Genomic DNA, 144,179 nt, shown 5'->3' on the forward strand with positions numbered 1-144,179 from the left:
AAGTGTGTGTGTGTGTGTGTGTGTGTGTGTGTGTGTGTGTGTGTGTGTGTGTGTGTGTGTGTGTAAGAGCTATGTGAAAGAGCTGTTGTACAGCTGCAGCTGTGTGGATGCAAGGAAGATGAGGCTGTATAGAAAAGAGATGTAGAGGAGAAATGGATGTAAAAGTAAGATGTATAGTCAAGTGATTGTCAAGAAAGAGATTTAAGTAGAAGTAAAAGAGGTTACCATCAGGAATGTGTTTTTTTTTTTTTTTTCCCTTAGGTTACCAAGTTCGTGTTTACTTAATTTCCCCTCAGATAGAAAAGGTTGAGCCCCCATTGCCTTCATGGATCTTCTTATATACCCTAGTGCTAACTGGGGGTTGCCCCACTCCAAGTCAGCAACAGTATAGTAGTGTCGGCTGGCGTCTGAGTCTCTTAGTCTGCAGCATATCTGTCCAGGCACTTCTGGCTTTTAGTCTCCTTTGAGAAGTCAGATGTTATTCTAATACATCTGCCTTTGTTACCTGTTCTTTTCCCCTGGCAGGTTTTAATATTCTTTGTCCTGTCTGTTTAGTGTTATTGTGTTGATTTAGTTGATTATGTGTCAAAGGGACCTTTCTTTGTCTACTTGGTGTTCTGTATCCATCTTCTACATAGATAAGCATTTCCTACTATAGGTTAGAGAAATTTTGTCAAGAACACTTTCTCTGCCTTTGATTTGGGTTTCTGCTCTTTCCTCTATTCCTATTATAACTAGAATTAGTCTTTTTAGTGTTCCAGGGTTATGGCAAGAGTTTGTAAAACTTAACATTTTCTTTGATTGTTTCTTCTATCAAGTCTTCAATCCTTGAGATTCTCTTCCATGTCTTGTGTTGTTGGAGTCGCTTGCCTCTGTTCAATTTCCTAAATTTTTCATTCCCATATTTCCCTTATTCTGTTTTATTGATTCTATTTCCAGTTGCAGTTTATTTGGATATTCAAGTCTATAAGGGATCTATTAATTTCCTTTTTAAGGACCTTTATCATATTCATAAAGGTCTTTTTCTTGTGCTTCAGCTATGCTGCAATTCTCAGGGCCTACTGTGGTAGGGTTGTGCTCTAGTGAAGATATTGTCCAGGTTATTGTTTTTATGCTGGCATTAGGCATCTGGACTTGGGATGATTGTAATTCTAGGGGCTTATATCTGTTCTTGCCTTTCTTTGTTGGGTGAGTGTGTTGCCCCTTGTTTTCTGTTGCCCTCTCTCATTGTTAGGAATATGTGGTGACTGTGTTGCTTGGGCGGGAATTATTCTGGAATACTGATAGATGTTGCTATGACAATTCTTGGTGAAATTGTGTTTATAGATATTGGAATCTAACACTTAGAAACTGGGATCAATTGGGGAGGGCACTGAGGGGGTCCACAGGAGGGAGGAAAGCAGGGTATTCCACCAAGATCTGCTTAGTCTATTGGTGTCTTAGTTGAGGTTTCTATTGCTGTGAAGAGACACCATGACCACTTTTTTGAAGGAAAACATTTAATTGGGCCTTGTTTACAGTTCAGAGATTTAGCCTACTATCATTATGGTGGGAATCATGGCAGGATACAGGCAGACATGGTGGAGAAGTAGCTGAGAGTTCTACCTCTGGATTAGAGGATAGCAGGAAGAGCCAGTGAACCACTAGGCCTGCCTGGAACCTCAAAGCCCTGCCTGTGACACACTACAACAAAGTCATATCTCCTAATAGTGCAACTCCCTATGAGTCCATGAGGGCCATTTTTATTCAAACCACCACATTCCACTTGCAGGCCCCCAAAGCCTTGTGGCCATATCATAATGCAGGATGCATTTAGTCCAACTTCCAAAGTCCCCATAGTCTATAACAGTCTCAAACTTATTTCAAAGTTCAAAGTTTCTTCTAAGATTCATGTAATCTCTTAAGTGTAATCCCCTGTAAAAATCAAAATGAAAAAGCAGATCACGTACTTCCAACATATAATGGCATAGGATATACATTACCATTCCAAAATGTAGGGAAGGGAGCATAGTGAGTCAATACTGGACCAGAGCAAGGCTGAAAACCAGCTGGGCATTTCCATGTCTGATGTCAAAATGCGCTTCAGATTGCCAATCCTTTCATTTTTGTTGACTGCTTGTTCCACTCCATTAGCAGCTTTCCTCGGCAGGCATCCCGCTACTCTGGCATCTCTAACATTATGGGGTCTCCAATATTATTCATCCTTGTAGCTTCATGCAATGGCCTCTATAGGCTTCCTTGCAGGGACACTCCTGATACATGCCTGGCCTCAGTGGCTTTCCTTAGTCTCAGAGGGAGATTCCATAAACCCCTTTCTCTTGTCCTTGACTCTAAAGCTAGAGCCATATAGCTGAAGCTGCCAAGTTTACTGGGATTGGAACTTGGGCCCTTTGCTCAATTACATCTTCACCAACTTTCTGTTTTTTTTTTTTTTTTTGATGTTTAGACCAGGCTGGCCCCTGCCTTGTGAGTGCTGGGCCTCACAAGGCACATATCACTCCATCTTGTCCCAAGCTTTTAATTCCCTTTCACAAGCTTGAAACTTAGCTGGCGGGGGTGGGGGGGTGGTGTCTTGACCTGGGGTTATCACTCCCTTTATTCCACTCAGCATGAGGCTTTTTAAAAATCTGTTTATCTTTTTGAACACAGGACTTGGCTTCATTCCATTCTGTGGTGCCCCTTTCTCCTTTAATTGTACATTTGGTATTTTTCCATTACAGACCTGCATAAAACTACGAACTAATAACCACAAGACACAGCTAACACCAGGCTGTGTTGAAATGTCTTCTGCAAACAGAATCAACCCAAAACTCTTCAATTTAGCCTCAGGTAAATTTTTAGACAAGAGCAGAAAGTGGCCACATTCTTCACCAAAATACTACAAGAATTTTCTCTAGGCCATATGCTAATACTCCTTACCTCTGAAAGCTCTTGAGCTGAGCCCCCACAGTTCAAATCTGAGCACCACGGTCTTCCATGCTTCTACTATGGTCCATTAAACCCACTTAAAGTACCCAACTGCTTTTCTAGTCCAAAGTACCATATTTCTCCAAACAAAAGCATGGTCGGGCCTATCACATCAATACCCATTCCCTGGTACCAACTTCTCAGTTAGGGTTTTTACTGCTGTGAAGAGACACCATGACCACTACAACTTTTATAAAGGAAAGCATTTAATTGTGGTGGCTTAAAGTTCAGAGGTTTAGTTCACTGTCACCATGGCAGAAAGCACGGCAGGAGCGAAGGGATATCCAGGGTTTGAAGCTCACCTACCTGCTTTTCTTGTCACCTTGCTTCCCTAGAAATTCTGGATGGCAGATTCCCAGAGAATACCTGCTGCAGCTGTGGGGTGCTTTCCTGGTCAGTCATTTTGTTGTTATTTTTTATTTTTTTCTCAACAGTTTCTCTATGAAACAGTCCTGGTTGTCCTGGAACTCACTCTGTAAACCAGGCTGGCCACAACTGCCTGGCTGTCTTCAACATTCTTAACATCCATTATTTCTTTTCTTCAAATATAGAACAAAAAGCTTGTATCTCACTTGTAACAATGCACCTGTACACTCACTGTCTCAACACATGAACATGTTGTGTTAACTGCAAAACTGTTAAGTACTTCAATTATCCCAATATAAATGATGCAATTTACTGGTATTTGTCATTTATCATTACATTACAAGAATGTTCAATTTCTGCCATTAAAAATAAAGGAAAATTGGTAACTGCCAATTTAATAATTGATTTAGCTAGGAACTAGAAACAAAAGGTTTAATCCAAATATCTAAAAATTATAAGAGAAAATTGGTATTGGCTGATTCTGCCTACAACTTAGTTATTACTCCCTATGGTGGTTTGAAAGAAAATGGCCCCCACAGGAAGTGGAACTACTAGGAGGTGTGGCTTTGGAGTAGGTATGACTTTGTTGGAGGAAGTGTGTCATGGTGGGGGGTGCGCTTTGAGGTCTTCTATGCTCAAGCTTCACCCAGCAACAGTTCACTTACTTTTGCCTGAAGATCAAGATGTAGAACTCTCAGGTCTTTCTCTAGCACCATCTGCTTGCATGCCATTGTGTTCTACTATGATGTTAATGGACTAAGCCTCTGAAACTGTAAGTTAGCCCCAATTAAATGTTCCTTTATAAGAGTTGTTGTAGTCATGGTGTCTCTTGACAGCAATGTTCCCAAACCCACAAGTCATGTTATAATAAACTACTCTGCATCACTACAAGCAAATAGCTAAATATATTGATAACAGCTGAGGTTTTTCCATTTACCTACTTAAAGCAAATATTGTAATACTGCATGGGAATTATTATTTACATATAGACAACATACACTGTCAACTAGAGCATAAAGGAGAACGTGATTAATGGTGCTATAGAGAAGCAAGATTTACATTCTATATATATCAGTGGTTCTCAACCTGTAGGTTGCACACCACCACTTTGGGGTGGTGTCGAAAGGCCCTTTCATGGTAGTCACCTAGGATCATCTGAAAACACAGATATTTACATATGATTCATAACAGTAGCAAAATTACAGTTATGCTGTAGCAACAAAAATAATTTTATGGTCGGGGGTCGCTACAACATGAGGAACTGTGTTAAAGGGTTGCAGCATTAGGAAAGTTTAGAAACACTGATATATATTGTGTTACAATATTAACTCTTAAGTGGAGGATGGAATTAAAACTATTGTCAGAAGAGATTTAAGAAATCAGTCCCAGTTACACAATATCTATAAGTCATCTGTTCTATATATAAATACAAAAAAGTAAAAGACACAATCTAGCAAGATAAGAGAAAATACAAAAATTAGGTAGCAGTTATTAGCAAACAAAACAGATCATAAGACAAAGATTCCCAAAAATTTCTTAGTGGGCAAATTCAATATTTAATATCAAATCATTGACAGTTTTGGGTAACAGGGTTTGCTAGAACCCAGCTAGAAATATATACTTATTTACTGTCCCAGGCTGCTTTTGTGCTACAGTTGCAGAGTTTAATAGTTATGAGTATGACCCTATGTCTTCCACAGCCTAAAATAACAAACCTAATTCATGAGGAATCTTCCTCCAATCTTCAGATATTCTTTATGACATTAAGATCCAAAGAATCACTAATCTGATTTCTTCCTAAGATACAACATTATCTTTCTATCCCCATATTAAATTAATAAATAGCTTAGACTAAACTTGAATCAATCAAAAGAACATTATTTATTTAGGTTGTAAGTATAGTGAAAGGAAATATGATAGTGTGTATTTTAGAAGACTTATCCCCCAAGAAATTTAAGCAGATTTGACTAATACTAGTGATGAATTTCTCATTTTTTTCTTTTGAGACATTGTATACATGTACCAATCATCCCTAAATCCTCAATTATGATAAAATAGTGTGAACCTAACTAAAACTTTTTAGAAAAGAAAAAAAAGTATTTAGATATAAACTTTTGCTTTTAAAATCTGAGGTACACAGAACCAGAAACAAAATAAAAGAAACAAAAACACACACAGAAAAGTACCCAAAGTATTAAGTGTTAAAGAACAATAGGAACGTCAAGAAATGTGCTTCAAGAAACAAAAGAAAGTGATGAAAGATGGTTTTCCTTCAGAGAGGAAAGAGTGAAATGACTCTACTTTGAGAAAGGATACTAGCAATATATTGGAATATAGCAGCCCCCATCTACCTGAAGAAATATTCTAAAACTTTCATATGCCCTTAACCAGAGACAGTACTGAGTTCTATATGTATTATGAATCTTTCTATAATACATATCATAAAATTTAAATAACTTCTGTTCTACCAAACCCCACAGCTTCATCCTTATATAAACCAAGTCCTCACTGTGCAGATCAAATGACCTTGAACTCAGGATCCACCTGTCTGTGCTTTCAAAGTAAGAGAGTTACAGGCACACACTATTATACCTAGCTACAAAGTTTAATTCATAAATTATGCACTGCAAAGGAATAACAATTGAGAATAATTAAAAATGGTAATTATAAAAATGCTGTAATGAGTTATTTAATTATAGTATTAATCTCAAAATATTATTGTAGTTATCCTACTTCCTTTAATTATAATGATAATTACATCCAAACTAACTGATTTTGCATGTTTTGGAGCCATTATTAAGTACTATAAAATAAGGGTTAGTTGAATACAGCATTATATTACCTAAGAACATGATTTGATAAATGAGTTAACTAGTAAGTAGCCAAATTGCAGGTGGGCCATGCAGTAGAAACATGACAAAGAGATGACTCTTCATCCAAAACAGAGCAGGAAAGTACAAGATTTCACTAACTCAGAATCTTGTGCAATTTAAAACTTATGCATTATTATTCCTATTTTTTAGATAAAAGTTTGCCAATGTAACTGAAACTACAGTATTGATCTAAAATGTTTTCTTAAGCACATTACACTTACAACATTTTATTCAAGTGAAAAGTGCTAAAAAAAAAAAAATCCCTTGTATGACTGAAATACCTAAATAAGGATGCTTAACTTTTGCTTTAAAAGTTAATGGCTCAATAAAAAACTATTTATAGATTAAATGTGTATACTACAGGAACTAACATATTTAACTGTAACTAGAATAGAAATCTAATTACCCTTGAAAACAAGAATGGATTTGTCAACATACCACATTTTAAGAAAACACAGCCAGATATAGTGAATCACACTTAACATTCCAGTCCTTGGGAATGCAGAAGCAGGAGATCATTGTAAGTCAAGACCAGCATGGGTTCCATAGTGAATTCAAGATCAGTTTGGATTAGAGAGGAACCTCGTCTCAAAAAGTCAACAACAACAAAATTAAAAGCAAGAACAAAAAATGAAACAGAAAGTGAGTGAGTTAAATACACCTTGGTTACTATATGAGATGCCTCAAGGAAAAAAAAAAAGCCAAAAGAACTGAAGAAAGTTGCAAATATTTCTACAAATATTTCTACAAATTATTAATTTTAAGAGACTACATAATTATTTAACACAATGGATCCTTCCCAATTTCTAAATATTATTTCTGATAACTACTGCATTTTCAAATTTAGATTTTAGGCTTTACATTAATTTTAAATGCAGTAATAGAAACTCCTTTCAATCTACTATTTTCTGCTAACTTTAGAGAGAAATTAACTTAGTATCAGACCATTTCTCTTTTTTACTGAAAGATGACATTTCAGTCCTTGTAGTCTGTGTGTCTACTCAAACATGTTTACACACTAAAGTGCTTAAAAGCACATTTATGAAAATGTATCCATGGTCCATATGAAATAATCTACGAATACAATCATAAATAAGAATACATAAGACATGTAAAAGTGAAAATTAAAGAAACCAAACAATAAAATCTAAAAAAATTAATATTCCAAAGACCAAATAAAACATGAATTCAATTAGAATTTTTACTAAGTTAATAGGAGTAAGCAGATGATAACTGTTTAGAAGTCACAATTTCCTTCATTGACTGCCACCTCCAATATATGAATACATCAAACGTATTCATTTTAATTTCCCTAAAGCCACAATGTTTATATACTGAGATTCACAGTTTCTGGGCTTATTTTTCCACCACTTAAACTGTGGATCATTGCTATCATGTGAGAATGTTTGTTCAACTCTTCTTGCTGAAGTTTCACCAAAGATTCTTTCTCTTCCAAACGACCTTCTAATTGAGCCTTCTGCACTTCTAGGGAAGAAGCCTAAGGAATGAAGAAGGAATAACAAGAAATAGAGAATAAATATGCCAGAATGTTTTTTTTTCCATCTGAGATATTTTCAATGTCTCTTATTCTTTATAGGAAATGGAACTTTTACATTATCTTTTAAAGCCAAAGAGATAGCAATCAGCACACAGGAAGTAGGTGGATTTCTGTAGGCAAGACAGTTTACATAGCAAGTTTCAAGGCAGTCTGGGTTACAAAGTAGCTCTCTCTCTCTCTCTCTCTCTCTCTCTCTCTCTCTCTCTCTCTCTCTCTCTCATACACACACACACACACACACACACACACACACACAGACAGAACCAATATAGCAGCTACACGGTACTTAAAAAATAACCAGATTAATCCAGATTCCCCAAACTATAAACATTCCATGAAGTTTAATAGTTTAATGCTCCTTATGTTACACTTGCTCTGGAGTAGTTAGTTTTGAAGCTAGGCTGTTCTTATCTTCCGGGAAGTAAATAGATTAGAAAGCACAATTCACAGCCACCTCTCAGGTTGTACAATCATAATAACATACATTAAAATATAGATTAAAATTCACAATGTCTATTATTTGAATCATATACAACTTTAGACTCCATTTCTTCATTAGTAAGTTACAAGTGTTAAAATCTGATATTTATATTTGTCAGAGAAGATAATCAACAGAACAATTTTAGGAGTTCTTTGCAAATTATAGGGTTTAAAACAATTATGAATCCCTTACCACTTGTGTAAGTAGAATAAAGCTACCTTCATGCCACATGAAGACCTATGAATCCCTTTCTATATTCTCTTCACACTTAAAAGCTCCAAGTATGCACTTAAGAAATCTTTAATGACTTTAAATTACTACAGAACCTCCGGGTACTGGTGGCACATACCTTTAAACCCAGCACTTGGGAGGCAGAGGCAGGCAGATCTCTGTGAGTTCTAGGCCAGTCTGGTCTACAAAGCAACCCTGACTCCAAAAACCAAAAAAAGAAAAAAAAAAGAAAAAATTTACTAAAGAATTAGAATCTACTGTGGTGGTTTGAATGAAGATGGCCTCTATAGACCCACTGGGAGTAGTAGCATCACTAGAAGGTGTGGCCTTGTGGAGTAGGTGTGGCTGTGTTGGTGGAGGTGTGTCACTGGGGTGGGCTTTGAAGACTTAGATGCTCAAAGCAGGCCCAGTGTCTCATTCTTCTATCTTTGCAACACCATGTCTGCCTGTGTCCCAACATGCTGCACACCATGAGGACAATGAACTGTAAGCCAGACCCAATTAAATGCTTTCCTCTATGAGAGTTGCCTGGGCAGTCTTTTCACAGCAATAGAAATCCTGCATCTACACATGTTCATTCTGTTCAGAAACGATTTTTTTTTCCCCATTTTCCTGCAAGAAAAATTGAGGGCTCTCACCTTAATACTCAATTCTTTTCTTATCTGTTCTGTTCTGCTTAGTTCTTTCCTAAGGACATCAATGGTTTCCTGCTTATCATCCTTTTCCTTTAGTAAAACATTAATCTTTTCTTCTTGGGACATTGCTTTTTTATGCAAATCTAAAAACAAACATACAGTCATGCACTTAAGTAGCTAGTATAAAAGGAAAAGAAGAAGATGATCAAATAGCTTGTTGGAAATATGTTTATATAAAATTTACAGACTTAAAAATAAATACTTCAGGGGAGGGAGATAGCTCAGAAGGTAAAAATGTTAGCCATAACCTGAATTAATCCCTACAACCTACCACACAGGCAACCTCTATCCGCCATAAAATAGATGTAAAGAATAAATAAATCAAAATATCCACAAATTCTTCCTTTTTGCCAGTATTCTATATAAAATAGCAAGTCTTTATGTCTTTCGCCTACTTCCTCTGCTCTAAACAAGCATGGCAAACAGAGGACGGGAGGACAGAATGAGGACAGGATGGAACATGCAGAGATTAACAGTTATTGGAAAACAGCTGGGAATAAAAAAATATGGCAAATAAAGCAGCTTGGTCTTTGTACAGTAAGAAAGGTGAGTTAGAAGAGTAATGGTCATTTCACAGATAAAAACATCTAGACTAGTAACTCTAAAGTTACCCAGCACTGCCACCTGCTGTTATGATAAAAAATTTTCCTTTAAAAGGACTATTATTTCTTGTAACCCCTAGAGTTGAAGAAAAAGACCACATTTTTTTACTTGATCAAATGAATGAAAATGCTCTCATGAAAAGGGAAGTTGTTTAATAAATAATGAAATTGGGGCTTAAGAGATGGCTCAGCAGTTTAGAGCAGGTACTACTTTTGCTGAAAATCAATTTATCCAACATTTCCTTCCATGGCCACTTTCACTTATGTGCATATATATATCCAGCTATCTACATACACACAAAGTTAAGAATAACCAAGACAATATCCTTAAAATTAATAAGAGAAGTAAATAGTTCTAATAAACTAAAACAACCAATGCTCTGATTTTCTTCCAAAGAAAAATATGCTGAAAACAGATAGTGTCTCAAACAAAGCCACTTACTTGATAATTTACATTCTCTGTCTACTAACTGGCTCTGGACTTCTTTTCTCTGTTCTTCTTTCTCCATTAACTGAGCAATAGTTCTGAAGTTATAAAAGAAAAATTATTGAATAAAATTATTTGTACAATTGTCTAACAAATTTGTTATAATCTAAAAGAAGAGGTCTAGTAGCTATGAATAAAAAACAATATTCTACACAAAGAGAATCATTGTACTTGCAAAATAACAAATAATTAGGGTATAGAACGAGAGGTTTTACTTTTCATTTTGCTGCTTGAGTGACTCATTCAACTTTTTTACTGTCTCAATCTGTTTGTTCAGGGACTCACAAGTGATCTGTAAGTCGGTATTCTTCTTTTCAGTAGTCTCATTTCTAAAAAGACAAGGAAATGTCTCAGTGTTTTCATGGAAGAAAGCAGCATAGACACCTGGAAATGCCTATCAAATTATAAGTGCTTATGCTCCTTAACTATACAATTTACTTAAAGAGCTCATTGCATGGCACAGTAAATTATACTCAATGACACTAAAACGTATGTTAAGCAGTAGCACAAATTTCTGTGGTATTAGGCGAAATGACATGAAATTTCCAATATTTAACTAATTCTGAGTTGCTGAAATGACCAACAGTAAGTTCTAATATTAATATTAATTGCGACACCTAAGTTCATTCAATAATTCCTTTACAATTACATATTGATTATTTCTGTGAGCAGGAGGGGTACATGTGTGTTGTTATGGTGTGAGTGTGTGAATGTCTGAGTACAGTGGCTCTCTCCTTCCACCATATATATATATATATATATATATGCTGAAAACAGATATATGTTTTCATATATGAAAACACACATGCAATATATATATATATATATATTCAGAGGATCAAACCTGGGTTGCCAGTCTTGATAGCAAGTACCTTCATGCATTGAGCCATCTGCTGCCCTGTCATTCAATAATCGCTAATTCAACAGTGCTTGACTATCAAGCACTGCTTGTTCTAGGCCATAGTGATTAGTTAGTGACCAACTTGTATATTTGCAGGTTGGTATTGGAACACCAACAGGTTTGCTCTTCCCTGAACTAGAGTATTTCTCTCACTGCCAGCATTCCTTGGTCGCCTGTAGTTCTTTGTGTAGGGCTGAGGCCTCATGGTCTTTTCCCTATCCACTGTGGCATGTCTATTGTTATTCTCATTCAGTTCACTTTTAGGCAGTCTAAATCTCTTATGAACTACATATTTCATGTTGTCACGACAATTTAAGAAATGTTTAAAAAAATTATTTAGAGTTGAGGAAATGTGGCATTTTCACTTAGATTTTAACTTTACACAGAAACTTTTACTTGATTTACCTTTGAACAAGTTCCATGTAGGACTTTGTAAGTATTTCATGTTCTTTAGCCACAGACTCTAACTTCTTACTGTGTTGAAAGAGATGCTCAATATCATTCTGGGCTCTTTCCGACTCCAGCTGTTGTGACTTCAACAATATACCAAGCTCTTCGTTTTTTCTCTCAGCTTCTCTTAACATACCTGCAAGTGTTCGTGCCTCAAAAGGAAATGAAACATGCATTTTCCACTATCAGATATACACACACCATGTCGAAATGCTTGGGTAAACATGCTATCACATAGCTGGTGGTGGTTCCACTGAATTATTTTGCCTAGTTATTTTAGCTTAAGAACACTATGTGGTGTTGGCACTACAACAACACTGTCTAACACTCTTCTCAGAATGTATTAATAAATTCACACATGCAATATAAACATACATAATTGATAAATTGCACAATTTAAAAGAGCTACCAAATACTAATTTAGAATCTCCCGGACTATAGAAAACTATATTAGTTGTATATTCTTAACTAGTTCCAAATCTGATTCAGGTTTAAAATAATTACTTTAGATTCCTCAAGGTTTTGGAATATTCCACATATGTAACAAATACATGAGACCCACATCTAAACACAAAATTTATTTATATTCCACTTCCCTTATGTATATAACCTGCAGGTAATTTTATGCACTTTTGCTTTAAAAATTTACACATAAAAGTTTTATAGTGGAGAATTTTCTACCCACATATCATGACAGGATTCAAAAGTTACTTTAAAAATTGTATCGTTTTATTTATTTATGTGTGTGTGTGTGTGTGTGTGTGTGTGTGTGTGTATCGCTATGCATGTGTAGAGGTCAGAACTTAAACTTGTGGAAATAAATTTCTCTTTCCACCATCTGTGCTCTGGGGACTGACTCAGCTTATCAGGATTGGTGACAGAGGCCTTTACCTACTACTCCATCTCATCAGTCCAACATTACAGATTTTGAAGCATTTAGGCTTTCAAAGTTTGAAGACTAAAACTACACCATTATAAGCTTTAATTTAATAGACTGTTCCAACAAAAGCAATTTCAACATGACCAGAATAGAAATACACACAGCCAAAAGATTAAAAAAATTAACTCTCCATATATTACTCAGGTGAAAAGACACAGTCCTTAGGGGTAGCCATCAACCCTAATCTGCTAAGTTTACACACATCAGTTTTTTTCATTTCAGGTAAGAATCAAGAACAAGATACTAAAATCATAGATACTGACCTAGCATTTAAAATTAAGCTAGTATTAACTAATTAACTAGGGAACACAGCCTAAATAAGCAGTAATTAGAATAAGGAATGGATACTGTCTACCACTTTACATTAAAAAAATTTTTAAATGTCTGATAGAAACCTGTGCCAACCCTATTACTTTTAAGGCACAGACTATAAAAAGGGATAACAATTAGTGTTATTTTATGAGCTCTTCAACAATATAGATAAAACATTAAACTGTGTAATAAAATGAATAAGATGCCCAAAAAACATACAATGTAAGAGAATACTATGAAAAGTGAGAGGAATAAACCCTTTCAATATTACTCATTTAATTTTTTGGCATTTAGAAGTTCAATGTATCCATCAAGACAAATGAAAGCATGCTAAAATACGGGGGTGGGGGAGTGTACAGGGGCACGGAGTGGGGGAGTGGACGAGACACACACACACACACACACACACACACACACACACACACACACACACATCCTCCTTTTTAAAACTTTTTTGTGTATTTTTAAAAATAAACACAAATACTAAAAAAGGTTTATTTTTGCAGAAAATCACGCTTTTTATATTATATTAATACATGTAATGGTTAGTCTTGACACCTTAAGAGAGTCTGAAATGACCTGGTAAATGGGTCTCTGGGGGTTATCTGATTAGTTTAATTGATGTGGAAGGACCTGTCTCAATTTTGAATGGGACCATTTCCCCTGCAAGGGATCCAGGAATGCATGAAATGGAGAAAGTGAACAGAGCATTAGAATGCTTGTCACTTTACTGACTGTACGTGCAGTGTAACCTGTCACTTCAGACTCTGAACACTTTGATTTCCTTGCCAACGTTCCTATGAATTACAGGTTAAAATAAATCCTTTCTTCCTTAAGTTGCTTTAGTGAAGGTATTTTACTTCAGCAACAGGAGAAGAACAAAGATAATACATAATCCAGGGATAGAATGTATGCTTATTTCTTCCCCTTTCTTCTCAGTTACATTTCTTACAATTTTTAGAATACCTTTATCCTGAAACTATCTTAAAGGTATTTTACTTTTTAGCAATTTTAATCCCTCTTTCAAACTTTTACAATTTTATAATTTATTAAATGAAATAATGAATAAATTCCATGTGAATCTGCTAAGAATTTCATATTATTAAGCACAGTTTTCATCCATAAGGTATATATCATAAGTACCTTAATTATCAAACTTATAAAGCACTTACATACCATATGCCAAGAAGGTATTTAGGGCTTGGAGACTCATAAACAGTCTTTACTATCACAAGTAGGGGTGGGAGGTAGCATGGTATTCATATGGTATGGGAAATATTACGAAGAGGCAAGCACAGGTGGAGACATAAAAGGAGAGCCAAACATACGAGGGACAAAACGGCCATAAAAGTCTTGTAGGGATGTGGGCATTTAAATGAAAACGGAAGATGATGAGGTATTTAGCAAGAAAAGAGGAAAAGGCACTCTGAGGAAATTCAAAGTTAAGAAAACGTAAGACTATGATAAGTTCTACCAAAATGCAAATCAGTTACCTGCAAATTACTAACAAAATATGGAAGATGTAGGGTAGAGCGATTTTTTTTTTTTCTTTTCTCAAATTAAGGAATTTCAGTGACAGCAGAGAGAAATGACAACTGCCATGAAGCACTGGGGAGATAGGATGAGGCACTCCTTCAGATACTTTTTGGGAATCAGAATAAAGGGAAGGGCACAAAACACAGAATACCACTAAAGTGCAGAGTATGTCTGAGTAACAGAATTAAGGTAGAAGACTATAAAGTTAAGTCTATCAGCCAAACTTGGTAAATAATCCAGTAGAGAAACAGTGATTTCCAGGTTTCTAAGTCAGAAAACTCAAGCAGTACATAGACCACTATACTATAAGTATATTTTAAATCTAGGGTAAGTACTTTACCATTAACAAGATAGAGTTTCAAGCATTTCCCAAATGACTTGTGCATTTAGTGCTGGGGGGCGGGGATCTCTGCCATAAATTTGGGAACATTGACTTTTAGTAATGGCTGAAACTATACAACATAAAAATAAGAAAGGAAGGGCTCAGAATATAATTCTGAGGAACTCTGACACTTAAGAGTAGAACATTAGTGATATATAGACAAGCATATATCAATCAGGTCGGAAAGAAAATTGAGATGATAATGTAGTTAAAAGTAAAGGGAAGAGTTTCAAAATGAACGAACTGCTTGCATGAAATGCTCAAGGCAATTCACCTCAGTTCCAACATTTAATAGTAGCATACTTGTCACTAATGTTGTGTATGCTTTTTATTTATTGCACTGATGAAGCATCAGACATGCTTTATTTACATAGTGTACAGACCTCTGTCTCTGCTTGAGTTCGTTGACAACGATACTGAGCGATCAGTCTGTCAGCCTGTGCAAGAGCCAGGGCTTTTGCTTCCAGGAGATCTTGTAACCTGCTCTCTTTAGACTAGAAGAAAATAGACTGTTAATGTCCATTGTTAAGGAAAACATCTGTGAAATGCCCACATCATTACACAGTTAAAATAAGCTTGTACTCACGGCTAATGTGGAAAGTTTCATCTCATAAACATCCATTATGTCAGATATTCTTATATCATTAATCTGATCCTTTACCTGGTTTTATAGAATTAAAATCGGAAAATTATGAATTTGAAAAAAGAAAAATTGAAAGTCTACTTTGCAACTAAATCATTAAAGCTGAAGAGTAAAACATATGTTGTATCAAGTGGGTCACAAATATTTCACTAATTTGGCTATCTGAGCAAGGTCAAGTATTCATATGGTGACTTAAAAGTATTATGCTTGCCAAAAAAAAAAAAAAAGTGACACACTGGAAGACAAATGTCACACAATTTCAATTTTATGTGTAACCTAGAAATGATGAACTTATGGGAACAGAGAGCAGAATTGTGGCTATTAGGCTTCAATGTGGGTCTTTTAACAATGGGGAAACGATTGGTTTAAGGATATAAAACTGCAGTTGGACAAGAGGCATGGACTCTGTGAAGTCTTGAGGTCTACTGAGAGCATGATAAATATGGTTGATAACAATATGCTATACTTTAAAAGTTGTGAGATAGTATACTTTAAGTGTTCTTAAAACAAAAATGATGAATATGTGTGATGTAACATGTTAATTGGTTTTATTTAGCCATGCCATTGTGACCATACTGTATTGTGTATCATAATTGTGCATGACTTTATTTCTAAAGTCATATGGGAGGCAGGCAGGAAGGGGACTAGAACAAGAATGACAACTGCTTTTTTTTTAAAAAAAGGTTTAAATTTTATACTGCTTCTTTTCTTTGAAAAATGACCAGATTTTACTTTTAATGTCAAGGTGTAAAGTTTCAGTGATCAAATCTGCATCTAAAGTTGTTAAAATAAATGCTGTAATCAGAGCTGACACTTGGCTGGCCAAACCAAGCATGGGCCCATTTAGAAAAGTGCTACTTCATCACTCACCATTACTCCAGCCTGAAGTTTTTCTATTAGTTCCTCAATATTCAATGAAGGAGCATTATCTTTTGAAAGAGGAGGTGTTAAGCACTTTGCTGATGCTGGAAAAAAGTGATTTAAGGGCTGCAAAGGCATTTTCCTGGGCAGATGCTCGGTTTCTTGCTGCCTATATATATTGTTTGCTGCTATACTTTCTCCAAGTCTGAATAAGAGTCAGGAAGAAAAAGCAATCACAAGAATGGAACAAAAGGCAGAGTTGTTATAAAACTACAGTAGCAATTGGAAATGAGTCTTCTTTGGGGACTATAAGTCTTGAAATATACTGGAAATCATATTTTAGGTAACCACAATAAAGCACAGTCTGGGGAAACATTCTAAATTTTCCAGAGGACTCTTTTGTACATATTATATGTGACAATTCCATGTGTGGTTTGAAGGCATTCTAGCACGAGTTAGTGAGTATAGAGTATTTGCAATGAGTACAAAGTTACTGTATTACCCAGAACAGTCTTCTTATTATAGATAGTATCACTAGGTCTCATCTATTTTCCCTTGACCCTTCTTTTTCTCACATAGTATATCCTTATCAACCTGACTTTTATTCTGTTCCACTAAAAGCCAATCCTGTTTATATCACAAGGCCTTTTGAAGAGCTGTTCCTTTATTTGAAACTATCAGAATAGGGTTGACTCCTTACCATAAGATTTTGGTTTAAATTCACCTCTCCAGAGAGGTTTTCATTAACGCTCTATGTAATATGAATAATTAGCTACTCCCCTCCATACAAATTCTATTATATATACTACTTAAAGTTCTAAATACTAAATCCCAAGTACAGACTATAGTACCATTCAGTTCACATATTCTTATCCTAATACACAAACCCCACTTAAAACAAAACAAATAAATAAATAAACCCTACAGCATTTTCAATATACTATTATCTGAAATGAAAGAATATAGTAAATTTTGTTTTTTGTCTGGCCATCATCTACTCCATCTTATAATAAAATACTTACTATTTCTTTCAGAATCCCCCCATTGACCTTTCCCAGCTTAATTAGAGTTCATGTAGTTCTTAGGATTCCTTGGCAAATAAACCAGAAAGGAAAAGTTCTTTCTACAAAAGGAACTAAAGCAATTGGTTCAAATTTCAGTGTCTAGAATCTATATTCAGAAGAGGTGATAAGAAAAAAACAAAACAGCAAAATGAACACAGCTAATCAACTGCATCTATATTTTCTTTGAGAAAGTAAATTGTGCCATTTTCTATTACAGGAATCAGAATTTTAATTATTTGACAGATTACTGATATTACAATAAAATCGGTAGTCACCAATTTACTGATAAATATGCATGGAGGATTATGAAGAAACAGAACGACATTCTAACTATATTAAGAGATACTGAAAATTATTACAACTCACACTAAGGCAGGGAAATCTGGCAGTGGAGCAGCTTCCAGCAATATTCCCAATCCAGACTGTACTTGTTCTCTATTATCTGATGTTAAAGCAAAAGCCAAAGGAGTAATCAAACGTGGATCCTAAACAGATCAGAAACCAGCAAGTAAGAGGCAGCAAGTAAGACTCAAACACTGCTGAGTCTTTAATCTACAGTAAGAGTATTCTAAACTACTCCTACATGCAGTTACTACTCATTGCATGTAGTTACACTTTACCACCTTGTAGCTATTTATACTCTACTGTAATCCATACAGAAACTAAGAAATATCCAGCAAACAGCTTCATGTTTTAAATTATACCTATCAGAATTATGACATATATTTTGATAAATTTATATTGTTCAAAATAAAATAGCTGGCCTCAAACTCACAGAGATCTGCCTGCCTCTGCCTTCCGAGTGCTGGGGATAAAGGTATGTGTCAGATACTATTTTATTTCTAATAAATGAAATCTTTGAATGACCAATAATTTCCAAATTAAAGCCATCAAATAAAAATTTGAACTAATGAATGCAAATTAGAAAACTAAGGACTAACGCAATACACAAAGTCCCTCACGTCAGTATTTCACACTAGTACTATAAGCTCTAAAATCACCTATTGTGAAAAACATCTAAAAGCTGAAGTGAAAAAAATGACTTGCTTTTTTGTATATGCAGGTACAGAGGCCAGAGGTCTATGTTAGATGTCTTTCTCTACTGCTTTCCACCTTATTTTTTAAAATGGAGTCTCTCATGGAACCTGGAGCTCACCAACTGGCTAGACCAGTTAGTTAGAAAGCCCCCATACCCTGCCATCTCTGCATCTTAGTGCTGGAATACAGATGCACTGTCACACTCACCTTTTATGTGGGTTCTGGGGATCTAAATGTTAAGCATTTTCCTCACTTAATTCTTTAAAGAAAAACTATCAATGAGTAAAATATTAATATAAAGCCTTTGCAATTAAGATGTTAAACGCTATGTAAGTACTTCAGTATAATTCACCTTTCACAATTCTCAATCCCTTCACAATTTCTCTAAGAGTGGCGAATCACTAATTGCTATCTGCAGTAAAGGTTACTGAAGTACAAAGACAGAAAATTATTTGCTTAAGCCTGCACTGACTAGCAACTAGTTCAGCCAACTATGAACCATGCCTCTTAAGCATAATACTCCTAGAAGAACACATGGCCACTGCCTATGACTTTAATTCAGTTTCTATTCTATCTGAACATTCACTGTGGCCCTTCCTAAGCTACTTTATTAGCCTAATTCAGCAAAAAATTTTTTTGTATTTTTGTTAAACAACTTTTAACTAGGTAATTAATATAGATAATTGACATGGGTAATGTTGAACCCTGCATTAAACACAGAAAACGAGATAAAACCAAAATAAAGTCCTATAAGCTAAGTATTACAAAATCAAAAAACTATAGCTCCATTTTTCCAAAAGCAAGCAAAACAGATTATAGTAGCATAGAATGACCTTTCTCCTATAAGGAAAGTAACAGACAGTGACATTCTTTTTTTTTTTTTTACAATGGAAGAAAGATAGCATCTTTAACAAATGGTGCTGGCACAACTGGATTCGGACATGCAGAAGATTGCAGATAGATCCATATCTGTGACCATGCACAAAACTTAAGTGCAAATGGATCAAAGATCTCAACATAAATTCAGCCACACTGAACTTATTAGAAGAGAAAGTAGGAAATACCCTTGAATGAATTGGCACAGGAGACCATTTCCTGAACATTACACCAGTAACACAGACATTGAGATCTGCAATTAATAAATGGGACCTCCTGAAACTGAGAAGCTTCTGTAAGGCAAAGGACACAGTCAGTAAGGCAAAACGACAGCCCATAGAATGGGAAGATATTCACCAACCCCACATCTGACAGAAGGTTGATCTCCAAAATATACAATGAACTCAAGAAGCTAGCTACCAAAACACCAAACAATGAAATTAAAAAGTGGAGTGCAGAACTAAATAGAGAATTCTCAACAGAGGAATCTGAAAATGGCTGAAAGACACTTAAGAAAGTGCTCAAAATCCTTGGCTATCAGAGAAATGCAACTCAAAACAACTCTGAGATACCACCTCATACCTGTCAGAATGGCTAAAATCAAAAACACCAATGACAATCTATGCTGGAGAGGATGTGGAGAAAAAGGAACACTCCTCCATTGCTGGTGGGAGTGCGAACTTGTAAGACCACTTTGGAAATCAGTATGGCGGTTGCTCAAAAAAATGGGAATCAGTCTACCTCAAGATCGAGCAATTCCTCTCTTGGAGGCATATACCCAAATAATGCACGTCCATACAACAAGGACATATGTTCAACCATGTTCATTGCAGCATTGCTTGTAATAGCCAGAACCTGGAAGCAACCTAGATGCCCCTCAACTGAAGAATGGATAGAGAAAATGTGGTACATTTATACAATGGAGTACTACTCAGCAGAAAAAAGCAATGGAATCTTGAAATTCCCAGGCAAATGGATGGAATTAGAAGAAACCATCCTGAGTGAGGTAACCCAATCACAAAAAGACAAACATGAGCCCTCATCCAGTGGCTGATGGAAGCAGAGGCAGACATCCACAGATATACACTGAACTAAACTCTGGAACTTAGTTGCAGAGAAGGAGGAATGAAGATCAAAGTGGTTGGTACCAGGCTGGTGAAACCCACAGAAACAGCTGGCCTGAACAAGGGGAAGCACATAGACCCCAGACTGCTGTCTGGGAGGCCAGCACAGGACAGATCCAGACCCATGAACATGGATGTCAATGAGGAGGCCTCTGTACTCTAGGGGGCCGTTGGTAGTGCATTAGTATTTTTCCCTGGTGTAAGAAGGGACTTTGAGAGCCCATCCCACATGAAGGGATGCACTCTTGGCCTGGACACACAGGGGAGGGCCTAGGCCCAGCCCAGGATGATGTGGTAGACTTTGGGGAGACCCGTCGGGGGCCCTACCCTCCCTGGGGAATGGAGAGTGGATGGGGTGGGGGGGTAGGCCGGGAGTGGGGGAAAGGGGTGGGGGGATAGGAAGGAGAAGGAGAAGGGATTGACATGTGAAACAAGCTAATAAAAAAAAATTTAAAAAAAAATTCTTCTTTTGATGAACTTTTTTCTACCTATAAAACCCACTTTCTGGCCGGGTGGTGGTGGTGGTGCACACCTTTAATCCCAGTACTCGGGAGGCAGAAGCAGGTGGATCTCTGTGAGTTCGAGACGAGCCTGGTCTACAAGAACTAGTTCCAGGACAGCCTCCAAAGCCACAGAGAAACCCTGTTTTAAACCGCCCCCCCCCCTAAAAAAAATACTTCTTCCAGCTCAGCTAAGTATACTCATGAATTTCACAAAATTAGATGTTCCCTAATTCTTGAAGAGCAAGTGAGGACTGGTAGTATAACCCTGTAATGGAGTACTTACATGATATGTTTTAAGTCCGGGTTTGTGATAGGAGAGGGGGAAGTAGGAAGTAAAACACAACTAAATCTTTAAACTAAGTCTATTGTAATTTTGCTTTCTGATAACATCTAGAACTTTTCAGCTACTCTCAGGGAAATTTGTAAGCTAGCTATTTTTAGCATATCTTCACTAGTCTTATCAGTCCCTTTCTTTCATATGTTCTTCTAACCCCTTACTATTTTATGCCACCAACTCTGATCAAAGTTAAAAGCTCATCTAAGGAAGATGGCCCAGTTAGTAAATCTGGTTTAATACAGAGAAGCCACAACAAAGTGCTGGGTATTCGATTATAAACTCCCTATGGGGAGGCAGAAGAACAGATTCCTGAAGTTCATTAGTCAGTAGCCTACTTTACTTTGTGAGCTCCAGACCATGAAGAGATCCCATGTTTTAAAAAAGGATGGACAGGACCTCAGGAAATTACACTCAAAGTATCCTTAGGCCATTACACCTGTTTCCCTTAGGTGCGTGCGCGCGCACACACACACACACACACACACACACACACACACACACACACAGAAACACACACACAGTTTTCTCAATGTCAACCTAAATCAAGAAAGCTGCAAGTACAAAACAATGAAAGGAAATGCTGGGAAGTCAAGTTTAGTTTCTAAGATATATAATGAGACTATTCTAATTACAAAAGATAGAACTGTCAACTTTTTTCTCATGGCCAATTTTAAGAAAAATATCCTTTAAGCATCTAGAATATTAAAGCAGAAATACTTAAGATAGGAATAGTGCATGGGCTTGTAATCCTAGCACTTAGGTAGTCAAGGCAGGAGAAAGGTGAGTTCAAAATCAAACTGGCCTATATGGTGATAGGCTGTCTTCTGAAAACACAGACAAGAAATCAAGAAAGAAACAAAGGAAGAGTTATTACAAACCAAGGTAGAGGAGCTGGAAATGATGTTCAGATACAAGGACCTGAGTTTAGTCCTCAGTAGCCACCTAGAATGCAGGGCATGGGGACACATCTGTAGCTTTATCCCTAGGAGCGGGAAGGAGAGAGACAGGACAGAGAAGGCTGACTCTAGAGCGCATCAATCAGCCAGCCTAGCTGAAGTGGTGAGCTCCAGGACAGCCAGACTCTGACTCAAAGACAAAAATAGATCACAAGCAATTGAAGAAGACACAAAACACTGACCTTCTACATGCATGCACATACATAAACATACCACAAGACTATGTAAATATACATCATATGTACACACATGCAAAAAGGAATCACATGATAATAAAATATGTGAGAAGTTTGAAGTTACCTGAAGGATTTTGTAGAAGCTTACTTCCATACCAGGAACCAATTGTTTTAGTTTGTTCATCAAATTAAGAGTCTTCAAAATTACATCAGCAGCAAGCTTGCTTTAAAAATAAAAGTCCCATTTAAATTAGATAACTAAAAAATTATTGTATTTTTGTCTATCATTTTAAAATGAAAAATGTAACAAATTTGTTTTTAAAACTCAAGAAGATAAAGTATTACTTCTAAGAATTAAGATATTTTTTAAAATTAGTATTTTTAGTACTTAAGCTCCAGAAAGAACAAACTAGTATTGAATATAAGTTTCAGACTATTATCTACTCTTAAATACCAACATGGTTCAAATTTCTGCGGAATTAAGTATTAGAACATGGCTCATTTCATTCTTAGTAACTGTTTCTAAAATTAAAAACAAAAACAAAACCTAACATGTAGAGAATGAATTATACCAAAAAACTTTCAAAAATGAAAAGGTAATGCTTGCTCTTCAAGAATACAATGGCTGACAGTTATTTACAGAAATGGGAACAAACCACAGTGTTTGGCACTTATCAGGTTTCAATAAATATTCATCGGGAAAACTTGCTTATGAGAGGGAGGGGGCATAAATAACTGCCTATTACTCCATGAGCACCTGCCTTTAACCAAAGCTCTGATGTGCAAAGGAGAAGAGAAGAGTTGTCTTTGTTATCAAGATGCTTTCAGCACGGATTGGCTTTCTGGTAATAAAACCATCTATTTTGTCATGCTTTTCTCTTTAAAAATGTAAGATTAAATGAAGCAAAAATTAAATTACCAATGCAATGTCAAAAGGAAGTTTCAGAAGAGAAATGTTCACAATCTGTAATCTCTTTCACAAACATGTAGAGAAAAAAAAAGTCCTAATGAAATATAAACTACAGATGTCAAAACCTTTCAGAAGTATGCAATCCATAAATCAAATTTCTAATTCAAAATTTAAACTATTTCCAGCTATCCTTTGAGTTAATGGAACATAATTAAGAAAGATACTTAAATATAGTAACTATATTTTATAATTTTTACTGCCTTTAGCCAGTATGCATTTTGGATTTGAAATACTCACCACAATTCAGAATCTGCTACCTTTGTTCCAAATCCCAGGTCAATCTTGCCATACATAAACTGTTGTTCTATCAATGTGGTGCACTTTATAGTAGTCAATACTTTTACAATATGCATTTTCAGAGTGTCATCTCCACACAGAGGTTAAGTTTGGTTAAGATATAGAAATCCAAATACTTGGTATATAGTGTGTAGCTATATGTAACTTACTCAAAATAATTTCAAACAAGTTATTGCATCACTGCAATTCAGTGTAATTATTATTTTAATTGCTTTAAGACATTTTAGAAAAGTGGAACTTAAATGTATTAAGATGACTAGTAAATAGTAAGAGGTGTACTCATAGAAGTAAAACCAGAGAAAGGATGCTTCTTCACTGGAGGTTTGCTTGTTTGCTTATTTTGTTGGCAGTGATCAAAATGTTTCAATAAACATTGAATGAATTATGGGGAGTCAATCCTCACCATTCATAAATTACTATGAATATCAGAAAAAAGGGGGCCAAATAAGGTTAAACAAGGCAACTGATGCCACTACTGCAGTGATTTTCAACCTCAGCTACATGTTAGAAACACATGAGTAGCTTAAACAATCACAAACACGGGATGGGGGCTAAAATCATGAAAATTATATCAGTATTTGCTCATGCAACGATGCATCAATCACAGGAGCAATAATAGGCATTAAAATTGCAGGAGAGTTATGAGCAGCCAACTCAGCAAACACCTCAAAGCTCAAACTTTAATTTAAAAATGGTCTAGTTTATGTTGTAGTTGTTTTTTATAGACAGGGTTTGTCTGTGTACCAGCCCTAGCTGTCCCGGAACTAGTTCTGTAGACCACGCTGGCCTCAAACTCACAAAGATCTGTCTGCTCTGCCTCCTGAGTGCTAGGATTAAAGGCGTGTGCCACCATTGCCAGGCACAAACGGTCATGTTTTAAGAACATTTATTGGGTTGGGAATGTAGTTAAATAGTAGAATGCCTGTAAGGTGCTTGGTTTGATCCTCTACAGTGGATGTATGCACACATATTCTCACACAAAGATGTATCTAAAAAAAAATTAATGAGTTCTAAAAGTACTTAAGCATAAATTAAACACAGAAAAACAAACTGGAGAACTTTTTCAGGTACCCTTGAAACTTTTTAAATTTTCAGTTCAGTATCGTTTTTCTGGCTATGTAAATGAATATTCACATGTTTGAGCACAGGTGTACATACACATGTGTGCACACGCATATGGAGGCCAAAGGAAAACCTAGGATACCATCCTCAGAAACACAGTCCATCTTCTTTGAGCAAGGTTTCTCAAGGACTGTAGGACACCCATTAGGTAGACAGCTGGCCAGCAAACCCCAGGCTTGTCTTTGCTTCCCCAGCCCTAAGATTACCAGCCCACACCATCATGCTTTGCTGACATTTTCATTTTCTTGTGGTTGCTAGGGACTGAACTCAAGTCCTCATCTTCTAAAGGAAGATTTTACTAACATTACATGAGAAGTTATAAGATTACAAATAGAGACAAAAATTGGAGTTTTTATACTTTCATTTATATTGTGGTAAAGGATATTCAATAAGATTTCAATGGCTTTGACCATCCTTTCACATTTTTTTCTTGTTAAGACCTCATCCAGATTTTGTTCCGTGAACTGAAGCTGATCAAGGATTGTAGGCAGCAGAAGGTTCACAAAACGATCAGTCGAGGAACAGTTACCAGTATCAATGACATCCTAGAAAATAGACCATCAAGAATAATTGAAAATAAAAATGGAAAACATAACAAAAACCAGTCATTAATAAGCTATAATATATTCTTTAAATTTTTAACATTTATTTCAACATTCCATTTATTCTCTCATTTTAAAACTACATTTTACAATTTACCATTTAGCTAGCTTTCAGACCTACCCTGGCTTCTTTCCTCAAATAAAGCTGTAAGATTTTATTAAAAAGACATTGTAAAGGACTCCACGATTTAAATATTATTATGTTTAGTATTTAATGATAAAATCCTGTATTTGCTAAATGCAATTAAATAATAGGAGACTGACTTTAATTGTGTAAAACCACAAATAATTTCAAACATTTTATAAATGCTAAAACCAATCAAGACCAAGAAAAACATAAATTTTAATGAACAGACTTGTTCACTCATATGCATATTTGGGCATAGGATCCAATTACCAGACTGAAAAATAATTGAGAAGACTGGACAGGCTGAACGAGTACAAAAGCAGGTGAACAGCAGATCATGTTAAAATGCCTAATAGCGTAATCAGTCTACAGACCAAGATTATTGGTCTTCACTCTACGAAGTGCACTGCATCTGTCTGCGTGCTGTCTCATTTCACTAAGGTCAATAATTTACAGAATAAAAGGCAGAAGACAAAAATGTGAGAGAGAAGAAAACAACCAAAGTACATGTATTCACACAAGAAATCATATACTGTGTAATAAATTATATAGTTTAAGAAACACTATATGTTTGTACATATGAAAGAAAATACACACAAAGCATTCAGTGGAAACATGGAAAACACTAATACTTGTGAGTTTGCAGAAAAAAATACCTCAATAGTTGAATGATAGACATTCTGATTTATAATTGTTAATTTTATCCTATGTGTGAACAATTGGAAGCTTACATGAAAGTGTCATAAAACAAATTGTTAAGCAAGCATCATGAAAGTAGAAAAGGTCATTTGTCAATCATTTCATTACCTCAAAGATTTCCTTGAACAACTCCAGTGCTAAAACAGAACAGTTTTCAGATGCATCCAAAGGCTGGTTTAACCAACGAAGCAGAGCCACAGTAGGTTCTAAGCTCTTAGGACGGCTTCCCAGAATGCTGTTGCTCGATGGTGACTGTTCAAACATCATCTGACTGAGCACATGGCGCAGCTGAGCCACTGCACAGAATGCAAGAAGTAATTCTAAAACCTGTGGAATATAAAGTCTTCATTAAATACCAACTTCATTGGGCTTTAATAGACAAAGCATATGATGACACTAAAAATGCCATAGAATTTTAAAGAAAACATTCTGAAAGAAAAACTTAAAAGTAGCTTCCATTTTGTAATGCTCTCGTTCTAATTTCAATATTGTTTACAGGAATGTGAGCAGTTTCTAAATCTGCAGAGCAGCAAACTTAGATTTTCCTGTACATTTTAGTCTTTAAAAGTATAAAACAAAATGTCACACTTTTACATACCTTTGAAGAAGAAGCGGGGTCTTTCGCATTTAGAAGCCCTAGTACTTGATTAAGACACGAAGAGAAGTGTTCATACCTAGGTTTAAAGGTATACATTAAATGACAAAGGGGGGAGAATGTAAGCAAAGGAAAGGCGGTAGATTTGACTAAAACATATTACATACAAGTATGAAATTCTCAAATAAAAAAATATTCACATGCCTAATTTCTTACATTTATATAGATATTCCTTGATATATGACATAGTTTTGTAACGATAAATCCATCTTCACCTTAAACTATTCCATGTGAAAAGTGTATTTTCTACAACTCAATCTCTTGACTACCAAAACATAGCAACACAGTACATTGTATTTGACTGGTTGCTTCTCATTGTGTTTTGAGGGGCTGACTTTCAACTGCAGCTTACAGCCACTGTCTAGCATTGCAAGAGTCAAGAAATAAAGCTGCTATGTGGCCAGGGCTTAGATTTGGGTATTTACCTTGAACACTACCAAAGGGACATAATGGTTAAAAGAAAATGCTTGAACACGTGTATAAGTAAAGAGAAGTGACAAAGAATAGGAAGCACTGAGTGGAAATGGAAAACAATCTGCTAAAGATGACAGAATGAGGCTTACAGCACACCAAAATAAAATGTTTATGAACAGGATAGAATTAAGAAAAAAAAATGTGTAGGAACAAGTTTGTCTGGGCATGCAAATAAGAGGGAACTCAAAGCAGATGGGATTCTTCATTTTGTTTTTCCTATCTTTGAAATAAAGTGAGCTTGTGTGTGAAAGGTAGCAAAAGAAAGCAATACATATTTAAATGAGACACTAAGAATCAAGAAAGGAAGCTGACACAATAAATAAAAGGGGTCTGTATCTGGTAAAGCTGTGTGAGTTTCTCATATCTGGTTAGAAACCCAACATTGTTAGACTCTGAAGCAGATTCAAGATTGAGTTTTTAACAAATGGTATGGCAGTGAAACAAGAAGACAAGCTAGACAAGGTTCTTGGGGACCTATTCTGTACAGAAGGGAGGAGGAGAGAATGCAACTAAGAGGCTGAAAGGAGTGTTAATCAAGCAATCTCACTGCTGCTACACATGGTCATCTTTCTGTCTCCTGAGAGTACATCCAAAAGACATCAATTTACCCAAAGGTTTTAAGTAGGCATTATGTGACCGCCAGAATAGATAAACATGGGTATTGTGACACTCACAAAAGATGGAGACGCCAGGTAAAGGAAAGGCACTCTGAAGGAAAAGATGCCCTTATCTATGACACTGACTTGATACCCATTCTTATCACGGATGTTTAAGAAAAAGATGAAATGCTAAAGTGAATGTGTCTTGTGTTGCAGAACTTCAGCTACCTAAGGTCAATTTTGTCCTAGTCCTCAGGTCTATTTTGTTCACAGAAAATTAGGAATTATTTAACATCCTGCTGCTGCTGAGACTCGGTTGTCTCTAACTGCTTGGGTAATGCAGGTGCTCAATAAATATTTTCTTATCTGGAGATGAATCACTAATTATTTGAACCAATTTCTTAAGATCTCAACACAACTTATGCATTGAAAAATTAAATTAAGATGCTAAAATCAAGGTCTGGAGAGATGTCTCAGTGGTTAAGGATGAGTATTACTTTCCCAAAGGAGCAGGTGTCAGTTCCCAGCACCCATACCGGGTAGCTCACAAGCCCCCATGACTCCAGTTTCAGAGGGTCTGATGTTCTCTTCTAGAGGCACACATGTGGCTCATGTACTTGCAGGCAAAAACCCCATATATATAAAATAAAAATAAACTGCAAGAAAATACTAAAAGTAAAGACAAAGAGTCTAAAGCAATGAAGTCTTTGAAAGTAAATGCAACCGACTTTCAAAACATAAGTGACAAAAAACATCTGGAGACAAAACATAAAAATGCTTTGGAACTGGAGAGATGGCTTAACCACAAAGAGTTCTCTGTCACAGGACCTGGTTTAATTCCCAGCATCCATTTGGCAGTTCACACATGTCTTTAATTCCAGTTCCAGGATCCAACTCCCTCTTTTGGTTTTCATAGGCACCAGGCAAAATGTGATACACATACACACATGCTGGTACAACACTCATACACCCAGAATTGGGGAAGGGGGAGATGTCTTACTGATAAATAAACATACCTGGTAAGATAATCAGCAATTTTTGGATTCTTAAGGAGATCCATTAGCAGGTCGACTGAGTACTTTCTTGTTAGGGTACCATCACCATTTATGAGAATATTAAATATTAGCTGGAAAGTCTGATGAATGTTTCGAGAATGAAAAAGCTTTGAAAAAATTGGGAAAAGTTTTTTATATACAAGAAACTGGTTGACATCTTAGTGATTGCAAAATGTTAAACACTATGAACTCATAGTTAATTTAAAAAATTGAAAAAAAAATTACCTTTTCCCCTACTTCTTCATTTAGTGTCAAACTGGATAATATTGAAAGTGCAAACACAACCACAGTCAAGCTGCTGTGTGCTAGGAAGCTTATAAGAGTTCGATAAAAGGATTTAACATTACTCTGAAGGAGAAAAGAAAATGAATTAGAAAAAAAAAAAAAGAAAACTCTACATTTTGTCTGAAAAATATAACTCCACATAAGGACAAGCTTATTAAACATTATTATGAACTTTTCAACACATGGTAATTTCTTTTTTTTTTTTTATTCTTTTATTAGTTCAAATTAAGAACAAGCTTGCTTCACATGTCAATCCCTTCTCCCTCTCCCTCCCCTCCCCCACAACATCCCACCTGCCCCTAGCCATCCCCCCTCCACTCCCCAGGCAGGGTAAGGCCCTCAAAAGGGGCTCCCCAAAGTATTGCTACTTTTTAAAGGGAAAGTTTACAACACAGATAAGCAGAGATTAAAAGACTATTTGACATATACAGAATCTAGGAGAAAATTTTCTTTTTTTGGTAAAGGTACCCAAATGGCATGTGCAAGATCCTAGGTCTACTCAGCACTGGATATGATAAAAAAAAAAAAGAGAGAAAAAGAGAAGAACTTGGAAGAATTTAGGAATAGAACTTACTATAAAATATACATATACAGACATATCTCAAACCCTCAACTTACCAAAGTTTTTATTTGTGTTTGAACAGAAAGATTGTGCCGACAAAGATTTGCCAATAATCCCAGACAAGGCATTGTTAACTCATCTTCAGAAGACTGACTGTTGTAAAGACAGAAAGCATGGTGTTTACTTAATCGCAGAGTAGTTAATAGACCTAAGTACTTTCTTACATGTAAAACAAGACTATCATATTCTGAGTAATACTATTTCTTTTATGTCTTGAGACTAAATTATCCTATTCAACTGTGCCACAGAATACAGAAATGGTCTTAGAATGAGCATGGTATTTTATTATGTTCACTTTTTTTATTTCTAAATCAGTTTGTTAAATATTACTATGAAAATTTTATAATACTCAGCCTTAAAATCACCCAACTGGAGGAAACTGACAGTAATCTTAGTTTAAAAACCTAGAAAGCTGGTAAGATGACTCTGATTTAATGGCACTTCCTGGCTTTTTTTAGAGGACTGGGGCTCAGTTCTCAGCACCTATACTGGACAGCATATAACTCCGTTACTACAGCTCCAGAAAATCTAAAGTCCTCTTTTGTCCTCCATGGACACCTACACATACATGGTATACCACAAATATGTATTCAGGCACAACACATACACATAAAAATAAATAAATAAATCCGTTGTTTTTCAAGCTAGAAAACATTACGGAAAAGAAATGATCTACCAGCTTAGTTTAAAAATAAATCAGTAAATTGTCTAATTACTTGTTTTGTTGCATACTTACATATGACCAATTAGGAATGTAATTAAGTCATCTATATGGGCACCAGAATGGAAAAATTTGACATTATATGTTAACCTCTGCAGGAGTTGAATGCACTGAGAATAAGAAAATAATTGTGAGTATACACATGAAAACATATTGCCTACTCATAAAAATGGACTATTGCCAAGTATTTTGAACACATCATTTCAGGAACCAAACACCAGAGCAAGAGCTATGCCATTTCTTAAGTTTATTTTAAAATATATATCCTAAGTAATGACTACTACTAAAAACCTTGGGAGTCATGTCTTAATTTATCCATTTTTACATATTTTATCTCACGGGTTGTCATTGTTATGGTTTTAATGGCACCTAATTGTGTCCAGTCAGGGTGGGTGCTATGACTTAAGCCTTAGTTTCTCAGGATGGGAATGGGAGAAACTAAGGGAGGTGGATGGGAGGTGGCAGAACCTCCAGAAGTTAGGGCCTGAATGGAAGTCCTTAGGTCACTGGAGGTATGATGTATTTCCCATGTGATCCTGTAGGTACTTCTTGAGAGGGGAGTTACAAAAGGAACAAGCCTGGTTGCAGTATCTCTCCTGTTGAACCTAAGATATGATTATGTCCCTCCCTTCCTATTTGCCATGATTATAGCCAGAAGATCCTTTGCCAGATCTCAGTTCATATAGATAGTATGTCCTTGAACCACCAAACCTATGAGATAAATACACTTGATGCAGCTGTAGTAACCAAATCTGCCCAGTCATCTGCTTTGTTCTCTTACATTAAACTTTAGTGGGGGTTGAATTAAATTGAGGATATTTTCTTCCCTCTACATTTTATCTCTGAAGTGCATGCCAGTTTATTTGGTCATGTTTTTCTTTCTTGCAGCTGATTACATATTAGATTCAATAAAATGATGGGTGCAGGAGTTTTCAAATTGTGCTAAACAAATTTAAACCATAGCTTTAAATTTTGTAAGATGTTTCTTCAGCAGGCTGAGACTATATACCAACCCAAATTATAATTTTAATATGAATAGTTCACATTTCAAAAAGCACATATCTGCATTCTTCAGTTACAGTGTTGTAAGTTAAAGTGATAATACAGATCTGGTCCTCTCTGTCCTCTTTTTGAGAAATACTTATGTAGTCTGCATGTGTTACTAGCTCCTAATAGGAACTATGCCTGACGATGTCATGCCATCATATAAATTGTTACTTAGCAGTAAATAAAAGGTCTTACTATTGTGGAATAGAATATTTGTTTAATTATGTAAAAAATGTGTTGCATTTGTGTTTCAGAATAACTGTTTAACTATGTAAAGTTGTGTTGCTTTTGTTTATGCTGCATTTGTTTAAGTATGTAAAGATGTGTTGATCTTTACTTTTTCTGCCTAAGAAACCTGATAGGTCTAATAAAAAGGTGAATGGCCAACAGCTATGTGGAGGAGGTGTAGGTGGAGCTGATGGGCAGAGAGAAAGGGGAGCCAGTCAGCCAAGGTGGCAGCCTACCAGGTAGCCAGCTTAGGGGCCAGACAGACAGACATGGAGGAAGCAGGAAAGGAGGATGAGGTAAAGAAGCCTCAGGGCAACACACAGATAATAGAAATGAGTTAATTTAAGGAAAAAAAAAAAAAAAAAAACAGCTAGAAATAAGCCTAAAGCTAAGGCCGAGCACTGATAATTAATAATAAGTCTCCATGTCACAATTTGGGGGCTGGTGGTCCAAGAAAGCCTGCTACATCTTACTACGTCTTGTCTGAGAATAAAGAAAGGAGAACAGGTGGCAATATATTATGATGATCTATATACCTGTAAAAACACAGAGTCACTGTGGCAAGTGCTGCTTCGACAAACCACTCCTGCCAGCACACTATTCAGATTGTATATACTCTGAAGACAGTCTCTGGTTTCAGTATCTACAGCTACAAGTTAAAATAAAATGGCATAAGATATATCACTTATACATGCAGAAATCATTCCATAATAGTGAAATAATTTTATGTCATATAATCTTGTCCTTAAAAAGGATAAAACCTGAGATAACTGTTGAGTTGAGTTTTTGAATCAGGATTTCACTCTGTAACCCAGACTGGCCTGGGACTCATAGCAGTTTCTCCTGTCTCAGCCTTAGAAATGCTGAGATTATAGAATTAAGCCACCATGGCTGGCCAAGACAGATTTTGTTTTCCTTTTTTAAATTTATGACCACCAATTTCAAAGTACACTAATTCTTTGACATATAATTAATATCAAAGAAAAAGAAAACCCCTAACAGCTGAGGTTGGGGGTATATCCCTGTAATCCTTATTTAGGAGGATGAGGCAAGAAAATTTTGAGTTCCATCTCAATCCAGGTTACATAATATACAGTCAGATTATCATTTTAACTTCTTTAAAAATATATAATTTAAATTAGAAAACACATATCAAACCATTAACTAAGATTGTATCCCTATAGGTAGAAATGATAAAGATTGGAATAATGAGTAGCAACTCATGTCATTTTACTCTTAACTGTGTTATCTAATATGACAGCTACTAGTCAATGTGTAATTATTTAAATTATGTTTAATCAGAATTAGATTCAGCTCCCAAGACATCAGATATTTAACACACCTATACGGCAAGAGACTACTCTACTCTGTATATATGGATATGTTCAGGAACTCTTTTGAGAGAACCATAAGACTAACTCTTAAGAGGTTCTTAAATGAAGACATTTTTTGAAAGCAAATCATTCTTGAAGAAATTCTATAACTCTATCTGTCCTTTAAAAATATTAAGTTCAGGGCTGGAGAGATGGCTCAGTAGTTAAGAGCACAGGCTGCTATTCCAGAGATCCAGAATTCAATTCCCAGCAAACAAACACATGGTTGCCCACAACCATCTGTATCAGGATCTGATGCCCTCTTTTGTCATGCAGGTAGACATGCAGATGAGTACTCATGTACATAAAATAAAATCTTTAAAAAAAATTAAGTCCATAGTCTTCCAAGTTCCAAAAGAGAAAGTATGAACACATTACCCAGTTGAGACAGCAAACTGATAATACTTAGGATCAGTGAAGCACTTATGTTTGGATCTTCTAGAAGTTCTACAAGGCAACTTAAACATTCACTTGGCAATATTTGATGTGATGTAAAAAGTCGTGTCAGCTTTTGTCCAGAAACAACCTATAAAATAGGAAGCAAATGTGTTAAGTGCTGGCAATTTCTATTTTGTCTCCATTTCAAATAAACCATTTTTTTCTGAAGTGCTACTTCCCCAATTTAGAAAATTCACACCTGTTGTTTTCTCTGCACACATACAGACTCTCTCCTTCTCTAGCTGAATCATCTGGATTTCAGTTTAAGTTAACTTTCTCCAGAAACATTTTCCTAAGCCAGTCAGATCATCTAAGTTTTACTTATTACACAGCCTATAGCATACTCTTACTTCTTTCACATATTAGTGAACTAACATTTATATATTATCTATACTGTACTGTACTATACTGAACACAGATTAAAAATATACAGCAGAACTTTGGTATTTTGAATGTAATTGGCCCCCATAAGCTCATAGAGAGTGGCACTATTAGGAGCTGTGGCTTTTTTGGAGTAGGTACGGCTTTGTTGGAGGAAGTGGATCATTGTGGAGGCAAGTTTTGAAGACTCATATATGCTCAAGTCAGGCCCAGTATCTCAGACCACTTCCTGTTGCCTGCAATCAAGTTGTAAGAATTCTTAGCTCCTTCTGCTGGCTTGCTTCCCACCATGACCATAATGGACTGAACCTCTGACTGAGCCATCCTAATTAAATGGTTTCCTTTGTAAGACTTGACATGGTCATGATGTCTCTTCACAGAAATAGAAACCCTAAGACAAGAACCAAGTAGATTTATTATTCTGAAGCCTAGTATACTCATTCCAACTACTCTGAGGATGGAATATGAAGCCCAATGGATGACTGCTTTCGGGCTGAGCCTACAAGTTAGGAGATTATGCAGAAACAATAAAGATTTAATACTTTTTACTTTTCATTCCAGTTGTTTTTGTGAGGGAGATTCAATATAACCCTAGTATTTAAAGTCAAACATTTTGTTACTTTAGAATTAGACATATATATATATATATTCTAAAAGGTCACTAATCATTAGTCTAAAATTCCTTTCTGTATCTTCCTTCTATTTTCTCACTTTCTTACCAGGGCTTTGCTCTTGAAATTTCTCATTACCTATTCCCTAGTAGAATGTGTTTTAACATTAATTAATGTCTGTAAGACTGGAAACAGATTGGTAACTTATCTTGGGGACAAGATCATTCTGAACATGGTCTCTCTTATCTGTTAATTTTAGCCATCTAGAAGATGAAGACATTTTCTGTTTTAAACATGATTGGAACTGGACTTTTATCTCAATAATATTCTAACATATAGCAATTAGTTAATACAAGGTAAAAATTAATATTTTATATTAAAACTAGTTTATTTTAATGGTAATGCTTACATAGTACTTAGTCTGGCCTTGGCATTGACCTAAGTGCTTTACATATGCTAATTGTTTGATCTTCACAACTCTATAAAATAGATTTGTATTTGAGTAAACTGAGGGATACACTGTTGATAAAGAAGCACAACTAGGATTCATACTCCAAAGAGCTGAATCCATACTTTGAATAACATGGTCGGTGATGTGAAATACCACCATCAGCTACTAGAATAGCTTAACTTGGCCCTGACAATCATGAAATGACTCAAAGCACAGGTTTTGTGTGGTGTTATAAAGTCAATCTATGGCAGCAGAAGTTTAGAAAAATGAAAGAAAAAAAAAACTATTTTCTTTTCACATATACTTGTGTACCCTCAGGATCAACTTTCAGTGCTCTGTATGATATCGACCATTAAAAAGATAATATTGCCCTCAAAAAGGTAAATACTAAGAACTAAGGATGGGATGGTTGAATGACTGATGGCAGTGTTGATATATTACTAGTGCTATAATCTTTTGAAAACTGTTTTTAGCAATACAAAATAAAAGTGGATGTGGACTGGATGGCTCAGTAGATAGAAGAATGTACTATTTTTTGCAGAGGACCCCAGTTTGAGTCCCAGCGCCCACATCAAGCTCCAGGTGATATAATGCCCTCTTCTGCCTTCTGAGGGTCTTGCACTCATGTGCACAGGTATCACACACACACACACACACACACACACACACACACACACACAATTAAACTTAAAGAAATTAAAATAACAAAAAGGGAAACACAGGCCTTTCTTGTAACCTGATACTATCAGTAGGTGTATAAGAAACAAATGCATTAAAAAAATGTATGATTGGAATGCACTTGTTCATAATCCTATCCAGACCTGGGTAAAACCCAGATGTCTATTAAGAGGTAAATATACATAGCCTGCGGTGCACTTAGATAAATGGAATTACACATAACGTACGTGCAACCTGAATGAATTTCCCTGGTTATATATCCTGGGTGAAAGAAGCCACTCGATATTCGACAAAGAAGACAAAATGCACTTAGAAGATAGGCACCTAAAAGAAAGACCAAATCACCACACACACTCACACTCAAAGCTGTGGGAAAGAAAATGCAGCCTCAGCATTCCAGCCAGAAACAGAGTCCAAACCGGTTTATCTCACAGCATCCCCTCCCCTCTCCGTCTCGGAGATCGTCGGGACCCGGGCAGTCCCCCTCTTGGACCACCGGAACACGTCACCAGTGCAAGGACAGCCAAGGGGCTGCAGGGAGGTCCCGGGCCAGGCCGGGCCGGGCCGGGCCGTGCGAGCAGCGACAGGCACACAGAAATCCCGAAGGGAGCCCCGACCGGCGCCGGAAAACCCTTACCTCCAAGTGCCTCAGGAGCTGAGTGGCGTTGGCCTCCGACTTCACGGCCTTGTACTGGCTGATGCTCAGGAGCAAGGACTTCAAGCAGGCGGTGGAGTCCATCCCGAGGCGCCGTGCTGTCAGCGGCCACAACCAGCAGCCCCGCAGCCTTCAGCTGAGGCCGCGCTTTTTTTGATTTTTAGGCCCCGCCCCTCCTACCCTAGACGCTTCCGGTTCCGGTCGGCCTCCGGAAGTCTCCGGGAGGCCCGGGGGACTGAGGCCTGTGATTGACGGGGTGGGCGGAGGGTCGCGGCTCTGCGGGAGCGGGGAGGTGGCGGGGAACCCCGCAGCGGTCCCCTTCAGCCCAGGGCCCGCGAGGTTTCAGCTGGAGGTCCGCGAAGACGCGGGATCTCGCGAGACGCGCGACTGTGGCTCAACCGGTGGCGGGGCTGCGCGGAGCCCGGGGGTCGGTGCGCGGCGTGGCTCGGGTTCGGCGGGCGTCCTCGGCGTTGGCGCTCGCCGCGGGGCCTGGTGTTGGTGCGGGCGTCAGCCTCGGCTCCAGACGCGGGCGCTCCCCCTAGTCTAGCACGGTGAGGAACCCCGGGCTGTGTCTCTGTGACTTAGGCTGGGAAGCGGCGCCGGAGCGGCCTCGGGCCCTCCAGCATCGGTCCCCGGTATCCAGAGACGGCCGAACCTGTGGCAGTCGCTATTCCGTGGCAAGTTAGCCGGGGCCTTACCCTAGAATTTGTCACACCCCCTCCTGAGCTCAGTGTCCTCGTCTGCGGTGACGGGTGTAGGCGAAGGTGTCTGTTCCTGCCCCGCACGGTTGGTTAGTTTGTATACTAAAGTGGCTACAAACAAACAAAAAATGGCATTGTTGAGATTTTTTTTTTTTTTTTGTATGAGAGGTGGTGTGCATGGATGTGTTAAAGAAGTGAGCCCGCGACTGGGTTAGTTCAAAAGCTTTTGGGTTAACTAAGCTAGGTCGTACAAGAGAGTCCTTGCCCATTTGACTAAGACATTTGGGTTGAAATGTTTGTGAATTCGGGAAACTTTTTTTTGCGTTGCTGCTTTTGAAAGACTTGATTTATTCTTTTATTGAAACATAAAAGTAAATGTAACTGATGACCAAAAATGATCGTGCTGTTGTTATTCACGGAAGAATTTGTAGATAATGTGCCCATTGATGCATCTGTTCATTCATTCCGTTTTAAACAAATGCGTATGAGGGACTAGGGATTGCCACCCTGAACAAAGACGAGGAGGTGTTGGCTGCCGAGAAGCCACCATCTAATTAAATTAGGGGAATAGGGGAAGAGTCTAAATAGAAAAGTACTCTTGGAATTCACTACATAAGTAAGAAGTGCACCGTGAATAGAGAGAGTGGAGCCAGTTGACTTCTAAACTTGGTTTGCACTTTTTTCTCTTTGTGGCTGCTTTTTCACTGCTCCAGTCTTTTTCTAAAGTGATACCTGAGAGTGTCTTGTTTCACGTGATTGTTCAATAAACAGTTATTTGAGCTTCTGCTTTGGGATGGGCACTGCTCTGGTCACTAGAGGATCAGTCTATGAGCATCAGATTTAACATTCTGGTAATAAAAACGTAATACGATAAGAGAAAAAAATACTCTAGAATAATGATAATCAGGACAGGAAAAGAAGAGTCAGAATAGACCTCGCTTAAAACAACAAACAACAAGACAAAAAGACAACATTGGAGGAAATACTTTCAATGTTTGAGAAGTCAACCATACTTTGTAGGAGAAAATGCTGCCTATTAGTTGGAATGAGGTGGACAAAAGTCAAGAGGGAGTATGGCAGGGTGCCAGGAAGAGCCTGAGCTAGTAGTGGCCATACAGGAATCCTGAAAGGAGTAGTGATGGAAAAAAAAGCAGGTCATATAATGGTCTTGGAGACTATTGCCAAATCAGTTAATCGATGTGAAGAGCAAGTTGTTGACTAATAAAATTATGTCTTCTGTGGTAAGTACAGTCATTGGTAAATGGAGTTGTAAGAATATACTGTAAGACTTTTCACATATAATGACAAGTGTCGAGCATCATCCCTGTTTTGACAAATAGGAAAGGCCCCAAGCTGCCTACATCAAGTGCCATCTTTACAATCTAGAAGAAATTCCAAGTTTCTAGATTGTGCGATTAAGAAAGTATAGATAATCTTTTAGATTCAGTGAAATTTTATGTATTTTGTGAGTTGTGTACTTTTCTAATTAAGTGTATTCCTATGTATTATAATACTTATTACGTAACAAATTTTCTCGTGAATTTTTGTTACTCTAAAATAAAGGTGTACTGGGTTTTGGTGTATCTTAAGTCAGCTACTTAACCAAAATTTTGTTAAGTACAAAAGTTTAGTGTATCTCAGATTTCCTACATATATATAGTCTATTAAAATAATTTCTTCCTGTATACTGTCTCAGTTTATTGCATTAATATAATCTCTACAACATGGGACATGGTGACAGGAAAGATTTTTCAACACTATAATCCACTGTTTATAGTTGTTTTTGTTTAGGACATTGCTCTTTTATCTCCTTTGTTTTTTAAAACCCTGTTTAAAATCTCCAGACGTTCACATTTATACATTTGGTTCCCTTTTAAAGTAATACAGTGAATTATGCTGCTTTTTTGAGTAGTTGGCATCCATCAAAGGATTTTTTAAGGACTATTTAATCTTCATAACAGTGCAGTTATTGAGATGACCACCATTTTATAGATTACAAAGTATAACATCTGGTAATTTGTGAAGGTCACAAAAGCAGTAACAAAAAGACTTAATTTTACTCAGGATTCCATACCTTATGTTTTTAAGTTAGAATTTTCAATACTTTTCCTATTTTCTCATTTGGGATTTTGGTTAAATATTGGTTTTGTGTCAGGTTGACATAAAAACTAGTCAGGAAAAGTTAAAGTCTGGGCGAGCTGTGTTAAGTGCTACTGGGAAAAGTAGATTGTTATTACTACTATGTTATTTTAGATGAGTCCAGTTCACTCATTCTTTAAGGATTAGCATAAAATCTTCCCTCCTTGTAAGCTTTTATTACTGTCTGTGGTTTAAATTTTGTCTAGATAGTCTCTCCAGTTTATAATGCAGGGAAGAGGCTTGAAAGAAATAATGCTGGTTATACTTTTAAATCAAAAGTTATGGATCATTAGCTGATTTAGTTGTAGAAGAAATTAAAAGTATTCACTTCAATACTGAATCATAACATCAATCAAGTTTTAACATAACCAACATTTAATATTAATAAATCAGTCTGAATGAAGGCAAGGATTTAAGATTTTATAGAAGTGTAGAATATTGTGATGTAGAGATAATACTACAAATCAATGACCCATTGTTCATGCATCTATCATAGACTTATTGAAGTTAGGTGGTTAGTACATACTTTGATTCTGAGGATACAATGGTTAATTTCTGCCCAAGTAGAGTTTTTATTTTAATAGAGATATAGGTAATTCATAAAACATGTAAGCATTGTATGAATGTTAGTATGTATTTTGGTGACATACTCAGGAAATAGGGAGTGGATGGTACTGGAGATTGAAATACTTCAAATTGATGGCAGTTTTAGAGAGCTGGCTTGTACTAGAAAACTAAGTAGTTAAAAATCAGGATTTTAGTGTGGGGGTTGAGTGTAGTCACACTGACCTAGGTTAAAATTGGCTGAGTGTATCTAACCAGCTATTTTGTGGAAAGTGGTAGATATCTAGACATCAGCCAGCTTGTCAAGATGGCTGCGGATGGTGTGTATTCTATTAAACCTATTAGTAATAATGACATTGGGGATGCAAAGAAACCAAAATTTCAAGGCTAAATGTACAAGTCAGTATGGATAGAAAGTTCCTTCCTAGGTCTTAATCTTAGAGAATTAAAGTAGTTAAACATTGGAGAGACGCTGGGCGTTGGTGACGCAAGCCTTTTCTACAGGCGGATCTCTGTGAATTCAAGGCCAGCCTGGTCTACAGAGCGAGTGCAGGACAGGCTCCAAAGCAATACAGAGAAACCCTGTCTGGAAAACAAACAAACAAGATAGGAGAGACACGGAGAAACCCGAAGAGCTGATTAAGAACTGGCAGTTAACAAATACAAGTTCTGTGTTAACCCCGTGGTGATCTTACATCTAAAGAGCCTATTTACTACCTCTGGACAGAAGACTAGGTTAGCAGAATAGTCTTAATCAACTTAATCAGCATCTTGTTCTATCTTCAACGGTTTTGATGTTGAAGAGCGACAGGTGACATTATTTGGTGAATGAATATTGAGTGTGTAAACTATGTCAGGTGGTTGACCGGGGGAAGTTGCATTCTAGTGGGGACATAAGGCCACATCTAAAATAAGGAATTACATAGTGGGCATTAATAGCAGATACCACAAGTGTTTCTTTGGCTCAAGTTCTAAAACAAGGGATTATTAGTAGACACCAACAGGAAATAGGACAAATGTTTCATTGGCTCAGGTTTCAAAACAAAGGGTTTATTCATAGACATTCAGCAAATACAACAAATGTTTCATTTACCTAGGTTCTAAACTTTGATAGTGGTGATGATATATGAATTCTGTGCTCTTAATAATTCTGCAGAGTAGTTCTCAATCCAGCATAGTTTTGTGTTCCAGGGAATGAAATCATCTTGAAATAGATTGGTTGCCATGATGGGGCTGAGTAGTTTACAAATGAAAAATAAATAATAAAATTGTCTTCTGGAAATACCAAATATATTGCTTTATTTTCAAGCTACTAACATTGAGAAAGGTGTGAGATCTACTTTTGTTGTTCTCTACACTGATAAGTTTTCCACTTGAATTGTAAGTGCCAGAGTTGGGAAGGATAGAGAATTCATGGGCCTCAGCACATCCTCTGAAATAGGAACTTGGTAGCAAATTAAGAGTCTACAACTTGGGACAGTAACTTAGTCAAGATGAACATTGGAGTGGATTTTTAAAAAATGCAGTCATGTACAATCTGGAAAGTGACGTGCTATAACATAACTTTAAATTATAAATAACTGCCATGTCTACTTTGGTGTGACTAATCGAAGCCTTAAAAATGGGAACCAAAGCAGGATGTGGTGGAACATGCCTTTAATCTCAGCACTTGGAAGGCAGAGGCAGGTGGATCTCTGAGTTCAGAGCCAGCATGATCTACAGAGTGAGTTCCAGGACATCCAGGATCATTATACAGAGAAACCCTGTCTTGAAAAACCAAAACAAACCAAAAAATCAACCAAAACCACTTTATAACAAATAAGTAAAGGAGTTTGCTATAATAGCAGTAAAATAAAAATGAGAGTGTAAGAGTTGAGAACTCTGAGGAAACAATAAGAAAGGCATTTTTATTGGTGTTGATACTAACATTTGTTCTTTTGCCGGTGAAAAACAACCTGTGTGTGGATGAAACTGTTGATGGATGAGATGTGTAGTAAATTGACAGTGAACCTTAACTTGCCCTCCAGTCAAGCAGGAGCCTGATAAGTCCTGCTGAAAAGCAGTCTCAGTTGCAGGAAGATAGTGAATTGTCTGTTTCCTGCAACAGGAAAGTCTACTGAAATGAATGCATTGGGGGAAACTAAATTCACTTTTCTCCTCTGTTAGTCCTGACTTTAAAGGTTTCTTTTGACCTCTTCTACAAAGTTAAGCACTACTGGCTTATTGCAGTTGGACACTGGTAACATTTCAGTCTGGCTGCCTCCTTTTGGTTGCTAGGCACTCAGGCCTTCCCAGCTGAGGCTGTAAAATGTGATTGCTCCTGCTAGACACATGCAGGTGCATGCTCGTGTGCACACATACACACACACAGCTACTAGAGAGTAATAGCATTGATAATTGTTCTCCTGGATATTTTCTTATACATATTTGTCTCAGGTTGTATTTTAAACAGGCAGAAAAGCAACTAGCCTTTCTTAAATATTAATTCAGTATATAAATGTCTTGGTTTATTAATTTTTTCACTTTTTTTTCACCTTAATACCTAACAGCTTAAAGAGGACTTCTGCCTTCTACCTTGTAGCCAGAAGATTTTCCTCTTTATGCAAATCTTTCCCATGATCTTCACAATTACTAATTAAAGGAGACCTTACTGAGAACAAGGTCTCTGTGTCTGAATTTTAATAAATCTGGGATGTCCAGGAAAGACAAATGTGTGTCTGTGTTACAGTTATGGAATAATGTTTTATTGGCTGTTCCTTTTTGGTTTACAGAAACCATAAATTCACAGAATCACAAAATTCCCAAAGCTGTATTTTGTTTGTTTGTTTTCGAGACAAGGTTTCTCTGTATTGCTTTGGAGGTTGTCCTGGAACTTGCTCTGTAGACCAGGCTGGTCTCAGACTTACAGAGACCCGCCTGCCTCTGCCTCCCAAGTGCTGGGATTAAAGGCCCGGCCCAAAGCTGTATTTTTATTTTAAGATATGATGCAGATCTAATCAGTATGAAAATTACTCATCCTCTCTCTTTTTCATTACTAGCTGTTGCTTGTGTCTTTTGTCAGTAATATACATTTAATGTGACTGATTATGATTTTTGCTTACTTAGTAAAACCATAAGATAAAAAATTTACCACAAAGAACTTAATTGTAAATACTTACTACTAAAGCTGATACACAGAAGTGTTTTGTTGAGGACTGGCAAGAAATGAGAGGTGTTAGAAAGCTCTGTTTTTGATGAGGAAATTTGCAGAATGTCTCCCCTCATGCTTATGTGTCTTTGCATTTGTCCTTTGAGTAGTGTTAGATTGTTGAATGATTCTTGCCTTTCTAATCTCTGTGTTACTTAGCAGTCACAGTCAGTATAGAATATTCGGAGTGTCGAGGTTTCATAGGCCATGGCTGCTTTGCAGTGCTCTCTATAGAACTTATGCCTCTTGTACCAGGGTAGATTACCACCTCCCATTTTAAGTTCACTAATATGTAGATACACATGCCAGACAAGGGTTCTGGTCCTTCAGTACTCTCTAACATCATAAAGCAATGTTTTTTTAAATACCATCTGATTTCTTAATAGATGAATCTTATGGCATGTATTTTCTTGATATGGAAATTACATATGCTAAAAGGCTTTTAAAAGTTATACCAATCTTAGCTAGGTGGTGGCATATGCCTTTAATCTCAGCACTCTGGAGTCAGAGGCAGGAGAATCTGAGTTCAATGCCAACCTGGTCTATGTGGTAAGTTTTAGGAACACACAGTGAGACCCTGTCTTGTTTTTGTGGGGGGTGGGGAGGAGAAGTTCTTTGATATTTGAGCTGGGGACTATGCAAGAGCTTATTATATCTCGCATCTTATTTTATGGAGCTGTAAAGTTATATGGCTTGCAGAGGAAAGTGGCTATGTAGCATTTTTATTCTGAAAAGAAAAAATGTTCACTGCTGTTAGTATTATAAATGAACAGGAACTGATAATTCCCCTATAGGAAGCCATTTGACAATATGCATCAGTGAACTCAATAGTGTTATCTTTTGGTCTACCAATTCTAATATAATCTTATTGTAAAGAAATACCGTTAATATAATAAAAGGGTTATAGGCCAATGGAGTTTGCAGAACAATTTATAATTGAAGAAAATGGGAAATCTAGTTGTGTGCCATAAGAACATGTTTAAGAAAACTCTAATCAAATGTGTGGCAGTACAGGCCTTCAATCACAGGAGCGTCATAATTTAAGTACTACTTATACTGTTCAAGCTAGCCAGGGCAGTTTAGTTCCATCTTGTATTACATCCATGAGTATTTGAGCAGTACGAACTGGTCTTAATGAGATTAAAAAAAAAAAAAAAAACACTCAATGTTGGATGTGTAGAGAAATAAGAGTGATCTGGGGATAGTTGGGAGCATGAATATGATCAAAGCGTGCTGTAAAAAATTCTCAACTACTAGAAATAGAAACCAATGAAATGCCAAATAAGGGTAGGGGTGGGCTTGCATGGTAGATTTAGTGCTTGCCTAGCTTGCACAAGGTTCTAAGCACAGCTCCCAGGAAGAGAGAACACAAAATGCAACTGTTGTGTAATGCTGAAAACCAAAATAACTTAAAAGCTGGTTTTATAGCATTCAGTGCTACAAAAAAAGAGAGACTATTTTAATATGATTATAGACTGATAATATATACCCATGTCCAGGGAAATGTAAATTCTAGGTGGTGAGTATATTTGGATGTTGAAACTATATTATTTTATAGGAATATTAAGAAATTTAAAATGTAACCACATACTGGTCTATACAGGGGAGAAAGAAAAATTTTCTATCTTCCTATTAGAAATACTATTTTTTTCTTACAGGTTCAAATGGCCATAATACAAGTTAGTTTGCAAGCATTGGAATAGGTCTTATGAAGAAACATTTTGTGCCATGGATTCTCTAACAGAAGAATTTTTTGTGAGGTAAGGAATTACCTGCAGTAGTTTTTTTCAACTATTAATATATCACGCATTCTTTTTTATTTAAATTCTTTAATTACTACTCATTTATATATCCATCCCCCTCATCCCCCAACACATCCCCCAACTCATAGTGAGGTCCTCCACCAGGGACCTTCAAAGTCTGTCATATCATTTGGGGGAGGGCCTAGGCCCTCCTTTCTGTATCTGGGCTGCTATAGTATCCCTCCATGGGGAATGGGCTCCCAAAGTCCATTTGTGCTCTGGGGATAAAGACTGGCTCCACTGTTAGAGGTCCCATAGACTGACTGTCTTGGCCTCCTAGCTGTCACCCACATTCAGAGGGCTTGGTTTGGTCCAATGCTGTTTCCCCAGCTTTATGACTAGGGTCTCCATGCAATCAGTAGGTCAGGTCCACTGTTTCTGTGGGTTTCTCCAGCCCTATCTTGGCTCCTTTGCTCATCCCTCCTCCCTCTCCACAACTAGATTCCAGTAGTATGGTTCAGTGCTTAGCTGTGGGTGCCTGTTTCTGCTTCAAACAGCAACTGGATGAAGGGTCTAGGAATGGTAACAAAGGTAGGCATCAATCTCATTATAAGGGAAGGGCATCAATGGCATCCTCTTCACCACTGCCTGGTTTCTTAGTGGAGAGTCATCCCTGTGAATCTTGATAAGGGGTTTTGTTTGTGTACAGAAGAAGATGAGGACTAATCAAGGTTATGTACTTAATTTTACTGTGGAAGTTAGAAAAAATACACACATATGTATACACACACATCTTCCTAACCTTTTTATTTTCATACATACTAACACATAAAAAGAAGATCATCCTTTTCAAAGATATTTTTTCACCTTGCTATAATGCTGTAAGCTTGTAGGTGGTGTATCAGTGTGTGTCTGGTCTGTGTGGGTGCACATTCAGCCTTGCAGAAGTGTGTAGAAGATCTTTGACAGAGATCATTGTCAAATGTCTTCCTCTACCACTGACCTTACGTTTTGAGGAAACATCTCTTATTGAACCTTCAATTCCTCTTTCTACTCTTCTGGCTGGCCAGGGAACTCTACCCATCCCCCATCACAGCAGCATTGGTGTTATAGGAATGTGCTGTGATGCCTGACTTTTAACTTGAGTACTAGGAATCCAAACTTTGGTTCTTAATCTTGCAGCACAAGCATATTACCTATTGAGCCATCTCCACAGCTCTGTTGCTAAGGTTTTTCTCCCATATGTTTGTCTGTTGTGCATCTGGTAAATGTAAGGAGTTGGTTATATGACTTTGCTGGTTTCTCTACCATAGCTTTTTTTTAACTTCAGCCTCCAAAGAGATATGGTACCCATACCTACTTTAGTCTTTGATAGACATTTATGATACTTTTGAAAGTCTAGATGACTCTATTCTTTGATTCTTTACTGCTACAATTTATAATCTTTGTGAGACATTCTTAATACTGCCCCCCCTTTTTTTTAATATTTAAGTGGAGATCCTGATGTGGAGGAGCAAACCAAGGAAGAAACTGAGAATAAAGTAGAGAAACCAATCAGTCAGCTGGTAAGAGAAAATTAATTTTTATTAACATTTAGTAATTAGCAATGAGTTGATTCATTTGTATATGAAGTTACAATGCTAAGTGTAGTTATAAAATTCTTAGTCACTTTCTGAAAAAGTAAATTTTTCATAATTATTTCTGGGATGATTGATGCTGTATGTCAAGGATATTCTAATCCTCATGAGGAGTTGAAATCCATTAAATTGAACTTACCCAGAAACATTATAAAAATCAGGTTTCATTTGTTAGTGTTTTTTTCTTTGCAGTACTATGGATGAAATCATACTAGGCAAACATTATATATCCTCCTAACCTCATTTATGTATGCAAAGAAAAATTCAAACAAAATCAAGTTAAGAATATGTGTATGTATTTACATACATACACACACAGATGAAGGAAAACACATCTGGAATTTCATTTATCAAAAAGTTTTATTGATTTATTTGTGAAACTAATTCTTTTCATTTTATTATGTTTACTGCTAGAGCCTCTAAGTATAAGTGGAAGATAATGGGCCTGAGTTATATAATAATTTAAAACTTATTGAGAGCTTGGAGAGATGGCATAAAAGTTATGAATACTTGATGATCTTGCAAGGACATTGATCTAGTTTTCAGTACCCACATGGAAACTCACCACTGTCTGTTACTAGTTCTAGAAGATCTCATGCCTAATTCTTGCCTCTATGGACATTAAGCACACACAGGGTACCCATACATACATAGAGGGAAAAATGCATAATTTTTTATTATAAGCCTAGCATTTTACTTCTCAAGTAGTTTTCTTCCCATAAGTTTTCCTTAATGGCCCATACTCACATGCTAAAAAAATTTGGATGGTAGTAGCGCTTTATAGAAATAAAATAGCCATAATAGCATGAGTTTATCACTAGAAAATATTTCACAATAATTATAATATGTTCCAGAATAAACAGGTTATACACTTGAGCAAAGGCAGGAACCAGGCCTATTAGATCCAGAAAAGGCATTTCTAAATAAAAATTAGGACTATGAAATTAAGAAAAGATAGACACTTTGGCTTAGTTATTTTTTTTATTTTTGTGGTAAGACATTGTAACCCAGGCAACTTAAAGAAGAAAGCATTTAATGGGGGCCAGAGTTTCCTAGGTGAGCCTATGACCATTATTGCAGGGAGTATGGCAGAGTGGCAGGCATGGCACCAGGGCAGTAGCTGAGAGCTTACATTTTGTGACACAACCAGGTAGCAGAGAGTAGCACATCACCTCCAACAAGGCCATACCTCCTAATCATTCTCATCACCAACTGGAATATTCAAACACATGAGTCTTGGGAGCCATTTTCATTCAAAAAAAAAAAAAAAAAACTTCAGCCTGAATTTAGAGTAAATGTTAAATAAATCTTCTTGAAATGAATTAGGCATAAAATATTTTGACAACAAATTTTAAAATGTTAAAATTAAGATACACGATAAATAACGTAACGTTCTTGAGATTTCCTTAAGAAGTATTTATTCATGTCATAATCATGTCTGTGTGTAAATTTGTTAATCCTGTCAGATTCTTTAGTAACTTTGGACGATAGAATTGATCTTTAATTTGACATAGTTGCACTATGGACAATAATCTTTCCTTGTAAGATTTTTAAAACTATTTTGTGGGCTTTTAAAAAACTTTTTGAAAATTTCAAGTCAGTTAGTTCTGTGACTAGTATTTGTGCACTTTTCAAGGAGATTTGCAATTTTTAATCTTATTTTAAAAGACTGGGTGTAATTGTCATATATGAAGTACTGTAAAATACAAGATATTTTCTTCCAAATGGCTAGTGATGGAAGAATTATTGTCAGACTCAGCCCTACAGGAGAGAGTACAGACAGTGCCGCAGTGTGTCACTGATTCTTACTTTCTTTTATTTGTAATTATTGCTCTGGTAAGAATCTAAGAATTACACATCTGACACTTGGGCATTTTCAGTAACTCAAGCTCTTTCTAGGTCTGTTATAAGCTCTTCTGATTTTTAGAAACTAACCATGACACTATATTCTCAAAGTTTCTCTTGTGAGGAAGGGATGACGTCTGTTGGCTCTGACTCTTTGTCAGTCTATGTTCTCCAGTGGCTCTTCACAACTCTTGCTAGTAGATAGTCTATCAGGTTTTAACTGTTTAGTTGTCAGTTAACCAGTAATGGCAGCTATATTAAGTCTATAAATAAAATTATTAATAATTTCTCAGTTCTGAGTTTAAATAAGCCATTCTCTGTTGTTTTTAATTTAAAGTCTTGAAACTTAGTTCATTTAAAATTCTGTGAGTCTAGAAGGATCAATCAATTAATAGTTTCCTACTGTGTAATAATCTGCGTAATGTTTTTTGGGAATAGACATGGTCTTACTCTTACATTTTATGGCTCTGTCACTTACCTATATATGTGAAAGAATTTTGCTCCCCTTTTTTAACACTTTTGGTGATTTTATCACCAAATAAGTGAAATTGTATTGTTTAAGTTTTAATAAATTAAATGTCTTGTAGGATAAAGAGAAAACAGATATACCTACTGATCCTGACCCTGTTAACATACTATTAGAAGTAAAGAAGCTACTAAATGCAATCAGTACTCTACCCAAAGGTGTGGTCCCCAATGTTGAAAAGTTCATACAAGAAGACTTTTCCTTCCAGACTATGCAGGTAAAATCATCATTTCTCCATACTGCAGATGTACAGCTATGTATTGCTTTTAAAGTTATATGGTATAATCAGAATCTTAAAATCTCCATCTAATATGTGTAAAAGATTTTGCTGTCAACCTTGACTTATGGACTTGTTAACAAAAAATTTAAAAGTCATCATAGAAATGTAGGTTTGTAGTAGTAAACTATAAAGTTTAGTGTTTATTTTGAACAAACCTGTTTGTTACTCCTGGGCAGGGACCACTTTGTTTTTTGTTTTCCTAATTTGAAAAATATTAACAAGTTGTTTTCAAAACTGCAAGGTAAAAGGATATCTAAATATTTATATTTATTAATAAAATTAATTCCATACAGAATATATAGTAGACTGGTGCATTTAAAATGTTTTCCTCTTTTGCCCATTCTTCACCTGAGAAATTTTTTATCACCCAGTATATGATATGCATATCAAAAAGTTACTACCAATAAAACATAGGAAATTTATTTTGTATAGATGTAGTTTGAGGTTTATTAAAGGCAATAACAAATTTGCAATCTTATAAGGTGGGTGTTCATTTTCACACAAAGAATTAAATCTTGGAGGCTGTTTGTTTTTGTAGAATGTAGTGAAATTTTCCATAGTTAAAAAACATACATGTATTGTTCTTTTTGGTTTTTGGGTTTTTCTAGGCAAGATCTCACTATTTAGCCCCAGCTGTCATGGTACTCTGTGTAGACCAGACTGGTCTCCAGCTCACAGAGATTCACCTGACTCAGCCTTCTGAGTGTTGTGATTAAAGGCGTGCAGCACCATGCATGGCTGGCTATGTACTTTGATTTTATAATTATCAAAATTGAGCAGATAGCAAATAGCCACAGAGAGCAGAGGCTGTCAGTATTCTGTCCACACCAAAAGCTCAACCAAAAGAACAGGGTGCTAACCTTTGCTTTCCTTTCTTGCTTAGCCATGCACTCACTCTATTTTCTCTAGATGCAAGGCTGCTGAAAGCTCTGCCTCATATATCAGACAAAGAAAATGGGAGGGATTAGAAGAAAGTGGGATATATTCTTTTCTCTAAAGTAGTAGAACTTGTTGCTAACTTCATACTTGATGGGGCAAAGAAAAAAATTTTCTTTATTCATTTGGTATTTTTAAGGAAATATATAATGAGATTAATCAGATTGGTTAACAATAAGCATAATAAACAAATATGTAACTAGTATATATTGCTAAGGTCACTTAAAAAATCTTTGTCTCTAACAAGGAAGGATTATACATTTTTCTTTCTGTATAATATATTTAGAAATCCTAACTTACAGACATTTTCACCTCACTTATTCTCCACAGAGGGAAGTTGCAACTAATAGCCAGACTGGGGAAGAAATTGTTCCTACTTTAACATTACATTTTTTGATAACACAACTGGAAACAGCACTTAGAAACATTCAAGCTACTAATTGTACTGTGAGTATTTTGCATCGAATGTTTGAAATAATGGCCTTGAGTAGCACTTTTCATTGAGCGAACAACAGCATGTGCTTATTTGTATTTTCTTAGATTAAAAGGTACTTGAACTAGTGGAACTGGATATTCCAGTTTATAAGCAGTCATGAACTTCAGAAAATGATTCAGACACAGAAATGCAGCTACATAAAGAGTCAAATGTTGAACAGAGAATAGGATGATGGTCACAAGGTAGGGTAGAATGGAAGACTTGAAGAGATGTTGGTCAATCTATACAAAATTTATTTAGATGTGAGGGAAAGTGTTTAAGAGAGCTATTTTACCTTGTCATGGAGAATAATCAATAGCAGTGGCAATAGCCTATAACGCTTGGGGGTCTATAGGAACTCATTGGCCAACAATATGAAAAGAGAGAAACCATTCCTGGCTCTGGATTTTTATTTGTTAGCCTGTAGTGTCTTGTAGGGGTTTTTGATAAGTAGAATGTTACAAATTAAAAAGAGAAAGCATTTTTGAAGAGTTGAATGTAATGAATTTTCATTGAATTTGCTTTTATCTTTAATCAAATTTCTTTTGTGGATAATTGTATCAAGTGAAAATAACATGTTTCTCTATAGTTATTAGCAAATGATGGGTAACAAAAGAAAATTTGCATTATTTTTAGTAATTATATATAACTTTGTTAAACTGAAAAGTAGCAAGGTATAAATAACCAATTAACATTTTTTGTAGGTACATCAAATTAATATTGGTTATTACTTGACATTACTATTTTTGTATGGAGTAGCACTCACTGAAAGAGGAAAAAAAGAGGTATGTAGAATGTATTATTTATCTTATAAATCTTTTTATACTCTTAGCTTCCTTGTAGCAAAAGTGCTAATTAAAAAAACCTTGAAATTGAAGGCATTCTGTAATTTTTCTGTCAAATATTTTTATTAGATAATAATTATGTTGAGTTATGTTGTGATTAGAAATAGAGGGGAACTTAATATTAGCTTATACTTATGCTATCTTTTCTAAGGATATTTTTATCTTTTAAATAATTCTTATTTGTTTACTTAATATATATTAATCTAATTTAAATGCAGCTGAGTCTCTTTTTTCTTAATCTTACCCTTGTAAAACAAGAGTTTTACCTCAATTTTTTATTTTGTCAAATTAAAGTGAAACCAAATGAATAGAAATCTGGAAATTAACTAGAAATCTTCAACCTTGATACCCTTTCACTTTCCTTTTTACCAGTCTTTGCTCTTTGCTAAGTTTTATCACACACACACATGTAACTGAGACATCTGTTGTTACAACTAATTCTGATGTTAAGTTACAAGTCAAAATTGTGTTTTTCCTCTTATAAGAAACTATACCTGTTGTCAGAGAGTCATCCACTTATATTTGAAAATCTTGGAAGATTATGTTGTGATTAACATTTTTTTTAAAAAAATTACATTCTAATTATATTAATAGCTGTTAGACATGCTTCTGTTTAGATACAACTTACATGCTTCTGTTTAGATACACTTATTGCCATTGTATATCCAAAAATTGTTACAGTTTCTCTTTGAAATCGTTAAAAATGAAGAGTTAAAGCTTTTATATTTGTGAAATATGTTAAATGCTTAGTACCTCATCTTTATAATCAGTTTTAGAGATGTTAAGATTACAAGATTATATATAATCAGATGATTAGGTCGTCACTCTTTCTTAACTTCTGAGCCATCTATCCATCTTGAATCATTCTTTTCTTAAATGTGTTCTAAATTTTCTAGTTGTGTAATAAATCTCTATTGTAAAGGAAAAAGGCATTTTTCACACAGTCAAGCAAACCTATTTTGTCACTACAGGACTGCACAGAAGCTGAAAATAAATTTTTAGTGATGAAGATGGTGATCCAAGAAAATGAAATTTGTGAAAACTTTATGACTTTAGTTTATTTTGGACGTGGTTTACTTCGATGTGCTCAGAAGAGGTAAGCATTTTACTGTAGGTACATCTTCAGTGTTAACTTTTGTTATTGTAAAATGGGAATCAAATTTGCACTATTTACCACTGATCATAAAACTTATGGTCTCAGAGTGTTCTTTTCTTCTTTCTAATTTCTGGTAGTTAATAATTTCATTCACTTGGAAATAATGAATATCTAACTTAACAGGCCATGGCAGTGTGAAGAAGCCCATTATCAATATTAGTAATATGGGCTTTAGAATCTGACAACTGGGATTCAAATACATTTTTTCTCTTCCACTTACCCTAAGTAACTTAATTTTGCTAAGCCTGGTTTTTCGAATATCTAAAATGGAACAAAGATCAATATCTATATCATAAAATTTTTACAGAGGGAATAACAATGCCTAGTATACAAAAATTAAAACAGTACATGATAAATGATGATTATTGTAGTTACTGACATTTTCACCACTGAGTTTTTTAAGTATAAGTATATGGAATTGGAAGGGAGTTGGACATGGTTGCACATACCTGTGGTCCCTGCAATAAGGAGGCATAAGTAGTAGGATCATGAGTTCAAGGTCATCCTAGGCCATAGAGTTAGACTCTCTCCTAAGAACTAAAAGCAAACAAATGAAAACAAGCAAGTTAAAAGGTCCAAGTATTGAGCTTTGAGAATACTAAGTATCACGTATTTTAGGAAGGTGAAATTATACAGAGAAACCTATGCAAATTCTTGTTCACTTGCTCTGTGGGTACTCATAGCTTTTGTGGCATCAATCATTTATTTGATTTATCTTAAGTGCCTATCATAGTCCAAGGATTATGTTAGGTCCTAGGGATACAGTATATTATAAAACATGACATAGAACTAAAAGTATTGTGAAATATGTAGGTTTTAATCAGTTAACCATTCAAAATACCCAGTAATGAAAAATGAAACATGTTACAGACCTATGGAAAAAAAGACAAATAATATAAGTCCTTATTGATGCTGCAAAATGGTCTAGAAAATCAACAAAAGTCTAACGATGTAATTGTTGGCTGGATATAAGGAATGACTCGAGAAGCGATTGCTGCTGGGAAGAACCATTTCAGGCCTAAAACAACCATGTAGTTTATTCTATTTAGGATTTAGTTCCTATGGCATGACTCTTGTGCTAGGGAATCAGAGTCTTCCTACTTCCTAGTCACTGAGTCTGGCTAGAATGACATCATCAATGTGTCAGAGTTAGTACGAGGCCTTGCAGATCAAATGCTGGTCAGATACTTACCAGAAACGAACACAAAGACAAACTACATTTTCTTCTCTGTCTTGATTGGAGTTGAAGAGACTCTATTCTCTAGATCATTGACACTAAAAGCCCTATAAGTGACAGAATCATTACTTTCTATTTCTAAGTTGTTTTTCTATATTTCATCAGTGTCTCAATTCCATTTTGTCTTTGAAAATGGTTATAGAGACTTTGGTTGTCATACTGACTCACTTTATTAAACAAACCAACTTATTAAAATTATAATATTCTATACAACTATGTTGGAATAAAATAGAAATAAACAAAAATGTTGATTGAGTAGCAGAAATTGTAGATCTTGAAAGCTAACAAGTAGAAGAAACTTGTGGATGCATTCTTCCTTGGACTATAGAAGACACCATTGAGCTTATCAGAGTTATTGAGCCCTTTTTTATTTCTTAGTGCTCTAGTCAGTGTCTCTTCAAGGAACATTGTTTGTGATTGCTATATCCAGCACAACTCCAGGATCAGATATGACTGGGGCAGTGAGGGAGCTAAAAAAAAAAAAAAAAAAAAACACAGACAGACAAATGGACGAAAACTGGGATCAGGTTGTTTGGGTTCCTGGCTGGAGAAACCCAAAGCCCTGGAAGCTCAGCATGCTTATTATATAGAGTTGAACAGAGAGGCAGAGTTACTACATACAGCTGAACAAGAAGGCAGACTTATTACATTCAGATAATTAATGACACAGGGTTTATACATCTGGATCAAGGAGACAGCTTTAGCTAATATCAGTAGGAGCAGTCTCAATAATAGAGCATTCTTTAGGCTGTAAATATCAAGAGGGAGAAAGCTGTGTCAGATATTTTCTGCATACGATTGTCAGCACTCGCACTTGTCCTCCAAGGAAGGCTTTGCCATCCTTTTAAGCCTGTGGCTATGAGAGTTTTGATAGGACCATGGCCAAATTCACTCAAGGCTTTCTTCACTCTCTACAAGTTCTATGTTCTTAGAGAGCAATACCATTATAACCCTTAGAACCTCCTGATTCTGTTAATACTATGCCAAGAGAATTCCAGCCTTTGTGCGTCATTTATTATTGGTCATAATTGTATCAAATTTCTGGAAGCATGTTAAGATTGGCTTCAGGTGTCGCTGCAAGAATAGTGATTCTTGACTTCTGTGTGAGTTGTCCTATGTCAGTATCCACTTCCTCATTTAGCCTTGTATTTTCCCCATGGTTTCACATTCTTAGGATCTACTTCTATGTTTCTTCTTTCATTTCAGTCATGTTGTGCAATATTGAGGTGAATTTATAATTTTTTCTTCCTGGACTTACCCTTTGTTTTCCATCTTGGGCCATTATGTCTGACCCTAGCTGTCTGGTCCAAGGGTAGGGAGTGGAGAGAGAGACATCTGAAGAAGAAGGTCATCTTCTCTTAGGATGTACCTCTCTGATGATTTTTTTTTTTCATGATTTCTAAGTAAAGGGAGGCAGCTATAGCAAGTAAGAAATACTTCCTAGTCAACTTATTCATTATCAAAGTCCTGATTTTAGCATAGTAGTCCCACTGAGGTTGGGCCTGAAGTCCCATTGCAATTGTTTTACCTTTTATTACAAAATTCTGGCCTCAAGCTTGGCATAATATGCTGTTAAAATTTTTTAAATTTATCATAGCATAGTATCCTTCTAGCTTTTACGTAGTGTCCTGAGTTGATAATAGCCTGTCAAGGCCGTAAATTTGTTTACATTTACAGTTTGTCCTATCTTATAATTAAATTTGGCCCTTATTTTCGGCACAGATTGAGTATAGAAAATGAGAATCAATTTAAATGCTGCCTTTTAGAGGCCTTCTGGCTTTCAGAGTGCATGCTAAATTAATAGTTGGCTGACCTATACCTGTCATTCTCTTTCTTCAAGGCCTCCAAGACAGTTAACAAAAGCCAACCAACTCTACAACCCCTTTAATTACCATGGCCCCCATACTGTTCAAGCTTGAGCTACTACATAACCTAGTGCCTCCCCTCCTACCTGTATTTCATCCCAGTCTACCACAGGTGAGAGTCCTAGTATTTGTATTTCTACAGCATGCCAGAGGTTATCACCACCTTCCTTGGGTTTCTGGTTCCCTCACTATATAGTACCTGAGTCCAGTTCAAACTAACTTTTACTTTATACTGCCTTGCAGATATAATGGAGGACTACTAGAATTTCACAAAAGCTTGCAAGAAATAGGAGATACAGATGATGATTGGTTTGACGTAGACTCTACAGATGATGAAGATTTGCTTACATCTTTCAAAGTAAGAAATTATTAAAAATAGTTTGCCACCAGTGACTACTCAGTTGTCTTTAACAAGTAACCTTAAAAGCAAGTATCTAATATTCTATACAAAGTACACTGTTTTATTGGCAATTAACTTTTGTTTGCAAGAAAAAAAACCTTAATTTCATTACCTGGTACAAAATGTGAGCACAATTAGAGATAAAGAGGAAACACTGTCACCATTTCAAGTGATAAGTAGACCAATAGCTGAGCTAGCCTAATACTTATTTAAAAGACAATGTGTAATAATTATTTTTTAATAATTACATTTGCTATTATTTTGTTTTTAATTTAATTTACAAAATTCTAAAGCATTTGGATAGAAAATTACCCCCTTTATCTAAAAAGAAAAATAGGTTTTACTCCTTTTTATTCAAATGGAGAAATTGTTCTTATCCCCTTTTTTGCTGTTCTACACACACGTGCATGTACACACTAGTAATTCCTTGTTTGCATCTATTTGTATCCTGCTTTAATTTCTTAATCATCTATTATTGAATACATAGTCCAACCTAAAAGTTTTCAGTTTTTCATTCTTATATACAATGATCTTTGTATATTCTCATGGAATTTTATTAGAAAAGCTTTTAAATATTAGAATCATGAAGCCACCACTCACTCATTGGATTATAAAATTGTTGATAAATGTTTCCATACTTCCTCTTAGTATAGAGGACAAGTATATATTCATTATAAGTGGGAGAGCTTCCATTTCCCCCAAACCTTCTGAATATTGCTTACTTTTCAGGCAGTTTTAATGGAAAGCCATTGAGTTGCTTTGTTAAAAGTGAAAATAGCTACATGTTTCTCTTGGTAGATGCTTCAAGAGCAAATCTTTCACCAAACTTTTACTTTAAATCTTCTTGAATAATTACATTTTAGCCAACTTTAAGGCTAATAGCATCCCTGAAAATAAAGAGGTATATTGCATAGAAGTTCAAAATCAGGTATCAATTGTCAGGACCGAAAGGACAAATTTTTATAAACTTCCAATCATAATGAAGTATTTTAATATACCTTTCCAAGTAATCATTAGACTTTACTGATTGCTTTTGGGCCAGTGTCAAGATAAATAGGACTTGTTACTAACTTACTAAATAATAATATTTATATTTATGACAATATAAATATTATAAATAATATTTATAATTATGACAATATAAATATTATAAATAATATTTATAATAATAAGCATTTGTATATTTTTTAAGTTTTCAAATTTGCTTTTATCTAAAAAGTCTTGAATTGTTTTTTGGTGTTTTTACTGTTTTCCTTTTAACTATTTTTCTTACCATACAAACATTTAGTAAAATTTTATTTCATACCAAGAAGTTTGTAGAGGCAATATTATTGAAAAATATTAACAACTATAGCTTAAAAATTTCAGGTTTTGCTTCACTGTCTGCAACTGTAATTTCTGGTATCTAGATAGGCTCCCCCTGCCCCCCTCCTCAAAAGCTCTCCTAGTATTTAAATTTTTGTAGGTATTGTCTTGCCATTCCATATAACATGTGGGAATAGGGAGCACTCTTATGTAGATGTCACCTCCTTTAAATACACACATGCTCTCATATGTACACATATGCACATACTTCTCCTATCTTAGTGAGTTTATTAAATTGGCCTCACCTTGGAGATGATTTTTACCTTTCTCTTTTCTGTGTAAAATTCTGTGTCTCAGAACTAAATTTTTATCCATTCTAGGACTTCTTCCTCGTTTGGTTAGTGCTTAACGAACACCAGCTTAAGTGCTTGATAGGGAGGTAAATTTTTTGAGATCTTTTAATTTTCAAAATAATATGTTTTTGTGTACTTTACATGTGCCTCGTCTAGAAATAGAATTGTAGATTCAAATTTATTTTCTGTCATTAAAAATTTCTACTGGAGCCTAGAGAGATGGCTTAGTGGTTGGTTAGGAACACTGGCACTTTTTCCAGAAGATCCAGATTCAATTCCCAGACCCAACAGCAGTTTACAACCAACTGTAACTCTAGTCTCAGGGGAATCTAGTGCTCACTTCAGACCTCTGTGGACAACCTACACACATGGTGTACAGACATACATGTAGGCCAAACAGCTTAACACATTAAATTTTTTCCACTGTTATTTTCTATCCTTTTTTTATTTTAATCTTATTTTAAAGAAATCTGATATTAGTTTGATTTTTAACTTTTTTGCATGTAACCTATTTATTTTATTTTTTCCATCTTCTTTCTAAGAGTTGTTAAGGGTAAATTCTCAATTTTTTATTGCGTAGATGCTTATTATTCATATTATTTGCCCATTGGATTAATTTGCTAATATTAGTGCTTTTATGAATGTTTCTGTTATTGTTTTTTTGGGGGGTGTTGTTATTTTTGGTATATCTTCTGTCGGATATATATATATATATATATATATATATATTTATATATTTGCTACTCATTAACCTGTAAAGTGTTGCTTTTCATATTGTATATACTCATAATATATTACTACTAATAAATACTATTTGACATAACATTTTATCTCTAAAAGGTATTAAGGTCCTTGTCTAACTTAGATAAGATAATGTAATTTGCTTACATTTAATTAGTTTAAATTAGAAAATTTATTCCATGCCATAACTTGACATTAGAGAAGTATTTCTGTATCATACTGCTGCCCACTGTGTCATTAATTGTCATATTGTACCACTGTAGTGGTTCCACTGTCATTGTATCTTGCTTGGCTCCAGTTCAGAGATATGTATGTATACAGTTCTTGATGAGAACATACTGTGGGCTAGAATATTGAAGAGAAATATAACTTTAAACATACACTTGTCTATTTTCTCTTCATAAGATATCCACTTTTTGTAGTTTAGGACTTTTCTATTTATTTACTTTGGACTAGGTAAGTAAGTTATGTTACTATTATATATGCATATATGCTTGCATTTATGTGTATATATGTATGTATACATATATATGTGTGTATGTAATTTAAAATGAGATTTGTGGGTATGTTACTTAAGGTAAATCTTGGATATGTTTCTGGTTTAATTTATTATAGACAATTTGTAAGAATTTGTATTTTTAAATTCTAGGATGTTCTCAATAATTTTATCAAAACAACTGAAAGTAATATAATGAAACAGACCATTTGCAGTTATCTTGATTGTGAGCGTTCTTGTGAATCTGACATTCTAAAGAATACCAACTATAAGGTAACATAATTATCAATTAGCCATTATAAATGTCATTATAAAATTTATGAAACAGTTAAAATTATTTTGTCACTATGCATGAAAATAGTACATAGAGTGTAGGATGTGGCTCTGTGGCAGAGCTCTACTGAAGTATATGCAGGTTCCTGGATTTTTTTCCCAGCCCTGGGGGAAAAAATTAAAGAGCAGTATTTAATTATAATGGTAATGTAGTTAAGAAGTAGTTTGTCTCTGAGAACATGTATTCAGTCAATATTGATTATATTCTATGAGTCAGTAGAAGAATAGGTTGGTTTTACTGAAGTTTTTATAATATTCACCTTTGAAGTTATGGCCATTTGCCCTTCATTCATACAGTAAAATAATCTATTCTCTATATTTTGACCAGTTGTGGATTTCTGAAATAATCTGTGTTGCAAAAGAAGCTTCTTTGATGAGTGGTAAGAGCTATACTTATCTGTGGGAATAAGGATAAGTATTTAGATTGCAGTTAGATAGGATATTGGTTATATGTTGGTTATACAGTTAGAAAATGACAATGGCTGCTTCTCCTTTTGGGCCTGTTACCTCTTCAGCCATGAATATTTGGCTAGATTCTAGTACTAAGCATGAGTTCCCTTCCACTGAGTGGGCCTTAACTCCAATAGACTGCTTTTGGGTACCCCCAAGATAATAGTGCCAAAATTGCATCATTGTGGATATCTTGATGGTCTAGTCATTGTTGGGTTTCACAGGGTTCATAGATGAGTAGCACTACAGCTTGCTCTTCTTCCTCAGCAGCTTTTATAGTACATTCTGGTAATTATAAACAGCAATGTTCAGGGAGGAGGCTTCCAAGTCAGTTATAAGTCAATTGCTCCAAGTTCTATGTCTGAAGCTTGTGGTGTCTGCAGAAGTAGGGTTTTACCTTAAAGCTTTGGAAGGCAACTAAAAGAAATGTCAATAGCCTATGTTGTTTTAGGGGATTCTTGTATTACTCTGACCAGCATCTGGGAGGGAGGTTTCCTTCTTCCGCCTGGCTCTATGGTTTTTGTTAGATAGGCGTGGCTTTTGTGAAGAGCACTGTCATCTTATGTTACATAACAGAATTTAAAAATACACACACACACACACACACACACACGACTATGGGGTGCCCAGCTCCAACTGATATGTCTACTACATAACTCCAACACTGAAGACTCAGGTAAAAATCACAAAAAAGAGGTGGAAAGATTATAAGATCCAGAAACTTGGAACTCTTGGTGCTACATAGTGTCCCCCACACTTGACAGGGAAAATATACCCTTGAAATCTTAAGATATGGTTGCCTAAACATAACAGCAGTTGACCTGCCAGTACAAACAGGGAGAATTCCACATGGTCCCTTCCCAAAATGAAGAATTGTTGGTGGTCAATGTCTGCTGAGAAAGAGAGGATCAGTTTCTTCCAAGGAGAAATTGTGGCATAGATTATCTAGTCAGCCCTGGTCCATGTACAGTCTGGCAACACTAAATTGAGCCAGTTTTTTATAAATAAAGGTGTGCATATGTATGCACATATATGCATTCAAACATATGTGTATAAATACACAATAATAAAAAGATGAATTTGGGAGGGAGAAGGAGGCCAAGAGTGATGTTAGATGCAGTGCTTATGTATGAAGTTCTCAGAAAATAAGGTTATAAAAAAGATTATTTTTTCCACTTTATAATGAAAAATGATAGAAACTGAGAATAGTGACATATATACTAAGAAGTGTTCAATTCTCAGTGTTCATGTTATTAAATAAATGATCTCTCTCTAGTTGTGAATCCTTGGGTGAGGAAACAGTAAAGGCAGGAATGTGAGCAGCTTTGGTCTTGTAATCTCTGAATCAGAGATTCAGAATCAGAGTGTGGCTTTGCTATCACAGGACAGGGTAAGAATTGTCACTTTCAGTACAGGTCAGATCCTGCTTCTGAGATAAAGAGGCTAGCCTACCAGCTGTGGCTTCTCTACACACTAATAGGACAGGTGGAAAGATGAAATATTCAAGGCTTTGATGCTGTGATACACCAGTCCCATGGTTTAAAATAGCTCCAGGGTTCCAATGAAATGAATGTTACATAGCAACAGAAGTTTGGGGTATAGTTTAGACTGTTGTAATGTAAGGAGAACTCCTATGTAAAGGAAGTAGTTCCTAGAGAGAGTACAACAAAAATCTACTCTTTGATAACATACTAGATAGGGAATTCTTTCACCAGGACAGCAGGCCTGAGGTCTCCTGGGAGGTAACAGGAATTCATAGAATAATGACAGAGAAGTGGGCTGAACTGGCGGAAAAGAGGAATGTAAAAGTGGGGATGCATAGATAGTATGTTCTACAAAAAACATTTGGTTTTTTTTTTTTTTTTTTTTTTGCTATTTTCTTGTACCATAGAATATAGAAAATTTTACATTGCCTAGTTCAAATTATTGCCCTTCTCTCCCTTTTTACTGTCCTTATTTTTCTGCCTTTACTAATTCTGCAATATAGAAATTCATTTGGTATCTACAAACTTTGTTAGTAAATTGTGAATGTTGTATAAAACAGTATAAAAGTATAACCTGTAAATTACAGAATCTTACAACTGACTTGAGATGCTATTTCTATGTCGACATGAATTATATTTCTATGTATTTTTTTCCAAGGGATTTTTTCAGCTAATGTGCAGTAAAAGTTGCTGTATTTACTTCCATAAAATTTGTTGGAAAAAGTTCAAGAACTTAAAGTACCCAGGAGAAAATGATCAGGTATTGCTTTCTTTCCTTGAAGCGCCCACACTACAACACACCATTCCTTTCCCCCGTTGTTCTTTCTGTTCTCTTTGTCACACCCACTCTCTTCCTTCCTTTTACTCCCTCACTTCTCTCTGGTGTTTATCTCTTTGAAACTCTTAGTTTATGAGTAAATTCTGTTATGAAGATGGAATATAAGAAGATTTAGTGTTCAGATAAGACATTATTTCTGTTTAGTCATGTCAGTCATATGATGAGTTGAGGTTTTTACTACTACCATTAAAGTGAAACCCAGAGCCCTTTTCTTTTGATTATTCATTCTGTGGTCATACTTGCTTTGTGACTTTAAGCTCTACAAGTTCTACATTATGTAAACAAGCAAAAACCCTTAGGCAATTGTGGTATGGTAGAAAAGAGCTTTGAATATGGAGGTAGCAGATTGAGGAACAAATCTAACTTGAACTACTTACTACTTTTATTACATTAGACTGGTAACTTTACCACTGTGACTAATATTTCTAAGCTCTAAAATGACAGTGAAGTGTACATATTTCATAGGGTGTGTGTGTATGTGTGTGTATGTGTTGGGATGAACAGATAAGTAAACTGGCAAGTCATGCTATAAAAATAAAACATATAAGGCATTAAAGTGATACATAAATACTTTTTAATTTACGTGGTAGATGGGGCAATTGATTTTTTTTCTCAGTATTAGACAGAGAAGTACAGAAAATAGAAGTAAGTTAACCAGAGAAAATGGCAAGATCAAAGCCAGAGAACTTGATGTTTTTATTACCCCCTTTTCTCTATAACCCTTAAGGAGTTTAGGGAAATTCAATACTTTATATGGTAAGTACATGTTACTTAAAGTTTCTTTCCATGATTAGCATATATACTTTAGGCTATAATATAGCTCCTTAGAGAGTTTGAAGTCTAAATAATTACAGTAAAATGTTTTATCATACATACACATTAATAGTAAAATAATTTGAACAGCTCACTTTTAACTGTTTATTGACATCTTTCAGTTTGTCATGTCATCTGCGTCTATTCTTCATTGCTTAAGTGGCTCAGATTTATACAATGCTGATTTTATATTTTTGTTTTTCTATGAACAATTTTAGAGTTTTAGTGGGAAAAAATGTTTGAAAGAAGGATGTGCTGGTGACATGGTAAGGATGCTGCAATGTGATGTACCTGGAATTGTCAAAATTTTGGTGAGTGATTTTTTTTTTTTCCTGGTTTTTCTTGCCCACTTTCTTTGTAGTACTATTTTTGTCATAAAATTAATTTGTTAATAATACGATCCTAGTTACATTCTAGTTTTGGTGACTAAGCTCTCTGCCCTTTTTATTCCTGTTTTATTTGATATTAAATGGTCTTTAAGTATGAGAAAATCTAAAAAGTAGAAACAAATAAATATATCATCAATGAACTAGCAGTGAGGAATATATTGTAGACCAGGAATGATAAAGTGTGGTAATTTAACTACTTTTTTGCTATCTTAAATTAAAAATAAATTTAGACTTTCTGAATCTTTTCCTTTTTTGGTGGAACTGTAAGTCGAATAAAGGGCCTTATATAGGCTCAACGTGCACCCTGCTGCTGAGCTGTATCTCCAGGCCCTGAAAATATTTAGTCTATAAATAACTGCCTAATGTCTGTTTACTGTGCATCTGTTAACTGTTAAATAAAACACAGTACACATTTTAAGTTTTAATTAATATTATATCTTGAATTTTTTAGTTTAAGGTAAATAGAATAAAAGTTAGAACTATAAATGGATTTTATTTTTATTATTTATCTTACTATTTATGCTTTTATATTTTAAGCTTCTTTTATATTTAATGTCAGCATTCAAATAGTATGCTGATGTAAAATTGCCTGGTTTTAAGAGCAACTGTAACTTGTCATTTGAGTGGTATTTTATGTTGCTTAGCTTTTAATTGTGTCATTTGTTTTATACTCAATGTGCTTTTCTAATTATCTTTATGTAACTATGGAAGCTAAGAACTTAAAGAATTTTGAAAATTGAACTATTTTAGGGCTTTTTTTCTCCATCACTTGCAGTTTGAAGTGGTGAGAAAGGATGAATATGTAACCATCGAAAATTTAGGAGCAAGGTAAGCTTGATAAAATTTATTTTGTTACTTTTTCTTTTCTGAGCATTTATGTGTTTTAGTTGCTGTTTCTGTGTCCTATCAGTTTTAGGGCACCCATTTAAGAGTATTGGGTATGAAGAAAAAAAAAATCACAGTGAGTTCTCATTTGTAGATATTTACATTTTCAAACAAGGAAGGAATTATTTGGTTACTACTAAGTGTGAAGCTAATCATTTTCTTCTGATTAGTTCCTGAAACACTATCTATAACAGATATTGGGGTTCAAGCTTCAAGCTGAAGATCAAAGAAGCAAAGCAGCATAGCCAGTAGATCTTACCTCTACCAAGCTGAAATGTCAATCCTGTCTCCACAAATCCTCGGAGGCAAAAGCTGTCTCCTCCTGCCTTACATTCCTTTCTCAGCCCAGCCATATCTTCCTGTCTCCACTTCCTTAGTGCTGGGATTAAAGGTGTGTGATCCCAAGTGCTAGAATCAAAGGCATAAGCTCTGTTAAGCTTCACTCTTGTGTAGGCCAGAGTAAATTTGTACTCAGAGACATCCATCTGCCTGTCTCCTGAGTCCTGGGACTAAAGGTCTGTGCTTGGATCTATAGCTTGCTTGTGTGGCTGCTGAGATTAAAGGTGTGCATCACCATCGCTTGACCTCTATGGCTCGTGGCTAGCTTTGCATTCTGAACCCTCAGGCAAGCTTTAATAAATCATAAATAATATATCACCAAAAGTTTCTGTACAAAACACATTTTTATTAAAATGTAAGTTTATTGCTATGATGTAAAAACTATTTTTCAAAGCTTGTCTTAAATTTAAATTTTTCCTATTTCTTAGGTGAGCAAAGCATGTTGCTGAATAACCTCAATGTATATGTTAAGCAAAACGTTTACAGTTGCATGGAATATTGCTATTGAAATTAGAAGTTACAATATAAAAAGTTCTTCTAACTCTTCTCTTTTTCTTATATATATTTGTTGGGGGTGAGATATATATGTTCATATGACAGTGTGCATGTGCATTTATAGGCAAACATCAACACTGAATCTCTTGACCTTTTCTTTTGAGGTAGAATGACTAGCCAGTGAACTCCAGAGATCCTCCTGTCCCCCTCTGCTTTCTCTGCTCTTCTATAGCTCCTCTTCCTGTATCTTATTTCATCTAGCTCCCATAAAGGGCATAAAATGGTTGTCTTTCTCAAAAGGCTTTGCTTCTTTGTTGTTGTTCTTTTAACACAGTATTCTTTGGTTTCATTCATTTTCTTGCAGATGATGTGACTTAGATCTTCTTGTAGCTGAATCATACTCCGTTTTTATTACCCATTCATTATCAATGGCCACCTGAGCTAGTTCTATGACTTGATTTCTCTGAATATTGTCATAATATATAGTTTTGTAAGTATTCTGTGGAATGCTGACTTAGAGCCCATCTGGCACACATCCAGGAGTACTATAACTGAATCATGTGGTAGTATTAGCTTTTTCAGTAACCTTGATACTGATTTCTCTGATGTCTGTAATGAACTACATTCTCACCAGCAGGTGTAAAGGTTCCTTATTCTCTATCACCCTTGCCTGAAATTGTTACTTGCTTTCTTAGTAGTTATTCTGCATGAGGTAAGGGTGTGAGCCAAGGGTAATTTTGATTTGCATGTCCCTGATGACTAAAAATATGGAAATTTTAAATATATTTGTTGTTTATGAGAATTGTCTGCTCAGTTATTTTGCCCACTTACTAAGTATATCGTTCTTGGGGTATTTAATATTCTGACCTCTTTATGTCTTTTGCGTATTAATCTCCTGTCAGGTGGGCAGTCAGTAACTTTTTTCTTTCATTCTGTCGATGTGTTTACTCTGTTGCTTTCTTTGTTGTACTTTTCTTTCCTTTTTAATTTAAAGCAATTTCTCAATTCATGGTATTTTCCCCCCACTGGGCCCTTGACATGGTTCTATCCAGAAAGTCACTGCCTGTGCCTAAATCTTTAGGTGTTCTCTTCTAGTAGTTTCAAAGTTTCAGATCACATATTAAAAAGGACATCTATTTTACAGGGCTGGGGAGATGTTATACTGGATAAAATTCTGGCTGAATGAATTAAATGTAGTGATATGCACTTGTAACCCTAGTGCTTTTAGTGTAGAAAGAGGTAGATCACTGTAGCTGAGTGACCAGCCTGCCTAGCCATTTAGTGAGCAATTGGTTCAGTGAAAATCCTGTCTCAAAAAACTATGTAAAGAGTGATGTTAATCTCTGAACTTAACATGTATATCCATATATAAGAGCATGTGTACCTTTATGCAGATGTGCATACACACATGATCCATACTGAACTGATTTTTGTGTAGGGTAACAGATACAGATCTAGTTTTATTCTTCTATGTGTAGGTTTCCAGTTTTTCTTTTTAAAAGATTACTTTTGTTTTTGTTCATTTTTAAGTTATGTGCATGTGTGAGTGGATTTGTCCATAGAATTAGAGGTGTTGGACCCCTAGAGCTGGAGATGGATAGATGTGGGTGTTCCTTTTTCTACTCAGAACTGCTTTGTCTGTTTTAGGATCTTTATTTCTATATGAAATTTAAGATTCTTTTCACGAGTTCTGTAAAGATTATTAAGGAGGTTTAGTAGATATTGCATTGAATATGTAGGATGCTTTCATAATATAGCCATTTTAAAATAGCTTCTTAACAGGAATGTCCTTAACTTTGCTTTTTTCTAAAGTTTGTTGTTTGTTTAAGCTGTCACTAAGACTTTTAAAGAAAAGAATTCAAATACATGACTTTTGTGTTTGACCCAATATTTTAGAGGCTCACATTACTTTTAGGATCAATGCCAGCTCACTTATTCGTGTAGTCACCTTGGATCCTGCTGAACTCACTACATCATCTCCCATCATTCTGCTTTGACTACTTAAATGAGCTTCTTTTAGTGTCTTGAGCATATCATCTTAAGTAATCTCCAGAATTTTACCTGGAGGTAAAACAGTTTTATTATTTCACCTGCAGACCTTGCATTAAATACTGTGCTTCTTCGGTTTTGCCTATTTAATGAGAGTGGAATTCCTTCTATGCCTCTGAAAACATTTGCTGATGTTTATTATACTTGTTTGCATATCAGAAGATAAACATTTGACAGTCACTTCTGTGAGGGTAAGAATATTTTCTTGCTGACTAGTTTGCTCCCAACACACAATATATTGCTTGAAAGATTCTGAATTCTATTATCCTCCAAAGTGTAATTTGCTTTTGTTTAGCTAGGCAGTTAATGTGGCTGGTTGTAAACTGTAAAGTTGTTTCTGGGTGGTAGTTTCAGTTTCAGTAGAGATCATTGACCTTTGAATGACTTGGGGTGGAAATGGGATATGCCAGAAGAGTTTCAGAGGGTCCAGTGATGATGGTGTACCAAAAACTAAGAGACCTTGAACCAGACCCATGACTAATTGCAATAAACATTTTCAAGTAAAGCTGATTGCACAAAAGGGTATATACTATGTGACATACAAGTCCCAATGCCACCCGGACAAATGATGAGGTGTTAGAGGCAGGAAAGATGGAGAAGCAAAGAGTGGTTTTGTTTTGTTTTGTTTTTTTGTTTTTGTTTGTGTTCCTCTATGTTTTGGCTTGGGACTTTTTACTTTTCTTTCATTCTGTATGTCCTACTTTCCTGCTTTCTCCTTGTCTGTCTGTCTGGCCCCTGGCATCTCCCTGGCATTTCTTTTTCTTTCTTCCTCCAGCCTAAATTCCTACTACTACTTAACTTTCCCTACCTGGAAGTCCTGCCTAAACTTCCTCCCACACTATTGGCCATTCAATTTTTTCAAGTGCCTTAGGCAGGCAAGGTATCTTTACATAATTAGCACATCTTTACATAATTAAACAAATGCAATACATCTTTATGTAGTTAAACAAATATTCTGCAACATAATCAAATGCAACACATCTTTAAAAAGTTGAACAAATGCAACATATCTTTGCATAATTAAACAAATATTCTGTGACATTTCCCCTCCTTTTGCTTAAGTAAAAAGAAATTATTTAACATTTACATAGTAAGACTATGCACAATAAGAAAAATTATCAAGTAAAAAATACATTTACAATATCTAGTCCATTTGCATTTGTCAAATTAAGAGAAAATTCTCCATTGTGTATCCTATCTTGGTGAGTCTAAAGTTTTGTACCTAATTTCCTTTCTATCCTAACTTGAATTACCAATCCAAAATGATCTTTTTAGACCTCAAAACATTTTCTTAGATAAACAATTTACACTTCTATGTTTCTCAATCTTACAAACTTTACATCTCTTATTTAAGTTTTCTAAATTTGGTAACAAGGAAAACTGTAACAATCTTGTCTTCAACTGCATCAGAAACCTGAGAATGAAATAATATTATCTGAGTAAACAGGAGGTGCAGAGCAAACAACTTGTAAAACTAGAAATGACAAAGACATTTGGCTGCCTAGACAGTGACCCAAGGTTTCTGTGCAACGTCGAGGCACCTGTCTTCAGCCTACAGGCCTAGATTATCTGACAGACTTTTCTATGAAGCAGGAATTTTGAAGGACTGTCCCACCTTATCTTTTTTCCCCCTTTGTTTCCTAATTATCCAGTTTGTCATTAGTAGGGGCAGTATCAGTTTCTTGCCTAAATGGCTAGCTTTGCCACAATGGAAGCAAATTCCATGTGGAGTTTCTTCAACACTCATCATCCTTTTATGAAGTAAATTGGTGCTGCCAAGATCAGATGTGTCTCAGTGTTATGAAAAGCCTTATATTATTAAACATCTTAAATGCCATATTCTGTACATTTCTGAAGCATTTGAAGATCACCCATCTATCTAAAATATATGTGTTTAACCTTGAAAACATACCTAACATGACTACAGGTTTGATTGTTATAGATGACTAACTACTAACCTATGTTTAATTGTCCTGAGCAGATTGTGATAGTAATTTTCAAAGATTAGTCTTTACATTACATTTTCAAATGATCTGCTTACGTACAATACTTTAAACGAGAGTAGAGACATATAGTATAATAAAAATAACCTTTAATTTCTATCAGTATACAAAAATTTATACCAATGTAAATATTTGAGATGAATAGTTGTCTTTTTATCCTACATTCCTATATCCCCACTAAGTGATGGCAAACATCAATTACCCAACAAATGACGAAAAACAACCCACCTCACCTCTTGGGAATGTGGGTATTGTGTTCTCTAGACTGCTTCCTGTTGTCTGCAGGCCATGGCATTCCCAGGGGATCCTGAGAAAATTAAGATAATGGTCAAGTCTTAAGAAAACTAGCTATAACACTTGTTGTCCAGTCTCTGTGTTATGAGAAAGTGCATGACTTATCTGAAGTTCTAGCTAGAATAAACTGTGAGATCTGTGAGGCTGGACCATCTCAGTAAGCAGTGTTGAAGTTGTTCTAAACTTAGAACTCTGAGGGAACTACAACAGAGGCATTCTGGATCACCTGGGCCACCCATTTTCACTGGTGTCTGGTCATTTTGTTTGTTTGGTTTGTTTTTTTTTTTTTTGGGGGGGGCGTGTTTTGTTTCTCAAAATACACAGACTTTCCAAGATATCATTAACAGAAGTATGGACTGTGTTAGCTAGCCAAAGATATTTCTGTTTGTTTGTTTTATCTTTGAGCAGGTAAAAGATGTCTGTCAACCTTATAAGTTTATTTGGACTGTATAACCGAACCTCTATCCATGCCATATGAAAAGATGCAATAATAAGTCATGAAGACTCTGTAACCAACAAGATTTATCATGTGTCATCCAGTCACAGAGCTCTTGCTATGTCAAGGGCTCACTATATATGTCACATGTCTTGTAGTCTTTCCTGATTAATTTCTTTATGTCTGTAGCAAGATTTTCAGATAGTAGCCCCCAATCAGATCTGATATCTATTAATTTTGAGAGAATCCACAGCCTTTCATTTCCTGTGGAAACAAAAGCATAACCTCTTAACATAATACATCTTCTGAATTCCATTTTAAAGTTAAGACATTCCTAAAGTATCTGTGCTGTTTTAATTCAGCAGTTCTCTTTACAATCCTATGTCTCAGCAGCTTCCATTCACTCATTAGCAGTCAAAAAATTCAAAGTCAGCAAAGCACCACACAGGATCCAAATTCCCTGTGTATTTCCCTTTTTTCGGTAGCTTACTCTTTTTATATTACTTTACACTTTCTCAAAAGAGTTTACTTAATTATTTTAAACCATTTAGTTTTCCAATGACTGTCTATACTCATTTTCCTTTCTTTCTTAAGCACCTACACACACTGTAACCTACTTAAAGATGTTTTTTTTTAATTTTTAAAACATTATTTTTTTATTTTTTTCAGATTTTTTTATTTGAATTAGGAACAAGATTGTTTTACATGACAATCCCAGTTCCCTTCTCCCTCCCATCCTCCCCTACCACCCCTCCACACTAAAACCCTACCTATCACATATCCTTTCTGCTCCCCCTGGATGGTGAGGCCTTCCATAGGGTGTCATCAGAGTCCATTGTATCCTTTGGGATAGGGCCTAGGCCCATCTCCGTGTGTCTTGGCTTAGGGAGTATTCCTCTATGTGGAATGGGCTCCCAAAGTCAACACCTATGCTAGGGATAAGTACTGAACTATAGGAGGTCCTGTAGATTTCCGAGGTTTCCTCAGTGAAATCCGTGTTCCTGGGGTCTGGATCAGTCCCGTGCTGGTATCCCAGCTATCAGTCTGGGGAGCAAGAGTTCCCCAGTGTTCAGGTCAATTGTTTCTGTGGGTTTCACCAGCCTGGTCTGGACCCCTTTGCTCTTCACTCGTCCTTCTCTGCATCTGGATTCCGGGCTTTGGTGGCCCACGCCTTCAATCCCACCCAGCACTCGGGAGGTAGAGGCAGGCGGATCTCTGAGTTCGAGACCAGCCTGGTCTCCATTGCTAGTGCCAGGATAGGCTCCAAAGCTACACAGAGAAACCCTGTCTCAAAAAACCAAAAAAGAAAAAAAAAAAAAAATTCAAGTAGTTACACAATGGAGTACTACTTAAAGGGTTTTTTTGTTTTTGTTTTTGTTTTTTTCAGTCTGAACCTGTTTTACTGTGCACCTGTAGTGTTCTCTGACTTAATAATCCCATCCTTAAACTATGGCTTTGGCAGCTGACTCCACCTACCCTTGGATCCATGAGAGCCAAGCCTTCATTTAACTGAGAGCTGCATTTAATTGCCCCATCTCAGGAAGTTGGTGCCTGCACTGTGACAGGTGCTTTTTACTTAGCTTGCTGTTTTTACTTAGTGTGCCAGCTGCTCATGTGCTCTGCCACACAGCAGTGCCTCTTAAAGGAGCACAATCTATTGCTGGAGTTTTCTGTCCCTCCAGGTCTTACCACCCTTGAGCCCCAAATAAACACATGGACGCTATATTAATTATTAATTTGTTGGCTGATGGCTAGGGCTTCTTATTGGCTAGCTCTGTCTTAAGTATTAACCCATTTCTATTAATCTAAGTATTTCCATGTGGTCTTGGCTTACTGGAGAATGTTGGGACCTGTTTCTCCTTTGGCAGCCACATGGCGTCCCTTTTCTGAAACTCTCTGCCTACTTTTCCCAGAATTCTTCTCATCTCCTAGTCCCGCCTATCTTCCTGCCTCTATTGGCCAAACGGTGATTTATTCATCAACCAGTAAGAGAAATATACAGAAGGACATCTACCCTCATGTATCTGTTTTTGTTTGTTCCAGCTTTCTCAGGCACTATATGGAAATTTGTGCCCCACATTGGATGCCTGTTTACATTTAGTTTCAGTGTTTTATATCTTGATTAATTACGTGATTACTTTTGAAAAAAGTTATCTGCTGTCTGTGCTTTCTCCTTATTTGTTTATTTTTAAGCTGTTTTGTTAGATGCTAAATGCACATCATTTATGTAACCCTAAATGTAAAATCTTCATTATCCCTACAGTCTCCTTTTTGTTTTTTTGTTTTTTTTGGTCTTTTGAGACAAGGTTTCTCTGTGTAGCTTTGGAGCCTATCCTGGCACTCGCTCTGTAGACCAGGCTGGCCTTGAACTCACAGAGATCTTCCTGCCTCTGCCTCCCACAGTCTCTTTGTTTGGTATTAATATTTCCATTTCTTTTTTATCCATTCTTTTCAATCTACGTATCTCATTGGAACTTGTTTTTATTTTTATAGATGGCATAGATTATGCTCTTTTATTTCTAATTTCTTAACCCATGCCCTTATATAAATCTTTATTCCATTCATATTTTATATGTAATATATATATTCTACAATACATATTTTTCATATAATATGTATATTCTGCAGTTATTTAGATGATTGACTTAAATCTATCTTACTTTTTTCCATCTTGTCTTTGTTTTTATTTGTGTCTTATTAAGGAGTTTCATTCCTCTGTGTGTGTGTGTGTGTGTGTGTGTGTGTGTGTGTGTGTGTGTGTGTACAGTAGCCTGTACAAGTCAGAACAGGTGTCAGATCGTATAGAACTGGAGTTATAGACAGTTGTGAGCCATCATGTCGGTGCTTGGCATTGAACTGGCATCCTCTGCCAGAGCAGTTAGTGCTATTTCTGCTGAGCTATCTCTTCAGTGCTGCTGCTGCCCTGTTAGTTTTTATGTTGTTTATTGAAGTGGTAAGATTTTCTAGTATATGTAACCTACTATAACTTGCTTTCAAATTTGCAAACTTACTTTTTTGCTTATAATACAGTTTTCTATTTAGAATCTTCTATATAAACACATTTGTGTCTTGTGCATTCCTAAACTATGTATTGTATGACTCATTTGTGTTATTTCCTTGCTGTGTATTTTGTTTTATAACAACTCTTACACTATTATTTATAGATACTGTGTTGTTTATAATCAGACTATATAAATGGTGCTAAAGTAAATATAAATATGTATAGAAATTTTTCATAGCATTTCCTAGACTTAGAATTTCTAGACCTTTTTGTGCATACAAAATCACTAGACATTGTTAAAATCTTTCCGAAGTAGTTTTACCAATTTACATTTCCTGCCAGCAGTGTTATATAATTCCTTATATCTAGTTTTTACCAATATTTCATGTTGTTTGAGCTTTGGATTTTCCATATAAGGACATCTAGGATAAGAGCCATTATTAACAAACAATAACAAAGTTCACTTCATAGTATTACTGTCTGGTATTTGTTTTGTGAATCATAGTTTTTCAAAGCAAAAATACAGAATTTTCTCTTATTGGCAGCATTTACCTATTTAATTTACTTACTTCCCTTCAATTCTTTCTAATTGTTTATATTAATATTATTATAAGAGTATTTTTAAACATTGTTAGAAATTGAGTAAGTTGTAATAACTTTAATTATTTTTTTTAACTTCTCTGATCATGATAGGATATGAAAGAGTTCCTGCTTGCTGCTTTTTGTCTTTAAACTGGACATAAGAGAGTTGGAGCTACTAATCCTTTTATTTCCCCCTTTTCAGCTACTATGTAGTTCTTGTATCACAGAATTCTTTTTGAATAAATACTCTGTACTTCCTAATTACAGAGAAAATTACAGTGTAGACTTGTCATTGCTGGTGGCTTTTATTTTTTTTATTCAAATTGTCTTTCCCCTTGTTTACAAATTATTTCTAGGTTAAGAAGTAAACACTCAGTGCTGACTGTACCAAAAATTTGGTCTAACTTTGGTACTTTTTCACTAAGACTTTTTTTTTCTATTTGCAGTTACAAGAAATTGATGTCTCTGGAATTAACTGACACTGATATAAGATCAGAATTCGATTTAAAATTAAACACAAAAGGTATTACTTTTTTTATATGACTCCTACGGAAAAGTATTTTTCACTTTTTTTTTAACTGTCTCTGTAAAGTATCATTCTATTTGCAGTTGTGCAATTATTTATTATTGCTATTTACAAGCATCAGGTTTATACCACCAAATAGTGTTTGCTGTATGCTAGAACCCATAGACTGTAAAATCTGCAAGTGTATGGCTCTCATATTACCTTGACATTCTGTGGTGAGACATGTTAATTCTGGAACATACTTGTGAGTATACAGTAGGATTTACCTCAGGAGAGTTTTCATCCAACCCCTTCCCTCTTGTTGCATTCTCTCTTAAAAGAGCAAGCATGTAGGTAATCCAAAAGGGAAGGGATGGACATTTTGGAGTTGGGGTCAGGTAGTCTAAATTCACATGCCAGCTCATCAGGATTATACTAGGAAATAGTCTGTTCAGCACTTGGAGACCATATAGGTCCCTGAGTCGTCCATGGAAGAAGGGTTGGAGTCAGCCCCCCTTACTAGGGAGGCTAGATGTCCCTAATGATAGCCTGCTCCATATTTGACAGTGTAGACAAGGCCTTCTGAGACATTTCTCTTAAATTGTGGTTGTTCTTTTTTTTTTTTTTACAGTACATATCAGGTATACAAAGTTATTCATTAAAAATTTCTTAAGATACAAAACCATGAGGGTTAAAAATGTAAAGCTATATTTTATGATAAACACCCAGTTTACTATTCATACAAAATCCAAATAATACCATAGACTGAATTCCCACTACTTTCAAATTTATCTCAGCCTGCTTTCCTCTTGAAGTCCAGTTAAACTGGAAAGTATCAAATAGTTTAGTTTGGTTCTTCATTCCATTTCATTGTTGAAATAGCATGTAATTATTAAGTTTATTATATAAATACTTCTTAAGTCCTGTCATCTGATGATTAAAAATCTATCAAACAAACAAACACCCCCCCCCAAAAAAAAAAAAAAACTAACAAAACCTCAGGTGTCCATTCAATAGGTAGGTTTTTGGTGGTACCCAAGATTCTGCATGTCTCATTAAGTCTCAGATAGGTGGTAATACTTCTGGTCTATGGACTTTACTTTGAGTAGCAATTCATTAGATAAGTATGTTGACTAGTATATATCTCAACAATCTAATATGGTAGACAATAGCCATACATAGTTAAATTTGCACTAACATCAAATAACCTGTAAGGCTCAGCTGTTGGTCACTCATACAACGGTACTCAGTGTGTGGCAGACCATGCATGTATCACTTCTGGCATGGGAAGTTCTACTGGATACTACTGACTTCATGTATAATCATAGATGGTTAAGTGAAAGCCTTCTGGGTTAGAGGAATCTTCAGTTTCTTCTGCTTAGAAGCATGCTCCTTTTGTCTAGAGATTTTGATAAAAATTCTTCTGTACTTCATTTCTTGAAATAGTTCCTGACCTACAAGAACTTAGGGTGCAATGTGAGAGACCACATAGAAAAAGAACATTAATGTGGATTGTTTTGACTTCTCCAAATTCATTTTCAGATGAAATGCCTATCTTCAAACTTGATTATAATTATTTCTATCATCTGCTTCATATAATTATTATTTCTGGTACTGACATTGTCCGACAAATATTTGATGAGGCTATGCCACCCACTCTTTTGAAAAAAGAACTGCTTATACACAAGAATGTGCTGGAACCCTACTACAATCATCTTTGGACCAATCACCCTTTGGGTGGATCATGGCATCTGCTTTATCCCCCAAACAAGGAACTACCACAGTCCAAACAGTTTGACTTATGCCTCCTATTAGCACTCATTAAACATCTGAATGTATTCCCTGCACCCAGAAAAGGCTGGGATATGGAACCACCGTCTTCTGATCTCTCTAAATCTGCAGACATTCTGAGGCTCTGCAAGTACAGAGATATCCTCCTCAGTGAGATTCTGATGAATGGTCTCACTGAGTTACAGTTCAATTCAATTTGGAAAAAAGTTTCTGATATTCTTCTGCGCCTTGGAATGAAACAAGAGGATATTGACAAAGTCAAGGAGAATCCCATTGAGAATATCTCCCTTGATTATCATCAGCTGTCCATTTATCTAGGCATACCAGTACCAGAAATCATCCAGAGGATGTTGTCCTGCTATCAACAAGGTACTAAATAATTACTTCATTAGCCAGCAAACCATTTTTGAGTGTCTGTTCTGTGTTGAGGGATACTTTGTTTTCCTATTTAGTGTTTTAGAGCCTTTTATTCAGTATGAGAAGCCAACTAGACAAGAACTCTTGATTGTAAAATTAAGAGGCCTTAAAGTTACATCTACCCAAATTGTGTATGTATGTGTATCTATGTATACACACACACACACACACACACTCTCTCTCTCTCTCTCTCTCTCTCTCTCTCTCTGTCTCTCCTCTCTCTCTCTCTCTCTCTCTCTCTCTCTCTCTCTCTCTCTCTCTCTCTCTTTCCAGGAACAGGCTCTGAACACTAAGTCCAGAGCATTTGCAACAATTTTCACTTAAAGAGCTTATGGTCAAATACCTTTAATAGAGGCTTTCATACCACCTTTTTTGTCTTTTCTTATTTATTAAAGTATCAAGTTTTCATTTACAGGTCCAACCATATCTACTATCCCCACTATGTCTGCATGAGGATTTTTTTTCTTTTTAACCTTTACTATTTAATCTCTAGGGTCTAATACAGCCTGTTATATATCCTAGATGCTCAGTAGACTAGTAGAAAAGGACAGGGAATGGAGTCATGTTTAGGGTAAATTGTATGGCTTGAAAGACTCAAACCTTAAGTAGAAACATGCTGTGCATTTCATGAATATTCCTTCATAGTCTTAGATTAATAATAAATAAGAATTGCTGCTCAGTTTAAAATGCTTGTTTAAGTGATCATGGGTGTGCACCTGCAACTGATAAATCACAACACAGCTCCTGCACCTAGGTGTCAGGGAACATTCCAGATGAGGGTGTGGAAAGATTGTAAGAGCCAGAGGACCAGGAACACTGCTGTGATATTGTGCTTCCTAGAAATGAAAGGGGAATGTCATCTGTGACACCTTAGCAGTATAACTGCTTAATCAAGAAGTGAGAAACCAATTCCAGTAGATATGCTAATATGGACAAAGAACTATGTGCAACTAAAGGACTGCTGACAGTAGGAGAAAGAAAGAGTTCCCCAGTTGGTTATCCAGTACCGAGTGGCCAGCTCTGAAATAATACACCAGTAACAACGAAATGGATCGAAGAGGTTGTATTTGTATGCATGCATAAGTAACAATAACAACTAAAGAAAACGAGCCCACGGTTTCAAAAGGGAGGAAGTGGGGGAACTTGTGGTAGGAGAGGGGACATGAAAGGAGAAAACAATGTAATTGTATTTCAATAAAAAAAATAGTTTGTTGATGCTCTAGGTCTTACCTATTATGAACTGTCATTTTTGTTGTTTTACTTTTGTTTCTTAAACCATGGATTTATAACTATTATATGATAGTCAGATCATACCTATCTAAACTACATTAGTGAGCAGTGATGCTTCTTTTCCAGATAGTTATGGGATAGATGAATGCTCTATAAAGCATTTCTGCCCTTTCTTCATCCTGGACAGATACTGGTTAGTTGTGCTTGTAATTGCACTCCTAATTATTATTTTCTCTGTTTGCCATAGGAATTGCTCTGCAGTCAATTACAGGCAGTCAGCGTAAGTATATTTAAACCCAAATTGCATGTGACCTTTTAACTCAGAATCCCTAAGGCATATATGTATGTTGTTGACATGCGTTTAGATAAACTATATACTGAAGTGTACATTACCCAAAAGCTTAGAAAATTATATGATCAAGGTATTTTTGGTCAGCTGATCCTAGTCTTTGCATTGCTCAAACTTCACTTTTGTGCTTGCCACAGAACTTACCCAAGGATGAGGCTCCAGATGTTTATTATACTGAGGACTTAAGCGGGCAGAAATACCTGTCTGCTTGTTCTACTTGCTTAATTGTGCTGCCTTATGTAGCCGTATTGTCTTAATTATTATTAGTTATTCTTTAGAAAACGATACCATATGTTAGCCTGAGCTTACGTTGGGCCATCTCTGAGAAAGTTTTAAGGCTGAATCTTTGTGACAATGAGAAAGAAGAAGGATTCAAAAAAGTAGTCATATAATATCATGCAGTTACATTTTATGAAAAAGGAAAGGGAAAATGATCTAGTTTTTTACATTCTATAAAATAATATTAATTGCATTTTAATAAGGTCAGTGCCAGAATTTAATACTTTGGTATTTACATTGTATTTATGTTTTAAAGTATCTAAACTTTGGAGTTCATTTAAATATCATATTGTTTTGGTTTATACCGATTGGTTCCAGGTTTATATTCATACCTGTGATTTATGGGTAACTAGGCACTGCGGTTTTCATATAGTAATTAAGTATGTATATGCTTGCCATGGTACAAATGTTGAAGTGAGAGGACAACTTGCTGGATTGGTTCTCTCCCTCTACCATGGAGGTTCTGGGAATCGGGCTCAGGTCATCAGGCATGATGGCAAGAGCTTTACCCACTGCACTATCTTGCTGGCCTAGCAAATACTTTTATAATTATGACAAAAGGCTAAAGTTTTCAAAACTTTGCCACTAGATTTTATATCTTTCTCTTTATTATTTAGGTATTGATATAGAAGAATTACAGAACGATGAAGAAGAATTGAGTCCACCTCTGATGGAATACAGTATAGATGTGAAGTCAAACACTGAAATGCAGTTAGCAGAAATAAATAAAGATGTAGCCTCAATACCTAGTGAATCTTCAACAGAATCTGTTAAAGATCTTCAAGAGGTATAATGTTTCATATTTGAATTTAAAGAACTTATTCTGCACCTTCAGGTGTTGCATGTACTACATTCAGAGCATTGGGGGCAATAGTGTTCACACAAAGTCTGAGTTGGAATGACTCTTCCCATTACTTACTACCATAGCTTCTCCTTCAGTAATTATTTTACCAAAAGTCAAGCACTGTGTTAGCTATGGAGTACTTTTCTTTTGTTTTGTATTTTTAATTCCTGACTATTAGAAGTACATTTGGGAGAGAAAAGGCGAAGATGTAATAGGAGTAGAAGAGATAGAAAAAAAAAATAAAAAAATTGAGATATTTGAGTATCTCTAACACAGAAGTAGAGATTAAATCATCTAAATGAAATCTGAGTGGCTTAGCAGATAGATACTATACATATATTAATTTACTCTTTGGCTAAAACTTTTATGGGAATGAATATAATGTTTAAAAAGTTCCTTTCTCATTTGTTTTTTTTGTTGTTTTGTTGTTTTGTTTGGTATGTGTTCTTTTCTATGTTCCTTTTCAAGGGTAGAAGATTGAGACTAAATTAAATATAATACTGTTTCCATAAAAACATAGAAAAATATGATCTATAAAAATCCATAAAAATCTAGAAAAATAAGTATTAGAAGACAAAGACTTCAGTAGTTTGAAGAAACATAATATCCATTGTATAGCTTGAATAACATTAAATAAATGGTTTATTTCTTATCTATTAGGTTAAAAGTAAAACAAAGAAAAAGAAAAAAACTAAGAATAAAAAGGTAAGACTCTGCATTGGCATTGTAACAGAGGGATGTCTGGTCGTGAATACCTGAAGCTTAATACATGAATTCACAGTTAGACAAATTCGTCAGGATGGACATACAGTGCAAGTTATTCAAAACCTTGTTGAACATACATTTATATACATCTGTATTTATATAGTAAACTGTCAAATTATTCACTTGATAATTTTATTAATTTCTGCATTATACTATTTAAAAAATGGGCTGTAGTTGCGTTTTTCTTTGAGCCACCAGCTCACAAATAACAACATGGAGACTTTTTATTTAATTGTAAAAACTTGGCCTAACTTAGGCTTGTCCCACTAGCACTTATAACTTAAATTAACCCATGTTTTTATTAACCTACATTCTGCCATGTGGCCTTTACCTCTTTTCCATTCTGTGTGTCTGACTCGTTCCATGTCTCCATGACGTCTGTCACGTGCCTAGATTCATCCTCCTCTTCCTTTCTCTACCTGGAAATCCCACCTATACCTCCTGCTGACATATTGGTCATTCAGCTTTTTATTATACCTATCACAGGAATACATTTTCACATAGTGTACAAATATCCCACAACAAATACTTTCTTATTTTAGTAGCAGTTTCTTTTTTGTTACATCCCTCTTGTATTCCAAAGTGTTTTCTCAAAATGTAAAGAAATCTTAAAATACCCATTCCTCAGACTTTTGTCAGCTGCCATAAAGAAAAGTCACTGTATGGGTCATAGATGTCATTAAAACATCTCTGATTTGCTTGGAGAAGTATAAGGAAAAATGGGAATTTTTTTAGTGGGGCATTTGGCTAATATTTATGCCATGTAAACTTCGTGGTTAAAAGATAAATCCTAGTTTTTCCAATCTGGAACATACTCAAAATCTTGATATTTCTGTGTATCATAAACTGACTATAACTACAACCTACTTATATGTTATTAGTCACTGAGATGTATATAGACATTTTAATGACTAATGAAACTTAATGAAGCTTAATTTGTAAAATATTAAAATATTAATTTAAAAATAAAATAACATTTTAATCTGCTGAGTAAAATATCAGTGGCACTATCATATTATTATAACCATCATAACATTTACTCAATAGCTATTATAAAAATTAAATATGAGTAATTTTAATAAGGTACATCAGCATTCATTGGCGATAGGAAAATTTTTCAAGACCCTACTGAGTCTCAAGGTCATAGCCCATAAGCTAGCATGTATCTAATGACTGCTTCTTTAATGTTCTGGGTTTTTGCAATTCAGTTTTATTAAAGAAATTGAGATACTTTTGAAAATGGTAGTTTCATTAAGATAAAACTTTGGCATTACAAGACAAATTTATACTATATTTTTATCTTTGTATTAAGTAATTTACAAATGCTAAAAATGAAAAATTAGGCTTGTAGTTATTTTATATTTGTGTTGCACTACTATCACTGTTGCTATACATGCAAAAGTTGTACTTTTGTAGTATATACAAGAGGCCCTGAGTAGCTGTCAGCCTCATTATCTAATAAAGAATTCCGATGAAAATGGTTAGCATATAGATTTTGCTTCTTATACAAAGTAATGACAAGGTCTCTGAGAAATTGTAACCTCCTTTCTTTGTTGTTTTGTTTTATAATATATGGACCTAACAGTGTAACAGTAGACTTAAAAATGCATATCAAGAGTTATCTGAAAGGAAAGCAGTCAGATTTTGCATATCTCCCACCAGAGTTAGAGTAAGCAAAAGACTAGAAGGGTTTTTTTGTTTTTCTTGGTTTATTTTTTCTTAGGATAAAAATCAGAAGAAGAAAGAAGATTGACAGGCAGTGAATCCAGCCCTTTAAATTGGGTGGTCGCTATACAGGAGAGAATTGTAGAGATTCATACTCTGGGGCTAAAATGGATTGACATGAAGTTTGCATGGGACGAGCTGAAGTGAAATTTGGGAAATAATCAACTGTATTAGATGTATTCAGTATGAACAACTTAAGGTCTTTTTATATCAGGTATTCAATTCAAGTATTCAGGTACACTAGAACCAAGGTAGAAGTAATATTTCTAAATTGTAAAAAGAAATTGTTATGAAAGAAGTGAGAAAACAGCCTTGTACCTGTAGAGGAAACTCAGAATCATAGATAGTAAAAGTCAATACTCCTCTGATTAATCTTCCTAAATTAAGTTGTGTTAATGTATATTAATTGTGATTTGTATATAATATTTTTCAAATGTCAGTCTGACTTTTTTTTTCATGTAGTTTTTCAGAAATCCTTTTATTTAGTTCTATAGAAATAATGGATATTACAGACATCTATCCCAAGGCTTCCTAATAGATACCAACTCATGTCCAGTAATCACTTCTATTATCTCAATTAGTGATTTTCAAGATTATAAAATAAATTTAATGAGTCACAAACACTATTTTAAAAGGGAAATAAGCTAAGTAGGAATTTTATAAAACCACATTGCATCACATACAACATTGTTATGTATTTCATAGAATTCATGTTTCTATTTTATAATTGACTGATGACACATAAGTATGTACAGCAACATTATACAAAATGTAATTTTTTAGTTTTGAGAAGTTTGAGAGAAATACATCTAAATGCAATCTTATCACTGTGCTGAGCTAAAGTAATTGATACAGATTACTAATTCTTGTGATGCTGTCTTTTCAGGATAAGGACTCAGAAGAAGAACAAGGGTAAGTATTTACATTTTAATTATTAATATTTTTAAGTCATGCTTTGTCAATAATACACAGATATCCTTTTGGAAATGTCTAAGGAAAATAGTTTTTTGTCTTAATAAATTGCTATGATACTGCAGGTTAAATTATTATTAAGTTTGGAAAAAATAAAATCTCCATTTTTTTTTCTGTAAGGCTACTCAGAAGTCATCTAACATAATAACTCCTTTATTCAAACACTGACTTGAATGCTTACTAAATAGTTTAAAATATACATAGACTAAAACTTAAAATTAATGGATAGATCATATGTCCCCAGTGGACATGTACATACTTTCTTTGGTTTGAGTAAATGTATGAATTGTGATGATAATATAATATTGAAGATGTGGAAATGTTTGTGAACCTGTCTCAAAATCCTGTTTCTAAAGTAACTAATGGTAATAGCTGTGATCTGAAAAATAAATCCTGTAGTCTCATAATTCTTGAAAACATTGCTATGAACAATTAAATGAGTACTTTGAGCAAGTACTGCCTCATATGTGTTAGTGTCCATTGTTAGTGTTCAAGAGGTAAGAACTTTGTGAGCACTATCCAGACTTTGACCATGAACCCTTGTAATGCAGTGTGTCTCATGAGGCAGTATAATACTAGTTTGAGAGGCAATAGCCTATAAGGAATGCACCATACCATTGTGAATCATTGAATTGACTATGTCCCCACTATAGCTCATATATGGTAGAAAAGGATGACCAGTTGGAAACAGAACAATTAGATGGACACACTCTCAGCACGTATGTAAAAACTGATGCAAGTGATGCACAAGAAGATTCTGCCCCTGAGGACAAGTTCTGTAGCTTGGACGAACTCCATATTCTGGACATGATAGAGCAGGTGAGCAGTGGAGAGGGCTCAGCCCTGCTTTCCTCCTTATAAAAGGAATTTTTAATTTTGTTTTCTCTAGACTCTTTAAGCAATATGTCTTTTTGAAAAGCTCAGCAGAAAAACAACAAAAACAGGAAAAGGGGGTATTGCAAGACAAAGGGGATTACAAAAAAAAAAAAAAACATTGGCACTACAAACTTCATATGTGCCTTCAAATCATTTCTTGACTACTGAGCAATGTTGATAAATGCATTTCTTGTAAAAAATGGTTTCTGAAGAGTGTGAAGGAACAGAGAGAAGAGACAACAACACACTAAAAACTAGCATAAATCCCACTAAATTAACTGTCATCAAAATGGATTTTAATAAATCAAATCTACTTTGATTTCTTTTTAAATTAAATTTGGTTACAACCATGAAATATCTACTAAAAAGCACTAGTTATAGAATGTTTTTCTAGCTCCTTGTCTGGTACTAGCAACTGCTTGAAATGATATGCCTATAAGTAAGAGAATATTAGTGCTCAAAGAGCAGTTAGTTATACAAAGTAGTTGAAGGATTGACCCACACTCACATGCACATGCTCACACCATGTTTGAAGTTAGTGGTGAGCTCCTCTATGGTTTCAGATGTGAATGCCTCACAATCAGTTACCCACTGCCTAAGAGTCAAGTTGATCTGAATAAATCCCTGGCTACAGTATTAGTAGAATGTATGTATGTATGTATGTATATGTATATGTATACACACATAATTTTAGTTATTACAGTGGGATTTAAGTATGGGGCCATTAATGTTAGTCCAGTAACCCAGAAGAACTCAAAATATCACATAATACAGAAAATATTCACTTATTTATAAACCATTGAGCTACCTACATGGTGTTATAAGTGTGCTATATAGTGAGGTCCCTGTTAGTGTACTGTTTATAATATAGGAGAGAAGTTGAACATTAAAATTACTTGGTGCACTACTGTAATTAACAATGGCCAGTTGAGTTAGAATTCAGGCTTTTCATTTACTATTTGCAAATGTAGGCAAGTTACTTATTCCTTTCGTATTTTTAAATGAGAAGTACCTCATTATATGATTGCTATAAAAATAAGAGTATTACAAAAACTACAAGTAGCAAGCATGAGTGTCACCCACCAGTAGCCACAACTTACAGCTGTTGAATTATTTAAGTAAAGCATGAATGGGAATTGTTATAGATGGCAACTTTATATACAGGAGAAATACTATAAATAGAAAATACTAGCATGTTTTTTAATAGGAAAATGAATATTCTTGTTGCATTTGCTTAAGGGCTCGTCTGGAAAGGAAAGTATAGACTGCAAAGAAACTGAAAAGGAAAGACTTGCTCATCAACACCAGCTTTATAAATTGCAGTATGAGTGTGAAGTGAGTACTTTTGCTTTTAAAACTAATGGAAGTAAAAAGTATTTCAAATGCTTAAACTCAGTGACATTGTTTTAAAGAACACAATGAAATGAACCTTTATTCATTATTGGTAGGGGTGCAAACTAATACAACCTTTGTGGAAATCAGTGTGTGGATTCCTCGAACTAAAAATGGAACCACACAGTATGACCCATTCTTCTCACTCTTTGGGATATACCCAGAGAACTCCATACCTTACCAAAGAGATATTTGTATCCCGTGTTTTCCGCAGCCAAGTCTGAAGTCAACCTTCTCTATCAGTAGATGAATGAATGAATGGATAATGGAAATTTGTGTGATGATAGCTTCGGTAGCATACATACTAAAATTGTAATGAAACAGAGAAGATTAGCATAGACCTTGTGCAAGGAAGACACAAATTCATGAAGCATTCCATATTTTGTCCAACTCTGATGTGTTAGTTTTTGTTTTCTTATTATATCTTAGGAACCTGTTTCCTAATAAAAGAAAGGTAGTGGATCCAGATGGGAGGGTATGTGGGGAAAAACTGGGAGGAGTAGAGGGAGGGGAAGCCATAATCAGGATATATTATATGAGAATATATTTATTTTCAATAAAATGGAAAAGGGAAATTTTGGTGTGTTTATGTATATGGGGGTGTGTATACATATATATGAATACTATTAACCTCTAAAGAAAAATGAAGTCTAAAAAGTCTGCAGGAAAATGGATGGGCTTCAAGGTATAATATTAATTGAGATCACACAATCTGAAAATACTGTATATTGTGAAGAGAACCAAGAAAGACTGAATAAGGGGATGAGGAAGAACTAAATACGCATAATGGCTATGAGTTATTAAAAAGAATGTAAAGTTACTCTTTTGCCATAGATTTTTTTTATGGTGGATAAATGCATACAATATTTGATACTGAAAATGAAATATTTAATATGAAACCTCAAAGTTCCTATTATAATGACAATGCTAATCATATATAATAAGTTCATTAAGTTGTATACATTTAGGTTCTGGTTAATTTTGGTATGTAATGTTTTTATTTATTTGCACGTATTTTTATAATAAAGTTCATGTTAAAAGACTCAATGTGGATTTTTTTTCAATTTTTTGGTGAGTTGAATGCTATGAAACATTATTTTTCTTTGAGCAGGATTACAAAAGACAACTGAAAACAGTGACATTTCGGTGGCAGGAAAATCAAATGCAGATTAAAAAGAAAGAAAAAATTATTGTATCTCTTAACCAGCAAGTGGCTATTGGAATCAATAAAGTGTCCAAGTAAGTACAAATTTTGATAAAAGTGAAAATTCTGAATTTGCCTCTCCTTTTTAGTCTTAATCTTCCTGCAGCCACTAGGTGGCAATGTGACTGTACAGTAGGAATTACAGAGGCTGTGTGTGCTTTTTTGTTTCTGAGAAGTCAGAAAAAGAAGCTAGAGAGATAAATTTCAAATGGATGAGGTATAGGAGTTCATTTGCTGTTTTCAAGGCCAAGATTTGTGATTCCTGTAAGACATACTCATTCCTTTTCTCAGCTACGGTAGAAGGGCTTTTTCTGCATTAATGCAAAATAATTTCTAACATTTTATGATTTCCTCATTATTTGCTTAGATTACAGCGCCAGATCCATGCTAAAGATGATGAAATCAAGAACCTTAAAGATCAACTTTCCATGAAAAGGTACAGCATTTCCTTTTGTTGGCATTCCCTCTCTGAAACTCATTTTACTCAACATTTTTTGTGGTGATAACCAATAATTTAACATCCAAACATCCTTTCTCACATAAGATTGAGCAATAGCAACAACTACATTGGGTTAATAGGTATAAACAGGAAGAGGTGTAGGCAGATTGGAAGGTAGTTCATTGTAATTCTGACTGAAGAAAACTGAGAGCAGTTCCGTCAGCAGCGTTGCAGTATCTTAACTATCACTACTGTGTTTTGTTTTGTTTTGTTTTGTTTTTTGGTTTTTTGAGACAGGGTTTTTCTGTGGCTTTGGAGGCTGTCCTGGAACTAGCTCTTGTAGACCAGGCTGGTCTCGAACTCACAGAGATCCACCTACCTCTGCCTCCCGAGTGCTGGGATTAAAAAAGGCGTGAGCCACCAACACCCGGCCTTAGAACACTTTTTGTGTCCTCTAAATTGAACTATGTACATTTTTAATGTTACCCCCTCTTTACTCCTTTAGCTTTTGTTAAATACTAATTTGCTTTGTCTTTTGTATTTATATGTTCTAAGCATCTCATATAAATGCAGTTATATATATGGTTTCTTATAGCTAGCTCCTTTCATTTAATGTCCTGGCTTGAAATCCCTCCATGTTATAGCATGTCTGAGTATTTGTTCGTTTTAAAAATATGTATTGTTTAGATGTAGCACATTTTGTCTCATCTGTTTGGTGTTCAGTTGGCTTGATGTCCTCTCTGCCCTACATCCACACCTCTACACTGCTTATTAAGAAGCATTTACATATAGATGTTTTTGTGAATGTTTTTCTTTTTGAGTTTATCCCAAGAGTAAATTTTAGGATTATCAATAAACTTTACACTTAACTTTTTAAAGAATTATTAAGCTGTTTTACAAGTAGCTACACCTTTTTATAGTGTAGGCCAGTTCTCATTTCTCTTCTTTCTCACTAAAACTTCTTAGATTATCTGTAATTATTTCTTAGATTATTTGTAATTGTAAATATAGAGCAGAATGTCATTTTCGTTTAGATTTGTATTTTTCCATGGTCTTAAGTACATTCAATGATATGTGCTTATTAATAATTAGTGTATCTTCTTAAGTAAATTTTTATTCAAACTCTTGGCCTATTTTAAAATTTGGAAATCTTTTTTCCTTATGAACACTATGAGTTCTTTGTTTTAGTACAGGTATGATTTTTTTATTGGGCCTCATGAATGTTAGGGAAATGCTCTAGCAATAAGCTCTCACCAGCCATGCATACAATTTTTATCTACAGATATTTTTGCTCATTCTATAAGTTGTTTTTCCTTTTGTCTTTAAAGTGTAACTTTTTAATTTTGATGGAATATAATTTTATTTTAGGCAAATTTTATACAATATTTAGTGGTATAATAGTTAATACTCATATTGAGGTAATACCTCTGTTTAAATATATTTTTTCTCCCTACTAATCACTAACTTAATGGAGTATATTTGTCACATTCCCCATCAACAGTTTTTTAAGTTTTTAAGCATCTGAGTATATGTCTCTTAACAAAACACTGAAAATGGTTTCTGTGATGTTCCTTATTATAAAGTTATGCTTTCAGTTGTTCTTGTTAAAGGCAGAATTTAGTTTGCAGGCTATGTAATTCTGAGATTTCAGTGTAGAAAGCTAAGAAGGGATGGGGGATGAAAAGAGAAAGAACCCTCAGAGGTTTTAGAGTCTATAATAACCTAGATAGTCTGGTTCTCTTCTTATGATTCAAGCTATGGAATTCAGTTCCGTTTTAAGATATGAAATCCAAATACTGAAATAACTAGAAAGCTGTTTGATTGCAGTGACTTCCTTATTACAAGGATAAGAATTTACATGACTGCTCTAGTTGGTGCAAGAGCAGGAACTGTTAAATAAAATTTATTAGCAATAACATTTAATATGTAATATCAAACATGGAATGTTTTATGTATATTTTCTGCATTATTTTTATAGCAATTGTTTAGTTAAGGTGATAAAACTTCATTTTCACAAGTGCAAAAGCTAAATATAGAGAACTAAACACCTCTCTCACACTATTGCCTGGGTAGTTACTAACATCAGATACTGATTTCTCCAACATCAGGGTGACACCCAATTTAATATCTATTAAGGGCTTACTGCCTTCCTGCAGGTCTTCCTCATCTTCTCATTCTAACTTACATAGAAGGCTATAGACCTGTCTAAAAGCGTCATTTAAAATAAAGTATTATTTACTTCCCAAAGTTCTATTTCCAAATCATTAGGCAAAAACAGTTGCCTCCTCCAAGATCCTTACTTTGGGGTTTGTTGTGTGAAAAACTTTTCCTAGGAAGACGTGACACCCATATCTACTCATCCCAGATAGGGAATGCATGATAGACAAAGTACAGATGCCACCAAAGTCCAGCTTGGTGAGCTAGTTGAGTTTTATTGGGGTTACTTATAGGAATGTGAGTGAGGAGTTACTTAGAGGCTCAGAAATGTCTCAAAAATATCTGCATCACAAAGGCCCACCTCATAAATCTGGGAACCTGGATCACACTTCATAGCCTGAGGCAACTCATCAGGTTGGATTATGTCCTTTCCAGGTATCTAAACCTCTTCCAGTTGGTCTAAACCTCTTCCAGGTAGCTGATCTGGTCTCAGTCTTTTTGTAGCTTGGCTATGCTCTTCTGAGAGGACTCTTAGCTATTATTGCTTACTCTGGTAGTGAGGGGCCTAGTGAATCTAGCCAGTTTCAGGGACTTCCTAAAGCTGTTTTGAGTTGTTTATACCTTACTATTTAAGTGGTTTTCTGCCATGTTTAAGTCTTGGAGGAAACTTACACATCAATAAAGTGTGGGTCATGGAGAACTCAAACATTCAATGAATTTATTGTTCTTTTCTAAGGTTTTTTACATTTAGAAGGTATGGAGGTAAGATTCATTTTAAGATTATGGATTCAGAATTTAGGTCATAGCTTCTGTACTAAGGATCTTAAAATTTCTGTACTTTTGGTAGTAAAGAGTAACTATAAGTTTTAAACAGTGGCTTCTCTTGTTTTATATGCTATGTATACTTTGCCAAGAAAACATTTCCTCCTTGTAATAATGTGGAAAGGGCTATCATTGTAATGTTGCTAATTTTTAATGATCATTCATTTCAGATCTCAGTGGGAAATGGAGAAGCATAATCTTGAAAGCACAGTTAAAGCGTATTTAAACAAACTGAATGCAGAAACCAATAGAGCCTTAACAGCTGAGGTAAAAGGAAAATGGGAACAGAGGCGGGAGGGTAGTTTTACTTTAGTATAGTTAAAGAATTGAAAGGATTGTCAGTTAATAAACAGAAATAAGACATCTTGGTGTCATTTAGAAAAGTACAGCTTAAATTCATACCCTTTTGTTTCACTGGCACATCATTTGGGAGTACTTGAGTATTTCTGATCTTATGTTACTTTCGTTCATTGACTCCAAGAAGTCACAGTGTTTATGGAGACTAATTCTCATAAAGCTAGGTCACTAAGCCATACTTAACAAGAAAAACATTTCGCAAGAAAAGCATTTCACCACTACTGTAATACCACTTTCTCTTCTGTGTTCCATGCAAATAATCCAAAAATATATACATATCATAAGCCCCAACATCAAAAGCCATCTTTCCATAATCCTAGAAAATCAGTTTACAACACCATAGCTGTGGTCTCTCAGAAGACATAAGATTGTGTGAGGCCGGTTGGTGGTGGCACACACCTTTAATCCCAGCACCTGGGAGGCAGAGGCAGACAGAACTTTTCAAGCTTGATGCCAACCTGGTCTACAGAGTGAATGTCCAGACACGTTCCAAAGCTACACAGAGAAATCTTGACTCAAAAAACAAAAACAAAAAATTGCATGTATGGATGTAATTTCTATTTATAGCTGATGAAACTTGCTATATAGTAAGATTCATATTGTTTGAAGAACTTGCTGACTTCAAAAAGCATTACAAACCTTGCCACTTGTCATTGGTAAGCTCTGTTCCCTAGTAGAGTTCTTGGGTGATAATCCACACATACCGTGGAACAGTCCTTCAGCCTTACTCCCACAAAGGAAAAGCTGGCCTTACCTTAGGCTTATTTGTATTCTTTGTTCTTCATAGCTTTTAGTTAAAGGTTCCTGTCTGCTTCTATTACTAATTTTAGTAAACACATACAAACACCTATTGATATCTAAGAGTATTCATTTAGTAATTATTGAATTATTAACAACTAAAACTTTAGACTAATTGATTGTACTCAGTAATGGTGTGGAAAGTCTTCCTGTTGTGGGACAAATATTGGACCAAAAGGTTCATAAGGACCATTTGCCCTGTGCCTTTTCTATAGTCTGACAGGACACATAAACAGCAGGATTTCTTTTGAGTATTGTCAAACTTTTTCTGCATATTAGAATTAACTTAGTAAAAACTTAAATATCCTAATTTTCTGGCTATCCCTGTTATCTATTAAGTTAGTATCTCTGGAACCAAAGCACCACTTTTTTAAGTTTCCAAGACTAGTCCAATATGTGGGGGAAAATTGAAAAGTAATGTTCTTTGATCTTTACTAATCCAGTAATTGTTAAATAAAATAACTAAAATTGACGAATAGTTTTGATGAGAAAGCATTTATGATGCTTGTTGTCAGGACACTGCAGGGAGAATGTTCTGGAAGAGAAAGAAAAATCACTTTGAGTTTTCTTGAGACGACTATGAGGAGCATGCTCACTTCGCATTCCTTTAATTCCTTTCTGTTTCAAAAATTTGTAGGTGTACTTCTTACAGTGTCGTAGAGATTTTGGTTTACTGCACCTGGAGCAGACAGAAAAGGAGTGCCTCAATCAGCTTGCCAGGGTAACTCACATGGCGGCAAGGTAACTTTCTCTTCTTTCTTAATTCACTATGACCTCAGAGAGGGACAGAGTTGAACTTAATGTTTGATGTATTTTACATATGTGCATCAGAATCATTGGAGTAACTCCAGCCTCTCATGTTTGTTTATTTCTTTGTTCTTGATACATTGTGTTGCATTTCCTGAATTATTGAGACACACTGAATACAGTGGCAGCTTCCTCCCCGGTGAGAGGTGTGCATGCAGGCCAGACGTGTACAAGACAGATTCTAACTGGAAAACTGTTTTCTAATTATGCTTGATTTTAAGTACTTTGGTAATGCATTTAGGAAAAAAATCGGAATAATACCTACTGTTACATGTTAAATGGCAGTTACTGCTATGCTGTGTTAATTTTCAGATACTGAAATGAGCTTCATGAACTTTTCCTTAAATTTATAATTTAACAGGGTATACCTTAAAATTTTAATGAGTTATCTCTGAGATCAAAGCATTATTATTTTATAATAATCATTTTTAAAAATCATCATTCTTTAATACTGATGTATAGTAAAGCTGAGAAGGTACTATTGTGAGTGACCAGCCCATCTTTGCTTGTCAGGAGAGAGAGCAGTGTATAAATTAGGATATTATAAAGCTCCTTTCTGTCTGATCTTATTGATGACATGTTTTGCATTTGTAAATTGCTGGGCTCATGATGCAGATGTGATAATGCTGCTATAGATAGTCCTTTTGGAAATTTCTTCTAGAGACAGTATGCACTAAAACTTTGTGAGACTTTCCTGCCTTGACTGGTGCATTTTGTACACTTTATCAGAGCAGTGATAGCTTTCTTCCTCACAGGAAAATGATGATTGGTTTTATTAGAATTTTTTGGGGTGTTTGTTTTTATAATTTGTCATCTCATAAGCAATTTCATTTTCTAATTAACATTAGAGCTAGATAGATCAATTCTGGTTCTGATATCAGAGTTAGCATGAAGAAGATCCAAAATCTGCCTCTAAGATGGGACAAAATTCTTGCCTTATATACTAAGGAAGCTGCCCTGTTTGAATTTCTCTGGTTTCCTACTGCATTGGAGATATATGGATCCAAAACAATTTTATAGTATCATTAAGCTAGGAAAGAAAAATGGTATTCTGGAGATAGGAAGAAATTGTTTCTGAAAGCATGTGTTAGTATCTTCCCTTAGAAAGTGTATATATATTGCCGGTTTCTATGTTTATTAGTAACAAGCCTTTCCACGTATCTTTAACCTTTGAGATAATTACTAGTATTGGGGATAATTTTATTTTGGTTTATGTGATTGACGTAAGTACTAGAAAATACTTTTGAAATTTTTGGAAACCTAAATGTTATCTATAAAGAAAGCTTCCTCTGTGTCTCCTTTTCTACATCAGCAACCTAGAATCACTTCAATTAAAGGCTGCCGTGGATAGCTGGAATGCCATTGTGGCGGATGTTAGAAACAAGATTGCATACCTCAGGGTAAGTGCTGTGGTATACTTAAATCAAATTGGCAGACTTATGTGAGAGTACATACAGGAAGAGCATCCAAACTTAAGAACATTTTTTACCAAGATTTATGCTCTCCAGTTTGTAATTATTTTCATTTAGTTAGTGTTAGATATAATTTATAGGCTCATATGTGTTATTTTTTAGATCCTTATCCTAGGAAAAGGTAAACTCAAAAGTTGTTCCTTACCTAGCTTTCCCAGAATTTCAAAGCCAAACAAAAATTAAACATTAAATTCTTCCCAAAGAAAATGTCCTAACCAGCCTAGAATTAAGTGGAATGTCAAAAAGAGCTGTATTTATTTCTAATTTTAACATTTTATGTAATTGTTCCATAATGCAGTCTTAATTACTGATTTAATTGAATTAAGATTGTGAGAAAGCCCAACTAGTGACTATTTATAGACATGGTCCCAAATCTTTATATGTAATGTTGATTGATTTTTACATCTATGCCACATCTATAAATGAAGCAATGGTACTCAGTTACAGAGAGCTGCCTCAAAAACTATGGACTTGTCCACTTTTCAAATGATGGTTTTATCTGTTTCTCCCTGGGATCCTGTTCCTCTGTCCTAGTGATACTTAGAATCGTTTTTAGGAGTATTCAAAGTATTAGTCTCAAAAGCACTTTTCCTTATTTCCTGTTCTTGTTTTCTTCCAAGCATGGAAAATCACTAAATGCTTTTTTTTATATAAGGTTTTGTTTTCCAATTCTTATGGTTCTTTACTAAAATGAGTCAAGAAAACTAGGGACAATATCAAAAAAAGTATTGAAAATTGAAAGTTTCTCAAGTTAGACTCCCTCCTCTCCTCTGCTCTCTTCCCCTTCCTTCTTCTTTCTCTTCTCCCCTGCTTCTCTCATTTCTTCTCCCCTCCCTGTCTCTCCTTTCTGTTCTCCCCTTTTTTCTCTCCCAAACTCCAAGAGAACAAAACATTTATAGAACTGGAGCAAGCAAGAATTGTAGGTTTTTTTTTTTCTTTTTAGATAAATAAGATTATTGATATCTTATTAACACTTTCTAAAATTTTTCTTTCATTTTTTAAAAATGAACATTGACAGTAAATGCAGTCTTTTATTAAAATATATCATTTTCCTTAGCCATGTGTTTGTTATAGGTATTAGACTGTTATAGATTCTATACTCACTTTATATCAGTGGTTCCTATTTGGGAACTGGAAATACTGGAAACATTGACAAGTTACCATAAGCAAATGAATTATGTCACTCTATTTTATCAATAAATCTTTTTTTTTTTTTTTTTTTTTTTTTGAGACAGGGTTTCCCTGTGGCTTTGGAGGCTGTCCTGGAACTAGCTCTTGTAGACCAGGCTGGTCTCGAACTCACAGAGATCCACCTGCCTCTGCCTCCCAAGTGCTGGGATTAAAGGCGTGCGCCACCACCACCCAGCTATCAATAAATCTTTATGACAGCCTCAAAAATTATTTTTATGTCAGAAATTATGTGGTCAGAAATTGTTATATTTCTTCTGTCCGTGGTTTGAGAACTACTATTTATGTCGAATTATTTAAATGAAACACTGCTATATATTGTTTCTTTAGAGTCAGTGGTGATCTAAAATATTTTTCTTCTGTCAGACACAGTACAATGAACAAATCAATAAGGTGAAGCAAGGATTTGCCTTGAGTACCTTGCCTCCAGTCCAGCTTCCCCCACCACCACCAAGTCCTGAGATACTGGTAAGATTCCTGGCATTTTGGAAAGTTGCTATAAATGTTAGATGTAAAATATAGAATATATAGTTTGTTTGGTGTGCTCAAAAGAAAGTAAGTGCATGTTTTTCATACCAATTGGCATTGATGGCCAATCCATGCTGGTACAGTTCGACTTAGGCCAGTTCAGATTGGCCTTTAGTCAAGCATTTGAAATCTCAAAGTACTGTTTTCATCCTCTAGAATCTACTTACATATGAGAGATAACGTATGAATGCTGAGAATTCTCACTGCTCTTATGTTAGTGCCATAAAAATAAAGCATTCCTGCATAATCCCTAGAAAGCTTACTAGAGAGGCTGTCCCCTCTACTTCTACTTTATACTTTCTTTTAACTTTTCTGATCTAATGTGCTTTGACAGCAAGGGCAGTTTCCACTTTCACCCTTCTCCACTTATTAAGAACCAGTAGGTTTAACCATATGTACTTTAGAGACTAGAGTGTGTAAATCTGAAATACAAGTGTCCATGAACTTGTAGGTTATTATTTGGTGAAACTTTTTTATTTCTAATGTAAGTCTGGGTATAAGAAGTAAAGAAAGGTAAAATACTTAGGGGCAGGTGGCTTTTGGTATTAGCATTTCTGCTAACTCTGTCAACTTTATTTCTGCTCACTTTTGAGTATAACAAGGACCACTTATTTGCTAGAACATAACACAAGTGGTCTCTTGTCTAATTCTCAATAGAGTCCTGTTTCCATCTAAAACTTCTTGATTGCATTCCATTACTGTACACATTACTATAAGCATTCTGGTCTTCTGAACTCTCACTGAAATACCCATTAAACTCTTGTCAAATATTTCCAAATTCTTTCCACAACCAATTCCAAAGATCTAAAAACCATATGGTCAGATTTAGTCATCATCAGTGAGACCCGGCTACTGAATTCTAGTGTTCTGTATTTGTTTTATGGTCACTATGGTGCAGTGTCTAACAAAGCAACTTAAGGGAGGAAGAATATCTTTTGGTCCAATTTCAGAGGGGTCCATCTGTTATGACAGGAAGCTTGTGGCATAGCAGAGCAGTTAACTTCATGATGTGCTAGGAAGCAGACAAGGGGAAAGCCTTATTAGTAATACGGCACTAATGATTCTCAAAAGGACCTCAGTGCAGTCTCATTATTTTAAAATTTAATGAAAACTTGGAAGTTAGATATGATTTTATGTATAGTTTATGTATGTATATTATATTTATATATTATTTGATTTTACATAGTAAATATATGTAAAAAAAAAATCAGGAAAGTTGAAATCCAGCTTCAACATTATCAGCAGTTAACAGTATTGTTTTATATCAATCTCCTCCTTCTCCCTGGAATATTATAAAGAAAGCCCTGGGCTTTATATAATTTCATCCATTTATACTTCAATATATATCCTAAAAGATAAGGATCTCTTACTGGATATAATCATAACATCATTATCTTAACTAAGAAATATTTAATATATATGCATAACATTAATACTTAACATCTAGTTAGAATTTTTATTTTTTTAATTGTCTCAAAATACCTTTTCTTACCAAGAAGGCATGTGGTGTCTGTTCCCTAGTAATTAAGAATCAAATGTCAACCAGTCTGTCCATTATAAAGTTCACCATTAATTTTTCACTTTGTTTAAAACCATTACTTAGAGCTATGTTAATGTTCTTTTTTCACTCCAACAAATTATTATTGTGTTTCTGCTTTATGATCATGTTAGACCTAGCACACTGTAGAAGTTCCCTAAGCCTATCCCTGTCTATACTCAAATAAATACACCAAAGTCTCTCACCAACTAACAATTGCCAAGACCCCTTTGGAAATACAAGCACACTCAAAAGGAACTCTGTGATGGATTATTCTTTGTTATGTGCCCTACTTCATTCTTTTATTGTTTTTAAGGATAAAGTCCTGATTCCATCAAATGGCACCATTTTTACAAATATATTTTCTGTGGATAACTTTAAGGATTTTTAAATGACATTGCTAATTATGGTCCCTCAACATGTACAGTATTCACTGAGACCTTTGAGATTTATACATATTATGCCTTTGAGAGTTCTTTATTATCATACCTTTGAAGGTCTTATTAGATCTGAGGGTGATACTTAAAGATCACTTCACCTGACTCTCTTGTTTTGTAGTTTAAGAATTTGGCATCCAAAGTTATCCAACCAGATTCAGAGAGGGTTGTGGTATAAACTCTTAATTCTCTTTCCATTTTATTATTATTCTTTCTATTGTATCTTACTTTCCCTTTGCTTTTTCAAATTTTCATATATTTAAATAATATTTTGACACACACATTACTTCTAATATACTTTGTATCTGAATTTCAAGTCAGTGTTTTACCCCCAACATTGTTCTGACTTTAAAACAATGTCTGTAAAAAAAACAAAAACAAAAACAAACAAACAAAAACAAACAAACAAAACAAAACTCTATGTGTGTGCAGGGTTTTATTTTATGTAATTTTTGTCTTTTTAACGTTAGATACAGCAGTTCTTAGGAAGACCCCTTGTGAAGGAATCTTTCTTTAGACCCATACTTACTGTTCCTCAAATGCCTGCAGTTTGTCCTGGAGTTATCTCTGCAGCTGTACAGCCTAGACCACCCCTGGTAAGAACCTCTCCTAGTAAAATAGTATTAACTCGTTGTTTGTACTATAATGGGATTCCTGAATAGGCGTTTTATCTTCATTCAATTGGTAGGATAATGTTGGTAGTGCCAGTGATGATGATAATTAAATGACTTAGTGAATACCTGTTTTACCTAATATTAGCTTAGTTTGAAATACAAAAATTTCTATTTTTATACTACTTAGTCCTTGCAATTGCAGTTTTACTTCTATAGCTATAACAAATAAAACTTTAAGGTAGATTGGCATTTTTATTTTTGACATAGCTAGTGTGTAGAAAAACAAAGAGGATAAGTCACAAGTCACAGTGAACTATGAAGCTACTAAGCTTATGTACACACCCAGAGTGTTTCCACTGTGTCTACAACCAATAATATCAGTAGCATCAACTTGAAACAAAACCCCTAAAGTTTTCAATCATCCTAATTGTATATTGTCAGATAAGTTTTATTTAAACCTGAAGAAAGAATAATGATATTTAAAATAGGGAGAATTAATTTTTTTATCTAGATTAAACTTAAAGGAGAAAAAACAGAATGAAAATTTTCCAAAAGAACAAAGATGTCATTAGTGAAAAATTTTTTCCAATCTTGACTTTCTTTTTTAAATTTTTTTACTTTTTCCATATTTTTATTATTTTTAATTACTCATATTTACATATCCACTCCCCCATTCCCTTGCCCTCATCTTTTCCGTGTTCCCCACCTAACCCACCCCCCCAACTCCTCTCCAGGGATAGTGAAGCCCTCTACCAAGGACCTGCAAAGTCTGTCATATTGTTTGGGTGAGGGTCTAGACCCTCCTTGTTGTATCTGAGCTGCAATAGTATCCCTCCATAGGGAATAGGCTCCCAAAATCCATTTGTGCTCTAGAGATAAAGACTGGCTCCACTGTTAGAGGACCCATAGACTGTCCTGGCCTCCTAGCTGGGATCCACAGTCAGAGGGCTTGGTATGGTCCAATGCTGTTTCCCCAGTTTTATGATTAGGGTCTCCATTCTATCAGTAGGCAGGTCCACTGTTTCTGCAGGTCTCTTCATCCCTGTCTTGGCTCCTTTGCTCAATCCTCCTCCATCTCCACAATGAATTCCAGTAGTATGGTTCAGTGCTTAGCAGTGGGTGTCTGTTTCTGCTTTGAACAGCAACTGGATGAAGTCTCTCCTTCTTCTCCCTGTCCCCAGGCTCCAATTTGGTCAGGGATTCTTGTCCCCATTCCCTTCTTTGGGGACTATGCCATCTTCTCTTGGGGTCCCCCTTGTTTCCTAGCTCTTTTGGCAGTGTGGAATGTAGGCTAGTGATCCTTTGCTCTATGTCTAAAAATCAGAAATGAGTGAGTACATACCATGTTTATCTTTTTGTGATTGAGTTACCTCACTCTGGATGGTTTCTTCTAGTTCCATCCATTTGCCTGCAAATTTCAAGATTTCATTGTTGTTTTCCACTGAGTAGTACTCCATTGTGTAAATGTACCACATTTTCTCTATCCATTCTTCAGTTGAGGGGCATCTAGGTTGTTTCCATGTTCTGGCTATTACAAATAATGCTGCTATGAACATAGTTGAACAGATGTCCTTATTGTATGAGTGTGCATTCTTTGGGTATATGTCCAAGAGAGGGATTGCTGGGTCTTGAGGTAGACTGATTCCCATTTTCCTGAGAAACTGCCATCATGATTTCCAAAGTGATTGTACAAGTTTGCACTTCCACCAGCAATGGAGGAGAGTTCCTCTTTCTCCACATCCTCTGCAGCATAGATTGTCATTGGTGTTAATGATTTTAGCAATTCTGACAGGAATAAGATGGTATCTCAGAGTGGTTTTGAGTTGCATTTTCCTGATGGCTAAGGATATTGAGCACTTTCTCAAGTGTCTTTCAGCCATTTTGAATTCCTCTGTTGAGAATTCTCTTATTTAGTTCTGCACTCCATCTTTTAATTGCATTGCTTGGTGTTTTGGTGGCTAGCTTCATGAGTTCATTGTATATTTTAGTGATCAGCCCTCTGGCAGATGTGGGCTGGCAATTTTGTCTTGCTGACTGTGTCCTTTGCCTTACAGAAGCTTCTCAGTTTCAGGAGGTCCCATTTATTAAGTGTTGATCTCAGTGTCTGTGCTACTGGTGTTATGTTCAGGAAGCAGTCTCCTTTACCAATTAATTCAAGGTTATTTCCCACTTTGTCTTCTAATAGGTTCAGTGTGGCTGGGTTTATGTTGAGCTCTTTGATCCATTTTGACTTAAGTTTTGTGCAGGATGAAAGGCTTGGGTCTATCTGTAGTCTTCTACATGTTTGCATCCAGTTATGCCAGCACCATTTGTTGAAGATGTTCTCTTTGTTCCAGTGTATATATTTGGACTGTTTGTCAAAAATCAGGTGTTCGTAGGTGTGTGGGTTAATATCAGGGTTTTCAGCTCTATTCCATTGATCTACCTGTCTGTTTTTGTGCTAATACCAAGCTGTTTTCAGGACTATAGCTCTGTAATAGAGCTTAAAGTTAGGGATGGTGATGCCTCCAGAAGTTCCTCTATTGTACAGGGTTGTTTTGGCTATCCTGGGTCTTTTGTTTCTCCATATAAAGTTGAGAATTGTTTTTTCAAGGTCAGTGAAGAATTGTGTTGGGATTTTGATGGGGATTGCATTGAATCTGTAGATTACTTTTGGTAAGATTGCCATTTTTACTATGTTGATCCTGCCTATCCACAAGCATGGGAGCTCTTTCCATTTTTTGGTATCTTCTTTAATTTCTTTCTTTAGAGACTCAAAATTCTTATAGTACAGGTCTTTCACTTTTTTGCTTAGTGTTACTCTAAGGTATTTTATGTTGTTTATGGCAATTGTAAAGGGTGATGCTTCTCTGATTTCTTTCTCAGCACATTTATCTTCTGTATGTTGTAGGGCTACTAATTTTTTGAGTTAATCTTGTATCCTGCCACATTGCTGAAGCTCTTTATCAGCTGTAGTAGTTCCCTGGTAGAGTTTTTAGGGTCACTCATGTAAACTATCATATCATCTGCAAATAGTGTAAGTTTGACTTCTTGCTTTCTAATTTGTATCCACTTGATCTCCTTTTGTTGTCTTATTCCTCTAGCTAGCACTTCAAGTACAATATTGAAGAGATATGGAGAGAGTAGACAGCCTTGTCTTGTTCCAGATTTTAGAGGAATAGCCTTGAGTTTCTCTCCATTTAGTTTGATGTTGGCTGTTGGTTTGCTGTATGTTGCATTTTTCATGTTTACATATGTTCCTGTTATTCCTGATCTCTCCAAGACCTTTATCATGAAGGGATGTTGGGTTTTGTCAAAGGCTTTTTTTAGCATCTAGTGAGATAATCATGTGGTTTTTCTTCATCAGTTGATTTATATGGTGGATTACGTTGATGGATTATCGAATGTTGAACCATCCCTGGATTCCTGGGATAAAGCTAACTTGATCATGGTGGATGATTTCTCTGATGTGTTTTTTAATTCAATTAGCCAGTATTTTGTTGAATATCTTTGCGTTGATGTTCATGAGGGATATTGGTCTGTAATTCTCTTTTTTCATTTTGTCTTTGTGTGGCTTGGGTACCAAGGTAATTGTAGCCTCATAGAAAGAGCTTGGCAACATTGCTTCTGCTTCTGTTGTGTGGAACAATTTGAGGAGTACTGGTATAAGCTCTCCTTTGAATTTCTGGTAGAATTCTGCAGTGAATCCATCTGGGCCTGGGCTTTCTTTGATTGGTAGAATTTTGATGACTGCTTCTATTTCATTAGGGGTTATAGGTCTGTTTAAATTGCTTATCTGTTCTTGATTTAATTTTGGTAAGTGATATCTATCCAGAAAACTGTCCATTTCCTTTAGATATTTGAATTTTGTGGAGTACAGGTTTTCGAAGTATGACCTGATGATTCTCTGGATTTCCTCAGTGTTCATTGTTATTTCTTCCTTTTCATTTCTGATTTTGTTAATTAGCATGCTCTCTCTGCCTTTTGGTTAGCTTGGATAAAAGTTTGTCTTTATAAAGGAAAGTCTTGTTGACTTTCTCAAAGAACCAACTCTTTGTTTCATTGAGTCTTTGTAGTGTTTTCCTAGTTTCTATTTTATTGATTTCAGCCCTCACCTTGATTATTTCCTGGGATCTACTCTTCCGGGGAGTGTTTGCTTCCTTTTGTTCTAGAGCTTTCATTTGTGCTGTTAATTCTCTAGTGTGACTTTTCTCCAGTTTCTTCATATGAGCACTTAGTGCTATGAACTTTCCTCTTAGCATTGATTTCACAGTGTCCCATAAGTTTGGGTATGTTATGTGTTCATTCTCATTGAATTCTAGGAAGTCTTTAATTTCTTTTTTTATTACTTCCTTGACCCAGGAATGTTTCAATTGCTCATTACTTAATTTCCATGGGTTTATAGGGTTTCTGCAATTTGGGTTGTTTTTGAACAACATGGTTGTCTGATAAGATACAGGGGTGGGGGGGGTTATTCCAATTTTTTTTGTATCTGTGTAAGTTTACTACCTTGCCGAGTATGTGGTCAATTTTAGAGAAGGTTCCATGTGGCGCTATTCTTTTGTGTTCGGATGGAATGTTCTATAGATATCTGTTAAACCCAATTGGGTCATAACATCTGTTAGTTCTTTTGTTTCTTTGTTAAGTTTCTATCTGGTGGTCCTATCTAGTGGTAAGAGCAGGGTGTTGAAGTCTCCTACTATAAGTGTGTGAGGTTTTATGTGTGATTTGAGCTTTAGTAATGTTTCTTTTACAAATGTGGGTGCCTTTGTATTTGGGGCATAGATGTTCAGGATTGAGACTTCATCTTGATGGACTTTTCCTGTGATAAGTATGAAATGCCCTTCTTCATGAAGTCTAATTTGTTAGATATTAGGATTGCTACACCAGCTTGCTTCTTGGGCCCATTTGATTGGAAAATCTTTTCCCAACCCTTTATTCTGAGGTACTGTCTGTCTTTGAAGTTGAGATGTGTTTTTTATATGCAGCAGAAGGATGGATTCTGTCTTCCTATCCATTCTGTTAGCCTGTATCTTTTTATAGGTAAGTTGAGACCATTGAGGGATATTAATGACCATTGATTGTTGATTCTTGTTTGTTTTGGATTTGGTGGTGGTGGTGGTATTGTATGTAGATTTCCCCACTTTTTGTTTTTTGGTGTTTGGTAAATTGGGAGTATCAATTGCCTATGGATTTTTGAGCATAGTTATCTTCATTACATTGGAGTTTTCCTTCCATTAATTTCTGTAGGGCTGGATTTGTGGATATGTATTGCTTAAATCTGATTTTGTCATGGAATATCTTGTTTTCTCCATCTATAGTGATTGAAAGCTTTGCTGGGTACAGCAGTCTGGGCTGACATCCATGTTCCCTTAGAGTTTGTAGAACATCTATCCACTATTTTCTGGCTTTCAGAGTTTCCATTGAGAAGTCGGGTGTAATTCGGATAGGTCTGCCTTTGTTTGTTATTTGGCCTTTTTCTTTTGCTGCTCTTAATATTTTTTCTTTATTCTGTAAGTTTAGTGTTTTGATTATTATGTGGTGAGGGAACCACATTGTGGTCCAATCTATTTGGTGTTCAGTAAGCTTCTTGTCCTTTCATAGGCATATCTTTCTTTTGGTTGGGGAAGTTTTCTTCAGTGATTTACTTGAATAAGTTTTCTGTACCTTTGAGCTGAATTTCTTCACCTTCTTCTCTACCTATTATTCTTAGGTTTGGTCTTTTCATGGTGTCCCATATTTCCTCGATATTTTGTGTTAGGGATTTGTTGGACTTGAGATTTTCTTTGGTCAATGACTGTATATCCTCTAATGAGTCTTCAACAGCCGAGATTCTCTCTTCCATCTCTTGTATTCTATTGGTTATGCTTACATCAATGGTTCCTTATCGTTTATCCAGCCTTTCTATTTCCAGCATCCCCTCGTTCTGTGTTTTCTTTATTGTGTCTGTTTCAGCTTTCATGCCTTGAACTGTTTCAAGTGCTTCCTTCACTTGTTTTTTTTTTTCCCCCCTTGGTTTTTTTAGATTCTTTAAGGGATTTATCTCTTGAATTTTTTTGGTTTGTGTTTTCCTCCATTTCATGTAATTTTTTGCTTGTTTTTTCTTCTATTTCTTTAAGGGATTTTCTTATTTCCTCTTTAATGGTCTCTATCATCCTTATAAGATAAATTTTAAGGTCTATCTCTTCTTCATCCTCTATGTTGGGCTTTTCAGTTCTTGCTGGTGTGGAGTCCCTAGATTCTGGTTATGTCAAATCGGTCTTTCTGTTGTTGAGTGTGTTCTTACTCTGTCTTCTTCCCATCCCTTTTTCCAGTGGGTGCAGGTGGGGTGTCTCCCCCTCTCAGGTCGCAGGCAGAGGGCTCAGGCTCTGCTTGCAGCCAGATGTCAGAGGGTGGTGGGTGGACAAGGGTGGGGTGTGTCCGGACTCAGGGTGGGCCCTCCAGTCTGGGCAGGTCCATTCTTTGGGGGGGTGCGGGTTTCAGGCAGAAGGGAGCAGGGGTTTATGGGGGATGTTGGGGACCAGAGCAGCGCCCAGACTCACCGGAGGCTTGGGGGCCCGCCAGAGGACACATGGCAGCTTGTAGACAGGGGTGAGGTGTGTGCAGACTCCAATCTTGACTTTCACATAATGGCACCTTGGGCCTTTTTAAAAGTGTGTGTGTGTGTGTGTGTGATGTGCTTGTGTCTGCGTCTGCATATATGTCTGATAGGGAATGTCCTTCTGTGTATGTTTATCTCATTAGTTGTTGAATAAAGCACTGTTAGGCCAATTATGAAGCAGGATAGGTGGGACTAGGAGTAGAGGAGGATGCTGGGAAATGTACTAAAAATAAGTTTTGTGATCCAGGCAGGAAGTGCCGTAGTAGGCAGACTCAGAATATAAGCAAGGACACGAAGGAAATCGTCCTCTTGCTCTTCCTCCTACTCTGGAAGCCTCCATGTGAGCTCAACAAGGGAGGATGTAAGCCACCGGCATCCTCAATTAGATAAGTCCTCATAAATATATAGATTAGGGTTATGGTTGATACTTAAGACAGAGCAAGCATATAAGGAATCCTAGTGATTGGCCAATCAGCATTTGAAGCTAATATAAATCTCTGTGTGTTATTTTGGGCCCTAACATGGCAGGTGGAATTTGAGTGGCTGGCAGAAAGCACCCACATGGCAGCAGGACTCGGGCAGCTTTGGTGGAAAGATTTATCATTACATGTCTGTCTATATTTTTGTGTATGTGTTTGTGTGTGTGCGGGGGTGTAGTACTTGTTGTAGTATATATAGTTCTTGTATCTTGCTTTCAATCTCTTTTTGAAATATATAGTTAGATCCACTTAAATATCTATGCCAACTGTCTACAAAAGATATGTATATAAATCTCAACATTTTAAATAAGTATGACAACTTTTATCACAGTGTTAACTGTGATGCTTATGTGGTATACTTGCTGTTATTCTACAGTGACTGGAGTGGAATTTTATTGAAAACATTGAAATTTCTTAGCCTCCTAATAAGGTTATCTTCCATTTCATGGGGAAAGATAGAAACTGAGGCAGATCATTTTTGATTCCAACTACTGGTAGTTTTTGCTTACTTTCATGGTGACCCATAAAAGTTTCCGTAAATTAATTGCCTTAGTAACCTAATTAGCTGTCTGAAATTTTCTTATTGATATTAATTCACTTAATCTTAAAATCATTTAATCACAAAATGCACAAAAATGTTGTTGGTCTCATAGCTCTTTTAGATACATTATTGTACTTTCCACACTGTCATTGTCTGTGATATTTTTGAGTACTTCTATTACTATTATCATCTTTTTGTAGAATTCAAAATTTTATCTTTGTTATTTTTCTAATTATAAAGGTATATAGAATAGTTGGAGAAATATAAATAATGGAAAAATATAGACAGTTTAATGTAAAGTTACCTTGTGTTTGAATCCATAGGAAAAATCACCATTTGCAGATTACTGTGTAACTTACCAGTGCTTTTGTGTGTTCACATTCATGCACCCATTAAAAATTTCAGTACTAAAAGAGTCATACCATAATACTATGCTATATACACTATTTTGAAAAATACTGAACGTATTTCATGGGTATCTCTTATGCCCTGACATATACATCTGTTTGTAAGAACTTGGTTGATTTGCTATCATTGTTTTTTAACTCAATCCCTTGTTGGTAGACTCTAGATAGTTTTCAGTTTTCTGCTATTATTTCTTAAAAATTCAGCAATACACTCGACATGTGTTTCTGTATGTGCTGGTAATTACGGGACAAACACCCTGGTTTTAAAGTAAATTAAAATAGGTAATAACAAGTTAGAAATATTGTATTTGTTGGGAAAAAATTCAAAAAAGAGAATGTAGATGTCAATTCGACTCTTTGTACTGCTTTTCTTCTGAGGCACCCAAGTGTTATGTTGGCATGTGGTGTTGCCTACTAACTGAAGCTGATAGTTATGACTCTCTGCCCTTTACAGATGCCTGGTATAACCTGGGCTATGCCAACTCCTATAGGTGATACTGTGTCACCCAGTGCAAGTCTGTGCAGTGAACCTCTCATGATAAACTGGGAGAGGATTACAGACAGGCTGAAAATGGCTTTTCCACAACAGACAAGGTACTTTAATTTTGTTTTGGTGGTTGTACTGTTTGTTTTTGTTGTTGTTGTTTTTACAGCTTTTGTAGCTTTAACTGTAGAAATGAAACGTTTCACACACATCCACAAATACAACTATTTCTTTACCATGGTCTTAGTAAAATAAAATTGACTAAGAAGACATAGTACTCAATGCAAAGTAAACATTTTTATTTTTTATTATTTCTTAAGATGTGAGAAGATAAGTGTTTAAATTTATGTTTTCTCATTTGCTGGAAGTACTAGTTGTAAACTTACCCAGTTTGAATGCCTCCAGCTATATTACCTTAATAGCAGGTCACCAACGTAGATTTTCAGTTAATTATATGCTGAGCCCCAACATTATCAAGCTTCAGTTTATTTTTTTATTTTATTTTATTGGGATTCCTGTGATTTATTTCTGAGTGGACATGATTCAATATAATCAAAATTTTTCTGTCTTTCAATGTGTAACTTGAGCAGAAGAAAAGTTAATTCTAAAATCTCTGCTCTTGTATGTGTAGAAATAAGTTTAGTTTTCCTTTGTATTTTCATTTGAAAGCATTATATCTTGTTATCAAATTAGATTATCATTTTAATAAGTTTCATAATTATAAATAGAAAAATAGAATTAAATAGTTATAGATAATAATAAAATGAATCAATCATGAACCAAAGGAACGAAAAATATCTTCTTTTTCTATCATAAGTACAGATGGCAATAGAGGATTAAAAAAGGAAATACTGATTAAAATAATTACAAGTTATTTTTATGTAATAAATATATCTTTTGCTTGTTTTCCTTTTCTGTTTAATATTTATTTTGTTCTCTTTGAGTTTTATGAAAGTAAACATTTAAATATTACAAAGATGAGAAAACAATAGCAAGAGTTATTATTAAAATAGTTAATTTTAAAATAGTTATTAAAAAGGAATACTTCAGTCTTGAATGAAGTTTGAGAAATAAAGTCCTCAGTATGTAAATGAATCAACTCAATTTTCACATAATGAACTCTTTTATAAACATAGTTAACTTTCACTTGTAAACACATTAAGTAACACTTTTGGACACAATTAGCAATTTTCATTTTGGTTTCAAGTAAATGCATATAACATTTTTAGATTCGAGACTACAGAGTTGAGTCTATATGCTGTCGCATGAATGGGATTTTTTATGTCATCTGTGAGGGCACATCCTTGGAGCAGTGGGAAAAACCAGCCCTTCTCTGTTCTTGATCTCTTCTAGGAAGGAGCTTTCAGATTTCTTACAACAACTGAAGGATTCTCATGGGAAGGCTGTGTCTCGACTTACATTTGATGAAATTGTTTACAAGATTTCTCAAATGATTGAGCCCAAGAAATCTGAGGTAAAACAAACAATTAAAAAATAACAAAATTCAATTCTCTATTCTCATTTCTGTAATAGTGACATAACATGTTTAGAGAGTTGATAATCAATAACTTAGTCATAGGACATCATCGATTAGCAATAAATAATAATTCCACAAATTCAACTTGACAAATGGCATGGTAAGTGTTTTAGATCAGACTAGAATAAAACTGATTCCCTTTCAATTTTCTAAAGGCTGCTTTAAGTGAGTCTGAATGCAAGGTTTTTTTTTTTTTTTTTTTTTCTAATTTTCTGCATAGATTTATTTTATTTAATCTAACACTTAACATAGCTCTAACAAATGTTGCCAATATTTTATTTCAAGAATATTGTTTATCATGAATATTGTTTATCCTTTTGGTAATTTTCGCTGCAATCTATTTTATTCAGTTATGTCAGTTGACACTGTTTTAGGATAATTTTTAAAAATATTGATTTTAGAGTGAAGGAAAATCTGCAGCAGCAGATGATAAGAGTGCATCACCCAGCCACACTTCATCACAGCCTAAGGCTCCCCAGACCCCCAAATCATCACAAGATTCTACCACATGGGAAGGAGACAAAGATGTGGTGAGACAAAAGTTGTTGACTGTAAACACATTTAGATCTGAGAGGGGAAAAATAGCCTTAATTTTATCATATTCATTTTTCTCTAGGATAATGAAGAGGAAGAAGAGGAGCCCTGTGTAATCTGTCATGAGAATTTGTCTCCAGAAAACCTTTCAGTTTTGCCTTGTGCTCACAAATTCCATTCTCAGGTAAACGTTTAAGTTTGTCCTGTTAACATTTTACCATTAATCAGTTAAGCAAGCTCACTGCCTTACTTAAAAGGTACGACGGCATCCAGTGCCATTTCACAGTCCCACTGGGCATAACTACACTTCCCTTTCTGGGTGCCATACCGAAAGGTTTACAAAATTCACTGTATGCAGTCATGGTTGTACTACTGTTTTCAGGAGGACAGCCTGGAGTTTTAAATGGTATACATTATACAGTTCCCTTGAACAGAACTAGGAGAAATATCAATTGACACAGCAATTGAATGACAGGACTAGCAACAAAGAAGTGCCACTTTACCCCAACTTGCTGTAAATTCTGCAGTGTCTATTGTCCATATGTAATAATGACCACCTCATTTTAAAGCAGAAGACTTCTCTTAGTAATCTCTATAACCTCTTGTGTTTATGTTTGAAGATTCTGAGGCTTGAGTATTAATGTCAGAAAAAATGTGAGGCAGGCATGTCTTTTGTGTTCTTGGTATCTAAATGGATTAATACCTGGTGCTGCTGCTGTATAACTGTTACTGATGTACAATGTATGGTGCAAATCCTCTGGAGAAAAATGTGATTTAACAAAAGAAAAGATCATCTTAGGCAGGAAATGTTTTTCTTGGGGAAGTGAACAATTGCCTGGTGTTTCAAACCATGTTTCAATGATACAATATGTGGTACCTGATACAAAATTATGGGTGTTATCTGCTTCTATCTGAGGAGTTTTGAAAATGGCTAATCCCAAAAGGTCTCCAAGATGATAGTTTGCCACACGGTTTTCCCATTTTGAAACTTTAATATGTGATGATTTTTAAATAATAATGTTTGTCAAACTTATTTGTCATTTCCCAGTGATCAAGAAGTACATAATTCATTCAGTTTACTCTTTAGGGTTAGTTAGTAGGCCTCAAATACAGGTCCTATACTTAACCCTGCTATCAGATTTTACTCTCCATTATTCAAACATCCAAAATATGTGGCTTTAGAGTCAATATTTAGCAAAACATATTTCATAGTTCAAGATTATTACATTTTCACTGTAGGAAACAATCTGGAGAGAGTATTCATACAGGGAGTTTCAGCTTTAGAGCCCCATGAAGGTATTGGTAACTTTCATATGCCTGTTGTTATTTGTATAATCAATTATAAGTGAAAAGAATTTATAAATAATATCAACCAAACAGAGAATATAGCAAGTTTTTCCAATATCCTTGTAAGGAAGAACTAGTCATTTTTTGAAACAGGGTGAGACCAAATTTTGAGTCAAATAGACTAACTTAAAGATACTCTGCAGTTGCCAGCTATATTACTTGGCAAACCAAAGAGTTGTCATAGTTGTAGCAGATGGCTTGGCTTTCAGATCCACCAGAAGACATGTTGGTTGGTAACTATGGTGTATAGAGTGGTAGCTGCCTCTGCTAGGCTAAATTTGAAACTCTGACTTGAATCGTTTTGCTCTTTAGTGCATTAGACCATGGTTGATGCAACAGGGGACATGCCCCACCTGCAGACTCCATGTTTTGCTACCAGAAGATTTCCCTGGCCACCCCAACGGGCAGTTACCCAAGATCTGATACAAGGCAGGTAGCTATACCTAAGATCAGTTTTAGATATTGAAATTTAGTTCTGCTTTTTAATGAGCTAATTGATTGAATAGTATTATGCAGCAGTATGCTCTTTGGTGTCATGCTAATACACCGGCTAATCACACCAGAGCTGAGCCAGAGATCAAGACAGGTCTAAAGCACATGTGAATTAAATGAAAGGGACTTAAAGAAGGTGGGATTTGATAGTTGCATTTTATTGCTCTTCATAACATTTTCCATCTGTAAACACAAGACCTGTAAACATGACTATTACTATATTTCTTAGAATGTCCTGTCTTTTTCCTTCATACGCTATTGTTCTTTACTTTCTCTCAAGTATGTTACATTTCAATTTCCTGAAATAAATTTAGGAGAAAATGGAGGAAAAATATCTATAGATTTTAGTTTTCTTTTAACTTTGAAAGCTTGGTGTAAAAATGTAACTATTATAAATTATATTTCTATCCCCGCCATTTTTTTTTTCTATCTTCTGAAATAGCTACCCTTGATGAGATTATGAACTCTTTGACCCTGGTGACCATGCAGTGGTTTAAAATAGCCTGTGACATACAATTGTTTCAGACATTGCAGAACCAGTTTGTCCTCTTGTTGGTGCCATGACATCTCCACAATAATTACACTATAGAAACTACAACTAAGTTTTGTCTTTCCCTCAAGAGCTAGTTCTTAAAATCAGATCACAAGACACCTGTATTACCAATAGTTAGCACCATAAATACAGAATGAAATTAGAATTAGAAATCAACATGTTAGTAAAGGAGGCAGATATGCAAATTAAGTCATTTGCTGAGATGACTAATTGAGATCTTATATTGTAAACATGTTCCTTGGCTCTTAATCATTTTCATTTGGGGGATATTTTTTCCTGCTTTAAAGATGTCTACTGTCATGTAATTGTTCTGGGGAAGAACAGAAGCCATTTTTATATGTACTTGCTGCTGCTTGTGACAAAGTTGATATCCACTAGACCAATTGCCTATCTAAAGCTTGTCACTGAGAGTTTAAATTCTTAGACAACAAAACCTATTTTAAAAATAGTGTAAATGCTGTAAGTGGTGTACATGCTTGTACTTTCAAACTTAAAGTAATCCATAGATATCTTGTAAGACATTTATCCTTGGTTCATATTTACAGTCTCAATTTTATTAATTTTCAAATGAAAGGTTTGACTCAGCAACTATTTTTTGTGTGTATTTCAGTGTAAATGTATCTGAAGTTACTGTGAATCTCTATTTAAAACTTCTATGCCTGTAATTGTATGCTAAACTTCTTTTTGTATTTTGAAAATAAACTGAAAATGTGAAGAAAAATATTTTTAAAATGTCAGCATATGAGTGGGTGAGATGACTCAGCAGGTAAAGGTGCTTGTTGCAAAGCCTGATGACCGTGCATGGTGAAAGGAAAAAACTACCAATCTTGCAAACTGTTCTCTGACCCCCACATGCACGCAATACACGGAGATGCACGAAAGAGGGAGGGAAGTTGGGCGGAAGGAAAAGTATTTTTAAATATGTCATTTATTTATGCATAAACTACTAACATTGTGTTGGAGTTGCAGAATCTAGAACTTACGGGACGTTCAATCATCTTATCACAGTTATGTAGCAAACTTCCTTGGACCGTTCATGCTTACAGTTTATTTCTTAGTTCTTGTTTATAATTGTAATTTCATTTTTATGTGGAAAATAAAATTATTTCTGAATTGAACAACTAATTTTCTATGTATTCATCTTAAATATATCCAAAAATACTATCGTTTTTAAATGTCTGTTTTTGCTGAGTTGTACGTAAATTTTTCTTCTATTTTGTGGAAATACTGGAAAAATATCTAAGTTGTTAGTCATCTCATCTTGTGAAATGCCAAGGATGACTTGGAGTCTGAAAATACAGAAGATTGGGGATTCAGTGCGTTTCTAATGTGTCTCTCTTTTGCAGGTATTTCTTGTCCAAAGTCATGTGGCGGGGTAATAGGTAAGCCTCGTGGTACTGATGGGTCCTGTTGCTCTGCCACATGCCTCTTTTACTGGCTCATGTGCTAGAGTAATAGTAGTGATGAGTGTTCCTTGCAAACACTGATAACCTGAGCTCTATCCCTGGGATCCCTATGGTGAAAGGAAAGAACTACTAATCCTGCAAACTGTCCTCTGATCTCTATGTGCACAATGTGGCTTGTGTGTGCACAAGTCATTCTTGGCTTCAAGTAAGGAGCCAGAAGACTTATCACAATCACTGGTCTGTAGTGAGAATGGAAAAGTTTAATACCCCACAAAGTTATGTCTAGTTCTACAGATGCTGAAAGTAATGGAACTATAAAATTGGTGATATACAGTGGTGTTCACTGCCATGCTTTCTTCTGAAGAATGATTTTATCCTGCTCAGAAAACAAGTTAATGACCAAAAAATTCCTAGCATGGCAGTAATTGTATCAAAAATACTTTGGGGTGCTCAGTGAGTACAAGTGCTTACTGCCCAAGCATGATGACCAGACAAATATTGACACCCTCATATAAAAAAATCTGGGCATGCCTTCATATACTCTAACCAGAAGGTGGAGACAAAGGGATCCTAGGAGCTTGCTGATCAGCTAGCCTACCCAGCAAGAAATTCTATCTCAAGGGAATACCACACACACACACACGCCATTTTTAAAATAATAAAATATCTGAAAGTATCCAATAATGTACTACAGCTCCTACTGGAGGACATGCCTTGTATCTTAATTTTTCATGTGTATAACATTTCATAGCTTTTATAGGACACCTTCAGATGTATTTGGTACTTTGATTGATCTATGAATCACAAGTATATATTATTATGATTTATTTACAAACTCAGATAAGGGGGAAATAATTTACTCAACATGACAGTTACAAATTCTACAAAGTACCATTCTGGAATTATAAAACAGGTCTTCTGTGCCCTAGCTGGTATTTCTTCTAGTGTTGATATCTGCATCCATTTTGGATTTACTTTGTACATAGCAAAGGTAGTACTTACTACTTCTGAAATAATTTTCTTCAAATAATTAACAAGATAATTTGGAATGACATGGTGGAAGAATTTTGACTTCTCCCTATGGTTTGTTTAGTTTGGTTCAAGTTAATGAAAAGTATCTTGACTTAATTATTAAGACTCCGTTTTCAAAAGTCCTTAATCTTTTCCAGCTTAAAAAGTGGATCTAATTCCTGTGGTTTAGGAAGGCAGGTTTGGTTTTTAAATTTGTCAAGAATGCCCTACATTTGTAAGATATTTCTAAATATCAGAATTCCATGATTGGCACGGTTTAGGACTACTTTGGTTTATAGCTAGATAAAAACAATAAGTGAACATGATTTTCTTGAGTAGGTAGTTTCAGTTACTAGCTGTACTAGATACTAGATACTAGAAGGTGCTGGTCCACAGAGCCAGTGGAGATCCTAGACTGCCATTGTAGTAGTGTTATTTTCATCGCTAATTACTTCACAATTGCAATTCTACTTTTTTTTTTTTTTTTTTTTTTTTTTTTTTGGGTTTTTCGAGACAGGGTTTCTCTGTGGCTTTGGAGGTTGTCCTGGAACTAGCTCTTGTAGACCAGGCTGGTCTGAACTCAAAGGCCTGCCTCTGCCTCCTGAGTGCTGGGATTAAGGCATGCACCACCACCGCCCAGCATTATAGAAAAGTTACTCATTTCCCTTTAGATCAACCTTCCTGATGCTGTGACCCTTAATAGAGTCCCTCAGGTTGCAGTGACCCCCAACCATAAAATTATTTTGTTGCTACTTCATAACTGTACTTTTACTACTGTTATGAATCATAATGTTAGCATTTTTGGAGATAAAGATTTGTGACAGGTGTTGTGACCCACAGGTTGAAAACTGCTGAATTAGATGTCAAGGACACTGATTTGCTGGGATCACACAATTCATAATTAGAGTCACAACTCCAAGCTATAATCTTTGTGCCAAGATCAGTGTTTTTCTCTCCATATTATCATACTTGTGTTTTGACAGAGGAAGCAGGGCAGGTATAGGGAGGAAGAAGAGGAAAGGAGGAACAGAAGGAAAAGGGAGAGAGGACAAAAGGAAGAAGGAAGGAATTGTGGGAGAAAGATATGAATAAACTGAAGACACTGAATAATTATGAGTTATGAAGTTATTTTTCCAGACAACATAAAAGCAAAGCAACATTAGGATAGTTGTATGAGGTGACGGTGTCTCACTTGAGAATAAAGTCAGACATGCATATTCTTATTATACCTGATCAGTGTTTTAAAAGGGTAAGGCCAGATGTTTTACCTTTTTAATTTCAAGGTCTCAAAGGTTGCATCACATTTTTAGGGCCATGAAATTTCACAGCTACTACTGGGATTTTGATAACATAGTAATCTTTTGCTGTATCAGTGTTCTCTGTCCACTCAGAGAAAAAAGCAGTGTTGAAGAAACTAGTGCTGTGGACCTTTAGTTTCTTCAGACTGCCTTTTATGACAAAATTAAGAGCTGTTTCTAAGTAATGAAGATATGTTTACGTTATTTTAATTCCAGAAAGAATTCCTTTCAATTCCTAGGGCATTAAATGCAAGTAACATCATGTGGACTGAGCCTGCTGTATTTGTATATTCACGAACATGTGTGTTTGTGTGCACAAACATATGAACAAATACATATAAAAAGAGGCCCTGAATTTGAGGGTGGCAGGCACACATGGGTTGGATGGGATAAAGAGAATGGAGAAAATGATGTAATTATATTTTAATTTAAACAAATTTAATAAAGAAAATAAATTACACACACATTTCTAACAAATGATGTCCTTAAACTTCCATTTGGCCTTGTATTGTGATGATCTGATAATGTAAATGTGCTTATAATTTATTAAACAGTTTACTCTTTTTTTAAAATTTATTAGTTCTAGTTAGGGAACAAGCTTGTTTCACATGTAAGTCCCTTCTCCCTCTCCCTCCCCTCACCCCCATCCCTCCTCCCCACCCCCAACCTACCCCCACCCCATCCACCCACCACTCCCCAGGCAGGGTAGGGCCCTCAACAGGGGCTCTGCAAAGTCCACCAAATCTTCCTGTGCTGGGCCTGGGCCCTTTCCCATGTGTCCAGGGCCAGAGTGTAACCCTTCACGTGTGATGGGCTCTCAAAGTCCTTTCTTGCACCAGGGAAAAGTACCAATCCACCACCAGAGGCTCCCTGGAGTGCAGAGGCCTCCTTATTGACATCCATGTTCAGGGGTCTGGATCAGTCTTGTACTGGGCCTCCCAGATAGCATCTGGGGTCGATGTGCTCCCCCTTGTTCAGGCCAACTGTTCCTGTGGGTTTCTACAACCTGGTACAGACCCCTTCACTCTTCATTCCTCCCTCTCTTCAACTAAATTCCAGATTTCATCTCAGTGTATATCTGTGGATGTCTGATTCTGCTTCCATCAGCCACTGGGTGAGGGCTCTCATTCCTGGGACGGTCGGCCCAGTTTACTCTTCTTAAGTAAAAGGAAAACACTTCACCTTCAGTTGCTGAAGGTATTCTTTTTTTCTAAAATTCAGTTGTTTATTAAGTTATGCAAGCATAGGAATCCTGTCTGTCTACTACCCAAAGCATTGCCTAGTACTTAGTAAATATTCAATAAATAGTTTATAAATAAATGGGTTTGTGAATTGAATGGAACTTACATAAGAAAATAGAATTTTAGACTAGTACAGTGGCTGGAAACAGTTTCTCAGTAGAGTGATCTTTTCAGTCATTGTCTATAGACATCCACACAAAATATTTCACACTTACCACTGACATTCAATGCATTGTGATAATATAAAACCTTGAGGCATTTAAAACACAGTTTTAATGAGTAAATAAATACTTATATTTCTGTTTTTAGTGGAAAAACTGGTATCTCAATAATACTTTCACTTAGAAAACTTAGCAAATATTTAAATATATCTGATGGAAGCTTTGAAAAGAAGTTTACATAGCTGTAGAAGTCATGAAAGTATCATGCACCAAGATGAACTCTGCCTAATGCTGCTTTCTCTCCTGAAGATACTGATATCTTTCAGGCTCACACTGGGATGCTGAAAACAAAGCAACTACATATTTCATGAAGAGAAATAGCGATCCAAAAATAAATGATAGTTTCAAGCTAATAACATATCCAGAACCTAAGTACCAATGACCCAGAAACAATAGAACAATAGAACCACAGAGGGGGTGAAGGTAAACCAGGCTTGCTTGGACAACAGTGATTGGCTCTTACTCAGCCTTCATAATAGAAATGAGGAGAAGATAATTCTTCAAGGTGCCCTAAATTGTTTTATACATGGTATCTGGAATTTGACAAAAAACAAAAACAAAACAAAACAAAACAAAACAAAAAAATCCACACTACCAAACAGATACTTTTACAGATGTTACAATGGAAAAGTTTTTGAAACATAGTAGGAATTACCAAAATGTGAGACAGCCAGGAAGTGAACATGTGCTATTGGATAAATGATAGGAATGGGCTTGCTCCACAAAGCGTTGCTACAGACCTTCAGTTTTATATAGTGTCCCCAAAACCCCGTGAAGCTTAGAGAATAATATATGGGCTGCTTTGGGCAATTTAACATGCCACTTTGTATATATTCCAGAAGTTTTCTTTAAAAATAAATGTGTATCTTCCATTCCACTTTTAGAAGAGAAATGAAAGCATGTGCCTATAAAAGGTTGTACATGGATGTTCAGAGTAAGAAAGCCCATCTCCAGTTTGGATAACCTCCACATCCCTCTCCAGGCAAGTGTATAACCAATAAAAAGAATGAGCATTTGTGCATGCAGAAATATGAATGAGTCAAACCATGTTGAAAGCATAAGTATGCTTCATGATACAATTGCATAGGATTCTAGGAGGTGCACCACATTGGTGAATTGACTGTGAGAATAAGGAAAGACAGAAATTAGTTGTTGTAAGGAAATAAAAATAACTCAGAGAGAGGTGAAAATGTGTCCATGCTGTGGTGATAGTTTAATGAGTATGTATATGCACCATACCAAATACTGGCTATGGTGGACGACACACTGTTCATCACAACACTTGGAAAGCAGAGATAACATCTCCGAGTTCAAAGCCAACACAGTGAGTCCAGCCAAGAAAACATAGCCCCTGTCTCAAACAACAAACCTTTACCAATTACAAACTTTATGCACCACTTAACTGTATGTCTCTTGAATAAGCACCCAGTTCACTTAGCAACAAGATGATTATAGTCTAAGGTTGTGCTACTGTAATGAAACAAATTGCAGAGGCAAACCCATTCTGGATCACTACCCATTGACTGAATCTGGACTATTCTACTTTTGTACTCATCTAATCCTATAAAAGTTTTGCATTTAGGTTTTTCCCCACATCTTGTTCTGATAGTATTCATAGAATGACCCTGGCAGTATTACTTAACTCTTCTGTCATTCCTGAAACATTGTTCCCTCTTTTAAAAATCTGGTATTTAGTGCAGTGGTTCTCAGCCTTTCTAATGTTGTGGTGACCCCTCATAACTGTAATTTTGCTACTGTTAAAATTTTGGATATAAATATTTTTTGGAGATAGAAGGTTTCAAAAGGGTCTGTGACCCACAGGTAGAGACCAGTGTCTTAGAGGAGATAGCAGTTACCATTTGCATATGAGTATCACATAAGACATTAGCTCTGTTGTTAAGGAGCACTGATTGGAAGAAGAGAAGAAGGATGAAGAAGAGAAAATGGAATAGGAAGAAAAAAATGGTGGAAGAAAGATGAGAGAGGCTCCTATAATCTGCTTTGGGAGCTTGTACCTGTCGTCCAGAAGATCCCCATTTGTTCATGAGCTACAACACTTGACACCATAATCCTAGCACTGACATGAAAGAATAGGACTTTCTTCTTTCTGCTGCTGTTTGAAGCCCCTTACTTCTTCACTGTACAGATTCCCATCATTATGCTATGGCAACTCCAGCAGAGGTTCAAGTTTAAAAAGTCAATGAAATTCTAAGCTTCTGGGTCTCAAGCCTGGCTACTTATTTCCTGTGGTTTGTAGATGGAAGAATCTCTTACAGGCTCCTTTGTTAAAATTGGTTATGTTTTGGGGGTAACTAGAGGAAGTCAGTCACTGGAGGCATGTCCTAGGGACCAGTATTAGAGCGCCCCCCCCCTTTGACAATTTCAGTTTCCAGTCTAGCAGGAAGTTAGTTACATCTAACATCTGCCACATGCTCCCATTGCCTCAGGGACTAACAGGGCATGGAGGGAAGGACTGTAGACTGAAACTAAACATGAGGGCCAAATGAAAGAATTCCGCCCTTTTAGCCAGTATTTGGTCACAGTAACAAAGGTCGGACTAACACGTTGGAATCACAAAAGGAGGTTAGAACAAACATTCAAACAACAAAAATCCACTGTACTTGAGTTCTGTTTAATTAATGTTACAGCTGGACATTAGAGTACTTCAGAGATTCCCAAGAGATGCTAAGCCAATATGGAGCCAAGCCCATGATATACTCCTTGTATTGCTGAAACTGTATTGAATCGCTGGGCGTCTTTTAAAAATTTGTGTTCTATTCAGCACCTGCAGTGAGAGCTAAGATTCTGAATTTCTAATGAGCTCCTGATGGCAATGCTGTTGGTTCTGAGATAATACCTGCCCAGAACTCTGTAAAGCTAGATTCTTAGGTCCCACCCATGAGATGGATTCGCCCTAATTCCTGTACTCCTGTAGGCCAGCCAGATGAATCTCATCAACACTTCTTAAAACCAAATCTCTAGCCTGATGTTTTACATGTGAGGACACTGTATCCAATAGGCACTGTGACATCTTATGTGTTGATGGGTTTTCCTTAGGAAAGTTCATTAGCTAGTGAAGCATTTTCAGCAGGAACATTTTCTGGTATGTAGTCTCCTATGCAGAATGGGGACTACCATCTGCATTTTGAGTCGACTGTGATGGTTACATTAACACACAACTCAGAACTGAATGTGGAGCAGCGTGTTTGATGAATGGGATCCCAGGTTCTTCTTGAAGCACGATCACATCATATATCAGTTTTATGTCAAATGAATTGATGGTTTTATGGCCTTTCCTTTCAACTTGATAGGCCCCTTGTCATGGGTTCTTTTTAATATGGCTAGAGGGCATTTTTTGGTGGTGATGACACAGTGATTTATAAAACCCACATTATGTATCAGACACATATGTAAATCAGAAACATTTCTTTCTGGGAGAAATTGTCTTTGCTATTCTGTGATAAATAGGTGTATATTCAGTATGCAGATTTGAATTCTCATTTCTGTATACCAAATGACCAAGCAATTAGCATCATATCAGGGGAAAGTACTCTACCGCAGGGTCCTCCCAAATGTAAGACTTGCAGCATTCAAGTTTAGAGTCAGCATGACTGTCATGCTGAAGCAGTGTTGCTGGAGATACCCGACCATCAGCCTCGATGATGGAGGGCAAAGAGATGCTTAAAGGGAACATTACAGATAAAAAAGAAAACGGGAGTACCTTGTAACCTCTGTGTTTCAAAATTGCTATATAACTTAACTATTATTACCGGTCTTATTTAGTCCTCCAAACATTCTGAAAGGTGGAAATTGCTGCCTAACAAAGAAATGAAACTAAAGGGAACTTACCTGAGACCTAAACCTAGCTAGGTCAGTCCAACTGTAAAACCCATGATCCCTCTGCTACACTACTGCATCACAAAACACCTTCAGGTCAGTATTTGAATTATGTCTCTGCGATAGCAGTGTTGCAGAGACAAGACTACAATGCTTAGCAGTAGCACATGCCATCTGCATCCTGGGCCCAGCCTTGAATCTGTGCAGATATCAGAAGTACTAATGCTGCTGGATGCAGTGGCTTAGCTCTTTAATGGCAGCTACTTGGGAGCCTGAGACAAGAGGACCACATACTCAAGGTCTGCCTGAACTACATACTGAGTTTAAGGACAGCCAGTGCAACTTAGTGTGAGACTCTGTCTCAAAGTAAAACTTACAAGGAAGGTTGAGGATATAGCTCGGTTGTAAAATGTGTTCCTAGTATGCACATGGTTCAGGGTTCAATCCTTAATACCCTTAAGAAACAATGAAAACACTAAAATACCTGGAAAGATTGAAAAACATTCAAGAAAACTCTTTGGTTGACAAAAACTGTTCATTTTTGTTTGAACTATTTGTTCATGTTTGTTGAATGAAATAAAATTTTGTAAATTTCAGTATTCCTCAGCCATCATTGGCAACATAAAAATGTGAAGCTTGTAGCATTATTATCATGTCCTAAATATTTGTTTGTTATAAGGATGGACAATAACTTTTAAACATGGGATATTTGCAAGTCACTTTAAAAATACTGTGTTGCCCTCATAAGACTTCATTCAAGTTAGGTGTTATTTGATTCATTCTTAGAAAGGAAACTCAAAAACTGGGAACTAACCTCAGAAACAAGTAATGGCAAGAAAAGCTTCTATACTATAAGCCATCAATCATTCCCATTGCTCGGGTTTCTTTCTTTTTTTTTTTACTTAAAAAAATTTATTTTTTAATATACATACCAACCCCAGTTCCCCCTCCCTCCCCTTCTCTTACCCCACCCCCATTCCCCCTTCCCATCCCCCATCAACTCCTCAGAGGGCATAAGGCCTCCCTTGGGGAGTCAACTAAGTCTGACATATGAAGTTGTGGCAGGACCAAGCCTCTCCTCGCTGTATCAAGGCCCAACAAGGTATCCAACCATAGGGAATGGGCTCCACAAAGCCAGTTCATGCACCTGGGATAGGTCCTGGTCTCACTGCCAGGGGCCTCCCTAACAGATCAAGTAACATAACTCACCAACATTTAGAGGGCATAATTCAGTCCCATGCAGGTTTCCCAGCTGTCAATCCATAGTCCATGAGCTCCCACTAGTCCAAGTCAGCTGTCTCTGTGGTTTTCCCCCATCATGCTTTTGATTCTTGACCACCCCCACCCTGCCACCTTGTTCAAATGATCCCTCCAACCCCTCCAGCTGGACTCCAGGAGATCAGTGCTTGGCTGTGGGTCATTGCATCTGCTCCCATCAGTTACTGGATGTAGGTCTATGGTGACAATTAGAGTAGTTACTAATCTAATTAAAGAAGGAGGCCTGTTCAGACACCCTCTACTATTGCTAGGAGTCTTGGCTGGGGATCATCCATGTGGATTCCTGAGAATTTCTCTAGCAACAGGTTTCTCCCTAACCCCATAATGGCTCCCTCTATCAAGGTACCTCTTTCATGACAAACACAGTATGTAGTCATTCATAATTGAATACTAGACATAAAGCAAAGGATAACCAGGTTACAATTCACAACCCCAGAGAATCTAGGTAAAAAAGGGGCACCCTAAGAGGGCCACACGTGGAGGGCTTCAGGAAGGGAAAATAGTTCAGATCTCCTGGGTAAACTGGGAGGGGGTTGGAGGAAGGGGATGGATGGAAGCATGAGGGCTCAAGAAGACCTAGTTGCGGGAGGGATGGAAAAGGAAAATACATATTTAAAAAGTTACATTTATGCTCCCCAAAGTCTCCATATCAAAACAAGACATTACCCCAATAATTTCACTTGTAAACTTCATTTTCAAAAAGATAGAGTTTTTTTTTTTTTTCTCAAATATTTGATTGGGGCTTTCCTATGTAATATGTGATCATGAATTGTATCCTGAATTGGTGATTGCAAATCTGTGAATTTCATTCTGTTTTTACCCAATAAATAGAAAACCAAAGGAGAACATTTGGCATACAAGAAAAAAGTTCAGGGAGTCTAACCTCCAATTTTAGTTTTGATACACACACACGCACACACGCACGCACGCACACACGCACGCACACACGCAGGATGGTTCACAAAACAACATAGAAACTGAAGAGATTATAGATGTGGATTCTCCTGGCAGATGAGGGAAGAAACAAAGAAGTGTCACTTAGAAGACTGCTTTCAAAAATGGATTCTGAAACTTCCTTTCTGTGAAGAATATTTGGGAGCTTCTTTCCCAAGGCAGCCAGCTGGGCATGAATGAAAGCGTCTCCAACCAGGTTAGTTCATGGAAGAAGAGTGTTCAAACCTTCAAACCTTAAGAAGAGGAGAGGCAGTAATAGGAAACAGCAGTTAGCTATAGCAGACAAGAAAGAGGAAAAGCCTTTTGCTTTTGGGTTGGGGTGGTTTGCAGCTTAGCATGAGTGTTATCATGTGGTCTCTCTAGGTAGTGGTAGCCACACTTTCAGAAGTGCTTGAAACAATCAAGAGACCGACCACCTTGGTGACCACACATGACTGGTCATTTGGGAATATGGAGACATTGAATGAAGCAAAGTTTTCATGCCTTTCCCCCTACCATGCTCAGCCAAACATGTATGTTAAATTTAAGCATCACACAGATATTCTAATTGGGTCCATACAGCATATTTATAAAGTGAAATAATTATCCCCATTTTACAGAAGAAGAAATAAGTTTACAGAGGAAAAGAGACTTTTTCTCGGTGTTGATTAAAGAAGTGGAATTAGAATGCAGACACTAATGCGACTATAAAGTGGGGTCAGATAAGAAAAATAAAATTCTATTGTGCCATATAAATAATTTAAACTCAGGGTGGTAGGCTAGAAAAGACCTCTTGGTTGACAAAGGCTCTGAAACAAGCCTATCTGCACTCAGGTAAATCAGCAGTCTGTAAAGCCCGATGATAAAGTCATACAGACACATGGTAGACAGGTAAGGAACTCTCAAATAGGAGCAGAGAATATTTTTAAAGAACATAAATAAATATATGGAAATACAATCTCATTAGTAGATGAAAACACCTTAGAAAGTTCCCCCAACTCCTGGTCAAAGCTTAATCTCCAGGCTTTTGCCTCTCTAAAACTCTACCTACTCCCTTTAACACCCAACTGACCCTGTGTTACTTTTCTTGTTGCTATTACAAATACGAGACAAAGCGGGTTAAGGATGGATGGGTTTATCTTGGCTTTCAGATTGAGGCATACGTTTTATCACAACAAGGAAGACCGGGAAGCAGAAATGTGGGGTGACAGGTAACATAGCATCCACAGTCAGGAAGCACAGAGAGATGAGTGTGCTTCGCTCTCCTTTTTATTCAGTCCAGGATGCCAGCACATAGAATACCCATCCCCTTATTCAGGGTGGCTCTTCTTTTCTAAATAAAACCTTTCTGGAAATACCATTATAATATACAACCTAGAAAAGTATTTTATGCCAATTCTAAACCCAGCCCAGTTAACAATGAAGATTAATTACATCAAAGAGCTGTAATTACTGTATTAAAGTTCAATTTTTGTATGCATGTAAAACAATAGATACACTCTAAAATAGAATGATTCCTGAATGCAATTTTACACTTTTTCATTTTCTTTTTATAACTAGCTCTTATTATTAGCGTGTTTTAATATGTAGAAAGATCAACATGACACTTTTGGGATCTTTTGAGATGTGAAGGAAAAATGATAACTCATTGTAGAAGGATAAATGTAGAAGGATAACACATATTGTAGTGGTTATCCAGTCTCTGAGAGATTTCGAGAATTACAGACTTGAATAGTAGGGCAGGTTAGGAAAAGGCTAGAAAGGCATTAGGAGAAAGAAAGGACGTTAACTGAGAAAAGGAAGAAAGGAGAATCAGGGAAGCACTATGTTCTTTCAAAACTATCAAGTCAAAGCTGGAGGTATAACCTAGTAGTAGTCTTAGCTTGACTGTGTGGGACCCTAGGTTTGATTGTCAGTATCACAGAAATAGAAAGCGGGGAGTGTGAAGAGTGGTATCTTGAATGAGCAATATCCCTGTGAGGATCAGGCATTTAAACAGGTTTCCCTAGTTAGTGGTGCCGTATGCAGAGTGTAGAAACTATGGCCTTGCTGGATGAATATGTACTGGGGACTGGATTTGTGAATGTGTGCATATATACGTGTGTCTATACTTCAGCCTACTTCCAGTTTTGGCTGCTTCCTGGAGTGATCTCTCAACTTCCCTCTCCTGCCTCTTGCTGTCATACCTCCCCACAATAATGAACTCTTATCCTCCTGGAACCTAAATCACTTTGGGTCGTAGTATTTTATCATACCCAAAGAAAATACAGAAACACTGGGAGGAAGGCAGAAATGAAGGGAGGGAGGAAAAGAGAAACACCAACTCTTTTTCTTAATTTTTAGCAGGTGCAAGGTAATTTACTTTTTATTTTAGGTCATTGAATGGGGTCAGATCAAGGACAGGTGATGGTATCATATAACTAATCTGGCCTTGTAAATATTACTGGCATCATCTTGTCAACAAAAGGTCATTTCTGTATGTGGTTCACTTTTGAGATTGACTTGCCTGGAGTTCACTATGTAGTTCAGTCTGGCCTTGAACTTGCAGTTCATATCTCAGCCTCCTGAGCTTCTATGCCTGGTTTCTTAGCACTCCTAAATAAAATTCTAAGATTCCTTTGAGTATGTATATGCCAATAACTTTCAAATGTCATGCTATTTGGGTAGGTACTGTTTACTCTTCATAATGACTATAAAGGACATTTTGGTAGTGAATCTGAACAAAAGAAAAAAATGAGGGAAAAAAGAGTAATTAGTTGTAATAATTTCTTTCCGATTGCTTACCTTGTAACCCCATTTCCTAATACTAAAACAAAACTAAATCTAAAGAGGCAAAGTTTCTTATTTCCTTTATAACAAGTTAGAGGGTACATTTAAGTCAGCTAATAGAAAAGCCTAAAGTAATTCAAATATTTAAAATATATTTGATTTGAGACTTGAACGCTTGGGAAAATGTAAGAGAAATAGAACCTCTAATAATGGTGCATAAGCCTAGTATTCAGTCATCTCTTGAGACCCAGGGCCATGACTATATAAACTTTATGTCTGATTTTAATTTTATTTAAATAATTTAGTAAGTATCTAGGTTTATATTTATACAGTGTTAATTCTAGAGAAGACACCTTATATACATTTTATGACACTTGTTTCTTTAAAGGAAATTAGACTAGTAGTGTAATGGGCTATATCCCTTTTAAAGATCTTAAAGTTGTATAGTCAAAATTCTGCAGTCTAAAAAAAGTAGTACTTTCAGTGGCAGTATGTGAAATCTCTCATATCTTCACATGTACCCATTAATGGTAGATAATACTCTTCTTTTAAAAGATTTATGTATTATTTGACAATTTTATACATGTGTATAATGATCCTGATCACCTCCTATTCCCTTCACTTTTCTCCCACAACTCTCTCAACCTTTTTTCTTCTTAACACATCCCCACTCCTACTTTCACATCTTAATATTTTTATAACCTGCTGAGTTTAATTAGGGTTCTTGCATATGCATGGGTGTGGAGTTATTTATGGACTCATGAGTAACTAACTTACCAATGACTACATCCCCAGCAGCCATTAACTGCTGGTTGCTCCTTAGCTAGAGGCAGGGTTTATGTGTCATCTACCCATGCTGAAATGTTGAGGGCTAGAACTTCTTTATTATTATTTGATTATTTGCCAATCTAATAAATAAAAATTATATTAAACTTGCATTTAGTCACCAGTGAGGCTGAATGCCTCTTGTCAAGGAAACTATTTCTCCATTTGATCCTCACTCTTGATCCTCACTCCAAAAGCATCCTAGTACACAAATCCTACTAATAACAAAACCATAATAAATGAACTAGTGTGAATCACAGCATAGCCTTGTATTTGACATTATTATACACTGTGTACTCAAGTATTAATCATTTCTTCTCAAGTATTAAACATGTATAGGGAGATGTTATTTTAGGTATCACCTCTTCCATGACCTTTCTGGTAGATCTTAAGGTATATACAAGCACCTGTGAATCTTACAACATGTTGGAAGAAAAGGGGATGAAGCCCAAGGGGTCTAAGAAACGTGTTCAAAGCCCAAAACAAGTTGATGCCAAGACTAAAATACTATCTCTTTTCTTGTTACTCTATCACTAACTCCTGGTTCAAACCTAAAGTTGAACAATTGCTTTTATACTTGAATTCGCTTTTGACTTCATGTTTTCACCTGACAAAGATTTCCAGAACATTCAGAAAATAAATTTTACTGTTTATCCTTCCATTGCTGGACCTACCATGATAGGAACAGAAGATGCAAGCCTTTGATCAATGCTTAGTAGGTGAGGCTTTGCTTCAACTTGTGTAGAACTTTCAAGGAAATGTTTTTTTTTTTTGTTTTTTGTTTTTTTTTTGTTTTTGTTTTTTTTTCCCTATTCTCCACTGAGACATTTCTTTAGTAGTCACTTGGTGATCTGGAGTACACTCAGTTTTGTCTGATCTTCATTGGCAGTGTTTTCTTTGTTTCTGTTTTACCTTAACACCATAAAATCTTCTGTTTCTCCTTAGAGGAGTGATTAAATAATACCACTTCATCCCCTGTTAATTTATGGTACATTTTAATCACAAGTGAAAAATAATTTTACTAAACCAGCATGACACGTAATTCTGAGTTCCTTCTAGCACTATAGAACCCACTTTTAAATTCTTCCTCCTAGTGTTAAGTTTGTGATGGAGAAAAGAAAAAGACAAAAATCTACCAACAAGGGGTAATCCTGCTGATTACACTGCAAATAATCACTGGGCAAAGCCAGCCCAACAAACTGCCCAGAGGATTTCCTGCTGCCACTCTCACCTCCTGTCTGAGTGATTCTTCAGAGAGTCTCACCAGATAGAATACCCAGAAATGATTTACAATGGTCAGTACTTCTTCAACAGCCTTGCTTATCAGTACTAACTCTGGGATCCCTGTCGTCCACGTGACTTTAGCAGATAAATAACACCATTATTCTTTAGCTTTCATGCCTGGGCGTAAGTCTCACTCTTGGGGAGCTGAGATTTATAGACGATGTAATTTACAATTCTGGGCCTATAAGTTAATGCTCCACAAATGTCTTCTTTATCTCTTTGGGGATGATGCATGGGCAAATCCCTGGAACAACTCCCATCTTCTCACTCTGTCTCTTTGCTTTTGATAAAGGTCTTATTCTGTCAGATTCACTGCTGTTTGCACAGGGGCAAAAAGTGATTTGCTATAGACAAAAATGAGATTAATGTCAATGAGGAAGCAATATTTTTGAAATGTCAACTCTAGTGAGATAAATGACCATATAGAGCACTTACTAGATCCTAGACCCTATGTAGATGCTTTAGAAAATCAGAGTTAAATATATATGCACATACATGCGTACATACATACATACATACATACATACATACATACGCCAATTAATTATGGACTTTATCTGATGCTTTGTATAAATTCATCTAGAATTCTATTTAATTCTTTCAACAGTGCTGTGGGATATGAGAAGACAGAGGCTTGGCAAGATTATGTCATTGTTCTAAAAGAGTGTGTTTTAATCATCACTGTTTATAAATGAATCAAACCAATACACAGAAGGAAAATCCCACTTCATTAGAGCCTAAATGCAGTCCCTTCACATTTTGAATTCCATGCATGTAGGGTCACATAAATTCATTTTGTACTATTTCTTTATTGTTGATTTCTCTCATATAAATATTCTCATATTATGGATGCTCCATTTCAAGTGAAATCCTTTGAGTTGTGTCTTCTATCAGTGGATCATTCATTTAGTTATCTAGTTGGTTTTCATTTTACACACGTAGAAATCATTTGTAGTGTTTTCATGTGAGAGAGTGGCTCACCATACAATTCTCTAAAGGCTGAATATGAGTGGACATGACAGCTATTACATATCCCTAGACAGAAGCAGGCAATCAGATATTAGTTAAGGACTTGTATTTGTCCCACTTTCTCAAGTGTCACAGTCACCTATTTAGCCAAATTCCTGACAAGTCAGGATACATAATGTATTGTTTTATATGAATAAGTAGGTATTTACAAGCTCATGAACACAGTTCAGTATGTTTGAGCCCAGGAGACTGTTCGCCCCCTCTTTTTCAAGAGTGCTTCCTTGTACTGTGTCTGAAAGATGATACCATCCAGCTCTAGGTGAACACCCATCTTTGAAATGGAAGGAACTTCGAACATGGTTAACAGCAGGGCAGACAGTAAAGCAGTCCTTCATTGGTTATTCCAGGTACAACATACTGTTTCATGTCAAACACTATAATCTGTCAGGTTGCTTAGAGGCTCATGTACATTCTAGTTGGTTACAATTCACACTATATCTTAACAGTCCACATCTATTTCAGTCAAAATTTCTTGGTGCTAGTTGGGACTCAGATTAGAAATTCACTTAGAGGAAACTTTGTAACCTCTGTTGTGGTCCTCTGGATGGCAAAGAGTCAGAGTCTGAAAGTTTGGTTACAATAATCAGGGACTTCTCTCTCATCATGTAGCCAGCCTCCAGTTGTATCGTGTATATAAATAGATGATGCGTTAAGTCATCGTTAAGTCATCGCATTCTCTCCTGAAGGGCCAGCCTACTTTCTTGAGGCCTGGACCCAGACTTCATCAAATACCTGTGAAATTATAGAGCAGATTATTTGCAGAGGGATCCTCCCAACACACAAGTAGTTCTCAACTTGCCTAAAGCTGTGACCCTCTAAGGCATTTCCTCATGTTGTGGTAACCCCCAACCATAAAATTAATTTTGATGTTACTTCATAACTATAGTTACATGCTACTGTTATGAATCATAATATAAAGACTTTTGGAGATAGAGGTTGCCAAAGGGGCTGTGACCAACAGGTTAAGAACTGCTGCCACACACACCTTCAGTGTGATTAGGTGCCCTTGGTGTTTGGGTTTGAAAGAAAGGTTATTTTATCAGATATGCATAATGTCAAGAATTTCCTATTCAAATCAAGAAACAGTTTGTTTCCTCTTTCATCCTGGGAGATTAAATGGAAATTCTTTTCCCCCCTATGGACTTAAGAAGATATAAGTAAATTATTAATGATGGTATCAGTAAATCAGAAATATGTGCATTAATAGAAACCTAATTTTGGAAAGCTTTATGCTTGAATAAGTCATATCAAATACCGATAAATGGATATTCTTTTGATGCTATCATACAGCTCTCAACCTTTTGGACTCTTTAAAGAGAAACAACTATATGGGAGATATGTGATTGACAGACACTCTCTATATCCTTCTACATGTGATATTAACTCCAAAAATTGAGTATAGAAGCAACAGATGTTTGTGGTTAAAACTGGGTAGAATTTTCTTTTCCCCTCTGGGCACTCAAGGCAGAGCTGTTCATCTAAGATGAAACATTCTTAGCCTATGCTTTGGGTCCGTAGTGGTACCCAGTATGGTTAGTACTTAGCAAAGTCCCAACATACTGTGGTTCTCAAGCTCACTTCATCTCTGCCAGCCTGAAGAGTAAAGATATCATTTTATTGGCATGCATGTCTTCCAGAGTTTCCACCAACAAGTTGCCTCCCTGTAAACATGGAGTTGAGGTCAAGAAAAAGTTAGTCCTTGGTGTCTGGATAATTAGGCATAATTTCATAAAACAAGATGATAATCAACAATAGGAAAAGTACTAAAAATACCGATGGGCAGATTAGGTCTCAGCAGGTAAAGCAGGATCACACGGCTGACGTGGAGACCCATGTTAGAGGTGCATCTGCACCTAGAACAAAGGTGTCCTTTTTTTGTTTGTTTGTTTGTTTTTGAGACAGGGTTTCTCTGTTAGTTTGGAGGCTGTTCTGGAACTCACTCTAGGCTGGCCTCGAACTCACAGAGATCTGCCTGCCTCTGCCTCTTGAGTGCTGGGATTAAAGGTGTGTGCCACCAATGCCCGGCCAAATGTGTCTTAATTTGACTCTCCCCATCTGTCCCACTTCAGGTAACTTTCTCAATTCTCAAGCAGTTTGGGAACAGATCACCAGTCTAGACATTCTTAGATTCATGCTTTACTGGATTTTCTTTAAATTGCTATCATTTTCCTCTGGCTCTGAAAAGCCCATGGGTGTGTGACTGGGTGTCCTGGTGGTGATGCACGTCGATTCTGTAAATAGTTCTGCAGCCTCTGAACCTCTCCAGTCTTGTAGAATAAAGAGGCTTTTTCTTTGCTACGGTTAAGGACTTCCTGGAGACTGTGTTTTATATCTTATCTGCCCTGTGGATTAAAGTAATGCTCTGTGCTTTTTTTTTTCCCTTGCTATGTAAAGCCAATATTTTAGAGTGTAGAAAATCCCCATCTTTTCCAAGTAAATCTTTGCTCTTCCCAGGCCAGCTCAATGTAGACACCCCCTCATTGAGATTCTCTTCCATGTAATTCTGTTGTAACAAGTCAACAGTTAGCTAACCATCACCTTGTCTCTACAGACCAATCTTTCTTGTCAAAATAAGTTTATCTAAAAGAAAAGTAAAAGTAACTGTAGTTGGTAGGTTGTTTTTTATTTTCTTTTACTCTTCGGGCTCTTTTCTCTTTTCCTCTTTTGTGGGTCCTGCAATCCAGCTCCCAAATAAAACACACATAGAGGCTTATGGCTTATTATTAGATATAAACCCCAGCCTTAGCTTGGCTTGTTTCTTGCCAGTTTTTCTTAAATCATTTCAGCTACCTTTTGCCTCTGGGCCTTTTCCTTTTCTTACTTCTGTGTATCTTACTTTGTCTCTTACATGTGGCTGGCTGGGTGGCTGGGTGAATGGCCCCTGATATCCTCCTCTCCTTGTTCTCTAGTTCTTCACTTTTCCAGATTTCTCCTATTTTTACTCTCTGCTGGCCAGCCCCTCGTTATTCAGCTCTTTATTAGACCCTCAGGTATTTTAAACAGGCAAAGAATCACAGCTTCACAGAGTTAAACAAATACAGCATAAACAAAAGCAACATATCTTTATGTTGTTAAACAAATGTTCCAGAGCAAAAACAAATGTAACACACCTTAAAATAATATTCTACAACAAGCAATCACCTATCATTCAATAAAAGAAGAAAATTCTGTTGCCACAAAGACACTTACTACAGCAGAAAGAGGTATCAGCTAAAGACAGAGTTCAGTGATGGCCAGGAGACTACTAGAATATTCAAATAATCTAGGCTGTTACTTACAATTATCATTGTATGGCTTCTGACCTCCAGAAAGACAATAAGAAGATTAAATCAGAGTTTAGAGTTAATATATATAATGAATACTGTGACTTATGCAATTCTAGAAATATCAACTGTTTATCTTAACTATAATTTTCATTATCCTTAAAGAACTATATATTATGACTGCAAATCACTTTGATGTCAATTGATATTTTGTCTTTCAAATTGTAGTTTTAATAATCTAGGTACAATAAAAGATTTGCAGTTCTGTCCTGAAAATTATACTAGGAAACTCTCCTGTAATTATTTTATTGTAAGGCACATTTGCCATATTTAAGCCTGCTTTTGTAGATATTTTGGTTCCAAAATTGAAATTTGCTTTTATAAAGTTAATTTGGGTTGTTTTGTTTGTTAGATATAGCTGTATTTCTCATTGTTTTGTGCTTGTTTTTCCTGAGAGGACATAAAGGGTTTCTCTAGGTTGTGCCATTGAAAGTGTGGGAAGAGAGGAAAGAGTATCCTAGGTTGACCATCTCTGAGGTGATTGCTTTTACTAGTGATGGTTGGCTTCTGATATCTCATAATTACAGAGGGCTATCAACCTCACTTGTAATAATTTTTTCTCAGTGAGAATCAACTCTCAGCCTGTGGTGGGAAGAAACTCACATGTTTATCTAAGCACAGTCTCCGCTCTCTTCAGTGTCTCCATGCATCTCCTGTTATCCAACCCTACTTACCACAAATTCTGGGAAAAGGAAGTTTTAACTACTTATTGGCAAATAGTTGGCAGAATTAAGTCAAACCCGCAGAAGATTTCATGAGGGACTCAACATTTAATGTAAACACTAAGTCCATGAGAGGTGTAAGGTAAATACTACAAGTGAAGGTGGTTAGTTACTTCATACTTCCCAAGAAAAATACAAATTGCCAAACTACTTTGGGAGTATTATGCTATGACTAGAAATCATTACACTTGAGTGTGTGTTTATGTCAGGAAATCACAAGAAGACCCTAAGGAAAATGCCATAAGAATGTAGGGGGGAAAGATAATAAAAGAGTAATAAATACATGACAAGAAAGCCAAGAGTGGCCACTGGGAGGATGAAGGCGAACAGGAGACTGGTCCTAAGAAGGGAACCAATTAAAGCACCAGGGAAGGAGAATCAGTGAAAACAAAGAATGTGTGACAATGTCATAATGAATCCCATTACTTGGTGTGCTAATTTAAGGGATAAACCAGAATCTATCAGTACCAATAATCATAACAGCTATTAAAATTATATGGAACATGCACGTGTAATTTAAAAGCTGTACTGATAGAAGCAGTTTTCCTTGATCTAGTTAATCGACTTCTTATGCCCAGTAACAGATTTTCTTTTGTACTTCCCTCACCTATTGAATCATTATTCTGAGATTTCAGTGTGAAAGCTAACTTCTTTGAATATAAAGAAAGCAGTACTTAAAATTAAAATCAGTAGGATATATTTCAGGGGGCTTCCACAGTAGAAGGCTTCCGTATGACTTTTTCAAAGGATCCTTATGTGTTAGCTATCATTAGATTTCACACTGGACCCATGGTTGGGGGGAGATAGTGATTTCAATTCATTCCTCTCCCTCCTCCCATCTAATGGCTAGGAATCCTTTCTTCCACTGTTGATCTCCTACTGTAGAATTGAAGTAGGCTGTTTGAATCATGTGTGATAGTCTAAGTAAACCACCTTTTTTTTAAACATGTGGTATGCATGCATGTGTGTACGCATGTATGCACATGTGTTTGTGCATTTATGTGTGAGGACTTGCATATGCATGCATTTGGAGAAGTAGATAACATATGACTTCTTTGATTGCTCTGCACCTGAATCTACAGTTTGCAATTTGGTTAGTCTAGCTAGCCACCTTGTCTCAGGGGTACCCTATCTCCACATCCTGAAGACTGGCATTACAAGCAGGCTACCATATCCTAGTAGCATTTACATGTGTCCTGGGGATCTCAACTCAGGTATTCATGCTTGTGTGGCAAATGCTTCACTCCTGAGCCATTGCCTTCACCTCTAAACCTTTTATACTGCCTCACGAACTCTCATACTAGAACCACATTATAGGCTATTGCCCACATTTTCCCTTTTGCACTCTGCCTCCTGACAGACCCCATGAACCCCTTCTAGATATTTGTCATGGAATGCCATCTTTTCCTTGATAGGTGAGAATAATTATCTTTTCCGTGGCAATCTACCTGATCCACTGGCCTGAATAATATTACCTCTGTTTGAGATGTAATCAGGATTACAAGGGTGATGGACAGACAGTGCCTTCAGGTTGTTCTGCAACAGTCAAAATATACATGCCTTGGCGCCTAAGAAATATTCAAAATAGAGAACACTTTAAGGTTATTCACATGGTTTTTAAGTCCCTATACCCCAAGTATCAGGAACAAAGCCTTGAACAGTGCAACTCAATGACTGCAGAAGCATAAAATTTTAAGATGGTCTTGAGGCATGATGTTGATTTCAGTTTCCCTGATTCTCCTAATAGCATAACCTTCCAAGTACTAGCTGCAACACTGGAAAGGGGGAATATCTATTAGCTAAGGAAGACTAAGACCAAGGACTAATAACCCTTAAGATACAAACACAGAGAGATGGCATGATTGTTATTATTTGGGATGTAGAATGTCATAGGCAAAAAGGCCTGTTGAGGTCATGACCCTATGACTTTCTTCATAGAGTTAGCTCTCAGCATCCTTTACTTAGTGAGCATCCTACTAGCAATAGCTTTATGTTATCCCGGGATATCATAATTATAACCACAGGATCATCCAGTGATGATGTACTCTGCACAGCATGAATGGTAGAAGTGGAAGGAAGAGGAAATCAAAGCGCCTGGGTTTTAAGAAAAGCCTTTCAGTTACTTTTTAAAAGACATGTTAGGTGTTTTCAATTCAGATGGAGCATAGAAAATGTGAGATTAGGCTGGGGAAGATGGACAGAAGATATTAAAATAAAAAAATTGATTTAGGAAAGATTAATGGAGAAGGAAGGAAATGGAACTAAATCTTGAGTTCTGTATTAACCCCTTAAGAAACAAAGACAGGAAGGAGAAATATGAGTATAGATTGTAACTCAATGCAATAACATAATTCTCAGACTAGGGACAGTCTGCTACAAGTTTCCTAGGTAGCAGTTGCATTTGTTGTCCATGATTTCAAATGAGGAGCCAAGCTAAGGAAAGAGCATGTGTGCAATAATTTATCGGGAAGTAAAGTAGAAGCTTCCAAAACAAGGAGAAATCTTTTTTTTTTTTTTTAAAAAAAAGGGGGGGTTGTCCAAGAAGTGTTCTGGACATGGGTTCCATTTATATCTTAACTAATGTGGTCTTGCCTCTAAAAAAATGCAATTGGGAGAAACCTGGTTTGTTAATTTGAATGTATATGGAGGACTCTGACTAGTGGAGACATGGAATGGGAAAGCATAGGTTCAGAAAAAAAGCCTGCCTAAGAAAAAAATCTGATGTAAAAGCCTGCCAAAGGAACCAAGAATTAGAAAGAACCTGAGAGTAGAAAGAACAAAGGCTGATAACGTATTTGTGAGTCAGAGGCCCTTATACATGGAATGAGCTATTTGTTCCTTAGGCTAATAACTGATTACCTAGAACTTATTATGTGTTTTCAGTCTTGATACCTGTTCATCTGGGCATGTAGATACTGCTTCTGTATATTTGGTCTCATGGTCCAGGCCAACTACCTACTGAATGGGCTTCTTTATTCCTAATTCCTAGCATGCTAAGCAGTGAGGAGATGGCAGCCAGAACCTAGGTGCTTGGTAAAAGTAGGGAGGAGGTAAGCAAAGCCCTTCAGCTGAACATTCTTATTCCTTGGAGTGACAGAATGTTAAATTACTTTCAATAGTGAGGATAGTACAGGAAATAGATGTTACCGACTGTATCAGGACTGATTCTGTGGGACAAAGGAAGTGTTAAGATTGGGAGCATAGGCCCTGTGAGATGTCTCAAAGGATAAGATTGCTTGCTTCAAGCTCAATGACCTGAGTTTGAGCCCCCAAACCTACATGGTAGAAGGAAAGAACCAGACTAGCAAATTGTCCTCTGATTTTAACACATAAAGTGAAAGTAAAAAAAAAACTTTCAGGGGACCTTATTGACCAGTTGCTTCCTTAAAACCTGCATCACACTTCTGCTCATATAAATCAGTCACTGCAATAGCCCACAAGGTGAATTTTGTAACTTCTTTAAACGCTAGTTTCCTCTTTTGTAAAATAGAAAAACTAATACTGCTTACCTCTTAAGATAAAACTGAGGAGTTAACAAAACACTTATACAGAGACTGCTCAAGAAGGTTGGGAGGTATAGCAAAGAAAATGGGTAGGGAAATTAGGACCTGGTGCTGTGGGGAGTTAAAAGGGTAAGTTGCAGTGCTAAACAAGGCTAAGCTTCTGTGCAGACTCCAGAGACGGAGGGATGCCCAAGATGAGTACTGTGCATTGGAATCACTGACCGGGGTAACACAGAGCTGAAGAGGTTGGGATGATAGATGCTACTTAGAGGTGTGAGCTGCCAGAAGTTCAGCTTCCCCCTCTCTCAACAAACACACCAGCAGTAGCTGTTATCTAAGATAGCTGAAGAGGATGGAGCTTTCAAAAAATGCAAGAGACAGATTCTAGCCAGTGTCCTGAGAGTTTTTGTTCTGATTCTCTCTCTCTCTCTCTCTCTCTCTCTCTCTCTCTCTCTCTCTCTCTCTCCTCTCTCTCTCTCTCTGTGTGTGTGTGTGTGTACAGAGGTGGGGGTGGGGGGTCTTTCTGCCTTTTTCTTCTTGGTAGCTCCCAGCTTTCTTCTATCCATGTCCACTAGGTAGAAGATGCCAAGTTTTATAACATCTCTCATTATAAGCCTTTTGGTTGTTGTTTCAACAAGGAAAAGCAGTAAATGTATGATATGACTAAAGATTATTGGTTGTCATCTGCTTGCCCAGCATGACATTGCCCTCTACTCATTCTCTCTATGGGACAGTAACAACAGCACACTTCCCTCTTTCAAACTGGAAAACAATTGCCATAGCACAAGACATCATCTTATGTGATCAGCCCCAAAACAAGGGTCTTGGACAATTTTGAGCCTTTTTCTTTCTTTACTTTTTTAATTGGCATATATTTATTGCATATAGTGATTAATTTTATTATGTATTTTTCATTCAACCATATTATATCTTTTGACCATATCTATCCCTACTCCCAAAAGTAGAGACAGAGATTTAAACCTGTTTTGTTGTTGATGATGGCTTTTTTTAACTTTAGAAGCAAACTCTCTGAAACCTGAAGCTGATTTCTCTTATAGTCTATCTTAGGTGACCCACTAATCTGTACAACTTCACCTTATACAGAGATGGTTAAGAAACAGATTATTTGGCCAAGAAAGGTGTGAGTTCCATTATTGCATCTAATATATATTTATTTTCCTAGGCAGGATACGTTACCACCCTGAATGAAATCAGAATTTTGTTAACACACAAGACAAGAAATTGGCCATAAAGTCATCAGCTATGTTAACCTGACCTACACAGTCTGACTTCTCCTTTTACTGCTGCTAACCTATGGCCTCCATCTTCATCTTCTATATTTCCTTTCTCAGAGGTACTGTCTACAAACAGGTATGTTTCTTGTTGATACTGTGGGACCCAAACATCTGTTAAAACAACATCTGTTACTGTATGGTGAAAACTGGGGTAGAGTAAAAGGAGCAGAAAGTAAGAGAAGTTGACCTGGACTCAGAGTTGGACTTGTCTACTAATTAATTTGTACATGCTGGGCAGGACATAAGAGGTTGAGTGTAATGCATAGGAACACATATGTGACCAGAGGGAAGTGAGCAAGGGTCAGAAAAGAATCCAGAAGTATAATGAGGGGCCAGAGAATTCAGAGTTCTGTTAGCCCAGGTCAGATAAATGAGATGTAATTTTTCATGTAATGAAAGTCACTAAAGCACTGGTTCTTAACCTTCCTAATGCTGCAACCCTTTAATACAGTTCTTCATGTTGGGGTAACCCCCATCCATAAAATTATTTCATTGATACTTTATACCTGTAATTTTGCTGCTGATATGAATTGTAATATAAACATCTGATATGCAGGATATCTGATACACTACTCCCAAAGGGGTCATGACCCACAGGTGGAGAACAATTGCACTAGAGTTAGAATAATTGGAACAAGATAGTGTGTACTCTATTTTATGTTGTAAAATGCTCAGTTGAGTTGCAATAAATAGAAACACTGAACTATGATCCCAATGATTAACAGTATGCCATTGAATATAACTTTTAAAAAACATTTTGATAAGTAATTAATAAGCAGACTGTTGTTATACAGAGAACAGTAAAGGGCAAACTTAAATTCAACAGCAACTTGTGACTCAGATAATTGCTCCCTTGGCTTTCACACATGCCTGCATCTCTGTGGAAAACTGAAGGGTAATCTGATACCTTTGTTAGGTGTGCCTTTGGAGACAGTATATTCAGGAGGTATCTCTGAACCTTTATGACTGTTAAGAGCTGACACTGTTAGTAACCCTGCTCTGCCCTTAAAATATACCAAACTAAAATAAAGTTTTCTTTTCTCAGTAAAAGAAACCCAGGGTGTTGATGTATCTGTCTGTCCTTGGTTATTCTTCTTCTCTTGCAGGAACTTCAAGTTTTGGCTTTAGCCAAAGTATATTTATGAATGTATTTTTAAAAGGGGGGTATAAGATTTTCTCCCTAAGTATTTTATATATTCACAGATATATCACAGCATCTAATTGAATTTCAATTTTTCATGATTATTAGCTTTGAGAAATCCACTGTTAAATAGATAGAAAGAGGATATTCTTTTTTCATTTCTGAATTTCTTTATTTTTAAATTTTTTATTATTTTTTACATTCTAATCCCAGTTCCCCCTCCATCCTCTCCTCCTGCTCCCCCCTCTGCCCCCACCTCACATTTGCTCTTCAGAGAGGGTAAGACCTCCCCTAGAAGTCTACTAAGTCTGACCCATCATCTTTTTGAGGCAGGACCAAGGCATCTAGACTGAGCAAGTGGCAGTCAATATATTTAAATTCCTCTTAAGTTTTCAATATTTATTATTTAAAATCATTTTGGAGTTGGTAAAAATCTCTCCCCATAGAGAACTCAAGAAACTAGACATCAATCAACTAAATAAGTAATCTAACTTAAAATGGGGTACAGATCTAAACAGGAAATTCTCAACAAAAGAATTGTTCTCAAATGGCCAAGAAACACTTAAGGAGGGTAGCACATGCTTTTAATCCCTGCACTTGGGAGGCAGAGAAAGGTAGCTCTGTGAGTTCAAGCCCAGCCTGGGCTACAGAGTGAGTTCCAGGACAGCCAGGGCTACAAAGAGAAACCCTGTTTTGAAAAAACAAATAATGACAACAAAATGTTCAACATCCTTAGTGATTAGGGAAATGCAAATCAAATCTGAGATAACATCTTATACCTGTCAGAATGACTGAGGTCAAAAACAAAAGTGACAGCTCATGCCATGAGAAGTGGAGGCAAGGGGGATATTTCTCTATTGCTAATGATAGTGCTTGCTTGTATAGCCACTTTGGATATCAATATGGCAGTTTCTCAGAAAATTGGGAATTGATCTACCTCAAGACCCATCTATACCATTCATAAGCATATACCCAAAGTGCATTCTATCCTACCACAAGGACACTTGCTCAGCTATGTTCGTAGCAGCTTTATTTGCAATAATCAGAAACTGGAAACAACCTAGATGTCCCTAAACAAAGAATGAATAAAGAAAATGTGGTACATTTGCACAAAGGAGTATTACTCAGCTCTTATAAAAATAACATCATGAAATTTGCAGGCTAATGGATGGAACTAGAAAAAAAGTCACCTGGACAGGTCACCTTCTGAGTTCCATCTGACCTAGAAAGACAAACATGGTATGGACTCACTTATAAGTGGATATTAGCTGTGAAATAAAGGATAATTGTACTACAATCCATAGACATAGAGGCTAACTAATAAGGAGGCCTCAAAGGGGACACATGGATCTCCCTGGAAAGGGGAAATAGAATAAATTTCATTGGTGGACTGGGGAGTGGGTAGGTATGGGAACAGATCTGTTCTGATGGGGCCAGGTGTGAGAGATTACTGGGAGAAACAACTGGGATTGGGAACTTTGGGGGATGAGGTAGAAACCTAGTACAATGAAAATCCCGGAATCTACTTAGTAATGGTGGATACTGAGCCTGGACAGGTCACCTTCTGTAACCAGGCAAGGCTTCCAGTGGAGGGATTGAGACACCAAGGCAGGCATAACCTCCGACCTTCAATTAGTCCTGCCTGCAAGATGTGCTGCGTAGAAGTGGCACAGAAATTGTGGGAATGACCAATGAATGATGGGTCCAGCTTGAGATCCATGGCGTGAGAGGGAGCCCGTGCCTGAAGGGCCAGGATCCGGAGTGGATAGCCCAGAGATCTAGTATAGAGACAAACAGGACCAGAAAAAAAAAAGTTAAGGAAAGATTGCTAATGATACTCTGCTCTACTCATAGACCAGAGCCTAGCATAATTGTCATCAGAGGGGCTTCATCCATCACCAGATGGGAGCAGATGCAGAGGCCCATACCTAAAGCTGGAGCTCAGTTAACCCTGAAGAAGAAGGGGAGGAAGGAGATATAGAGGTCAAGGACACCACAAGAATACCCACAGTATCAACTAAGAGGGGCGTATAGGGGATTACAAGACTGTACCTGCATGGCTGTGACCTGAGTCCTCTGCATATACGTTAAGGTTGTGCAGCTTGGTGTTCTTGTGAAAGTGAGGGCTCTCTCCTGCTCTTTTGCCTGCTCTTGGGACCCTTTTCCTCCTACTGGGTTGCCTCATCAATATGAGGGCATGTGCCTGGTCTCATTGTAACTTGGTGTACTTTGTTGGGTTGATATCCCTAGGAAGCCTGCCCTTTTCTGAAGGGAAACGAACAAGGAGTAGATCTGGGGGAGGGGAGAGGGAGGGGTTGCTGAGAGGAGAGGAGGAGGTAGGGGAGACTGTGGTCAGGATGTGATATATGAGAGAAGAATAAAAAAGAAAAATCACTTTTGGTAATCTAGCATTGTAACTGAATTATAGTCTTATTCAGGACCATGAATGCCAAAAATTCAAGTCCATCAACTTAAACCACTGTCACATCCATGTCCTTGGGTTACTTACTTACACTTATTTTCTTTTTGGAATTCTGTATTTTTTAACCCAGAATTCTGTAAGCTTTTACACCCAGGAAACTAAAGTGTAGTAAGACTCAGTGACATGGGAGAGATGTAACTTTATTATGTTATCCAAAAGAAGGGCAACAGGGAAGAAAGTCACCTTGATGAATATCCTCTTCAGTACTGGAGTAAGAAAGAGTACATGTGTGTGCTAAAAGGTTTGAAAGTAATTGCTTTCAGTTTCCTCTTGCCTGCCTACTCCTTGCAAAGTTTCCTGCACATGGGTTGGAGTTTGTGTTCTTGCTGGTGAGCTCCATTAAGAGCATGGTACTCATTTTGCTATATTTCATGCAAAACAGTGTACTCAATACTTTGTGTTAAATAATGGGGAAACAGGAGAAGTGGAGAATCAGTCTGTTTCCCATATCTTTCCTAACAACTCACACACCATACTGAGATGTAATCTGAGGTACTGAAAATGTTTTGTGCCAAGAGATTTCCCAAGTTAGGAGTAATAACATTAAAGACATAATATAGACAGGTAAAAATTGCTTTTATTTTTCAAGAAGCAGGGTTACTGGGTAATATGAATTCATCAAGGGAACATGAGCCAGGTTGCCAAGTTCAGATTGCGGTTTCATTATAGTCATCATTTCCAAACTGGGTTCTCAGCCTCCTCATTCTCAAGCCAGTTGGCAGCAGCGGGCAGTGGCCCAGTCCATGACTGAGCACTGACAGTGGCAAGTATTTCCATTCTGGATATCCCATGATCCACAACCATAGCCACAAGCACAACCAGTGACGGCCATCCCTGCATAGTCATGTGAGAAACATACATCAGAGCCTTTAGACTGCAAAAGATGGAAGGTCCCTAACTGTCCTTTCTTCATAGGAGGGGCAGGGGTAGTTATAGGCTTTGCATGGCATAAATCTATTCTAATTTTAGAATTCTCTTCAATCAAATGAAATGCAAAAGTACTTAAATTGAAGGACTTGGAAGGTGGGGTTTCAATGTCTTTCAGGAAATGGCAATTTCACCCATGTTCTGACCCTCTGCCCACCAATATAAAGAATAGATTATGAAATGAAAGAAGATTATGAAATAAATTGTTCGTGACCACACAATTAAGGAACAAGAAAGTGTGGCATGATGGACATGAAGGAAGAAGTGACAGGAAGAGCAGAACCCAAAAGTCACTCAGTAGCATCCTTAAGGTAACTGAAAACTAGGATGGGATTTCTAGGTATCTGTGACTATGTCTCAGCTCCATGGCAATACAAACTTGAGTTAGGAGAAGGTGGTATTAGGGAAATGATGGGGGTCGTCACAAGGAAAATTATTCACAAATTCTCCTTGAGGGGTTACTCACCAGGAGGACAGGAAGCTAGTCTGCCTGAGGCCTTGATACTAGTGCAGGAGAGAGTTTTAGTCACAGTGGAGGGACAGCCATCTGAATAAGAGGAGAAAAATGATATTGCCCATGTTTCTCACAACTCCCTTTTAGTCGTCTTCTATCTTGGGCATGTCACTGTTTCCATAAGTAGTATAGTCACTAACTTTTAAGATCTACTTTCTTCATTTGTGAAGAATAAATAGTAAAAGGTGAAGAATACTTACCTCATACAGTGGCTGTGAAAATTAAATGAACTAACTAAAAATTTCATACTACACCTGTTTCTTAATGTGTTTACAATCACAGGTCCTATCCTCCTTTTCTTCATCCTCATCAAGAACACCAAGTTCTTGTATAAAAGTTCTAAGGAGTAGAGTACTGAAAAAAGCCCTGGTCAGGAAGGCAGGGATGAAGTGGACTAAACAGAGTCAGAGATTACTTAGAGTGCAAAACCTGGTATTTTAGGTTTTATGAATGGTAAGCGTGAGCAAGGATTAGGCTTCTTCTCCTCATCTCATACCTCCACAGCCGATAAATTCCTTGATTTTTTCCTCCAGCAGAGAGTCTAAGTTCACAGTATTCATTGGAACCATCAGCTGGAGAAGGCAGATAAAGATAAGAAGGCAACAAGTTGCAGTCTTCATCCTGTTGAAAGTCAGTGTCCTGGGACTGGAAGAAAATTGAAAAAAAAGATGAGATCACTGAGCTCTGGCATGGCTGTAGGGAAAGAAATATTCTGGAGAGAGTAGGGAGGGAACAGAAGTAGTACCCAGCCTGTAACTGTGTTGGCCATTTGGAGAAGCAGATAAGGTTCCTCCAGAGCTGACTGACTCACCAGAAGCTCAAGAGTACTACCAGGTCCTGACCAGCTGAGATGCTTTAACACACTGTGGATTACCGACTGGCCACCCTTAATATATACAAGCTCACCCCAATAGGGTAAACACTTTTCAGTACATTTTGACAGCCCGGATGTTTTGTATAGCAATTTCCTGTGAATTAAGACACTTGGCTTAAGTCAAAGAGGTAAGGTTCATGAGACTGAGGAAGTAAGCACTCTTTACTTGTTTGGGAAAGCTGAAACCTACAAGATTCACCCACAACCCAAAGTTATGGAAGAAACATTCAGCTGTTGACTCTGACCAGCTGAATTGCCAGATGGTGACTCTTGGTATTCCTGGAAAACCTTGGAGAGCTCTTTAGATGAAGTGTCAAAGAATTGCAACACATTCTGGTGTGAGCTTTTCAGTGATGGAGCTGCATTCAAGTTGTCCCAACAGCAGAAATTAACACACACACACACACACACACACACACACACAGAGAGAGAGAGAGAGAGAGAGAGAGAGAGAGAGAGAGAGAGAGAGAGAGAGAGAGAATGTTCAGTATCTTACAAAGTCTTACATAACATAATAGGGACAAGAGAGAACCAAAGCTGTCAGGAGAGAGTGGCTGTGTGTCTCTACAGTGAGTGCCGAGACCTTTTCCCACATGGTGTAAGCATACCTCTTGCTTCATCAGCAGTAGGGAGGGGCTTTGCTGTGGGTGATGAGACATGCAAGCAAGGGTGAGTTTTCTTTCCACGGGGAAAGTCTGGGTAAGGTGTCTGTAGAAAAAATCCAAGTGTGGCTGTTTTCCTCTAAGTATTATAGAGTAATATACTTGCTCAATAAGTGGAGTGTGTTGTGTGAATTCAGAGGTGCTTGAGAATAACAAGTAAGGGAAGAGTACTGACAAGCTGTAGTGAGGTTGCCAAACCACTGCTATGTGAAATAAAAAGTACATCTACTGTCAAGATGGCTAATCAGTGGGAATTTTCTAGTGTAAGGCAGAAATTACACAGGGAAAGTAATATAAGGCTATTATGTTCTGCATTAGCCCCTGGTTTGGGGGCAAATTTGATAAAAAGTGAATGACATGGAGAAATGGGCTTACCCAGTTCTTACTGCTGGCAGGATGGAAGAGAAAGAGCGTACACGTTAGGTTTGTGCTAACCATCCCTTAATGGTATCCAAACACTTGAAATCCAAGGGAAAAGTAGTAAAAGGTAGTAAAAAAAATTAGATAAATAAAGAAACACATTAAGGGTTACAGAAGTGATGGTCAATTCCTAGTTCACCAGGCAAAATAGGACTGTGTTCATGGGGAATTAAAAACACACTAAACTCAAAAAATAATTTGTCAGGAAACAGAAGACTATCATAGGGCATTAATGTCATTTTATATGTCCATTGGGATGGGGTCCATGAGAATTTGGAAAGGCAATATCAGACCTATGTGATCCTAGATCTACGAATAAACTGAGTTTATTAACATGTTAAATTATTCAGGAGGAGATGAGGAAAGTAAAAAGTAAATGATGAATTCTGTTCATGTCACAAATAAATAAATAAATAAATAAATAAATAAATAAATAAATAAATAAATAAATCCCTAGGGGGAAAACTGATAAAAGACAAATACTGTGCTTGTGGCTTTTTGAAAGGCTTTAAAGCCCAAGCAAGGGCTAAATGTAGTGAAAGCTGGAGGGAGGGGTACAAGTTGTCCCCACCACAACCCTGCAGGGGAAGGCAATGCCATTGGATGGAAACCACTAAGCTGTTCCTCTAACTGGGGGGCCAAAGTTGCAAGCAACTGAAGGCTGTAGATGGCAACTGGAGGCCTCTTGCCAAATTATGGATTCGTGGGTCTGCTATTAAGCACAGTTTACTTGTATTTGGGTGGATATTGAACGCAAAATTACATTAATTCATGACAGAGCCCCAAAGCTCTAGGGGTGCATATGGGGATAAAACAGAACAAATAAAAATAACCAAGCTTGTCCTAGGGGTGAACAATAATCCATCTAGTGAAAACTGTACAAAAACGTGTGTTGGGGTTAGAATTGTCCTGCTAGCCAGAGGGGATCAACTGATGCCAAGCATGCTGGAGGGACAGATGGTGGAAATTGCCAGAGCTGTAGGTCAGATCAGTAGTCTACCAGCCCCTGGGTGTGTTACAGCCAGGCAGGTGAGGTTTTGTTCTCACTAGGCTCAACTAATTTGAAGTGTCCCCATCAAGTCTTTTGTGATGGGGAAATACTTCATGGTCTATTGAGTTTCCTCAGTGTAAGGAATCTGAACAATACTATTAAGTAGTGGGATCTTTTCAGGCTGTATTAGATGTTGCTAATGAATTTATTTTAGCATTTCCTTACCTACTGGACATCAGGAACAATTTTCATTTACCTAGAAAAGTCAACAGTGGACAGTCATAGTTCCCAAGGTTACATTCAAAGTTACATTCTTTGCTATGGAATGGTGTCCTGGGTTCTTGCTGTGTCCTGGTAACAATCCTGTATATATATAAAAAAGCATGATGTTAAACTCTTGAGTGATTTTCAGATTAAACAAAAATCTAAAACCTTTTATGTACCCATAGAAAAACAAAAGTAGA

General features: G+C 36.2%; 3 protein-coding genes and 1 non-coding gene across 10 annotated transcripts in view; 2 read left to right on the forward strand and 2 right to left on the reverse strand.

Annotated features, from left to right (window-relative positions):
- Window positions 1-6,453: 6,453 nt before the first annotated feature.
- Window positions 6,454-36,643, reverse strand: Cip2a (cellular inhibitor of PP2A). 3 transcript variants are annotated; one of them, XM_027412553.2, is made up of 21 exons: window positions 36,432-36,630; window positions 33,614-33,761; window positions 32,399-32,511; window positions 30,603-30,697; window positions 29,863-29,959; window positions 29,185-29,307; window positions 28,921-29,066; window positions 26,775-26,850; window positions 26,285-26,503; window positions 25,134-25,293; window positions 23,567-23,708; window positions 22,484-22,583; window positions 17,716-17,834; window positions 16,295-16,490; window positions 15,368-15,442; window positions 15,165-15,275; window positions 11,567-11,763; window positions 10,476-10,589; window positions 10,216-10,298; window positions 9,115-9,254; window positions 6,454-7,704 (listed from the first exon to the last, which is right to left on the reverse strand). In XM_027412553.2, the coding sequence occupies exons 1-21, from the start codon at window positions 36,531-36,533 to the stop codon at window positions 7,534-7,536; spliced, it is 2,727 nt and encodes a 908-aa protein (XP_027268354.1). In that variant the 5' UTR covers window positions 36,534-36,630; the 3' UTR covers window positions 6,454-7,533. The 3 variants fall into 3 exon arrangements, 2 of the variants coding, with proteins under 2 accessions (XP_027268354.1, XP_027268356.1); XR_004769912.1 differs by lacking the exon at window positions 6,454-7,704 and having other exon boundaries at window positions 9,206-9,254; window positions 10,546-10,589; window positions 36,432-36,643; XM_027412555.2 differs by lacking the exons at window positions 30,603-30,697; window positions 33,614-33,761; window positions 36,432-36,630.
- Window positions 36,644-36,706: 63 nt separating this feature from the next.
- Dzip3 (DAZ interacting zinc finger protein 3) lies at window positions 36,707-112,583 on the forward strand. Of its 4 annotated transcripts, none has more exons than XM_027412550.2 (32): window positions 36,708-37,000; window positions 44,699-44,800; window positions 46,275-46,347; window positions 48,852-49,007; window positions 50,337-50,453; window positions 51,186-51,266; window positions 52,298-52,422; window positions 55,828-55,942; window positions 59,033-59,152; window positions 61,805-61,906; window positions 63,016-63,108; window positions 63,962-64,014; window positions 73,717-73,793; window positions 75,318-75,935; window positions 77,461-77,493; window positions 78,459-78,628; window positions 79,346-79,390; window positions 82,062-82,087; window positions 82,801-82,966; window positions 84,263-84,358; window positions 85,527-85,654; window positions 85,987-86,055; window positions 89,208-89,304; window positions 90,830-90,933; window positions 92,312-92,399; window positions 94,026-94,127; window positions 96,632-96,757; window positions 105,237-105,376; window positions 106,620-106,740; window positions 107,205-107,333; window positions 107,420-107,521; window positions 111,076-112,583. In XM_027412550.2, exons 2-32 carry the CDS (start codon window positions 44,769-44,771, stop codon window positions 111,106-111,108), a joined length of 3,537 nt encoding a protein of 1,178 aa, XP_027268351.1. In that variant the 5' UTR covers window positions 36,708-37,000; window positions 44,699-44,768; the 3' UTR covers window positions 111,109-112,583. The 4 variants fall into 4 exon arrangements, with proteins under 4 accessions (XP_027268352.1, XP_027268351.1, XP_027268350.1 ...); XM_027412549.2 differs by lacking the exon at window positions 111,076-112,583 and adding an exon at window positions 108,997-110,854; XM_027412551.2 differs by lacking the exons at window positions 96,632-96,757; window positions 111,076-112,583 and adding an exon at window positions 108,997-110,854 and having other exon boundaries at window positions 36,707-37,000.
- LOC113835433 lies at window positions 84,696-84,800 on the forward strand. Its single transcript, XR_003484978.1, has one exon. It is a non-coding gene; the product is annotated as a U6 spliceosomal RNA (small nuclear RNA).
- Window positions 112,584-140,033: 27,450 nt separating the features above from the next.
- LOC100756330 (resistin-like gamma) overlaps window positions 140,034-144,179 on the reverse strand; it is a 14,049-nt gene continuing 9,903 nt past the window's right edge. Inside the window, exons 1-3 of one of the 2 annotated variants that reach the window (XM_035444346.1) lie at window positions 141,265-141,397; window positions 140,721-140,801; window positions 140,034-140,161 (exon numbers count right to left, since the gene is read on the reverse strand). In XM_035444346.1, the coding sequence (XP_035300237.1) occupies window positions 140,034-140,161; window positions 140,721-140,801; window positions 141,265-141,388 (333 nt within the window). In that variant the 5' untranslated portion in view covers window positions 141,389-141,397. Of the gene's footprint in view, window positions 140,162-140,720; window positions 140,802-141,264; window positions 141,398-144,179 lie in introns of those variants that run through there. The other variant, XM_035444345.1, reaches the window with a different exon arrangement.

Source organism: Cricetulus griseus, chromosome 4 (genome assembly GCF_003668045.3).
Source record: "Cricetulus griseus strain 17A/GY chromosome 4, alternate assembly CriGri-PICRH-1.0, whole genome shotgun sequence".
NCBI classification, from domain to species: domain Eukaryota; kingdom Metazoa; phylum Chordata; class Mammalia; order Rodentia; family Cricetidae; genus Cricetulus; species Cricetulus griseus.

Excerpts from the sequence above, each read along its gene's own strand:
- Dzip3 (XM_027412549.2), top strand. The coding sequence starts at position 44,769 with ATGGATTCTCTAACAGAAGAATTTTTTGTGAG. Across the intron at positions 51,267-52,297 it reads CTGAAAGAGGAAAAAAAGAG|GACTGCACAGAAGCTGAAAA; the intron begins GTATGTAGAATG and ends TTGTCACTACAG. Across the intron at positions 96,758-105,236 it reads TACAGCCTAGACCACCCCTG|ATGCCTGGTATAACCTGGGC; the intron begins GTAAGAACCTCT and ends TGCCCTTTACAG.
- Cip2a (XM_027412553.2), bottom strand. The coding sequence starts at position 36,533 with ATGGACTCCACCGCCTGCTTGAAGTCCTTGCTCCTGAGCATCAGCCAG. Across the intron at positions 29,067-29,184 it reads ATGAAGAAGTAGGGGAAAAG|CTTTTTCATTCTCGAAACAT; the intron begins GTAATTTTTTTT and ends ATTTTTTCAAAG. Across the intron at positions 25,294-26,284 it reads TGTTCAAGGAAATCTTTGAG|GATGTCATTGATACTGGTAA; the intron begins GTAATGAAATGA and ends TCTATTTTCTAG.